Source organism: Dendrobates tinctorius, unplaced genomic scaffold (genome assembly GCF_039654945.1).
Source record: "Dendrobates tinctorius isolate UK_male_01 unplaced genomic scaffold, ASM3965494v1 ptg000073l, whole genome shotgun sequence".
In the NCBI taxonomy this organism is placed as follows: domain Eukaryota; kingdom Metazoa; phylum Chordata; class Amphibia; order Anura; family Dendrobatidae; genus Dendrobates; species Dendrobates tinctorius.
In genome coordinates, this window is record NW_027361741.1 from 34,716,291 (window position 1) to 34,860,469 (window position 144,179).

General features: G+C 44.6%; 1 protein-coding gene across 1 annotated transcript; it reads right to left on the reverse strand.

The window, feature by feature from the left end:
- Positions 1-13,179: 13,179 nt before the first annotated feature.
- Positions 13,180-78,097, reverse strand: LOC141096234 (hydroxysteroid 11-beta-dehydrogenase 1-like protein A). The gene is made up of 6 exons (XM_073582736.1): positions 77,955-78,097; positions 67,403-67,533; positions 67,003-67,114; positions 41,609-41,797; positions 25,621-25,764; positions 13,180-13,422 (listed from the first exon to the last, which is right to left on the reverse strand). The coding sequence occupies exons 1-6, from the start codon at positions 78,037-78,039 to the stop codon at positions 13,211-13,213; spliced, it is 873 nt and encodes a 290-aa protein (XP_073438837.1). The 5' UTR covers positions 78,040-78,097; the 3' UTR covers positions 13,180-13,210.
- Positions 78,098-144,179: the final 66,082 nt, after the last annotated feature.

The following is a 144,179-nucleotide window of genomic DNA, read 5'->3' on the forward strand; positions in this document are numbered from 1 at the left end:
CTTAGTCTCCCTTTCTCCTTGTCTGTGGCTTCCTTCCCTGCTGTGTCTTTCCTTGTGTCCTCCCTGTCTGTACATCTGCACCCTTGCAGCTCCGTCTGTGCATCTGCACCCTTGCAGCTCCGTCTGTGCATTTGCACCCTTGCATCTCCGTCTATGCATCTGCACCCTTGCAGCTCTGTCTGTGCATCTGCACCTTTGCAGCTCTGTCTGTGCATCTGCACCCTTGCCGCTCTGTCTGTGCATCTGCACCCTTGCCGCTCTGTCTGTGCATCTGCACCCTTGCCGCTCTGTCTGTGCATCTGCACCCTTGCGGCTCTGTCTGTGCATCTGCACCCTTGCCGCTCTGTCTGTGCATCTGCACCCTTGCCGCTCTGTCTGTGCATCTGCACACTTGCTGCTCTGTCTGTGCATCTGCACTCTTGCCGCTCTGTCTGTGCATCTGCACCCTTGCCGCTCTGCCTGCCCTACTCCCTTTCAGCCCAGCCCAGAAACAGCTGCCCGCCCTTCCTTAAGTATAATGTCTTCGTGGTATTTATTAGATGGTTCTCGCCCAGCTATACTGGATGGAGATTGGATGGTTTTTATTGCCATGGAGTAATGAATTTTACTTATTGGTTTAACCCCTTTAACCCCAAGGGTGGTTTGCATGTTAATGACCAGGCCAATTTTTACAATTCTGACCACTGTCCCTTTATGAGGTGATAACTCTGGAACGCTTCCATGAATCCAGTGATTCTGACATTGTTTTCTCGTGACATTTCTTTGATATGACTTGCATTTATTTGTGAACCAAAAAACGGAAATTTGGCGAAAATTTTGAAAATTTCGCAATTTTCCAACTTTGAATATTAATGCCCTTAAAACAGAGAAATATGTCACACAAAATAGTTAATAAATAACATTTGCCACATGCCTATGATGCGCCCCAGAGGCCGTGGGATACTCGATACCGGCCGGTCGTCTTAAAGGGATGTGTCACAGTGGCAGTGACCCGGTACGTGGCCCCAGGCAGTCATGTAAAAGGGGAGTATTGATTAGGGATAAAGTTTATGTAGTGATTCGTGACGCCAGTTGGAGTGTTCGACTGTACTATAGCCGGCACTGCAGATGATCCCTGGGGGAGTAGATGGTGATGGCAGTGAAGATGTTTAACCCTCTCCAACCAGGGCTGACCCCCAGAGATTGTGATGGAAGTAGAAGGCATAGAGTTAGGCTGTGTTCACACACAGCGTTTTTTTAGCGGTTTTCTCTATAAAACTGCTAAAAATAAGCTTCCCAGTCATTTCTATGCATTTTGCACTTTTTGTGCACATTGATGCGTTTTTTACCGTGAAAAAAATGCATCGCAGTAAAAAAGCAGCATGCTCATTAATTTTGCGGATTTTTCCGCGTTTCTGGCTAGTTCAATGCGTTTTGAAAACGCGCAGAAAAAAAACGCGCAAAAAACGCACAGCAAAAAACGCACAGCAAAAAAAAGCGCGGTTTCTGGTTTTCTAGCAGAAATTTTGTCTTGTCTAGCTCTGTCTGTGCATCTGCACCCTTGCCGCTCTGCCTGCCCGGCTCCCTTGCAGCCCAGCCTACTCCACACTCCTGCGGTTCCGCCTACTCCGCACTCCAGCGGCTCCGCCTACTCCGCACTCCTGCAGCTCAGTTCCTAACCTGTTCCAACATACTCCACTTCTTCCTGCCTAAACCTATACCTGCCCCTGCTGTGTGAGCAGGCCCCTACCTGTTCCTTGCCGTGCCCGCTTGCCCTGTGTCTCCGAGCCGTGCCTGCTTGCCCTGTGTCTCCAAGCCGTACCTGCTTGCCCTGTGTCTCCAAGCCGTGCCTGCCTGCCAGTGTACCAAGCCGTGCCTGCTTGCCCAGTGTCTCAGCCTGCCTTTTAGTCACACTTGTCCAAGTGACTTGTCCCCGAGTGGGATCAGCAGCCACAGCCAGACACCACTGTTGTGAGTTCATTTTCCCCTTCACCACTGAGGCCCGATGAACTCCCTCTTCTGGTGAAGAAAGGTAGTGAGCCTGATTATCAAGCACCTGAGCCTAATGCTGATGACTGGCTGAGTGGAGTTACTGACTGGATATAAGGCCGCCAACGCCCTTCTGCCTTGCGGGTGATTTCTCTGAGGGATTCTTGGAGACCAGTCTGAATTCCTGCTCTTCTAAAGCTAAGTTTTCTGCTCTGCTTTTTGCATTTGTGATTTGACTTTGTTTTGCTTTGTTTTTCTGGATTTCTGCCATTCCCTGCTGGGGTGAGCTGAGTTCCTTTAGCTCTGTCTTCAGAATATACCTGAGTGCTGATATAGTATTTTGAAGCCTAGCGGCTTCAGGGTCTTTTTTCCATATCAGTCTGTTGGCTTTTGTCTTTGATAGGGTTTTGGCAGATTGCAGACAGCAACCTTCCTTTCCTGTCCTGTTTAGTTAGCTTGGGCCCCATCGTTTGCTCAACCTATCTTTCTATCTGTGTGAGTGTTTTTTCATCTTGCTTCACCGTTATTATATGTTGGGGGCTGCCTTTTACTTTGGGGTCTGCTCTGGGGCAGTTTAGATTTCCTTTTCTGTCTTTAGGCTATTTAGCTCTGCAGCTGTGATCGAGGGGTCTAGGGCACCGTAGGAACCCCCCACGGCTACTGCTAGTTGTGTTGATAGGTTCAGGGGTCTGCAATCTGATAGTTGCCAACTTCTCTGGTTTTCTGGACGTAGCTTCTATTTTTGTGTCTGCCTCCTACGGTGACTCTTTCATAACAGAATCACCCGCCATACTGCAGATCCTAGGGTACTCAATAGCAGGAAAGAGTTGTAAAAAAAAAAAAAAAAAGTGTGTATATTTTTTCCTCTATATCTCTGAGGCCGTAGGGGGGATTTTTTTTCTCTCAATGGAGATAAAGCAATTGTCTGATCGTGTGGAGCAGGTCGAATTTCCGCCTACCTTGCTCATTCACATGCTGCTGAACCAAAGATTCCTACACCTGATGTATTTTTTGGGGATCGGTCTAAATATTTGAATTTCAAAAAAAATTGTAAATTATTTTTTGCCTTGAAGCCTAACTCGTCAGGGAGCTCTGCGCAGCAGGTTAAAATTGTCATCTCTTTGCTGCGTGGCGATCCCCAGGATTGGGCGTTTTCTTTGAAACCAGATGATCCTATTCTGACTAATGTGAACGCATTTTTTCAAGCCTTGGGGTTGTTGTATGACGAACCTAATGCTATTGATAAGGCTGAAAAGACCCTGCTGGCATTGAACCAGGGTCGAGATTCTGCAGAATTGTACTGTCAAAAATTCCGAAAGTGGGCGGTACTTACTACCTGGAATGATAATGCCTTGGCTGCTCTCTTTCGGAAGGGTTTGTCAGAAGCCGTAAAAGATACTATGGTGGGATTTCCTGTTCCCTCTGGTCTGGATGATTCTATGTCATTAGCCATTCAGGTTGATCGGCGTTTGCGTGAAGGCAGGATTGCATGAGAGGTGTTGCCACCAGTTGAACAGGTGTCTGAACCTATGCAATGTGATAGAGTTTTGTCCAGGGAGCAGCATCAGGAGTTCAGAAGGCGTAATAAGCTGTGTTTTTTCTGTGGAGATGCCTCGCATATTATTTCTGTCTGTCCTAAACGAGAGAAACGCTTTGCACACACGTTTTCTGTTGGTGGTGTTCAACCTAAGTTTCTTCGGGCAATTACTCTGATCTGCTCCCTGTCCACATTTTCCGCCAAGGCTTTTGTGGATTCGGGAGCAGCCCTAAACCTAATGGACTTGGATTTTGCTAAATGTTGTGGATTTCCGATGACACCTCTGCAGACGCCTATCCCTTTGAGGGGGATTGATGCTACTCCTTTGGCGAAAAATAAACCTCAGTTTTGGACCCAGGTGGTAATGCGTGTCGCCCCAGACCATCAAGAAAATTGCAGATTTTTGGTGTTGCATAATCTGCATGATACCATTGTTCTGGTGTTTCCCTGGTTACAAATTCATAATCCAGTTTTGGATTGGAAATCTGTGGTGAGTTGGGGTTGTCGGTGTGCCTTTATTGAGGCTCCGGTGTTTTCCACCTCTCCTCAGTCGCATGATGTTCCTGACTATTTGGCGGACTTTTATGATGTATTTAGTGAGAATGAGTCTGCGTCTTTGCCTCCTCATAGGAGTTATGACTGTGCAATTGAACTGAGCCCGGGGTGTAAATTTCCCAAGGGTCGGCTCTTCAATTTATCTGTACCCGAGCACGAGGCTATGCGATCCTATATTAAGGAGGCGTTGGAGAAGCGTCATAATAGACCATCCTCGTCACCCTTAGGTGCCGTTTTTTTTTGTAGCCAAAAAGGATGGATCATTAAGACCTTGTATTGATTATCGTGCCCTCAACAAAATTACTGTTAAATATCAGTATCCGTTACCCCTGATTTCGGATCTATTCTCTAGAGTTAAAGGTGCTTGCTGGTTTACCAAGCTTGACCTCAGGGGGGCGTATAATCTTATCGCATTAAGCATGGGGATGAATGGAAGACGGCGTTTAATACTCCGGAGGGACATTTTGAGTACCTGGTGATGCCTTTTGTGCTCACTAATGCCCCTTCTGTCTTCCAGTGCTTCATGAACGATATTTTCCGAGACTTTGTCGATAAATTTTTGATTATCTATCTGGATGATATTTTGATCTTCTCCAAGGATTGGGATTCTCATGTGGAACATATTCGGACTGTGTTCCGGATCTTGAGGGAGAATTCCCTGTATGTCAAAGGATCTAAATGCCTTTTTGGAGTACAGAGGATTTCTTTTTTGGGATTTATTTTGTCTCCGTCAACTATTGAAATGGACCCGGCCAAGGTACAGGCCATTTACGATTGGGTTCAGCCCACTTCTTTGAAGGCCCTCCAGAAGTTTTTGGGTTTTGCTAATTTTTATCAGAAATTTATAGCAAAATTTTCTAGTATTGCCAAGCCATTGACTGATCTGACTAAGAAGGGTGCTAATGTGTTAAATTGGTCTCAGGAGGCTGTTTCTTCCTTTCAGGAGCTGAAGCGAAGATTCACCTCCGCCCCGGTTTTGCGGCAACCTGATGTCTCACTCCCGTTCCAGGTAGAGGTGGACGCTTCTGAGATTGGTGCAGGAGCTGTTTTGTCCCAAAAGGATCCTGTAACATCTAAAATGAATCCCTGTGCTTTCTTTTCCCGAAAGTTCTCTCCATCTGATCGTAACTATGATGTGGGGAATCGGGAACTGTTGGCCATGAAATGGGCATTTGAGGAGTGGAGACATTGGTTGGAGGGAGCTAAACATCAAGTCGTGGTCCTCACTGACCACAAGAATTTGATTTACCTAGAGTCGGCTAAGCGCTTGAACCCTAGACAGGCTAGGTGGGCCTTGTTTTTTACACGTTTTGATTTTGTGGTTTCTTTTCTTCCTGGAACTAAGAATGTCAAGGCAGACGCCCTCTCTAGGAGCTTCTTTGCTGATTCTCCTGTGGTGACCAAGTCTGCTACCATCTTAGGCAAAGGGGTAGTTCTTTCTGCCATCTCGCCCGATTTGAGACGTGCTCTGGAAGAGTTCCAGGAGGACAAACCTGAGCGTTGTCCCAGTGGAAAGTTGTATGTTCCTGACCAGTGGAAGAAGAGAGTGATGTCTGAAGTTCATTGCTCTACATTGGCTGGTCATCCAGGTATTTTTGGTACTAGAGATCTGGTGAGTCGGTCTTTTTGGTGGCCCGCCTTGTCTCATGATGTCAGGAATTTTGTGCAGTCCTGTGGGACTTGCTCCCGGTCTAAATCTTGTTCTCGCTCCAGTGGGTTGTTGATGCCTTTGCCTGTCCCCAGGAGGCCATGGACCCATATTTCAATGGATTTCATCTCTGATATGCCTGTCTCTCAAAGAATGACTGTTATTTGGGTGATTTGTGATAGGTTCTCTAAGATGGTTCATCTTGTACCACTCCCTAAGTTGCCGTCTTCCTCTGAGTTGGTGCCCCTGTTTTTGCAACAGGTGGTTCGCTTGCACGGGATTCCTGAGAACATTGTATCTGACAGAGGAGTTCAGCTTGTGTCTAGATTTTGGAGGACATTCTATTCCAAGCTGGGAATTCAGTTGTCCTTCTCCTCTGCTTTTCACCCTCAGACCAATGGGCAGACAGAGAGAACAAACCAGACCTTGGAGTCGTATTTAAGATGTTTTATTTCCGCTGATCAGGATGATTGGGTTTCATTTTTGCCCTTGGCCGAATTTGCTTTAAATAATAGAGCTAGTTCTGCCACTTTGATGTCACCTTTTTTTTGTAACTTTGGGTTTCATCCTCGATTTTCTTCAGGGCAGGTGGAGCCTTCTGCCTGCCCAGGTGTTGACACTGTGGTAGAGAGAATGCACCAGATCTGGGACCAAGTGGTGGATCAGTTATCTCTCTCCCAGGAAAAGGCCCAGCGGTTTTCCAACCGACATAGGACCATTGGTCCCCAGTTTAAGGTTGGTGATATGGTGTGGTTATCATCAAAAAATATTGCTATGAAGGTGGCTTCTCCTAAGTTTAAGCCTAGATTTATTGGACCTTACAAGATTTTGGAGATTATTAATCCGGTCTCTTTTCGTTTTGCTCTTCCTGTCACATTTAAAATCCATAATGTGTTCCATAAGTCCTTGTTGAAGAGGTTTGTTGAACCAGTTGTTCCTGGGGTGGCACCTCCTGACCCTGTATTGGTTGAAGGTAACATGGAATATGAGGTAGAGAAAATACTGGATTCCCGTCTGGCTAGACGGAGACTCCAGTATTTGGTTAAGTGGAAGGGTTATGGTCAGGAGGATAATTCCTGGGTCTCTGCCTCTGATATTCATGCCAAAAGATTGGTGCGTGCCTTTCATCGGGCTCACCCTGATCGCCCTGGTGGCGTGGTTGAGGGTTCTGTGACCCCTCCTCAAGGGGGAGGTACTGTTGTGAGTTCATTTTCCCCTTTGCTACTGAGGTCTGGTGAACTCCCTCTTCTGGTAAAGGAAGGTAGTGAGCCTGATTATCAAGCACCTGAGCCTAATGAGGATGACTGGCTGAGTGGAGTTACAGGGGAAGAGTCTTGAGGAGATCATTTGCATATTCCCAGTGCCTTCTGGGATAAGTGAAGAGTCTCCGCGAGCTCAACGATCACTGGGTTTTGGCCGTTGCAGCTGAGAAGAGGAAATCGGAAAACCAAGGGGAACTGCTACCTTGGATCTAATCCTTATAAACAGGGAGGAAATGGTTGAGGAGGTAAAAGTGGCTGGGACCCTAGGAGGTAGCGACCATGCTATTTTAGAATTTTGGATAACTAGAGGCGGAAGACCTGTGAAGACTCAGACGTCAAGGTTAGATTTCAGAAAGGCAGATTTTAAGGGATTCAGAAAGAGAATTGGAGGGATCCAATGGCTGGATATCCTTAAAGACAAAAATGTCCAGGAAGGATGGGAAATCTTGAAAAATGAAATTCTCAAAGCACAGTTGTTAACAATTCCGAAAAGAGGGAAGAATAGGAGGCATTTAAGGAAACCAGGATGGATGAACACAGAACTTAAGCACATGCTAAAAAGGAAGAAAAAATGTTTATAAAATGGAAAGAGGGAGGCATATCTAAAGAAGAATATAATGCTGTCTGCAGAACCTGCAGGGCACAAATCAGATTATCTAAAGCTGAAAATGAATTGAGGCTTGCAAGAGATGTCAAAAGCAATAATAAAGGATTTTGGGGATATGTCAAAAGTAAAAGAAAAGTCAAAGATGCTATAGGATTTTTACAGGATGAAAATGATGAAATGGTAAGACAGGATGTTGAGAAGGCTGAACTTTTAAATTCCTATTTTGCATCTGTTTTCTCTCAGAAAGGAAATGTAACATCAACTGTTCTTCACTGTCCTATTAAGGGAATAGAAGAATCCAGGATATCTATAAACAGAAAGATAGTGAGGAAACACTTAGCTAACCTAAATGAATTCAAGTCTCCAGGCCCAGATGAATTACACCCCAGAGTACTGAAGGAGATAGCAGAAGAAATTTTTGAACCCCTCTCCATAATCTTTGAAAATTCTTGTAGAACAGGAGAAGTGCCAGAAGACTGTAGAAGAGAAAATGTTGTTCCTATCTTCAAAAAGGGGAAGAAGGTGGACCCAGGCAACTATAGGCCGGTGAGTCTGACTTCTATACCAGGAAAGATCTTTGAACAAATTATTAAACAACATGTATGTCAGTACCTGGATAAGAATGAAGTGATTAAACAGAGTCAGCATGGGTTTGTAACTAATAAGTCATGTCAGACTAACTTAATTTCCTTCTATGATGGAATCACTGATTGGGTGGATCAAGGAAATGCTGTAGATATACTATATCTTGACTTCAGCAAAGCATTTGACAAAGTATCTCATACAATCCTTATTGAAAAAATGACTAAGTATGGAATGGACAAGGCAACTATTAGGTGGATTCATAACTGGCTTAGTGATCGGACCCAAAGAGTGGTCGTAAATGGCTGCACATCCAGTTGGAAGAATGTCTCAAGTGGGGTACCACAGGGCTCTGTCCTGGGCCCTGTATTGTTCAATATCTTTATTAACGATTTAGATGAAGGAATTGAGGGTAAACTGATTAAATTTGCTGATGACACAAAGCTAGGAGGGATAGCTAATACTAGAGAAGAGAGAGAGAGGATTCAAAAAGATATAAATAAACTGGAGAAGTGGGCAGCAACTAACAAAATGGTTTTTAACAGGGAGAAATGCAAAGTACTACATCTGGGCAATAAAAATGAAAAAAGCATATACAGAATGGGAGGAATAGGGCTAAGTGACAGCACATGTGAAAAAGACTTGGGTATACTAATAGATCACAAACTGAATATGAGTCAACAGTGTGATGCAGCAGCAAAAAAGTCAAATGCAATTCTAGGATGTATTAACAGAAGCATACAGTCTAGATCACGTGAAGTCATTATTTCCCTCTACTCCTCTTTGGTCAGACCTCATCTGGAATATTGTGTCCAGTTTTGGGCACCGCATTTTAAAAAAGACATCAACAAACTGGAGCAAGTTCAGAAAAGAGCGACCAGAATGGTGACCGGTCTGCAAACCCTGTCTTATGAGGAAAGGTTGCAGGATTTGGGAATGTTTAGTTTGCAAAAGAGAAGACTGAGAGGAGACTTAATAGCTGTCTACAAATATCTAAAGGGCTGTCACATTGTAGAAGGATCAACTTTATTCTCATTTGCACAAGGAAAGACTAGAAGCAATGGGATGAAACTGAATGGGAGGAGACACAGATTAGATATTAGAAAAAACTTTTTGACAGTTAGAGTGATCAATGAGTGGAACAGGCTGCCACGAGAAGTGGTGAGTTCTCCTTCAATGGAAGTCTTCAAACAGAGGCTGGACAGACATCTGACTGGGATGATTTAGCGAATCCTGCTTTGAGCAGGGGGTTGGACCAGATGGCCCAGGAGGTCCCTTCCAACTCTATGATTCTATGATTCTATGATTCTATATAAGGCTGCCGACGCCCTTCTGCCCTGCGGGTGATTTCTCTGTGGGATTCTTGGAGACCAGTCTGAATTCCTGCTCCTCAAAAGCTAAGTTTTCTTCTCTGCTTTTACATTTGTGTTCTGACCTTGTTTTACTTTGTTTTTCTGGATTTCTGCCGTTCCCTGCTGGGGTGAGCTGAATTCCTTTTTGCTCTGTCTTCAGAAAATACCTGAGTGCTGATATAGTATTTTGAAGCCTAGCGTCTTCAGGGTCTTTTTTCATATCAGTCTGTTGGCCTTGTCTTTGAAAGGGTTTTGGCAGATTGCAGACAGCAACCTTCCTTTCCTGTCCTATTTAGTTAGCTTGGGCCCCATTATTTGCTCACTCTATCTTTCTATCTGTGTGAGTGTTTTTTCATCTTGCTTCACCGTCATTATATGTTGGGGGCTGCCTTTTACTTTGGGGTCTGCTCTGGGGCAGTTTAGATTTCCCTTTCTGTCTTTAGGCTATTTAGCTCTCCGGCTGTGATCGAGGGGTCTAGGGCACCGTAGGAACCCCCCACGGCTACTGCTAGTTGTGTTGATAGGTTCAGGGGTCTGCAATCTGATAGCGGCCAACTTCTCTGGTTTTCTGGACGTAGCTTCTATTTTTGTATTTGCCTCCTACGGTGACTCTTTCATAACACCTAACCCTAACTTTAGCCCCAACCCTAACCCTAACTTTATCCCTACCCCTAGCCCTAACCCTAATGGGAAAATGGAAATAAATACATTTTTTTGTTTTATTACTTTTCCCAAACTAAGGGGGTGATAAAGGGGGGTTTGATTTACTATTTATAGTGGGTTTTTATGTTTGGCAGCTGTCACACACTAAAAGACGCTTTTTATTGCAAAAAATAGATTTTGCATCACCACATTTTGAGAGCTATAATTTTCTCCATATTTTGGCCCACATAGTCATGTGAGGTCTTGTTTTTTGCGGGACAAGATGACGTTTTCAGCGGTACCACGTTTATTTATATCCGTCGTTTTGTTCGTGTGTTATTTCACTTTGTTCTGCAGTATGATGATAAAGCATTTTTATTTGCCTTGCTTTTTTTTATGGTGTTCACTAACGGGGTTATCTAGTGGGATAGTTTTATAGGGTGGGTCGCTACGGACGCGGCGATACTAAATATATGTACTTTTATTGTGTAGGTTTTTTATTTAAATATTTATTGATTGAATAAATATTGATTTTTATTATTTTTGAAAATATTTTTACAATTATTTTTTTTTTAAAATTTCTTTTTAAGGCTGTGTGCCCACGATGCGATTTTTAAGCGTTTTTGCCGCGATTTTCGGCGCGAAAATGTTTAAAAATCGTGTACAGAACGCCCCCATGCATTCCTATGGCATTCCGCACATGCTGTGCTAATGCTGCGCTTTTTTCCACGGTGGAATCGCATCGTGGAAAAAATCGCAGCATGATCATTCTTTTGTGCGGAATCACAAAGAATTGCCGCGATTCCGCACCCATAGGAATGCATGGGATCACTTACTTCCCGCATGTGGCTATGCCCACCATGCGGGAAGTTAAGCGTCTCATGTGCAGTTGGTACCCACGGTGTGGAGGAGAGGAGACTGTCCTCCAGGCCCTGGGTACCATACCCCTGTAAAAAAAAGAATAAAAAATAAAAAATCGGGGTATATTTACCTTCCGACGTCCCGCGCTGCATTCCCGGCCTAAGCGTTCCCAGTAATGCCTTGCGGCAAGGTCCTGTGATGACGTAGTCTCGCGTGACTCTAGCGGTCTCGCGAGATTGCTATAGTAACGCGAAACTACGTCATCACAGGTCTCGCAAGGCATTACTGGGAACGCTGAGGCCCGGGATGGCAGCGCGGGACGTCGGAAGGTAAATATACCCCGATTTTTTATTTTTTTATCATTTTTAACATTTTATCTTTTACTATTGATGCCGCATAGGTGGCCTCAATAGTAAAAAGCTGGTCACACTTGTCAAACACTATGTTTGACGAGTGTGCCCAAACTGTCAATCACTTTCCAAGCGATGTTTCAAATCGCTTGGAAAGTGCTTGAGAAAATCGCGGCAAAATCGCGAACAGAATCGCTGTAAAATCGCGGTGAAATCGCGCGGAAAAAACGCGCGATTTCTGGGAAGGAGTCCGGTTTTCAGTGTGCGTTTTAACACGCAACGTGGGCACATAGCCTAATTCTTACTTTTACACTGTGTCTCACTATGGGACACTCATTTTGTGCAGGCTGATTGCTTCTATAGTTGCACACTGACCTGAGAGACTTCCTGGTCATCACTGCGCATGACAGAAAGTCTCTCAGCAATGGAGACCCGGATGTCATCATGACAACATCGGGTCTCCATGGCAGCGATCGGGACCCTGCGTCATGCCCCCTGTGAGCGCGGCTGATCGCATATGACGCACTCTTCCGTCCATGGGAATTAAGTCCAAGGTCACATGGACGGAAGAGTGTGTCATGGCAGAAAGAGGTTAATATATTTAATACATTTAATATTTGAGTAACCATTAATACTGTAAATACCGCGGCCTTTTATCTGCACACCATGTGTCATATTTTCATTTTAGTTAGATAGTTGGGAAGGTGGTAAAGGGGTGGGGGAGTTTGGTGCCATCCCAGGTTTGTTACATCACATGACAAGAAGTTACAGGCCTCATCAATTTCATAGATATTGTTAAGTGGATGTTGTGGAGGAAGATCAATGACTGGAAGATAGATAGGGTAGTTATATTGTCAAGTACAATGTGATATGATTGACTTTGCTGTGGAATCATTAATTGTGAAACCTGGGACACTGTGAGGACCACACACAATACCTTGGTAATGAAAGAGGTAAATGAAAAGCCAGATAAATTAAGCCGATTTGAAGGTGACCACAACAATGGCGCAATAATAGTAGTCCACACCTAGGGAAACTGAGGCTGTATTGGTCAGAGGCTCACCAAAACTTGACAGTAGCTTCCAAAAGCATTCATCCTGTTTTTTTTCTAATAGTTCAGAATAATGACCAGGGTACTAGTGAGGGGGATGTTTTTTTTCTTAGTACTGTACTTATTAAAGGGGTTACTCCCATACTCCAAGTACATTTTAATCAATAGATCTTGGATGTGTTAAAAAGACATTGCTGTGTGAGATAATCTTATAGATGTGCCCCTGCTGTGTACTGTATAATTGCCGTGTCTGATCGTACAGGAACATGGTCTGATCATACCAAATCTCCAGGCCAGTGGGGGAAAAGTGAGCATACAGACAGGACAGCTTGGGATCACATGCTGCCCTGTCTTCATACTTTTTTGCTTCTTCCCCTGCCCAGGAGCTGTGGTACAATCAGTTCATGTCCATGTATGGTCATACACGGCTATAACACAGTACGCAGCAGGGACACATTTATAAGATTATCTCAGCACAGGAGCGTTTGTATTTAACACATCCAATTGTGGAACTTATTACTATTCCAATATATATTGATTAAAATGTACTTTGTTCGTTGGACAAACTCTTTAATGCCAATGGACCATGACTGCATATCAAAAATGACCTGAGTATTATTGCTGATCATGTGTATCACTTTTTGTTCACAGTCTACTAATGTCTATTACCAGCAGGAAAACACAACAGATCACAAAGATCATGTCACCATTCGCTGGTCTCACCAACACTACTTACTAACAAAAAAGGGCTAAACATAATGATATATAGATATTGGAGTCTTTTATTGCAGTTTATTAAATATTTTCTAGCAAATACATTTTATCTAGTAGATTATCAATGAGATTTGGAGCTAAATTATGCAACAAACAAACTAGCTTAGTGCCCCAGAAAGGATAAAAAACTTCTGACTGACGCAAGATGGCTGCTTTAACTACCTCGATGGCACATTCCTCCTTGGGTGATGGTGACAGGGTAATTTTGTCACGTACTGTCTCTACAGCAGTTTCTGTAAAATACAAAACAGATGTCACATAGTCTTCCCTTGTGATAGCAGTATACCCGAAATCATGAAATACTCACCTAGAACCTCACTATTTATTCCATTGTAGGTTTGTCCCAACAAGAAAGCTTATAAACATATGTCTTAATAAGGCATGCAGACACCATAGAGGGGATTCTTCCACTTACAAACATCAAACTTGGAACAAGCAACAGATTCTTCTCCATTTATTACATACAATATCTGATCCGTTATCATGTCAAACATCACTGATTGTCAACTTTCCCTGGCAAAACCATTTGCATGTAGGTGGATTTGGGGAATCTGCTCCAGGGTGAAGACCACTAAGTGCTTCCACGGCGTTCACGTATGCATATACTTATACTGCATATTCATCTTTTTGTAGTTAGCTGTCACTTGCTAGTGGCCATAGGTATAGCTTCTACTCCTATTTTCCTCCCAAAATGAATTCATCTGCACCATTGACCAATATTATTATTATTATTATTTACTATTATAGTGCCATTTAGTCCATGGCACTTTACATGTGAGGAGGGGTATACGTAATAAAAACAAGTACAGTAATCTTAAAAGATACAAGTCATGACAGGTACAGGAGGAGAGAGGACCCTGCCTGCGAGGGCTCACAATCTACAAGGGATGCAGAGAAAGATTTCCAGTTTGTCAAAAAGAGCTTCCGGCTGATTCATTAATTACTCCGAGTGTTTCAAGGAATATCCAGCAAAAGAAGGGGGGTTCAGATCTAAGTGCAGAGTTTTAATTATGTCAGATAATTGAGACGATTACTCCAGTACCCAAACACAGGGTTATATGCTGAGCAACAAGACACCAAAAAGGTGAGAAGAATTTTTTATTTCTATCTGACATAATTAAAACTCTGCACTTAGATCTGCACCCCCTTTCTTTTTCTGGATATTCCTTGAAATACTCGGAGTAATTAATGAATCAGCCGGAAGCGCTCCTTGACAAACTGGAAATCTTTCTCTGCATTCTCTGACGAATCTCCTACAAGGTAGTTCGTTCCACCTATTTTGAGCTGCAGGCCAGCAGATCCAGACGATTACTCCAGTACCCAAACACAGGGTTATACGCTGAGCAACAAGACACCAAAAAGGTGAGAAGAATTTTTTACTTCTATCTGACATAATTAAAACTCTGCACTTTGATCTGCACCCCCCTTCTTTTTCCCTCTCACCCTTGTCTCGTAGACTTCATTGTCTTCAAAGACGGTATTGATTTAATCTACAAGGAATGGGTGAGAATACAGTAGGCGAGGGAAGAGCTGGTCGTGCAGAGGCTTGATTGATCGGTGGTTACTGCAGGTTGTAGGCTTGTCGGAAGAGGTAGGTCTTCAGGTTCTTTTTGAAGGTTTCCATGGTAGGCGAGAGTCTGATATGTTGTGGTACAGAGGTCTAGAGTAGGGGTGATGCACGGGAGAAATCTTGTATGCGATTGTGAGAACAGGACATAAGAGGGGAGTAGAGAAGGAAATCTTGTGAGTAACGGAGGTTGCCTGCAGGTGAGTACCGGGAGACGAGGTCAAACATGCATGGAGGACATAGGTTGTGGATGGCTTTGTATGTCATGGTTAGGGTTTTGAACTGGAGTCTTTGGGTAATTGGGAGCCAATGCAGGGATTGACAGAGGGGAGAGGCTGGGGAATAGCGGGGGGACAGGTGGATTAGTTGGGCAGCAGAGTTTAGAATAGATGGTAGGGGTGCAAGAGTGTTAAAGGGTAGGAAGCCACAGATAAGGAGGTTGCAGTAGTCAAGGCGGGAGATGATGGGGGCATGGACTAGGGTTTTTGCAGATTCTTGGTTGAGGAATGTACGGATCTGTGAAATATTTTTAAGTTGAATTCGGTAAGAAGTGGAAAGGGCTTGTATATGTGGTTTGAAAGAAAGATCAGTGTCAAGGATTCCCCTGAGGCAGCGAGCTTGTGGGACTGGGGAGAGTGAGCAGCCATTTACTTTAATGGATAGATCCATGGGGGGGGTCGAGTGAGATGGGGGAGAGATGATGAATTCTGTTTTGTCCATATTAAGTTTTAGAAATCTAGCAGAGAAGAAGGATGAAATAGCAGACAGACATTGTGGGATTCTGGTTAGTAGGGAGGTGATATCTGGTCCAGAGATGTAGATCTGTGTGTCATCAGCATAGAGGTGATACTGAAAGTCGTGAGATTCTATGAGCTGTCCCAGGCCGAAGGTGTGAATGGAGAAGAGCAGGGGCCCTAGGACTGAACCTTGTGGGACGCTGACAGATAGGGGACGAGGTAAGGAGGTGTGGTGCGAGTGGGAGATGCTGAATGTCTGGTCTGTTAGGTATGGCGAGTTCCAAGATAGGTCCAAGTCTGTGATGCCAAGAGATGAGAGGGTCTGTAGTAATAGGGAATGGTCCACTGTGTCAAAGGCAGAGGACCTGTCCAGGAGGACGAGGACAGAGAAGTGTCGCTTGGCCTTGGCAGTTAATAGGCCACTGGTGACCTTAGTTAGGGCAGTTTCAGTGGAGTGGTGTGGCCGGAAGCCAGATTGTAAGCGGTTGAAGAGGGAGCAGGAAGAGAGGTTGGCGGACAGTTCAAGATGGACGTGTTGTTCTGGTAGTTTTGAGGCATAGGGGTAAAGTGATAAAGGGCAATAGCTAGATACAGAGGATGGGTCAAGAGAGGGCTTTTTGATGATAGGTGTGATTGAGGCATGTTTGAAGCTTGAGGGGAAAACACCAGTTGTTAGTGATAGATTGAAGAGATGGGTTATGTTTGAAATAAAGACTGTGGTGAGGTTTGAGATGAAGTGGGATGGGATCGGGTCAAGTACACAGGTGGTGAGATGTGATCTTGAGAGTAGAGTGGAGAGTCAATCTTCTGTAATGGTAGAGGTTGATTTTGGAGGAGGAGGGCTGTGCTGTTAGGAGGGTGTTATCAACCAAAACTGTCTCTGATGTTGTCAATCTTCTGTTTGAAGAATGAGGCAAAGTCTTCAGCTGAGATAAGTGGAGAAGGAGGAGGTTCTGGGGGACGGAGGAGAGAATTGAAGGTGTTGAATAGCTGTTTAGGGTTGTCAGACAGGGGGGATATGAGAGATGAGAAGTAGGTTTGTTTAGCTGTGGCGAGTGTGGTCTTGAAAGTAGTGAGGGACTGTAGTAATATGTGCTAAACTCAGCAGGGAGTCCCACCTGGTCCAAAAACTATAAGAAAATTTCAGAAAAGCCGAGGGACCAAAATAACAGGTTCTGGATAAAAAAAACTTCTTTTTTATTCCATGTCAATTAAAAACCATCACAGGAAGAACACATGTCGGCCATAACTGGTCTTTTTCAAGCCCATAGAAAATTTATACAGAGTTTCCAACGATGCTACAATGCTTTTTAATTGACATGGAATCAGGGCCGGTTTTAGGCAAAGAGGGGCCCTAGGCAAAGTTTAAAATGGGGCTCCAAATGCTAACATATTGCACATCACACAAAAGCATTTAGGTTGTATTTACATGCGCTGAGTTCAGGACGTTAAATGAGTGTGATCAACAATATTGAAGTCATTCAACACTTGTTTCTCTGCCTCGTTCCACCATCTGAGAAAGAATGATGGGAACAGAACAATCACTAATGGATCACTAACAGATCACCATACAGTATCATGTTATCAGCAGCACATCTACAGTTTACACCCCATAGTCCTCCATATAATATTATGTCCCCCATAGTCCTCCATATTGTATAATACACTCCCTAAAGTCCTCCATATAATATAATGTGCCCCAAAGTCCTCCATATAGTATAATACACTCCTCAGTCCTCCATATAGTATAATACACTCCTCATAGCCCTCCATATATTAAAATACACTGCTCTGTCCTCCATATAGTATAATACACTCCTCATAGTGCTCCATATAGTATAATGCACCACCATAGTCATCCATGTAGTACAATTCACTTCCCATAGAATAATGCACCCCATAGTTCTTCATATAATATATTCCCCATAGTCCTCGATACAGTATAATGCAGCCCACATATAGTATAATGTGTTAGGAATGGCAGAACGCACTAAATAAAAATAAATAAGGCTAATTTCACACTTGCTTTTTTTTGCAGCGCGTTTTTCCCGCAAAAAAACGCATTGAAAAAACGCATACAAACGCATACAAATGCTTTTTTTTTTTCAAGCATTTTTATGAGCATGCATGAAAAAAACGCAGCGTTTTTATGCGTTTGTATGCGTTTTTAGTGCGTTTTTACCGCGTTTGCGTTTTTTTCCAACATTAGGTGGCCCCTCACACTAACCTAAACCATGACTTTACTAACCCTAACCCTAACCCTAACCCTGACCCTAACCCTAACCCTAACCCTGACCCTAACCCTAACCCTGACCCTAACCCTAATCCTAACCCTGACCCTAACCCTGACCCTGACCCTAAACCCTAGCTAACCCTAACCCTTAACCCAACCATACTAACCCTAACCCTGACCCTAACCCTAACCCTTAACCAAACCATACTAACCCTAACCCTAACCCTAAACCCTAGCTAACCTAACCCTAACCCTGACCCTAACCCTAACCCTGACCCTAACCCTGACCCTAACCCTAACCCTAACCCTGACCCTAACCCTGACCCTAACCCTAACCCTAACCCTGACCCTAACCCTGACCCTAACCCTGACCCTGACCCTAAACCCTAGCTAACCCTAACCCTTAACCCAACCATACTAACCCTAACCCTAACCCTGACCCTAACCCTAACCCTTAACCAAACCATACTAACCCTAACCCTAACCCTAAACCCTAGCTAACCCTAACCCTAGCCCTAAACCCCCTTAACTAACCCAAACCCCTAAATTCCATTGTCCAACTAATGATAAAAAAAAAAAACGCATGCGCAAAAAAACACATACATAAGCATGCCAATGCGCACATATGCGCACCCATAGACTTATAATGGGTGTTTTGCTGTAAAAAAAACGCATTGCGTGCGAATGCGTTTTTTTGAGGCAAGTCGGACGCCCAAAAAATGCAACAGGATGCATTTTGTGCGCCCGAGCGCATACCGCAAAAAAACGCATGCGCGGAAAAACGCATACAAACGCATGTGTATGCGCACATAAGCGCATCCCATGCAAAGTATAGGAGAAAAAAAAGCATGCGTTTTTTAGCGCTAAAATCCCGCGAAAAAAAACGCAAGTGTGAAACCAGCCTAATAAAGTGCGTTCGCAGCTCGGGGTCCACCGTGCAGTAGGTGTAACAACCGCTGCTGAGTGATGACAGAGGAGCAATATGGCGGTATGATGCACACGGGTTCAAGTTCACCCGGAGTGTGCAGAGTGGGCTCTGTTCACACACAGAGGTGCCTCAGGAGAGATTTGCTGCAAGGCAATCTCCTCTGCAATCTCCTCTGCAGTGGAAAAATAGGAGGAGAGTGCAGAATGTGAGGATCTGGATCCCTGCTGAGTAAACGCAGAAATCTGACTCCTAACAATAATGTAGCCACCCCATAGAGCATAATGCAGCCACCCCACAGAGTATAATGCAGCCCCGCCATACAATATAATGTAACCCCCATAGAATATAATGCAGCCCCCCTCTTATAGAATAATGCAGCCACCATTTAGAGTCTAATGCAGCTATCCCACAGAGTATAATGCTGCCACTCGACAGAATATAATGTAGCCCCCCATAGAATATAATGCAGTCCCTCCATAGAATATATGGCAACCCCCTCATAGAGTATAATGCAGCCCCTTATATAGTATAATGTAGCCCATCCATAGAATACAATGTAGCCCTCCTCATATAGTATAATGCAGCCCCCATAGAATATAATAAAGCCCCCATACAATATACTCTAGCCCCCATAGAATACAATGTAGCCTCCTCATATAGTATAATGTAGCCCCCTCATAGAGTATGATGCAATCACCCCCCATAGAATATAATAAATATAATACAGCCCCCCCATAGAATATAATGTAGCCCCAAATAGAATATAATACAGCCTACCTCCCCATAGAATATAATGTAACCCCCCATATTATATAACACAGCCTCCCCCATAGAATATAATGTAAAATGTACCCCCCCTTTGTATATAACACAGCCGCATAATATATAGCATATAGCATAGCCCCACATGGTATATAGTCCAGCCCCACATGGTATATAGCCCAGCACCACATGGTATATAGCCCAGCACCACATGGTATATAGCCCAGCCCCACATGGTATATAGCCCAGCTCACCATAGTATATAGCACAGCACCACACAGTATATAGCACAACCCCACATGGTATATAGCCCAGCATGGTATATAGCCCAGCACCACATGGTATATAGCCCAGCACACCACATGGTATATAGCCCAGCACCACGTGGTATATAGTCCAGCATGGTATATAGCCCAGCACACCACATGGTATACAGCCCACCTCCCCATAGAATATAATGCAACCCCCCATATTATATAACACAGCCTCCCCCATAGAATATAATGTAAAATGTACCCCCTTTGGTATATAACACAGCCGTATATAGTATATAGCCCAGCACCACATGGTATATCACAGCCTCACATGGTATATAGCCCAGCACCACATGGTATATAGCCCAGCACCACATGGCATATAGCCCACCATGGTATATAGCACAGAACCACACAGTATATAGCACAGCCCCACATGGTATACAGCACAGCCCCACATGGTATATAGCCCAGCATGGTATATAACCCAGCACCACATGGTATATATCCCAGCATGATATATAGCCAAGCAAAACCACATGGTATATAGCCCAGCATGGTATATAGCCCAGCACCACATGGTATATAGCCCAGCATGGTATATAGCCCATATAAAACAAAACCAAAGGGAACCAAATATATATCCCAATAGAGTCGCCCACTTTGTAGTGCCGACTCAATGGGGAATGGACACTCCAGCATAACATATTACACAGAGAAGAAAATGGAGTACAAGTCCAATATCATAAAAATAGACAAAATTTATTAAACATATAGTACTGACAATTACATAAATGACCAAAAATGTATGAAGGATAAGATAATATATGCTGCTTGTTAGTCCTAAGAATTAACAAAATAAAGTGCTTAGTGCTTGTAGTAAATATGGGCCAAACTTGAGGGAACGCGAGAAAGCGTGGCAGACTGAACTTGATAAAGTTTTTAATGAAGGATCTGATATCAATACGGATTGTAAATTTGGTGACACTAGTACATTGATTATTAAATATAAGGAGCTACTCAACAAACGTACACGGTTATGGTGGAATAAGGCATTCATGGATAAGTACCTGATCTGTGGCCTCATACCAAGAGGCTTACGGATACAAGTGTTTCCATCTTTTAATATTAATGACAGTGAGTTTGTCAATCAGTGGGAGGATGCTGCCTCCACATGTTCAAGGAAATATATGGAGTTACTGTCTAAATATAATGAAAAACAACTAAATGAATTGGATGTAGAAATTGGATCTATACAGGATGAGGTGAATAAAAACCTTACTGGTGAGATGGTAGCCAAGGTGAAATTGGAGGTGGAGACATTTTTAAAAAAATGTGAAACAGAGATTGTTCAGAGAAAAACTAAAAAATATCAGCGTGATCTTACTGATCGACAACAGGATCGGGTGTATAAATGGCGTTTCCGCCAAATGAATGGTAATAATAAAAATCATATAAGAGGAAGGTCCACCTCATTTTCATCGGCATCATCACTGGAAGAACCCATGAACGTTTCAGATGGTGCACGGTCTTTGTGGGATAGGAGGGATCATGTGAGAGATAGACATTGGAAGAATGGAAAAACCAACAAGAGAAAAATGGCTAATTCGCCAAAGAGTGATAAAAAAGCTCGAACAAATACATTAGAGGTAATTAACCTCTCCTCACATGTGCTCTCTGATCTTCACAAAAGTGTATTACAACTTGGTTTATCGTTCTCTCCAGTAAATAATTTTGATTATTTTACAGCGGTAAAGGATCTCCACCTGTTTTCCCGAAAGATCATCCTTAGAAAATTACATTCACGCCCTTTGTCAGATCAAAGTTTATCGGTCTCAGAAGCTGAGGCAATACGTACTCTAGAAGAATTGGAGAGTGAGTCTCATGGAGATTCGGTAAGTGGATCTTTACCTCCTATTGCAGCCAGGTGTACCACGTTTCCCCCTTTCTCACTTTGTCCCCAGGTTGAGATATTTACAAGGTTGGTGACTGAAGATCTTAAGACCATCACCAATTATAAAAAAAGTGATAATTTGACCCCACAACAAAGAGGGGCTTTATGTAAAATTGGAAGTTGGGATGATATTGTCATTAAATCGGCTGACAAAGGGGGAAACGTGGTTCTCTGGCCTGTAGATAAATACGAAAAAGAGTCTTTTAGACAATTGAGAAACAAGGAAAATTATTCCCGGTTGCCCAGTAGTCCTCTTAAGACCTTTCAGAATGAACTACATAATATTCTTGAAATGGCATATGAAAGGGGCATTATAACTAAAAAAAGTTTTGCAGGGCCTGTTGGTTCATACTCCGGTGATTCCCACTTTTTATCTTCTCCCCAAGGTCCACAAGGATCCTGTGCTTCCTCCTGGACGTCCCATTGTGTCTGGCATGGGGGGGCTATGCGACCCAGCCTGCAAATTCATTGAATATTATCTACATCTGCAGGTTGAGACGCTGCCCTCCTATGTCAGGGACACGAATGATGTCCTTAGGAGATTGGATGGCCTGTTTGTGGAAGCGGACATGATTTTGGTGACAGCAGATGTCGAATCGCTTTACACCAGTATTCGACACGTGGATGGATTAAGGGCTTCCAGATTCTTTCTGGAAACGAGTAATTTAGATCCGGACATGCGTGAGTTGGTCTTGGAGCTGTTGGAGTTCGTTCTTACCCACAATTTCTTTACCTTTAAGGACAGATATTTTCTACAGAGACAGGGCACCGCTATGGGAGCGGCCTGTGCGCCATCCTATGCCAATCTATTTTTGGGCTACTGGGAGAGGGAGATTTTCTCGGATGGCGCGCAGGCTGCTCCCCAGATTGCGGGATGGTTCAGATATATTGATGACGTTCTATTTGTCTGGCAAGGCCCTGTCTCTGAATTACATGATTTTGTGGGGGTTCTGAACCAGAACAGCTTCAATATCCATCTCACGTATGCCTTTCACCATCATCAAATTACATTCCTTGATGTTATGTTAAAAGTACAGGATGATGGTTTTATCCATACTGATCTATATAGAAAGGAGACTTCTGTGAATGCCCTTCTGCATGCATCCTCGTCACATCCGCATTCCACGATCAGGTCCATTCCAGTTGGACAATTTTTGCGTGCCAGGAGGATTTGCTCAACTGATGCCTTATTTGAGGCTCAGGCGGTGGACCTTGGGGAAAGATTTGCCCAAAGAGGCTATAGTGGTAAATGCATTAGGAGAGGTTACTGGCGGGCCAAAAATTCTTCTAGGGTTGATCTCTTGGGAAACAGGTGGAAAAAATCCAAACCTAAAACAGATGGAGAGGTTAGATTTATTTCAACATACAATCATAAATGGGACCTGATGAGATCTATTTTGAACCGACATTGGGCGGTTCTGAGGACTGACCCAATTTTACGTGAGTGCCTTTCTGAACGCCCCTTTATGACTGCGCGGAGGTGTAATACCCTTAAGAACATGCTGGTGAGGAGTCATTATACCACTAAAAGTATAGATTTCTTTCAGGCTGGCACACCCAGGAATGGATTTTTTCCATGTGGTGGGTGCCTAGCATGTAGGAATCTTCGGAGATCATTGTCGTTCACTTCATCGGATGGCCGTCGAGAATTTAAAATCAGAGGTTATATCACGTGTAATACCACATATGTGGTTTATTATGCAGTCTGCCCTTGTGGGCTAATATATGTTGGATTAACTACACGTGAACTACGTGTCCGCATAAGAGAACATGTGAGAGATATAATGGCCGCACGTGAAGTGGAGGATATTAATGCTCTCAAACCCATTCCGAGACATTTTCGGTTGAAACACAAATGTGATCCGAGTGGACTCCAAGTGTGGGGCATTGACAGGATCCGTGCGGGAATTAGAGGGGGTGACACCAAACGTGTTTTAGCTCAAAGGGAATGCCGGTGGATCACGGTTCTTGATACCATCGCACCGGCTGGACTCAATGAGCAGTTGAGTTTTAGCTCATATCTGTAATTTTTGTGTTGTGATATTTGTTTTTTGTTTTATTTTTAGTTTTATATGTATTTATGTTTACTGTTTTGGTTTGTTTCCCTTTAGTCATCTTTAATGGAACACCGTAATTTCTAGGACGTTTAGTGGGGAAGATCTGGAGGGACCTCTGGTGTTATATCCTGGCTTAAGAACATCATATCAAGTGGGGTTCATGGGACTATTTCCAATTAAAAAGTAAAAGAAGAAAAAGATGAATAATTAAAAGAAAAGAAGATAAATATATTTTTATTCACGTTGGTGCATCATTTTATATATGTCACATTTATTATGTGTGCACTTTTCTGAAGTATTTCATATGCACCATCCCTCTCTTACATGTAAAAAGAATACATAGTTGATAGTGTAATCACATTCATTGTCTATTATAATGGATCGTATTTTTTATGTTCACTATTATTAATGATATAGCTGTTATTAGTTATTATTTTTCATACATTCCCTCTGCACAATCTGTCATATTTAGGATCCATTTCCCCTTCTTGTATGTATTACCTAGATGGTTGACTCCAGCGCGCATGTCTGCGGTGCTTGCCCGTGGAGCATTGCTGGGGCGCATCAGTGGCGTCTGCGGGTCAGTGACGTCACAGTGACGTCGTCTGAGACGCGACGCCGCGCTGTCGCCGGTGGTGATGCAGCTTCCGGGGCAGGACACCGGACACACGCTCCGCTTGATTGGAGCACCTGGTAACAGGATATATACTTGGCCCCTTACACAACACATTACGGCACCTTGAAAAAGAGGCGAAACGCGCGTCGGTGGCGGCGCTGCTTGTGGTCCTTGGTAGTGTTCAATATGGGTAAGCACTATGGCTGGGGATAGTGGATTTTTTCATGATGCGCACCTGTTAGGATTTTCCTTACCCTTATATCCCTCAAGTTTGGCCCATATTTACTACAAGCACTAAGCACTTTATTTTGTTAATTCTTAGGACTAACAAGCAGCATATATTATCTTATCCTTCATACATTTTTGGTCATTTATGTAATTGTCAGTACTATATGTTTAATAAATTTTGTCTATTTTTATGATATTGGACTTTTACTCCATTTTCTTCTCTGTGTAATATGGTATATGGTATATAGCCCAGCATAGTATATAGACCAGCATAGTATATAGCCCAGCATGGTATATAGCCCAGCACACCGCATGTTATATAGCCCAGCACCCCATGGTATATAGCCCAGCATGGTATATAGCCAAGCACCACATGGTATATAGCCCAGCATGGTATATTGCCCAGCACACCACATGGTATATAGCCCAGCATGGTATATAGCGCATCATGATATATAGCCACCCCCCCGAATGGCCCCACTGTCCAGTACTCACACTGATATATTAAAAAAACACTCCTCACCTTCTCCTCATGCCCGCGCTGCTCCCGGCTCCTGTTTCCTGCTCTGCCTGGTACACAGTGAGTGCGCGATATGACATCATCGCGCCCCCGCAGTGTCAGAGGCAGAGCGGGGAATGATGGGAGAGGGAGTGCAGCTGACGCTCTCTCCTCCATCATTGCTGTGAACTGTACCGGCGTCTATGACACCAGTATAGTTCAATGCGGCGGCGGGGGACTCGGCGCTGGGGGCAGGTGGGCCCCCCTGCCTCACGGACCCCATAGCGGCTGCGTGATGTGCCGCTAGCTGGGGGCCCCTGGGGGAGCGGGGGCCCTAGGCAGCTGCTTGGTCTGCCTGCCCCTAACGCTGGCCCTGCATGGAATAAAGAAGTAGGGTTTTTTTTTTTATCAAGAACCTGTTATTTTGTTGCCTCAGCTTTCCTGAAATTTTCCTATTTTTTTCTCTACCGGGTGCTCGGGTAAAAGAGAGTTAAACCTACTGTACGTTTCAAGGATATGTCAAAACAGACATCATACACAACTAATTTATAAAAATAATATCTTAGTGTCTATTGAAAAGATGCCTTCAACCTCACCTGTATCAATAAATCCCAGAACGGCCACAGTCACAGATACATTATTCTTGCTGAGTATAAATTCTCTGCGGAGAGAACTGAAGAAACCTTCAAGTGCAAACTTGGCAGCACAGTAATATACTGTAAATGGTGCCCCAATACGTCCTGCATGGAATGAGAAGAGCTATATGAGACATTTTTTTCATTATCAAGTAAAAAAATGCTACTTTTGAAGTAAATCAGACAGCGGAAAGGCTTAAAGTGATTGTTCACTACTGGAAAACCCCTGATTAATCAATTCATGGCTCAATAGAGAAAAAAATAAACTATACTCACCTCCTGTATTGACATCATTCCAGTGATGTTGGAACTACTGTACTGTGCTTTTCACAGTCGGTGACGTGACATTGTGTCACGTGCCTGCTCCAACCAATCCGCGGCCTCTAACTGACATCAGTTTTTACCATTGTGTTAGAGGGGATGTCCACTGTAATGGAATAATGATGAGCTGCAATATCACATAAGAAAGTAGGGGTGACATTGCTAGAATGACGGCACTGTCGGAGGTGAGTATATTATATTCTACAGGGCCAAGAACTGATTAAACAAGGGTTTTCCAGTAGCGGACAACTACTTTATAACAAACTAATGCTGACGTGGAGTTCTAAGAATGCAGTTGTGAGCTGTATTCCCAGCTGTGTAGCTTTAGCTGTTACTAACTGACCCAAAGAATAAAGTCGCCTAATCACTTATAACGCACAAGGAACGGCGTAAAAAATAAATAAAACCAATTCTTCACCTGCTGTTGATTTGTTCATTCCGCCTCCAAAAGATCGCAGTAAGGCTTGGCTCACATATATTCTGCGCTCTACACTGAGCGCTTACACAGTGTAAATATCTGAAATATGTGATTCAGACGGAACCCATGGAGGAAGATTCCCTATAATGAGGCAGATGGAGGAACTGTAGACACTGCCTGGCCTATGATCCGACGATATCTGTCTTTTAGACATGCATAAAAGTGCGCACTGCCACAGTTTTGTTCACTTCTGAAAAAATGGACAACACTGAACAGAGGCCAGACGGAGTCCAGAGTAACTCTGCTGTCTCGTTATAGTAAATGGATCCCTTGTGAATGTCATCTGAATCACATCACTCAGAGATTTAGATGGAAGCCCCAATATACTGTAAGTGCTCAGCGTAGAGTGCCGGATAAATGTGATCCCAAATGTTATGTAAAATGTTCCCAAAAAAAGCTTCAAATCAATCCACAAAAAGTCAATACTCAGGTTCATCTGTTATCAGAAATGTAGGGGGCTTCCACATTACTTGCAGTACAGAGATTCTGGAAAAGTAAAATGGCTCTATGTTCCATGAAAAGAAGGTCAGCTAATTCTGAGCTCTCAAATCCAAATGCCCACTTCCCTTCTGAGACCCAGTGTGCCTAAGCCACATATAGCGTCCACATGTTTGGTATTTCTGTAGCGATGACCGACCGCCTAATTTAGCTAGTCAATGCAACCTATGTGACGGAGTCAGCTTCTGCTGAGTCGATTTCTAGAGTGGACCCTGTGGGTCGTGGCACCCACCCACCTAGGGCGAGCTGACCTTGTGAGGAACCACCCCCTATACAGGGAGTGTCAGGGGCAAGACCAAGGGGGTGAGTCACCACGACAGCTGGAACCAGACGGCCGGCTCAAGCAAGACACAAGTGTGAGTGTCTGGCAACAGGGAACATGCAGGGTACAAGACAAGACAAAGCTTGGTCACAGGGTTTCTTCAATAAAGCGTGGTCTCAGGGTTTAATCAGGTTCAAGACATGATAACAAGGACAAAGTGATACATAGCAAGGTGCGTGCGAGGGCACGCCAAGGTCCAAGGCATGATACGTGCTAGGTGGCACGCCAGAGTTCCGGCAAGGGCTAGATGGCATCGGACTCCGGAAATCTGGCAATGATCGACAGGCTCCGGACATCAGGCTGCAGACATCAGCTCCGGACATCAGGCCACAGTCCTCAGGCTCCGGACCTCTGGCAGCGATTGGCAGGCTCCGGACATCCGGCAGGCAAGCCAGGGTTCAGGCAAGGAGGCACGCCAGAGTTCAAGACATGGTGCGTGTTAGGAGACACGCCAAGGTCCAAGGCAGGGTTCAAGGCAGGATGCGTGCTAGGAGACACATCGGGTTCCAAGGCAGGGTTCAAGGCAGGGTGCGTGCTAGGGGGCACACCAGGGTTCAGGATAGGGCAAGGGCCTGCCTGTGCTAGGAGGCACGCCAGGGTTCAGGCTAGGGCCTGTGCATGCTAGGAGGCACGCTAGGGTTCAGGCTAGGGCCTGTGCATGCTAAGAGGCATGCCAGGGTTCATGGCAGGACCTGCGCATGCTTTAGAGAAGCATGGGGAGGCATGCCAAGGAGCAGGCTTAGGGCATGCGTGTGCCAGGAGGGCATGCAATGCACAGTGCAGGGACAGCGTGAGTGCTAGGAAGCACAGAGAGCACGGCTGGGGCACTGGCTAGCTGGTCGGGCTGAGGCTCAGACAGGCGGGCAAGACTGAGGAGAGCATGGCTGAGGCACAACAGGAGGACACAGCTAAGTCTCTGGCCAACGAGCATGACTGAGGCACCAGCAGCCATGCAGCTAAGGCGGGCATGGCTGAGGCACAAACAGATGGACGAGGCAAGGCCAGGCACGTGCAAAGGGCACACGGAGAAACAAGGCACGGTAAGGTACAGAACAAGGAGCGGAACGTAGGCTGAAGCACAGAGCCGGGTAAAGAGAAAAGTAGCGGTGCGTATGCTAGAGCCCAGAGCCGAGTAAAGACAAGATACTAAATGCAAGACATAGAGCAGAGTACAGACAGGTAGAGGAACGTATGTTGAGGCACAGAGCCGGGTACAAAGAAAAATCGAAGCGTATGCCAGAGCACAGAGCCGGGTATATGGCAAAGCACAAGTACAAGACAGAGCTTGTGCTAAAGGAGCACGGTAGGTCAGAATACAAAGATAAAGCTCAAGAAAGAGTACATGGCCAAGGTGCGTGCAGACAGCACGGCGAGGCATAATACAGAAACAGGCTTGTGCAAGAGAGCACGATAGGGTAGAGCATAGGAAGGAAGCAGAGCTTGTGCTAAAGGAACACAAAAAGAGAGTACAGGGAAGGCACACAAGGCTAGATACAGGACCAGTACAGGACACCAGACGAAGACAAGACACCAGACGAAGTACAGGACAAGGACAAACACAGGACACTGTTATGAAAGAGTCACCGTAGGAGGCAGACACAAAAATAGAAGCTACGTCCAGAAAACAAGAGAAGTTGGCAACTATCAGATTGCAGACCCCTGAACCTATCAACACAACTAGCAGTAGCCGTGGGGGGGTTCCTACGGTGCCCTAGACCCCTCGATCACAGCCAGAGAGCTAAATAGCCTAAAGGCAGAAAAGGAAATCTAAACTGCCCCAGAGCAGACCCCAAAGTAAAAGGCAGCCCCCAACATATAATGACGGTGAAGCAAGATGAAAAAACACTCACACAGATAGAAAGATAGGTTGAGCAAACGATGGGACCCAAGCTAACTAAACAGGACAGGAAAGGAAGGTTGCTGTCTGCAATCTGCCAAAACCCTATCAAAGACATAAGCCAACAGACTGATATGGAAAAAGACCCTGAAGCCGCTAGGCTTCAAAATACTATATCAGCACTCAGGTATTTTCTGAAGACAGAGCTAAAGGAATTCAGCTCACCCAAGCAGGGAATGGCAGAAATCCAGAAAAACAAAGCAAAACAAAGTCAAAGCACAAATGCAAAAAGCAGAGCAGAAAACTTAGCTTTAGAAGAGCAGGAATTCAGACTGGTCTCCAAGAATCCCTCAGAGAAGTCACCTGCAAGGCAGAAGGGCGTTGGCGGCCTTATATCCAGTCAGTAACTCCACTCAGCCAGTCATCATCATTAGGCTCAGGTGCTTGATAATCAGGCTCACTACCTTTCTTTACCAGAAGAGGGAGTTCATCGGGCCTCAGTGGTGAAGGGGAAAATGAACTCACAACAGTACCTCCCCCTTGAGGAGGGGTCACCGAACCCTCAACCACGCCACCAGGGCGATCAGGGTGAGCCCGATGAAAGGCACGCACCAATCTTTTGGCATGAATATCAGAGGCAGAGACCCAGGAATTATCCTCCTGACCATAACCCTTCCACTTAACCAAATACTGGAGTCTCCGTCTAGCCAGACGGGAATCCAGTATTTTCTCTACCTCATATTCCATGTTACCTTCAACCAATACAGGGTCTGGAGGTGCCACCCCCGGAACAACTGGTTCAACAAACCTCTTCAACAAGGACTTATGGAACACATTATGGATTTTAAATGTGACAGGAAGAGCCAAACGAAAAGAGACCGGATTAATAATCTCCAAAATCTTGTAAGGTCCAATAAATCTAGGCTTAAACTTAGGAGAAGCCACCTTCATAGCAATATTTTTTGATGATAACCACACCATATCACCAACCTTAAACTGGGGACCAATGGTCCTATGTCGGTTGGAAAACCGCTGGACCTTTTCCTGGGAGAGAGATAACTTATCCACCACTTGGTCCCAGATCTGGTGCATTCTCTCCACCACAGTGTCAACACCTGGGCAGGCAGAAGGCTCCACCTGCCCTGAAGAAAATCGAGGATGAAACCCAAAGTTACAAAAAAAAGGTGACATCAAAGTGGCAGAACTAGCTCTATTATTTAAAGCAAATTCGGCCAAGGGCAAAAATGAAACCCAATCATCCTGATCAGCGGAAATAAAACATCTCAAATACAACTCCAAGGTCTGGTTTGTTCTCTCTGTCTGCCCATTGGTCTGAGGGTGAAAAGCAGAGGAGAAGGACAACTGAATTCCCAGCTTGGAACAGAAAGTTCTCCAAAATCTAGACACAAACTGAACTCCTCTGTCAGATACAATGTTCTCAGGAATCCCGTGCAAGCGAACCACCTGTTGCAAAAACAGGGGCACCAACTCAGAGGAAGATGGCAACTTAGGGAGTGGTACAAGATGAACCATCTTAGAGAACCTATCACAAATCACCCAAATAACAGTCATTCTTTGAGAGACAGGCATATCAGAGAAGAAATCCATTGAAATATGGGTCCATGGCCTCTTGGGGACAGGCAAAGGCATCAACAACCCACTAGAGCAAGAACAAGATTTAGACCGGGAGCAAGTCCCACAGGACTGCACAAAATGCCTGACATCACTAGATAAGGAGGGCCACCAAAAAGACCGACTCACCAGATCTCTAGTACCAAAAATACCTGGATGACCAGCCAAAGCAGAGTAATGAACTTCAGACATCACTCTCTTCTTCCACTGGTCAGGAACATACAACTTTCCCCGGGGCAACGCTCAGGTTTGTCCTCCTGGAACTCTTCCAGAGCACGTCTCAAATCGGGCGAGATGGCAGAGAGAACTACCCCTTCGCTTAAGATGGTAGCAGGCTTGGTCACCACAGGAGAATCAGCAAAGAAGCTCCTAGAGAGGGCGTCTGCCTTGACATTCTTAGTTCCAGGAAGAAAAGAAACCACAAAATCAAAACGTGTAAAAAACAAGGCCCACCTAGCCTGTCTAGGGTTTAAGCGCTTAGCCGACTCTAGGTAAATCAAATTTTTGTGGTCAGTGAGGACCACGACTTGATGTTTAGCTCCCTCCAACCAATGTCTCCACTCCTCAAATGCCCATTTCATGGCCAACAGTTCCCGATTCCCCACATCATAGTTACGTTCAGATGGAGAGAACTTTCGGGAAAAGAAAGCACAGGGATTCATTTTAGATGTTACAGGATCCTTTTGGGACAAAACAGCTCCTGCACCAATCTCAGAAGCATCCACCTCTACCTGGAACAGAAGTGAGACATCAGGTTGCCGCAAAACCGGGGCGGAGGTGAATCTTCGCTTCAGCTCCTGAAAGGAAGAAACAGCCTCCGGAAACCAATTTAACACATCAGCACCCTTCTTAGTCAAATCAATCAATGGCTTGGCAATACTAGAAAATTTTGCTATAAATTTCCGATAAAAATTAGCAAAACCCAAAAACTTCTGGAGGGCCTTCAAAGAAGTGGGCTGAACCCAATCGTAAATGGCCTGTACCTTGGCCGGGTCCATTTCAATAGTTGACGGAAACAAAATAAATCCCAAAAAAGAAATCCTCTGTACTCCAAAAAAGCATTTAGATCCTTTGACATACAGGGAATTCTCCCTCAAGATCCGGAACACAGTCCGAATATGTTCCACATGAGAATCCCAATCCTTGGAGAAGATCAAAATATCATCCAGATAGATAATCAAAAATTTATCGACAAAATCTCGGAAAATATCGTTCATGAAGCACTGGAAGACAGAAGGGGCATTAGTGAGCCCAAAAGGCATCACCAGGTACTCAAAATGTCCCTCCGGAGTATTAAACGCCGTCTTCCATTCTTCCCCATGTTTAATGCGAATAAGATTATACGCCCCCCTGAGGTCAAGCTTGGTAAACCAGCAAGCACCTTTAACTCTAGAGAATAGATCCGAAATCAGGGGTAACGGATACTGATATTTAACAGTAATTTTGTTGAGGGCACGATAATCAATACAAGGTCTTAATGATCCATCCTTTTTGGCTACAAAAAAAACCCGGCACCTAAGGGTGACGAGGATGGTCTAATATGACCCTTCTCCAATGCCTCCTTAATATAGGATCGCATAGCCTCGTGCTCGGGTACAGATAAATTGAAGAGCCGACCCTTGGGAAATTTACACCCCGAGCTCAGTTCAATTGCACAGTCATAACTCCTATGAGGAGGCAAAGGCGCAGACTCATTCTCACTAAATACATCATAAAAGTCCGCCAAATAGTCAGGAACATCATGCGACTGAGGAGAGGTGGAAAACACCGGAGCCTCACTAAAGGCACACCGACAACCCCAACTCACCACAGACACAGATTTCCAATCCAAAACTGGATTATGAATTTGTAACCAGGGAAACCCCAGAACAACGGTATCATGCAGATTATGCAACACCAAAAATCTGCAATTTTCTTGATGGTCTGGGGTGACCCGCATTACCACCTGGGTCCAAAACTGAGGTTTATTTTTCTCCAAAGGAGTAGCATCAATCCCCCTCAAAGGGATAGGCATCTGGAGAGGTGTCATCGGAAATCCACAACGTTTAGCAAAATCCAAGTCCATTAGGTTTAGGGCTGCTCCCGAATCCACAAAAGCCTTGGCGGAAAATGTGGACAGGCAGCAGATCAGAGTAATTGCCAGAAGAAACTTAGGTTGAACACCACCAACAGAAAACGTGTGTGCAAAGCGTCTCTCTCATTTAGGACAGACAGAAATAATATGCGAGGCATCTCCACAGAAAAAACACAGCTTATTACGCCTTCTGAACTCCTGACGCTGCTCCCTGGACAAAACTCTATCACATTGCATAGGTTCAGACACCTGTTCAACTGGTGGCAACACCTCTCGTGCAATCCTGCGTTCACGCAAACGCCGATCAACCTGAATGGCTAATGACATAGAATCGTCCAGACCAGAGGGAACAGGAAATCCCACCATAGTATCTTTTACGGCTTCTGGCAAACCCTTCCGAAAGAGAGCAGCCAAGGCATTATCATTCCAGGTAGTAAGTACCGCCCACTTTCGGAATTTTTGACAGTACAATTCTGCAGAATCTCGACCCTGGTTCAATGCCAGCAGGGTCTTTTCAGCCTGATCAATAGCATTAGGTTCGTCATACAACAACCCCAAGGCTTGAAAAAATGCGTTCACATTAGTCAGAATAGGATCATCTGGTTTCAAAAAAAACGCCCAATCCTGGGGATCGCCACGCAGCAAAGAGATGACAATTTTAACCTGCTGCGCGGAGCTCCCTGACGAGTTAGGCTTCAAGGCAAAAAATAATTTACAATTATTTTTGAAATTCAAAAATTTAGACCGATCCCCAAAAAATACATCAGGTGTAGGAATCTTTGGTTCAGCAGCATGTGAATGAGCAAGGTAGGCGGAAATTCCCCGCACTTCCACAGCGAGCTGCTCCACACGATCAGACAATTGCTTTATCTCCATTGAGAGAGAAAAAAAATTCCACCTACGGCCTCAGAGATATAGAGGAAAAAATATACACACTTTTTTTTTTTTTTTTTTACAATTCTTTCCTGCTATTGAGTACCCTAGGATCTACGGTATGGCGGGTGATTCTGTTATGAAAGAGTCACCGTAGGAGGCAGACACAAAAATAGAAGCTACGTCCAGAAAACCAGAGAAGTTGGCAACTATCAGATTGCAGACCCCTGAACCTATCAACACAACTAGCAGTAGCCGTGGGGGGTTCCTACGGTGCCCTAGACCCCTCGATCACAGCCGGAGAGCTAAATAGCCTAAAGACAGAAAGGGAAATCTGATCTGCCCCAGAGCAGACCCCAAAGCAAAAGGCAGCCCCCAACATATAATGACGGTGAAGCAAGATGAAAAAACACTCACACAGATAGAAAGATAGGTTGAGAAAACGATGGGGCCCAAGCTAACTAAACAGGACAGGAAAGGAAGGTTGCTGTCTGCAATCTGCCAAAACCCTATCAAAGACATAAGCCAACAGACTGATATGGAAAAAGACCCTGAAGCCGCTAGGCTTCAAAATACTATATCAGCACTCAGGTATTTTCTGAAGACAGAGCAAAAGGAATTCAGCTCACCCAAGCAGGGAATGGCAGAAATCCAGAAAAACAAAACAAATCAAAGTCAAAGCACAAATGCAAAAAGCAGAGCAGAAAACTTAGCTTTAGAAGAGCAGGAATTCAGACTGGTCTCCAAGAATCCCTCAGAGAAGTCACCCGCAAGGCAGAAGGGCGTTGGCGGCCTTATATCCAGTCAGTAACTCCACTCAGCCAGTCATCATCATTAGGCTCAGGTGCTTGATAATCAGGCTCACTACCTTTCTTTACCAGAAGAGGGAGTTCATCGGGCCTCAGTGGTGAAGGGGAAAATGAACTCACAACAGGACACCAGACGAAGTACAAGCACAGAGCGTGTGCGAAGAAGGACAATAGGGCAGAGTGCAGGTGCACAGAATACAGGCAGCAACCGAGCAGAAACAGCCTAGCAGGGAAGCAACACGATACTCAGGCGGCCTGATATAGGGCATTAGCACCTGGATTTACGGGTCAGGACCATGGGGAGGACTTCCGGATCAGGTCCTCCAGAACCATAGAGAGGATCACATGGTCAGGTCCTCCAAGACCATAGAGAGGATTGCTGGATCAGGTCCTCCTGGACCATAGAGAGGATCACATGGTCAGGTCCTCCAGGACCATAGAGAGGATTGCTGGATCAGGTCCTCCTGGACCATAGAGAAGATCCGTTGCAGGCAGTATGGAGATGAGCACACGCGCTCGCCGGGCACATGCGTCAGCTGAAGGATCCAGCATACTAGACGTGCGTGCGCACCAGCAACAGCGTGCAGCCACAAGGTGAGATGCGCGTGCGCACATGAGAGAGACCCCCGGAGCGCCCGCAGGGATCCGGCACTGGGGACAATGCGGCATGAAAGGCATGACAGTGGGGACCATGCAGCGCAAGCAGCATGACAGGTATGACAACCTACTGGTCACTACAATGGCTGTTTGCAATTTTCACTCAGCAACATCCGCTGCTTCTTGTTTTTGGAAAACATCCATGGAGTCAAAATTGTCATTACACCTGTAGATAAATTCCCAAAGGGGTATAATTTCCAACATGGGGTCACTTGAGGGGGGATTCTGTTCTTCTAGCACTTAGGGGCTCTGTATATGGAGTCCGCAAACTATTCTAGGAAAATCTGCACTCGAGTAGTCAAATAGCGCTACGTCCCTCCTGAGTCTTATGGCTAAGTACTGATGTACAACCACATATGGGGTATGTTAACATTCAGCAGAAATTGTGGGACAAATTTTGGTGCCATTTTTGCCCATTTTCCCTTGTGAGAATGTAAAATCTGGGGCTAAAACTAAATTTTGGTGGTAAAAATGTAATAATTTTTTCTTCACTGCTCAATGGTATAAAATTCTGTGCCACATCTGATGTTTCAATATGATCACTGCACCCCTAGATGAATTCATTGAGTGTAGTTTGCAAAATGGGTCATGTATGGGGGGTTCTGCTGTTCTGGCACCTCAGGGACTCTGCCAATGTGACATTGCACATTCAAACCAGTCCAGCAAGATCTGAACTCTAGAATGTGGCGCTCTTTCCCTTCTGATCTTTGTGCTGTACCTCAAAAGTCGTTTTCAACCTCTTAAGGAGTATTGGTGTACTCAAGAGAAATTGCACAACAAATTTTGGTGTCCATTTTGTCCTGTTACCCTCATGAAAATAAAAAAATTGGGGCTAAAATAAAAAATGGGAAAAATGTGATTTTATTTTTGTATTTTCATGGCTTTATGTTTTAAATTTCTGTGCAGCCCCAGGGGGTGTTGCGACATTCACCACACATCTAGTCACATTCCTTGAGGGGTCTAGCTTCCAAAATGGGGTCACTTGTGGGAGGTTTTCCACTTTTTAGACACAACAGGGGCTCTCCAAAAGCGACATGACACCATGACATTTCATCAAAGTCTGCGTCCCAAAACATTATTATTATTAATCATTTTTATAGCGCCATTTATTCCATGGCGCTTTACATGTGAAAAAGGGGCCTACAAAGACAAGTACAATAAACATGAGCAATACAAGGCACCCACATGTACAAAAGAGAGAGGACCCTGCCCGCGAGAGCTCACAGTCTACAGGGGAAGGGTGAGAATACACTAGGAGAGGGTAGAGCTGGTCGTTCGGTGGTTCAGTAGACTGAGGATCACTGTGGGTTGTAGGCTTTCCGGAAGGTGGTATGCAAAAGTCTGATGTGTTGGGGTAGAGAGTTCCGGAGTATGGGGAAGCACGGGAGAAGTCTTGTATGAGGTTGTGGGAAGAAGAGATAAGAGCAGAGTAGAGAAGGAGATCTTGAGAGTATCGAAGGTTGAGTATAGGTAAATACCAGGAGACCAAGTCACAGATGTATGGAGGAGACAGGTTGTGGATGGTTTTGTATGTCATAGTTAGAGTTTTGAACTGGAGCTTCTGGACAATAGGAGGCTAGTGAAGGGCTTGGCAGAGAGGAAAGGCTGGGGAATAACGGAGAGACAGGTGGATTAGTCAGGCAGCAGAGTATAGGATAGATTGGAGTGTTGCAGTCTGGTCCAGTTAGGTAGATCTGCGTGTCATTGGCGTAGAGATGATACTGCAAACCGTATGATTCTATGAGCTGTCCCAGGCCGAAGGTGTAGATGGAGAAGAGTAGGAGTCCTAGAACTGAGCCTTGGGAACACCGACAGACAGGGGGCAAGGTGCGGAGGTGGTGTGGGAGAGGGAGTCACTGAATGTCCGGTCTGTTAGATATGACAAGATGCAGGATAGGGCCAAATCTGTGATGCCAAGAGATGAGAAAATTGATTGCTCATTTGTTTACACTGGTTTAGTTCTCCCTTTGTGAGACTACTGTACTGTCACACCTTGGAGTATTATTTGAATGCACTTTGTTTACTTTCTTTTGATTTATATATATCTATTATCTATTTACTCTAGGGATCACTCTACTATTCATTATTCAACTCTTATTTATATTCTCTGTGTGTATACCTTTCCATCTTATATTTACAACCAATGTGGTGGTTTGATGCACAGATCTTCAGGTATATATGAATGGTATTTTGTTGTAAATGTAAAATGTTTTTATGTTGCGCCCTGAGTCTGTTTTTTGCATCCTACACATTCCCCTGTTTTCTCATTTTAAATGGTTTTAATATGCATGTCCACTTGAATTGATATACCAATAAAAGATTTTGACATTAATCATTGAGAAGAGACTTTCATCTTTCTGTTGGATCTACAGAGATCGATAATAAATAGACATACAGTTGTGTGAAAAAAGTGTTTGTCCCGTCCTGATTTCCTATTCTTTTGCATGTTTGTTACACTTAAATGTTTAAGATCACCAGACAAATTTAAATATTATACAAAGATAACACAAGTAAATACAAAATGCAGTTTTTAAATGAAGGTCTTTATTAAGGGAAAAATAAATCTAAACCTACAGGGCCCGGTGTGAAAAAAGTGATTGCCCCCTCCCCCCTCAAAACATAAATTAACTGTTGCTTATCACATCTTTGGGAAGCCAAGTTCAAATTCCCTATCCACACGCAGGCCTGATTACTGCCACACCTATTCTCAATCAAGAAATCACTTGAATAGAACCTGCCTGACAAAGTGAAGTAGACCAAAAGTTCCTCAAAAGCTATATATCATGCCCCGATCCAAAGAAATTCTGGAACAAATGAGAAACAAAGTGCTGAAAACGCCCCCCTTGGCTTATACACGAGTCATTGTCTAGAAAGCCAGTGGGGGAGGAGGAGTGGCAGAGCAACGGCAGGAGCTCTGCCACTGTCTTCAAGAAGACATCATACTCACCCTCCACGCGCAGTCACTGCATCTCCATCCCTGCATCTCTGTCACAGCACCGGCAGCTTTCCACTGTGCTGAGCGGTCACGTGGTACCGCTAATTAAGGTAATGAATATGCACGCATCTCCACCCCTAGGCGTGGAGAGCATATTCATTACCTTAATGAGCGGTACCACGTGACCGCTGAGCACAGGAAGAGCTGCCTGGCGCTGGGATAATGAACATGCAAGGATGGCGCTAAGTCGGTGAGTAGGACGCGGAGGGAGTGTGAGCCAAGCCATGCGGGACCGGGGGAGCCATGCGGGACTGGGGGAGCCGAGCCATGCGGGATTGGTGAGCCACGAGGGACCGGGGAGCCATGTGGGACCGGGGAGCCATGCAAACAACAGGGGAAGCCACACATAGCAGGACAGGTCGGGGGAGCCATACATATCAGGACAGGACGAGGGGAGCCACACATAGCAGGAAAGGACGGGGGAGCCACATATAGCAGCACAGGATGGAGGAGCCACACATAACAGGACGGAGGAGTAACACATAGCAGGACAGGACGAAGGAGCCACATATACCAGGACAAAATGGGGGAGCCACATACCAGGACAGGATGGGGTGAGCCATGCATAGCAGGACAGGGATAAGGGGACAATGCACACCCGGTTTATACTCGAGTCAATAAGCTTACCCAGTTTTCCGTGGCAAAATTAGATGCCTCGGCTTATACTCGGGTTGGCTTATACGTGAGTATATACGGTAATTGAGATTTTTTAATCTGGAAAAGGTTGTAAAACCATTTCGAAAGCTTTGGTACTCCAGTGAACCACAATGAGAGCCATTATCCACAAATGACAAAAACACGGAACTGTGATTAAACTTCCCAGAAGTGTCTGGCTGACCAAAATCACCCCAAGAGCGCCGTTATGACTCATCCAAGAGGTCACAAAAGACCTCAAAACAACATCCAAATATCTGCAGGCCTCACTTGCCTCAGTTGAGGTCAGTGTTCATGACTCCAACATAAGAAAGACACAAAAATAGCCTGCATGTGGCAGAGTTCCAAGACGAAAACCACTGCTGAGCAATGAGAACATAAAAGCTCGTCTTAGTTTTGCCAGGAAACATTGATGATCCTCACGACTTTTGGGAGAATGCTCTGTGGACTGACGAGACAAAAGTTGAACTATTTGGAAGGTATATGTCTCATTACACTTGGTGTAGAGGTAACACAGCATTTCAGAAAAGGAACATTATACCAACAGTAAAATATGATGCTGGTAGTGTGATGGTCTGGGGCTGTTTTGCTGCTTCAGGACCTGGAAGACTTGCTGTGATAAATAGAACCATGAATTCTGCTGTCTACCATAAAATCCTGAAGGAGATTGGCCATCTGTTTGTGACCCCAAGCTGAAGTGCACTTGGGTTATGAAGCAGGACACTGATCCGAAACTCACCTGCAAGTCCACCTCTGAATGGCTAAAGAAAAACAAATTTAAGACTTTGGAGCGGCCTAGTCAAAATCCTGACCTTAATTCGATTGAGATGCTGTGGCTTGACATAAAAAAGGTGGTTCATGCTCAGAGACACTTCAATGTGGCTCATTAACAACAATTCTGCAAAGATGAGTGGGTCAAATTCCTCTAGAGTGTTGTAAAAGACTCATTGCCAGTTATCACAAACGCTTGATTGCAGTTGTTGCTGCTAAGGGTGGCCAAACCAGTTATTAGGTGTAGAGGGCAATCAGTTTTTTACACAAGGCCTTGTAGGTTTGGATTTCTTTTTCCCTTAATAATAAAGACCTTCATTTAAAAACTACATTTTGTGTTTACTTGTGTCATCTTTGTCTAATATATTGCACAACCTCTGACATATTTTATAATTGCACCCTGTGGAGCTTATTGGACAGCTTTTTATGATTAAATGAATACATTAAAAAAACAGTCACCTCCCATTTTTGTAACCAACCAAGGTAAAGCAGACAGCTGTGAGCTGATATTATCAGGCTGGGAAAGTCCCTGGCTATTGGGCCTTTCCCAGCATAAAAATATCAGCCTGAAGCCACCCCAGAAATGGCGCATCACATAAGGGAAGTGGCATTTCACATTCGCTTTGGCTCTTCCTGATTGCCCTGGTGTGTTGGCAATCAGTGTAATGGTGCTTTGGGTTGATATCAATTGTGAATGGTCCAAAAACACAGCTGACATCAGGCTCTGGTGTTAGTAATGGAGAGGTGTCTATGAGACACCTCACCCCCCGTTACTATCATAGTAAATAAAAAGAAAAAAACACACATGAAAACTCCCCCATGCATTACCTGGTTCACCACGCAGGTCCGACGTAATCCAGGGAATCCGAGTCAGTAACGTCACTGCTCTTTAGACGTTCCTGCTCACTTTACACTCTGTACTACGTCGGATTAGGTGTATTACGTCGGTCCTGCGTGAGAACTTTTTTTGTAATAAAATGGTGAGCGAAGGACAGTGTCTTGTTTTTACTTATCTCTGTTTATGTTTTTCAGGTTTCCATTTGTTGACTACGTCGGACCTGCATGGGAACTTTTTTTTTATAAAATGGTGAACCAGGGAAAGTGATTGATTAAATGAAGATTTTTTTATGTATGTTTTTTCTTTTTTTACTGGGCCAGTAATGGGGGTGTCTGATAGACACCTCTCAATTACTAACACCAAGGCTTGATGTCAGCTGTGTTTGTGGACAGTACCCAGCTGACATCAAACCCATGCACCACTACTCCGATTTTCACCGTTCCAGGGCAATCGGGAAGAGCTAAAGTGAAGCGCAAGAATTGATGCATCTAATGTGATGTTCCACTTCTGGGACAGCTGCAGGCTGATATTTTTAGGCTGGGAAGGGCCAAATAACTACGCACCTTCCTAATCTGATAGTATCAGCTCTCAGCTGTACGCTTAAACTTTGCTGGTTACGAAAAATGGGGGATACTCCACATTGTTTTTTTTCATTTATGTAATCATAAAAAGAAGTCCAATAAACTTCAGAGGCTGCAATTTATTATATGTCGTGTGTTGTTCAATTATATCTGTCTGTCTATATTTATTATCTATCTATATAGCATTCATTGCTGTCCAAAAACATTAGAATAACGCAAGTGAGAAAGTGCACGCGAAAATGCATCTAAATTTGACTTTTTTCACTGCATTTTTGCCTGCCTATAGATGCAAAAATGGTGCAGAAATTTTTGCATCCAACTTTCCAGCTTTTACTTTCACTTGAAATCAAACAAGGCAGGGATCCTCAGGCCACTCAGGGAATCTGTATCTGTGCACATCTTTTTCGAGTGAGCTATGAGATGGAGGAAGGGTAAAAAGTTTAGAAACTGTGTAGACTTAGTATACAATCTGAATTCTGCCTCTTACTTTAGATGTGATAACATAGATTGCTACAATAATCTGCCTTTACCACCAATATAAACTGTTCTGGTAATCCAAACTAGTAAAGCATAAAAAAGTACCAAGCCAAGCCAAGCCATTATTATTACCGCTCATCGAGGATATAACAACGATGCTCCCTTGGGATTCCAGAAGTGCCTTCAGAGCTGTGGACGTCAGTTCGACATAACTGAGAAAATTTAGATTGTTGGAAATCAGCATAGGCTCCACGTCACCTTTAAAATATTCAAAACTTACAGGTCCTCCCACATGATTTAACACGAGATAATCAAGTCCACCTAAATAAAGAAATAAACTCTTGGTGAACCAATCTATAAAACATCACTATGTCTGTAACAAAGTGACTGAAGACTGTCATCATATCCTAGGTCACAATGTGCCAGGCTTTTTGGATTCAGAAATGTGAAAGCATCTCTAAAGCTGGAAAAACTGGAAGAATTTATTATCATTTATTTATTATGCTCTGCTTAATAGAGCTTTACATTATCATTGTTGTCCAATGGGGCTCACAATCTAAATTCCCTATCAGTATGTCTTTGGAATGTGGGAGGAAACCAAGTACACAGAGAAAACCCATGCAAACATGAGGAGAACATACAAACTCTTTGCAGATGTTGTCCTTGGTGGAGGAAAGCTTCCGATACACCTCTGTGTTCAGAACGCCCTGTTCTACCCATACATTTACATGCAAAAATTCCAAGGATGAACACACAAATTTAGAAGTGAACCTCATATTCATGGTGTTGGACAGATTCAGGTGCTCCACAAAATCATGGAATGCATCCTGAGATCGGTACCACACCATGAATATGTCATCCACATACCTGATGTACAATCTAATGTGCTTCAAATAATGATTTTGCAGAATGTAAATGTACCTCTCTTTAAACACAGCCAATAACAGATTAGCAAATGTGCACCCTACTGGGGTCCCCACTACGGTACCCATCCATTGGAGGTACCAGGTATCCAAGAATTTAAAGGCGTTGTGCTTCAAAATGAAATCAATGCCCTCACAAACAAAATTTGCACCCAGTACCACAGTGCTGCAAGGCTGTAGTGCTAACCACTGAGCCACCGAGAATGCAACTGGTTGGGAGTAATGGATAATCCTTGTACAAACAGTCCGTAGGTTTTTGCCTAGACTATACCTGAGTCACTTGAGTAAATGAGACACAGTAAAGAACATGTGCAATTCTAACAACATTAAACGGGTTGTCCACTACTCAGACAACCCCTTCCTACTATATTTCCCAGTTTAAAATAAAAATAACATATATACTCACCTCCCACACCGGTGTAATTCCTCTATGAATTCTTTGTTGCATTTTGATAGTGCCCACCCTCATTATACGAAGAAATCCTTACCCTACACTCAGGTTTTGAGGCTTAAAAGGAATAACAATAATCTAGGTAGATTTGCAGAACATTCTTCTTATTTATACCAAAGATTCGTAGAGAGAGGATGTCATGGTCCAGTCCGGAGTTTATCTTCTGCTGTCTTCACTCCGGACTGGTCATGCGGGGGTTAATCTCCTCAGCCTCATTCTGGAGCTAGCTGGGCTATTTCAATCCCTCACAGCCTGCTGACCAGTGTTAGTGATAGCTCAAGCTTGCAGTTTAGAGCCGCTGACCCTTGTACCCTGGTGATCCTCCTGCCTTTGACTGATATTCACGTGTATGACCCGGACTGATTTCTGACCCCGTCTCTTGGTATTCGTCTCTGCTGTTACGTTCCCTCTCTGGCATCTGACTCCCTGGCTTGTACCCCGACCACATATTTCGTCTCACGTTTTGGACCCCGTGCTCATGTTCTGGCTTTCTGACTCTCGGCTTTGGTATTTTGACTACGTGTATTGCTGCTCCTTCTGGTACGTCTGCTCCTGCTAGTTTCTGACTCGGTTCGTCTGACTATTCTCTCTCGTTACCTGTGGCACCTGTGCTGTTGCTCAGGGTTGCTGCTCTTAGTGTATAACCTCTCTTCCCTCACCAGCTCCCCCTGGTGGAGGTTTCACTACATTATCACTAACCTCACATTTAAACGGGATTTTGCATTTTTTTTTCTTTGGCCATGGATCTGCTGCATATCTTGGCAGATCAAGTGTCCAGTTTGACGCAGATGGCGCAGGACTTTTCTGTGAATCATCAGTCCCTTGTCATGTCTCAGACCCACTTACAGAGAGAACTGACTGAGACTATTAAGACCATGCAGGGAAACACCTCTCATATTGTTTGTCCGCCAGGTGACTCTGTAGATGTTATTTTGCACTCTCCTGAACCCTCAGTTAAACTTCCTGACACATTTTCTGGCGAAAAAGATAAATTTCATATATTCAAGGAGAGTTGTAAATTATGGTTTTCTCTTAGACCCCGATCGTCTGGGTATGAGACTCAGCGGGTGGGAATTGTTATCTCCTTACTTAGGGAGGGTCCCCAATCCTGGGCTTTTTCGTTGCCACCTACTGCCCCTGAACGGATGTCGGTAGATAGGTTCTTTGAGGCCCTAGGACTTATCTATGACGAACCGGACCGTGTTAGGGTGGTAGAGGACACTATTTTGGGTCTGGGGCAAGGGAAGCACTCAGCCGAATGGTACAGCTCCGAATTCCGTCGATGGTCCACTGAGGTGTCCTGGGACGACTCTGCACTGAGATGTCTGTTCAGGAAGGGACTGTCGGATTGCTTGAAGGACGCTCTGGCTCTCCATCCACCTCCCAGTTCATTGGAGGAGGCTATGAGTCAGGCTATCCGTATGGATCGGAGACTGCGGGAAAGAGGTGTTACTCAGCGAGGGTTTCCGTTTTTCCCTGCTAACCCTGATGTTTTGCTTCCATCTGAACCTATGGAGGTGGGAGCCACCAACCCCCAGGAGAAAGAGAGGAGACGGCGACGTGATGGAAAATTGTGTTTTTACTGCTGAGATCCTGGACATTGGAAAAAAAACTGCCCCTCCTGTCCTCCGACTAACAAGCGGCTGAGTCTGGGTGATAATCGTGGAGGTCACCCAGACTCTCAGGTACCTTTTTCTTCCTTTTCAAGAGTACTGCTAAAGGTGGAACTTGGTGTTGAGACCGGCTTTTTCCATACTTCGGCTCTTGTAGACTGTGGGTCATCCCTGAACCTGATTGACTCTAAGCTGGTGGCTCGCTGTAGATTAGGGACAGTTAGGTTGGGGACTCCCTTAAAAATTGTGGCTATTGATTCTACACCTCTCACTAAGGATGGTCTCCATTTCAGTTCTAAAGAATTTACCCTCAGGGTGGGGGCCCTACACCAGGAGCGCATGTCATGCTTTGTTTTGGATAACCTCCCTGCTGGCCTGGTGTTAGGGTTTCCCTGGTTGCAACGGCATAACCCAGTTATTGACTGGGGGTCCCGGGATATTGTTAATTGGGGACCTGGGTGTTCTGAAAATTGTCTTGCTACTGTGTCTATGTCATCCGTCAACCTGGAGGGTATTCCGGAGTACCTAAAGGGTTTTAAGGATGTGTTCTCCGAAAAGGAGGCTGAGGTTCTACCACCACACCGCCCATTCGATTGTGCCGTGGATCTTGTTCCCGGTGCCAAATTGCCCAAAGCCCGGCTGTACAATCTCTCCGGCCCTGAGCGGGCTGCTATGAAGGAGTATATCTCTGAGAGTCTCCATAAAGGGCATATACGGCCATCTGTCTCTCCCGTGGCAGCGGGGTTCTTTTTTGTAAAAAAGAAGGATGGTGGTTTACGCCCATGCCTCGATTTTCGAGAACTGAATAAAATAACCATAAGAAACGCTTACCCTCTCCCACTGATACCTGATTTGTACAATCAATTGTCGGGGCCAGGTGGTTCTCTAAGTTGGACCTCAGGGGAGCATACAATCTCATCCGTATGCGGGAGGGGGATGAATGGAAAACTGCGTTTCTCACCTTTGAGGGTCTGTTTGAAAATTTGGTTATGCCCTTCGGTTTGACTACTGCACCAGCGGTATTCCAGAATTTCATTAACCATGTTTTTTCTGATCTTATTGGACGTTTTGTAGTTGTTAATCTTGACGATATACTTATATATTCTTCTGATAGACAAAGTCATATGGGTCATCTTCATGTGGTTCTCCAGAGGCTCAGGGAGAACTCACTTTTTGCCAAATTAGAGAAGTGTTCATTTTTTACTCAAGAAGTGTCCTTTCTAGGGGTCATCCTGTCCACTGAGGGGTTTCGTATGGACCCTAGGAAGGTACAGGCCATTGTGGATTGGGTGCAACCCAGAGATCTCAAGGGTCTTCAGCGATTTCTGGGTTTCGCCAATTATTACAGAAAATTCATCAAGGGGTTCTCTCAAGTGGTCAAACCCCTCACTGATCTCACCCAAAAGGGAGCGGATCTTAAAAACTGGTCAGCTCCAGCTGTGGCGGCGTTTTCTTTGTTAAAAGAACGTTTCATGACTGCTCCGGTACTGGTGCAACCTGACTTGTCTAAACCATTCATCGTAGAAGTGGTTGCCTCTGAGGTGGGAGTGGGGGCTGTGTTGTCCCAGGGGCCCACCACATTAACAAACTTAAGACCCTGTGCCTTCTTTTCTAAAAAATTTTCCTCTGCTGAAAGGAATTATGATGTGGGTAACCGAGAGTTGTTGGCCATTAAATTGGCTTTTGAAGAATGGAGGCATTTTTTGGAGGGGGCTGTCCATCGTATCACTGTCATTACAGATCACAAGAATCTGTCTTACATCGAATCCGCCAAACGTCTGACTCCGAGACAGGCAAGGTGGTCACTTTTTTTTCCCGATTTCAGTTTTCCATCACTTTCAGACCAGGTTCCAAGAATCTGAAGGCGGATGCCTTGTCTCGCAGCCTAGATCCGGTATCGCCTCCGGAGCCTCCTTCCTCCATTCTTCAGCGCGGGGTGGTGGTGGCTTTGGTGTCCCAGAGATTGGAGCAGGAGATTTGTGAGGCCCAATCTCTTGCTCCCCCGTCCATACCTGAAAATAAGCTCTTTGTGCCTGTCCAGTATCGGTTAAGGGTGCTTCGGGAGTTCCACGACTCAGCTCTGAGTGGGCATCCAGGAATCTCGTCCACTCGTAAAGCCATCACTAGGCTGTTCTGGTGGCCCTCGTTGACTTCTGACGTCACTGGTTTTGTGTCCTCCTGTGAAACTTGTGCCCGCGCTAAAGCCTCCCACAACCGGCCGGCCGGGGAATTGGTGCCACTGCCAATTCCGGATAGACCGTGGACTCACCTGTCCATGGATTTTATCACCGATCTCCCATCCTCTAATGGCAAAACCGTGATCTGGGTAGTTGTGGATATGTTCAGTAAACAAGCACATTTTGTACCCTTAACGGGCCTTCCTAATGCTGAGACTCTATCTAAGCTATTCATTGAGCATGTGATTCGGTTGCATGGTGTGCCTGTCAGTGTGGTGTCTGATAGAGGGGTGCAATTCGTGTCAAAATTCTGGAGAGCTTTTTGTAAAAGGCTGGGCATCAGTCTGACCTTTTCATCGGCATACCATCCCGAGACCAATGGTCAGACTGAAAGGACCAATCAGTCTTTAGAGCAGATCCTGCGGTGTCTTGTCACATCCAGACAGGATGATTGGTGCTCTGTGATACCGATGGCGGAATTCGCCTTCAATAATCGTGTCAGTCAGTCTACTGGTACTTCTCCTTTCTTCTGCAACTATGGGTTTCACCCTCATTTTGGTGAATTCTCCAGACTAGATTCAGAGTGTCCAGGATGGCTTCTATAATTGGGTAATGTGTCACAGTTCCATTCCTCATAATGTCTAGGATGCAGTTACTGACAGCTCGGCTGTAAGGGTATGTGCACACGTTGCAGATTAGCCTGCGGAATTTTCTGCACAGAATCCGCACCTCTTGGCAGAAAACGCAGGTGAGTTTTTTATACATTTTTATGCGTTTTGATTCGTATTTGCTGCAGATTTTCATGCGTTTTTTTCATGCGGATTTGTATGCGTTTTTGTAAGCTAAATAAAGATATGTTATTTAATAAAAAAAAAAGATTTGTGATGTCATTTCTTGTCCAACCGCCTCTTTTACATTTGTCCAACCCATACTCCATTACACACACAGACAGATGATAATAGATAGATACAGTAGATAGATAGATAGATAGATAGATAGATAGATACAGTAGATAGATAGATAGATAGATAGATAGATAGATAGATAGATAGATGTGGGATAGATAGATATGGGATAGATAGATATGAGATAGATAGATGGATAGATGATAGATAGTTAGATAGATAGATACATAGATAGATAGATATGGGATAGGTAGATAGATCTTCACGTAATATCTTTAATTTAAAAAAAGGGGAAAAAATGGCGTGGGCTCCGGCGCAATTTTCTGCGCCAGAGGGGGAAAGCCGACGGTCGGGCCAATATTTCTAGCCTGGGAAGGGGTTAATATCCATGGAGCTTCCCAGGCTATGAATTTCAGCCCACAGCTAGCCTTTACTGGCTATTAAAATAGGGGGAACCCAAAAAAGTGACATGGGGTCCCCTTATAGCCAGAAAGGCTACACAGACAGCTGCGGGCTGATATTCATAGCCTAGAAAAGGACCATGGATATTGGCGCCCCCCTGGCTAAAAATACCAGCACCCAGCCACCCCAGAATTGGCGCATCTGTACGATGCGTCAATTCCGGCACTTAGCCCCTCTCTTCACACTACCATGTAGGGGTGGCATATGGGGTAATAAGGGGTTAATGTCACCTTGCTATTGTAAGGTGACATTAAGCCCGGTTAATAATGGAGAGGCGTCAATAAGACTCCTATCCATTATTAATCTTATACTATCAAAGGGTTGATAAAACACACACACATAAGAATAAACTATTTTAATGAAATAAAACACAACACGGTTTTTCATATTTTTATTGCATGTCTAATCCATGCGACGCCCTCGTCTCCTCTAATAACAAGTAAAATAATAAACCAACCGTATACTCCCTGTCCGGCCCAGTCCAATTAATAACGAGTGTCCCATGACGATCTCCCCTATAGAACAGTGACATTGGGTGATGTCACTGCTCTATAGGGCATCCCAGTCATGAACGGACAAGAGATAGTCCTCCTGCAGTGCATCAATGAAGAGGTTACCTGAGTTCAGGCTCTCACTTTACGGCAATGCTGCATGGGAATTTTCTCACACAGCATTGCCAGTGAGAGAAGGACCTTAAGTGACCCCTCTCTCCCGGCAGCGGAGAAGGGATATACATCACGGAGGATTACCTCCGCTGTCAGTACATCGTGGAGCCCCTGGAGAGCACTGACATCACCTGATGTCAATGTTCAACACGGGAGATCGTCGTGGGAGACTCATTAATAACTGGACAACGGTGGAAAGGTAAGTATAAAATGATGAGCAAAATGCTAACATATTGCAAATCACACAGAAGCATTTAGATTGTATTTACATGCGCTGAGTTCAGGCCGCTAAATGAGTGTGATCGACAATATTGAAGTCGTTCAACACTTGTTTCCCGGCCTCTTTCCACCATCTGAAAAAGAATGATGGGGACAGAACAATCACTATTGGATCACTAACAGATCACCATACAGTATCATGTTATCAGCAGCACATCTACAGTTTACACCCCATAATAATATAATAATATAATGTGCCCCATAGTCCTCCATATAGTATAATACACTTCTCAGTCCTCCATATAGTATAATACACTCCCCATAGTCCTCCATATAGTATATTACACTCCTCATAGTGCTCCATATAGTATAATACTCTCCTCATAGCCCTCCATATAGTATAACACACTCCTCATAGCCCTCCATATATTAAAATACATTCAGTCCTCCATATAATATAATACACTCCTCATAGTGCTTCATATATTAAAATACACTGCTCAGTCAATACACTCCTCATAGTGCTCCATATAATATAATACACCACCAGTCATCCATGTAGTACAATTCACTTCCCATAGTATAATGCACCCCATAGTTCTTCATATAGTATTATGTATTCCCCATAGTCCTCGATACAGTATAATGCAGCCACCCTATAGAGCATAATGCAGCCACCCCACAGAATATTATGAACCCCCCCACAGAATATAATGCAGACCCCCTCATATAAAATAACGCAGCCCCTCCATAGAATATATGGCAGCCCCCTCATAGAGTATAATGCAGTCCCCCATAGAATATAATGCAACCCCTTATATAGAATAATGTAGCCCCTCCATAGAATACAATGTAGCCCTCTTCATATAGTATAATGCAGCCCCAATAGAATATAATGTAGCCCCCTCATAAGTATAATGAAGCCCCCATACAATATAATCTAGCCCCCCATAGAATATAATGCAGCCCCCCATAGAATACAATGTAGCCTCCTCATATAGTATAATGTAGCCCCATCATAGAGTATGATGCAATCACCCCCCATAGAATATAATAAATATAATACAGCCCCTCATAGAATATAATGTAGCCCCCATATTATATAACTCAGTCTCTCCCATAGAATATAATGTATAATTTACCCCCCATGATATATAACACAGCCACATAGTATATAGCACAGCCACATAGTATATAACACAACACCACATGGTATATAGCATAGCACCACATGGTATACAGCACAGCCCCATATGGTATACAGCACAGCCCCACATGGTATACAGCACAGTCCCACATGGTATATAGCACAGCACCATGGTGTATAGCACAGCCCCACATGGTATATAGCAGAGCACCACATGGCATTCAGCACTGCCCCACATGGTATATAGCACAGGCCCACATGGTATATAGCACAGTCCTACATGGTATACAGCACATCCCCACATGGTATATAGCACAGCACCATGGTGTATAGCACAGCCCCACATGGTATATAGCAGAGCACCACATGGCATTCAGCACTGCCCCACATGGTATATAGCACAGGCCCACATGGTATATAGCACAGTCCTACATGGTATACAGCACATCCCCACATGGTATATAGCACAGCACCATGGTATATAGCACAGCAACACATAGTATACAGTACAACCCCACATGGTATATAGCACAGCCCTACATGGTATATAGCACAGCACCATGGTATATAGCACAGCCCCACATGGTATACAGCACATCCCCACATGGTATATAGCACAGAACCATGGTATATCGCACAGCACCACATGGTATATAGCACAAACCCACATGGTATATAGAACAGCACCTCATGGTATATAGCACAGTACCATGGTATATAGCACAGCACCACATGGTATACAGCACAGCACCACATGATATACAGCACAGCACCACATGGTATATAGCACAGAACCACATGGTATATAGCACAGCCCCACATGGTATATAGCACAGCACCATGGTACATAGCACAACCCCACATGGTATATAGCACAGCATTACATGGTATATAGCACATCCCCACATAGCATATAATACCCACCCCCTCCCCGTAAAAAAACACACTCATCACCTCTCCTCTTGCCCGTGCTGTTCCCGGCTCTTGTCTCAGCCTGCACTGCCTGGTACACAGTGAGTGCGCAATGACATCATTGCACACCCTCAGTGTCAGAGGCAGAGCGGGGAATGATGGGAGAGGGAGTGTCAAGTCGGTGACGCCGTTATAGTTCAATGCGGTGGCAGGGGGAGTCGGCGCTGACGGGCCCCCCTGCCTCACAGGCCCCATAGCGGCTGTGTGATGTGCAGCTAGCTGGGGGCCCCTGGGGGAGCGGGGGCCCTAGGCAGCTACCTGGTCTGCCTGCCGCCAATGCCGGCCCCACTCCTGGCTTCTGACCTTGGACTCCTTGACCATTCTGACTCACTACTTGGCTGAGAGAAGTGACTAGTGTCAAATAATGATCCTAAACACAGTCCCCTGACCTGACCATCAGTGAAAATCTGTGGCTAGATCTCAAAATAGCAGTGATTGCAAGACGACCCAGGAATCTCACAGAACTGAAAGAATTTTCCAGAGAAGAATTTATGAAAATCTCTCAAATGAGAATTGAAAGACTCTTGTCTGGCACAAAAAGAGTTTACAATCTGTGATACTTGCAAAATGGGGTGCTACTAGGTACTAACTAGAGCCCGCACCTCTGCCTGAGTCCCTCTCTCCCTGCAGAGACATCAGTGTACTCACTTCCAAGGCTCCCGTCCTGCCCCTTCCGGGTCTGCTGTTGCCCAGGGTGCACGCACTACTAGCAGGTCTCCAGGCACTCTGCTTAGAGCGAGTGCGAATCCTTCTTCTTTCTTAAAGGGGCTGCACGTGTTCCTCTAAAGTATATCCAGCCAATTTCTGGAGGTCTCTTCCTATTTAAACCACCTACTCCAACATGGAGGTGCCTGTGCAATGTTGTTAATTTGTTCCTTACACGCTTGTCAGTTCTCAGGTCCCTGTACTTGTATCCAGGGTCGGACTGGGGTGTCTGGGGCCCACCAGGGTAATTTACTCTAGGGGCCCACCCTACAGCTATATACAAATATCTGTCAGTCGTTATCCCCATTATAGAGAAGCATCAGCTGTAAAACACAGGCGGCTCCTGCACATCTACTGTGTGCCCCCATAACTGGGATGTATAATTATGGTAGTTTACATTAATGGGGTTCTTTGGTTGAAACAAGTTATCACCGGTCCATGGGCTCCACAGGATAGGTGATCGCTTAGGGCCGTCAATTAGAAACTGCACCGATTGGCAGAATGGTGAAGTTTTATCGTTGATAGGACACTTATCCCCATTTTAAAATGGAGCAGCAGGTGGGATATCTGACTGCAGCTCCATTCATTCTCTTTGGGGCTTCTAGAAAAAAACAAGTGCAGCCACGAAGGGAATGAATGGATCAGTGGTCAAGTCAGACATGCCACTCCAGTCTGAATGGGTCCCAGCAGTCAGACCCCCACCAATCAATACGTTATCACTTATCCTGTGAAGAGGTGATTACTTTTTTCCACACGAAACCCCTGTAAGTGCATCTCTGCCGCTGTGTACAAAGTATTTAATCTCTAATGGAAATAAAGAATCTTCTCCTAAATAATATCAGAGAGAACAAGGCCGCCATACACAACACAATCCCCTATACCAAGACCAATTATACCACACACAGGGGAGAAATACCACCACACCATGACCAGACCACATGGTGACCGAATAATACTATACACAAGGGACAAATACTGCCACACCATGACCAGACCACATAGTGACCAAATAATACTACTTACAAGAAAAAATACTGCCACACCGTCACCAGACCACATATTACCACCGCATAGTGACCGAATAATATGATATTACCAGCATATAGGGACCAAGTAATACCACATACAAGGAGAAATACTGCCACACCGTGACCTGACCACAAATTACCACCACATACTGACCGAATACTACAATACTGATTATGAATACAAACCACAATACTAACAACACTGTTATTACCACTAGTGACATTATACACGGGAGCTCTCTATATAGTGTAAATGCACAGGTAATACAGTGATCACCAGTGACATTATACACAGGATCTCTGTATATAGTGTCAGTGTACAGGTAATACAATGATCACAGGTGACTATACACAAGAGCTATGTATATAGTGTTAGTGTACAGATAATACAGTGATCACTAGTGACATTATACACAGGAGCTCTGTATATAGTGTCAGTTGTGGTGCAGTGACCGCTGTGTCCACTAGGGGGCGCTGTGTGGGTGTCCCAGGACAGCAGTATAAGCATTTCCATTACCCTGATAGGTGTAGGATACTGAAAGATCATAATGATCAGCAGAGGTACTGCTGAGTAGTACGTTCCGTTACAATGTGTCAGGGAAGCCTGTGTGTGGCTGTATGCAATAGGACCTTGTGTGAGGTCATAGTCATGTGATCACCTGTGGGTGTGGTTATGGACCATATAAGGTACCTGAGGTCTGGTCACAAGGGGTGAATGCTGGGACCTGATTGGTCCAGTTTGGAAGGTCCCGTGAGGAGAAGGATCTCCTCACTAACAGCACGTCTGGACGCTGTGTGTAATGGCGGTGTGTGCCTGTCAGTTCCCTGGAGGGAATGAACGTGCAGCATGGTGAAACAGCACGAGGCAACCCTGACGTGGGTGAGATAACTTGGTGGCTAGAAAGCCTGTGCATTTAACAGTGCATATCTTGTGTGATGCAAGGATAACAGAGCTGAACTCTGTAATGGACGCAATGCTGATTGTATGCTGTTTTCTGTTGCTGTGACGGTTTATGAAGCTGAAATAAACCGCACGGACTGTGATATTGCTTTATGAAAACCCGTGCCGGATGTGACTTATTCGCTGCCAAGCGAGTGTCCCCTAACCCTGAAGGGCAGTGCTACCTCACACAGTGTACAGGTAAAACAGGGATCACCAGTGATATACACAGGAGCTCTGTATATAGTTTCAGTGTACAGATAATACAGTAATCACCAGTGACATTATACACAGGAGCTCTGTATATAGCATCAGTGTACAGGTAATACAGTGATCACCAGTGACATTATACACAGGAACTCTGTACACAGTGTGTAGTGTGCGTGTACATGTAATACACTGATTCACCAGTGACATCTGTAGTCAAAGTCCTTCATCTTCACTTTTCTTCTTCAACCAGCACAGACCGCCATCACTTCTTCCAGCCAGGACTCGTCTCTGCAAAAAATAACACAGTCATCAATAGCTGATCGTTTCCAGAGCACATTCCCCACATTTTCCATGACTTCTACACTACGTCAGATGAAGAAGAAAAATGACATACAGTAGTATCGCCCTGCACAGTAACAGGACCTCCCTTTTGTTCCCTACATGGAAAACCGTTTCCTAAAAAGTAAATTATATTACAGTAGTAATAACGTCCCTAATTGGACCCTAGAGAAATTATGTTCCCCACTTGTCACCATAAACTAATATATCATGTTCCTCATTCTGGCCCTCGACAGTGATTAAGTCCCTCATCCTGGCCCTGTTTATTTAATAATCTGACCCAGCCTGGCCCCCTATATTTCATAATATGCCCCAGCCTGGCCCCCTTTATTTTATAATATGCCCTAGCCTGGCCCCCTTTATTTTATAATATGCCCCAGCCTGGCCCCCTATGTGCCTTGTTCTGCCTGGCCCCCAGATATCCATCCCACTTCCCCAGCTATACATACTGGCCCACATATGTCCCTTGTCCTGCCTCACCATATATCTCTCCTGGACCCCCATATATCATTCCCGATCCCTTGTCCTGCTCCCCCCATATATATGATTCCTGGTCTCTTGTACTGCCCCCCCATATATCCATCCTGGTCCCACATATATATCCATCCTGGCCCCTCCCCATATATCCATCAAATATATGCAACCTCCCCACCATATATATCCATCCTGCCCCCCATATATGCATCCTGATCCCTTGTCCTGCCCCCTCCCCCATAAATCCATCTTGGCCCCCCATATATATGGATCCTGGTTGTACCATATATATATGCATCCTGGCTCCCCATATATCCATCCTGGTCCCTTGTCCTGCCCCCCTCCCCCATAAATCCATATTGGCCCCCGATATATATGCATCCTAAGCCCCTTTCCCCTGTATATAGATATATCCATTCTAGGTCCCTTCCCCCTGTATATATATCCATCCTGGACACCTTCCCCCTGTATATATATCCATCCTGGCCCCATCCCCCCGTATGAGAGAGAGAGACAGAGGAAGCAAAACATTGCGCTTACCTTCTTGCGCTCCCGGCGGTGTCCTCCTCCTCCTCTGCATGTCGGCGCGCTGATACTAAAATGGCCGCCAATATAACAGAGGCCGGTGAATGTGTGCGCCCGGCGCATGACACTGACGTCATACGCTGGGCGCACACTTGCCAGTATCGATCGGGACGTGCGCCGCAGCGGTTCAGGTAATGAACGCTGCAAGCGCGCGTCCCTGCACATAGCGGCCTGCGCTTTAAAAGGGCCCGCACCCATTAAAACCGCAGACTTTTTGTTTTTTTCTCTCCTTCCTGGACCCACAGCCAAGGGCCCACCGGGGGAATCCCCGGTACCCCGCCAGGCTAGACCGACCCTGCTTGTATCCGAGTCTGCTGCACCCGCCAGTGCTCTCCTCAATGGCAGCAGAGCCAGCTGCACCCACCAGTGCTCACCTCAACGGCAGCAGAGCCAGCTGCACCTGACAGTGCTCATCTCAAGGGCAGCAGAGCCAGCTGCGCACCCCAGTGCTCACCTCAACGGCAGCCGAGCCAGCTGCACAGTCAGTGCTCATCTCTCCGTTAGACTGTCCTGTCTGCACCTGTGGTTCCTGTCATCTTCTCTGCCTGTCTGCATCTGTTGGACATTTCCCCAGGCCATTCCAGCTATCCACTCCTAGGGGTCAGCCGCCATCTATCCAAGGTCAGTCCTGGAGTACCGCCTGGATCACCTCCCTTGTCTTTCCACGGACTACGGTGTTGTTAGCTGCTGTGTGTCCGTGGTCGGATTGGGTGAGGCTCCTAGACACGCCCCTTCAGGTCTTCCTTGGGCTTTGGCACAGTGGTTCCACCACCCAGCCCGTTACTCCAACCATGCTGGGTGCCCAAACTTTTGCATCGGCCCATTTTCCTTTTGTAGTTTTTAAAAGGTAAAAGATGAAAAAATATACATACAGTATATTTATATGCTTTGCCTAAAATACTAAGGAAATGTGTCATCTTTAACTTTAGGCCTTTTAGAGATCATTTCAACTTCAACTCACAATAACAGTAATTATAACCAGGGGTGCACAAAAGTTAACATGCCACTTGTAGGGCAGCTGGGTTGGTGCAGTGCGACAGACAGGCAGGGACCATAGAAAGTTCAATGTAAACAGTGTCTTTATTTACAGACTCACATACAGGCGTGATATCCTCCAGATTTCCATATATACAATCCATGTTCAAAATCCTTTGCCGTGGACAATGACACCGCCGTATCTCTTGGTTGCATCAGCAGCCTTGATGCCCCTGGCTCTGTGTTAGCTTCACACAGACCTGGGATTGCACAGAGCCTGCTGCTGTGCAGCTTGCAAACTCCAAAAACTGACACACCCAAGGCAAAACTGACAGATTTAAATGGAATCGTGGCCATAGAGCCACTTCCAAAACCCGGAGTGGAGAGTGCAATTCGCCCCACTACCAAACCTGCAAATCCCTCAAAAAATAAAAGCCTTTAACAGGTTTTCCTAAAATTCTGACTGAGTCACTACTTGGACCCAATCCATATTTTCTTTTGTTATGCCTTATGAATCACAGGCATCCTGTGAATACAAGGTACTCCAGCGGCTTTAATAGGACTACATCCGCATCCTGGGGGACACATATCGGCCCTCGCATATGGTTCCCCTCACTGCCTCATATATCCCTCGCCTGTTCAGAATTGTGGGGCTGAACACTTGTTACCATACAGGGTGCCCGCGACAGGGCATCCGCATTCCCTTGCTCCTTCCCTGCACGATGTTCCACTGTGAAATTGAAATTTTGCAAAGACAGGAACCATGGGGTGACCTGAGCATTCCTCTCCTTGGCATTTGTCATTCAGACCAAGAGTGAATGATCCGTCACTAAGAGAAACGGTTGACCGAGCAAATAATAGCGCAGGGACTCCAAGGCCTACTTAATAGCCAGGCATTCTTTCTCCACTACGCTATAATTTTTCTCGGCCAGGGTGAGTTTTCTACTCAGCTAGGTGACCGGATATTCCCCTCCATTCACCTCCTGCGACAGGACCGCTCCTAGACTGACATTAGAGGTGTCTGTCTGTACGACGAAATCTCTCTTGAAGTTGGGGCTGATGAGGACTGGCTGTCCGCACAGCGCCACCTTCATAGACTGGTATGCTTCCTCCGCTTTACGGTTCCACCGCACCATGACCGACTTCTTTCGCTTTAGGAGATCGGTTTGGGGTGTTGTTCTCCCAGAGAAATTAGGTATAAACCTCCGGTAATACCCAACGATGCCGAGAAACGCTCTCACCTGCTTGGTGGTAATAGGTCGGGGCCAGTTCAGTATGGCCTAGAGTTTATTTATTTGGGGTTTAATAACCCCATGGCCGATCACGTATCCTAAGTACCGGGCTTCCTCGAGCCCTATCCCACATTTCTTGGGATTTGCTGTCAGGCTCACAGCTCTGAGCGAATTCACTACTGCTTCTACCCAGGACAAGTGGGTATGATGGGTATGAGAGTCAGTACTAAAGATGATGATGTCTTCCAAGTACACTGACATATACTTCTGATGGGGTTCTAGCACTATGTCCATCATCCTCTGGAACATGGCTGGTGCCCCTTGTAGTCCAAAGGGCAAGACAACATAGTGGTACAGACCCTCAAGTGTTATGAAGGCGGTCTTCTCTTTTGCTAACTCCATGAAAGGCTTGTGCCAGTAACCCTTGGTCAGATCGAGCATGGCAAAGTACTGGGCCTGCTCTAGTCACTCAATCAGCTTGTCCACCTAGGGCATTGGATCAAAGTCAAACTTTGACACCTCATTCAATTTACGAAAGTCATTACAGAACCGTCATGATCCGTCCGGCTTTGGGATTAGCACAATGGGGCTAGCCCACTCACTGCGGGACTCATCAATGTCTCCTAGCTGGAGCATTTGCCTCACCTCACTCGCGATAGCATGTCCTCAGGCCTTGGGCACACGGTATGGCTTCATACCCTTACATGACACTCGGTGACAATGACATGCTGGATGACAGAGGTGCGGTCTGGTAGTTCCGAGAATACATTCGTGTTCTCTTGTACTAATTACCAAACTTCTCGACGCTGCAGTTTCAAGAGAGTATCTCCTATCTTTACTGCTCTCTCGGCCTTTGCCTGGGATGCTATCGGAAGGTCCCCAGATGATACTTCTGGAGTCACATCCATCAGCATACACTCCTGGTCCTTCCACGCATTTACCAGATTGATGTGGTACAACTGTTTGGGTTTTCTCTTCCCGGGTTGGTATACTCGGTAGTTCACCTCCCCAACCTTTTCCCAAACTTCATTTGGCCCTTGCCACTTGGCCATAAACTTACTTTTGGCAGTGGATACCAAGTCTAAAACTCAATCTCCTGCATTAAAGGAGTGTACTGTGGCCTGTTATATGAGCGGCTCTGCACCGCCTGAGCATCCACCAAATGCTCCTTTACGATAGGCATGACTGCTGCGATCTGGTCCTGCATATTGGCCACGTGCGGCAACTCGCAAATGGCGAACATCAAGTAGGGCAACAACATGTCCCAATCCCTTCCATCCTTGGAAACTACCTTCTTTAACATGGACATGAGGGTTTTTACATGAGCGCTTGACTTATCCATTGACCTAGGGGTGGTACACCAACGTGCGCAACTGCTTTATCTTGAAGAGCTTGTACAGTTCCTTCGTCACCTTGGACATAAATGGAGTCCCCTGATCAGTAAGGATCTACTTTGGTAGTCCAAGGCGACAGAACATGGCAGACAACTCCTGGGCCATAAGTTTAGCCAGCCAAGGTGTGCTGAAGCGGAATGGCCTCCAGGTACCGCTAATATGTGTTAGTGGCCCCGGGCGGATTTTACTATCAGCCCTACCAGATTCATTGCAATCCCCTCAAAAGGTACCTCTATAATGGGTAGGTAATGGGTTTGCAATTGGTGAGGTTAGCACTCAGGACAGGTTTCACAGAACCTCTGCACCTCAGCGTAGATCCCAGGCAAAAAAAAAGCTGCAATATGCGCTCCTGTGCCTTTTTGGCCTCTAAGTCCCCTCCCAGCATGTGGGTGTGAGCCATTTCAAGCACCAACCGATGGTAGGATTGGGGCACTATAAGTTGTTCTAGCACCTCGTCCTGTAATTTATCAACCTTGGTTGATTGCCATACGTGGGAACTCCATCTCCGCACACGGTTGCTGAGCCACCCCATATACCTCGATTACTCTTTCCAATGCCCGGGTCAGTGTAGGATCCTGGAGCTGGGTAGTCCCAAAGGAAGTCCCAAAGGAAGTCCCTGGGGCAATTACAGCTCGGGGATTGTCAGGGTCTCCTCAACCTCTCCTGCCATCACCTCTAGGTTAAACCTATCAGGTTCACACTCTTTCACTAAAGGGGTGACCCCTATGTCAGGAACCCCTGTGTCAGGATCTTTGGGCTCTGCCCCAGAAAAATACTTGCCTGGGGAGGGTTAATTTTATTTTTCCACAGAGACCAGAAGAGGGAAAAATCCCTTCCCAGGACAGCCCCGTACAGAAGTGTCTTAACCACCCCCACCACATGTTTAATTTCTCTGTAGGGCATAAAAAATGAAACTTCTACTGTTGGACACTTGCGGAGTTCACCACATATACACATGACACTCACATTTTTCCCACATTAATAGGGGATGTGGTCTGGAAGATAACTCTGCCTCCAGAGGTAATTATTAATAGAAGGGGGACTTAACAGTGTGAGACAAGTAACTAACACAGAACAGGAGAAATGAACTTTGTCTTTTTGCAAACACATTTTTTGCTTTTCTCTGAACTCTGCTGTATTGCAACAATATTGTAGCCTTGTCTGCCTGCAGATGGAAGCTGAAGCTGAGAGGAACCTGCATATGTGTCAATTATAATCACACACAACACTGCAGTGAAATCAGGGGTGCAGAGAGGGGCCAGTACACATCACACTGGTAGCTCTCATTCATGTAAAATAATCTCTGGAGGAAGAGTTATCTTCTGGACAGTGTCGTCCCCAGAGCCTGGAAGAGGTCATTTATATAAAGTGACTAGCTGAAGAGCCCGGCGCTGCCCGGGCATGGTAACTAACTACGGTTAGTTATAACAAATTATAATGATTATATCTATATATATATATATATATATATATATAAAGCTGAGTGTATATTCCCACCCACTCCGCATAGCCACATTCACTATAATATCCCACATCATCCCTTCAGCCAGAGCTACCGGACTACTACCCCTAATATCCCACATCGTCCCGCCAGCCAGAGCCACTGGACTACTACCACTAATGTCGCACATCATCATCAGAGCCACCGGACTACTACCCCTAATATCTCACATTATCCCGTCAGAGCCACCAGACTACTACCCCTAATATCCCACATCATCCTGTCAGAGCCACCGGACCACTACCCCTAATATCCCACATCATCCCGTCAGCCAGAGCCACCGGACAACTACCACTAATATTCCACATCATCCCATCACAACCGCCGGACTACTACCCTTAATATCCCACATCATTCCATCAGAGCCACCGGACTACTACCCCTAATATCCCACATCATCCCGTCAGCCAGAGCCACTGGACTACCACCCCCAATATCCCACATCATCCCGTCAGCCTGGGGTTAGAACCAGAGCTCTAAGTGGAACGGTCCTAACTTCCATACCGGGGATCCCTTTAAAGGAAGCCTGGGGAGAATCAGAGTGCTGAGGGATTTACCCTAACTTCCATACCAGAGATCCCTTTAAGAGAGGCCTGGGGTCAGTACCAAAGCGCAGAGTGGATTTGCCCTCACTTCCATACCGGAGATCCCTTTAAGAGGGGCCTGGGGTCAGAATCAGAGTGCATAGTAGATTTGCTCTCACTTCCATACCAGGGATCCCTTTAAGAGGGGCCTGGGATCAGAACCAGAGCACTGAGTTGAATTGCCATAACTTCCATACCAATGATCCCTTTAAGAGAGGCCTGGGGTCAAAACCAAAGCACTGGATGGATTTGCCATGAATTCCATACCAATGATCCCTTTAATAGAGGCCTGGGGTCAGTACCAGAGCACTTGAAGGCAATTGTCCTGACTTCCATTCCGAGGATCTCTTTAAGAGAGGCCTGGGGTCAAAACCAAAGCACTGGATGGATTTGCCCTGACTTCCATATCAACGATCCCTTTAAGAGAGGCATGGGGTCAGTACCAAAGCGCAGAGTGGATTTGCCCTCACTTCCGTACCGGGAATCCCTTTAAGAGGGGCCTGGGGTCAGAACCAGAGTGCTTAGCGGAATTGCCCTAACTTCTATACCAATGATCCCTTTAAGAGACCCTGGGGTCAGAACCACATATCTGAGTGGAACGGTCCTAACTTCCATACCAGGGATCTCTTTAAGAGAGGCCTGGGGTCAGAACCAAAGCGATGGATGGATTTGCCCTGACTTCCATACCAATGATCCCTTTAAGAGGGAAGATGTGCCTATGGGATGGAGGATGTGTGATGGGGATATGGGCATAGGAGGTTGATTCATTTCTGTCATGCGGTCTCTGCTCCTTTCTGGGGGGCAGACAATGGCTGCGATCTTATGTTTCCGGGGATGCTAGATTTCTCCCACCCTGTCAGTGTCTGCTGAGGTGTTGTCGTGGAGTGAGAAAACTGTTGCTCATAGCAACCAATCACAGCTCAGGTTCTTTTAAACATCTCTGGTGAAATGAAAGATGCTCAGTGATTGGTTGCAAGGAAAACTGTTGCTCATAGCAACCAATCACAGCTGAGCTTCTTACAGCTCTGGTGAAATGAAAGATGCTTTGTGATTGGTTGGTGATACACACATACACACATACATACATTCAGTTTTATATATATAGATAAAAGATGATTTCTCAACAAGGCATCTGATATGACGCATACAAGTTGGACTGTTTTTCAACAGTCTTTAACCCCTTTCTGACATCAGACGTACTATCCCATCCATGGGACCCGGGCCCCTATGCCCATGGACAGGATAGTACGTCTAGCGCGATCAGCGGCGCCCACGTGGTGAGCGCCACTGATCGCAGCCGGGTGTCAGCTGATTATCACAGCTGACACCCGGCACTATGTGTCAGGGGCGGTCACGGACCGACCCCGACACGTTAACCACTTGCACACCGCGATCAAATACGATCGCGGTGTACCGGGGGTTAAAGGGAAGCATCGACAGGGAGGGGGCTCCCTCCGTGCTTCCCTGAGCCCCCACAGCAGCGCAATGTGCAGCGCTGCTGCGGTGGGCTTTTTCCCTGCAGGTCCCCGGATCCAAGATGGCAACGGGGACCTTCGGGGGCCTGCAGGGAGCTGGCTTCCTCAGTGCCTGCAAAGCGCAGGCAAGGAGGAAACCTGCACACTGCCTGTGACAGATTTCTGATCTGTCACAGTGATCTGTGATGTGACAGATCAGCGATCTGTCACAGGACAGTGATGTCCCCCCGGGACAACCTAATAAATTAAAAAAAAAGTGTACAAATAATTTTTTAAAAATCGCTAAATAAATTTAAAAAAAATATTCCCTAATAAATTAATTTTTTGGAAATAAAAAAACCCAAAAACAATAAAAGTACACATATTTAGTATCGCCGCGTCCGTAACGACCTGCCCTATAAAAGTGTCCCATTAGTTAACCCCTTTAGCGAACCCCTTAAAAAATAAAAATAAAAAACGAAGCAAAAAATAATGATTTATTATCATACTGCCGAACAAAAAGTGCAATAGCGCGCGATCAAAAAGACGCATATAAATATCGTTAGTACTGCTGAAAACATCATCTTGTCCCGCAAAAAATGAGCTGCCATACAGCATCATCAGAGAAAAAATAAAAAAGTTACAGCTCACGGAATAAAGCGATGCAAAAAGAATTATTTTTCATATAAAATTGTTTTTATTGCATAAAAGCGCCAAAACATAAAAAAATGACATAAATGAGGTATCGCTGTAACCGCACTGACCTGAAGAATAAAACCGCTGTATCAATTTTACCGCACGCGGAATGGTGTAAACGCACCGCCCAAAAGAAATTCATGAAACGCTGGTTTTTGTTCATTCTGCATCCCAAAAATTGGAATAAAAAGCGATCAAAAAATGTCATGTGCCCGAACATGATACCAATAAAAACGTCAACTCGTCCCGCAAAAAATACGACCTCACATAACTCAGTGGGTCGAAATACGAAAAAATTATAGCTCTCAATATGTGGTGATGCAAAAACAATTTTTACAATAAAAAGCGTCTTTTAGCGTGTGACAGCTGCCAAAAATAAAAACCGCCATAAATAGTAAATCAAACCCCCCGTTATCACCCCCCTTAGTTAGGGAAAAATAATAAAATTAAAAGAAATGTATTTATTTCCATTTTCCCATTAGGGTTAGGGCTAGGGTTAGGGCTAGGGTAGGGCTAGGGCTAGGGTTAGGGCTGAGCTATGGTTAGGGGTGTGTTGGGGTTAGGGTTGGAGTTAGAATTGGGGGTTTCCACTGTTTGGGCACATCAGGTGCTCTCCAAATGCAACATGGCGTCTGATCTCAATTCCAGCCAATTCTGCGTTGAAAAAGTCAAATGGTGCTCCTTCCCTTCCAAGCTCTGCCATGCGCCCAAACAGTGTTTTACCTCCACATATGGGGTATCAGCCTACTCAGGACAAATTGCAAAACAACTTTTGGAGTCCTATTTCTCCTGTTGCCCTTAGGAAAATAAAAAATTGGGGGCAAAAACATCATTTTTGTGGGAAAAATATGATTTCTTTATTTTCACGCCCGGGCGTTATAAACTTCTGTGAAGCCCTTGGGGGTTCAAAGTGCTCACGACACATCTAGATAAGTTCCTTAGGGGGTCTAGTTTCCAAAATGGTGTCATTTGTGGGGGGTTTCCACTGTTTAGGTACATTAGGGGCTCTTCAAAGGCAACATGACACCCGCAGACCATTCCATCAAAGTCTGCATTCCAAAGCGTCACTATTTCCCTTCCGAGCCCCGACGTGGGCCCATACAGTAGTTTTCTCCCACATATGGGGTATCAGGGTACTTAGAACAAATTGGACAACAACTTTCGAGGTACATTTTCCCCTGGTACCCTTGGGAAAATAAAAAAATTGGGGAGTAAATGATCATGTTTGTGGAAAAAATATGATTTTTTTATTTTCACGCCCGGGCATTATAAACTTCTGTGAAGCCCTTAGGGGTTCAAAGTGCTCACCACACATCTAGATAAGTTCCTTAGGGGGTCTAGTTTCCAAAATGGAGTCATTTGTGGGGTTTCCACTGTTTAGGTACATCAGGGGCTCTCCAAGGGCAACATGACACCCGAAGACCATTCCATCAAAGTCTGCATTCCAAAACGTCACTACTTCCCTTCCGAGCCCCGACGTGTGCCCATACAGTAGTTTTCTCCCACATATGGGGTATCAGTGTACTCAGGACAAATTGGACAACAACTTTTGGGGTCCACTTTCTCCTGGTACCCTTGGGAAAATAAAAAAAAATGGGGACTAAATGATCATGTTTGTGGAAAAAATACGATTTTTTTATTTTCACGCCCGGCGTTATAAACTTCTGTGAAGCACTGGGGGAGTTCAAAGTGCATCACCACACATCTAGATAAGTTACTTAGGAGGTCTAGTTTCCAAAATGGGGTCAATTGTGGGGGGATTCCACTGTTTAGATACATCAGGGTCTTTCCAAACGCGACATGGTGTCAGATCTCAATTCCAGCCAAAAAAGTCAAATGGCGCTGCTTCCCTTCCAAGATCTGCCATGCGCCCAAATAGTGGTTTACCCCCACATATGGGGTATCAGCTTACTCAGGACAAATTGCACAATAACTTTTAGGGTCCTGTTACCCTTGGGAAAGTAAGAATTGAGGGAGAAAAGATCATTTTTGTGGAAAAAATATGATTTTATAATTGTACGGCTGTACGTTATAAACTTCTGTGAAGCCCTTGGGGGTTCAAAGTTCTCACCAAACATAGAGATAAGTTCCTTGGGGGGTCTAGTTTCCAAAACGGTGTCATTTGTGGGGGGTTTCCACTGTTTTGGTACATCAGGGGCTTTCCAAACGCGACATAGTGTCTGATCTCAATTCCAGCCAAAACAGTCAAATGGCGCTGCTTCCCTTCCGAGCTCTGCCATGCGCTCAAATAGTCGTTTACACCCACATTTGGGGTATCAGCGTACTCAGGACAAATTGCACAATAACTTTTAGGGTCCTGTTACCCTTGGGAAAATAAAAATTGGGGGTGAAAAGATCATTTTTGTGGAAAAAATATGATTTTTTAATTGTACCGCTGTACGTTATAAACTTCTGTGAAGCCCTTGTGGGTTCAAAGTTCTCACCACAAATCTAGATAAGTTCCTTGGGGGGTCTAGTTTCCAAAACTTGTGGGGGGTTTCCACTGTTTAGGTACATCAGGGGCTCTCCAAACGTGACATGGCGTCCGAACAGAATTCCAGCCAATTTTGCATTGAAAAAGTCAAACGACGCTCCTTCCCTTCTGAGCTCTGCCATGCGCCGAAACAGTGGTTCCCCCCCACATATCAGGTATCAGCATACTCAGGACAAATTGCACAATAACTTTTCCAGTCCAATTTCTCCTTTTACCCTTGGTAAAATAAAAAAAATTGAACCTGAAATATTTTTTTTGAGAAAAAAGTTAATATTCAAAAAATTCCTGTGAAGCACCTGCAAGGTTAATAAACTTCTTGAATGTGGTTTTGAGCACCTTGAGGGGTGCAGTTTTTAGAATGGTGTCACTTTTGGATATTTTCTATCATATAGACCCCTCAAAGTGGCTTCAAATGTGATGTGGTCCATAAAAATAAAATGGTGTAAAAATGAGAAATCGCTGGTCAACTTTTAACCCTTATAACTTCCTAACAAAAAAGTAAAGTAAACATGTGGGAAATGTTACTTATTAAGTTTTTTGTGTGCCGTATCTCTGTGATTTAAGGGCATAAAAATTCAAAGTTGGAAAATTGCGAAATTTTCAAAATTTTCACCAAATTTCCATTTTTTTCACAAATAAACATAAGTTATATGAATGAAATTTTACCACTAACATGAAGTACAATATGTCACGAGAAAACAGTGTCAGAATCACCGGGATTCATGGAAGCATTTCAGAGTTATTACCTCATAAAGAGACAGTGGTCAGAATTGTAAAAATTGGCGAGGTCATGAACGTGCAAACCACCCTTGGGGGTAAAGGGGTTAACCTCTATGCCCATATTAATAGTTTCCAAAATCCAAAGGGAAAAAAGGTGCAGCACTCACCGGATGAGTTAAAAAACCACAGACCTTTATTGAACCATCACAAGTATGGACAAGGTTTTCACTGCATGCCTGCACGTATCTAGCCTGTGTAAACCTTGTCCATACTTCTGATGGTTCAATAAAGGACTGTGGTTTTTTAACTCATCTGGTGAGTGCTGCAACTTTTTTCCCTTTGGATTTTGGCTTCTATACATGTGGTTTCTTGCAAGCACCATGACAACCGATTCTAGACCGCCTATGTGTAGTGGACTCAGAGGGTTTTGTCTCCACATGTGAGTAGCTGTGCCTTAGTGATGTTCTTTATCTGTCTTCAGTTGTTTTTTTCCATATTAATAGTTTACATAAGACAAATGTGGTGACAGAATCATATTTTGAATTATGGGTTATCTATGATGTAATAAAAGCTAAGACTAAAGCATGGTAGATTGTCTTTACATTGTTAACCATACAAAGTAAATTCTCCTGATTGGCATTTAAATAAAAAACAATTTTACCTAATTGTTTAATTGCTTCTTGGCCCACGTTCTGAGCTAAAGTCACATTTTCCATATCGGCTACCACATAACCGGCAGATGCTGCTCCTAATTCCAAACACTTCTTTGCCACCTAAAATACCAAAAAAATTTCAAGGCTATTGACAGGGAAAAAAAGCAAAAATGTTCTGTTACGTGAATCAGCATTTTAATTTGGACAGACTATCTTAGGTGACTGCTGACCTTAACTTCAGGTTGGTTTAACTAGAAAAGCGATAATGACACCTGACGCTCAGATTCCTGCATGGATGTTCCCGGTGGGGCATGGATGTTCCCGGTGGGTCTGGTTTGCTTACGATACTCATATGATAATAGTGTTACATGTAATTATACATCAAAAGTTGAAGCTATATAAACATACCTCCTGTAGTTGCTTAGCCCTTCTGGCAGTGAGCATAACATGAGCCCCCATTTCTGAAAATCTGTATGCAATTTGCTCTCCAATTCCTGTACTTGATCCAGTCACTAGTACTCTCTTCCCTTTTACCATTTCTAGAAGAAGCAAAGTTACACAAATTACAGGTGGAACCTTGCTCACCAGTGTCCATAATTCAACATTTGATAAAAAATGATAGAATCCCAAATGAATATATCTTATTTATATGGTAAGGTGACTGTTCAGATGACAATTTTTTTCACACGAATCAAATGTCTGAATGAAACAAATTGAATATTTTTATAAGATTGTCTATTCAAGTCTATGGGTGTGCAAAAAAATATGATCCCATATGGATCAACTGTATAGCATCCATTTTTTACAGATATATTGCAATTCCTGACATAGGAAACGGTTTTAAATTACATTTATTGCTGATGTATAAAAATTGATGCCAAACGGATAAGAATACAGATGAAAAATCAGTCATTTTTTATAAATGAAAATTGGACGATTTCTGGGGGTTTTTTATACTGTCGTGTGAAATTAGCCTTACGAATATAGAAATCATAAACATGACATAAAAAGTCTGGTAATATCTGAACAATTTTGCTTTGTGTAACAAATAAAAGTACAGTAAATTAGTTTCATTATCATTATAGATTTTTCCAGATCTAGTCAGAAAAAAAACATGGAATCACTCAATCCCATGGGCAGACATATCGCTAGTTCAACCGATGCATCTGCATCGGGGCCCAGAGGCTCCAGGGGGCCCCTGCAGGGCGGCTAATGCATACCTCCCAACTGTCGCGGGCGGGAGCTTATTTTTCCCGCATTGCACGCCCCCATGCACCGACCCCATCCTCGCCCTCCCAGAGACCCACCGGCCACCGCAGCAACTCACTGATAAATCCCAGCAATGACGTCGCTGCGCTGTTCTGTGCGCACAGGACCTGTCACTGGAGGGGAGGAGTCAGGGGTCACATGATCAGGGGCCTCGGTGTGTGCAAGACTCTGCTGTGCTTGTTGTCTTCATGCTGGATGGGGAAGTTTATGTGCGGGGTCAGGAGGGGTTTACAGGGTGGATGTAGCAGAGCCGTGTGTGTACAAGGTGTACGGAGCAGAGCCGCGTGTGTATGAGGTGTACGGAACAGAGCCGCGCGTGTACGAGGTGTGCGGAGCGGAGCCGCGTGTGTATTTGGTGTACGAAGCGGAGCCGTGTGTGTACGGAGCAGAGAGGTCTACGAAGTGGAGCCAAGTGTGGACAAGGTGTACGGAGTGGAGCCATGTGTGTACTGAGTGGAGCCGTGTGTGTGCGAGGTGTGCGGAGCGGAGCCGTGTGTGTACAAGGCATACCAAGCGGAACCATGTGTGTATGAGGTGTGTGGAGCCATGCGTGTACAAGGTGTATGGTGGGGAGCATTCATACCTCCCAACCGTCCCAGATCCAGTGGGACAGTACCGAATTTGAGAGAGAGTCTGCCCCGGCCGGGAGCTTATTTTTCCCGTGGACACAGGAGTACACGGCGGAGCTCCAAGGAGCACTTTAAAATTCGCACGTGACGTTCCACCGGAAGTCACGTGCTAGAAGCTGACCGGAAATGAGGTAATTTTAGGCGGAGATTGTGACGGAGCCATGGAGGAACTTCAGGGAATGCTTCAGATCCATCACCGTGTCCTCCTCCCACAGCACGGACAGTGGGATCGCCTTGGACTCGGGAATGTCGGCCATGTGAGTGGATCATGATATGTCCTGCAACGGGAGGCTCAAGTGGGCACTACAATGGGAGCCGGGCTGCTATAGTATCTTTATGGAATCTTTCTTTCTTTCTCTCTCTAATCTTACTTTTTTTTCTTTCTCTCTCTCTGTGTTCTTTCTTTCTTTCCTCTCTTTCTTTCTCTCTCTCCTTTCTCTCTCTCTGTTCTTTCTTTCTTTCCCCTCTTCCTTTCTCTCTCTCTGTTTTTTCTTTGGCTCTGTTCTTTCTTTCTTTCTTTCCCCTCTTTCTTTCTCTCTCCCTTTCTGTTCTCTTTCCCTTCTTTCTTTTTTCTCTCTCTCTCTGTTCTTTTTTTCTGTCCCCTCTTTCTTTCTCTCTGCTCTTTCTTTCTTTCTCTCTCTGTTTCTTTCTTTCTCTCTATCTCTCTTCTTTCTTTCTTTTTTCTTTCTCTCTCTGTTTCTTTCTTTCTCTCTCTTCTTTCTGTCTTTCCCCTTTCTTGCTCTCTGTTCTTTCTTTCCCCTCTTTCTTTCTTTCTTTCTTTCTTTCTTTCTGTCTTTCTTTTGCTCTCTCTGTTCTTTCTTTCTTTCTCTCTCTGTTTCTTTCTTTCTCTCTGTTCTTTCTTTCCACTCTTTCTTTCTCTCTCCCTCTCTGTTCTTTCTTTCTTTCCCCTCTTTCATTTTTTCTCTTTTCTTTTTTTCTGTCCCCTCTTTCTTTCTCTGTTCTTTCTTTCGTTTTCTTTCTCTCTGTTTCTTTCTTTTTTTCTGACTATATCTCTGCTCTTTCTTTCCCCTATCTTTCTTTCTTTCTCAGTTCTTTCTTTCTTTTCCATTTCTTTCTCTTTCTTTCTCTCTCTGTTCTTTATTTCTTTCCCCTCTTTTTTTCTTTCTTTCTCTGTTCTTTCTTTCCTCTCTTTCTTTCTCTCTCCCTCTCTGTTCTTTCTTTCTTTCCCCTCTTTCTTTTTTTCTCTCTCTCTGTTCTTTTTTTCTGTCCTTTCTTTCTCTGCTCTTTCTTTCTCTGTTTCTTTCTTTCTCTCTGTTCTTTCTTTCTTTCCCCTCTTTCTTTCTTTCTCTCTCTCTTTCTCTCTCTCCTCTCTTTCTTTCTCTGTTTTCTTTTTTCTCACTCAGTTCTTTCTTTCTATTCCTCAGTACCAGTCAGTGTGCCCACAGTACCAGCCACTGTGCCCATAATGTTAGCCACTGTGCCCTCAGTACCAGTCAGTGTGATCAGCAGTACTAAATGGGTGTGGTTGGGGAATGGACATGGGTGTGACTAATAGTGAAATGGGCGTGGTCTGACACGGAGAGCAGTGCCGTTGGATGACGTCATCATTCAGCAGCCAGTTAGCCGCTGTGCCAGAGTGAGAAAGCGCAGGCGCCGGTGATGTTGCGGACAGGTGAGAGGTGCCGTGTGTGTATGTATGTATGTATGTGTGTGTGTGCATAGGTGGAGAAGAAGACAATGATGGGGTGATGGGGAGAAGGCCATGATGAGGTGATGGGGAGAAGGCCATGATGGGGGTGATGGGGAGAAGGCCATGATGGGGGTGATGGGGAGAAGGCCATGATGGGGGTGATGGGGAGAAGGCCATGATGGGGTGGTAGGGGAGAAGGCAATGATGGAGGTGGTGGAAAGGGCAATGATGGGGTGGTGGGGAAAAAGAAATGATGATGTGGGTGGTGGGGGAGAATGCAATGATGGTAGTGGTGGAAGGGAAATAATGGGGGTGGTGGAGGAGGAGGAAATGATGGAGGTGGTGGAATGGGCAAGGATGGGAGTGGTGGGGGAGAAAGCAAAGATAGTAGTGGGGGAGAATAAAATGATGGAGGTGGTGAAGAGGGCAATTATGGTGTGGGGAGAGGACAATAATGGGATGCGGGGGGAGGAGGACAATGAGGGGTGTGGGGGATTGGGATGGGAGGAAGGGGGACTCATAATGGCCTTAGGAACGGGGGGAGGAAGACATTATCGCTTATTATGTCTAACACAGTCCCTTAGTATATAGTGTACTCACTTATTATGTCTAACACGGTCCCTTAGTATATAGTATACTCACTTACTATGTCTAACACAGTCCCTTAGTATATAGTGTACACACTTATTTATAACACAGTCCCTTAGCATATAGTGTACGTACTTATTATGTATAACACAGTCCCTTAGCATATAGTATACATACTTATTATGTATAACGCAGTCCCTTAGCATATATTGTACTCACTTATTCTGTATAACACCATCCTTAGTTACATAGTTTCCTCTTTTATTATGTATAACACCGTCTCTTATTACGTACCATCCTTTCTAGTTATATATGGTGCCGTCCCTTATTATATAGCTTCCTCTGCTGTTATGTATAGTGCTGTCTCTTACATAGTGTATTCTTGTTAATTTTGTTATTCACAGCGCCCTCTTTTATTACATAGTCCCCTCTCTTTTTAGATATAAAATGACTGCTGATCGAGGAGCCGGTGATTAGACTACCAGTCCATCAGCTCCTCCATTAGAAAGGAAGCTTTCCCATGTTCCATCAGCCATCATTGCATTATACAGCTAACAAGACAGGACAGTATGTAATAAAAAACAGGGCTCTATATAATCCAATATGTAAGGGACGGTACTGTACATGACAAGAAAGGGCACTGTGTAAGGGACAGCAATATTCATAATAAAGGAGACTATGTAATATATATACATGTATGTGTGTGTGGCTATATATACAGTATATATGTAGCTTTGTCACCATAAAAGGAAGGGGGCCCAGACAAATTTCTTGCACAGGGGCCCCAAGCTGTCAGTGCCCGCCCCTGCTCAATCCTGAGTATGAAATTATAGACTAGCAAACAAAATGGGAAGTTTATGAAACTAAAATGAATAGGTAGTCCAAAGGGGAATTAAACAATCAGGATAGAAAACTTAAAGCAATATGCCTTGAAAATAGAATATGCATCAAAGAAATTATGAAAATGAAATGGCCGGAACAGTTTTCAACTGTAAGAAATCAGCACAATGCAATGGGATCTACACATAGAAAAGCTAAGAAAGAGCCGAAACATCTAACCAATAGGAACCATAATTACATAGGACTAATGGATAGTCATGAAGTGTGGATGATTGGATAAAAATGTCATTAAAGGGATCCTGTCATCAGGTGTTTATACCCCCAAACTAATGTTATTTACAAGTGCTTCTCACTAAATTAGAATATCATCAAAAAGTTAATTTATTTCAGTTCTTCAATACAAAAAGTGAAACTGATATATTGTATAGAGTCATTGCAAACAGAGTGATCTATTTCATGTGTTTATTTCTGCTAATGATGATTATGGCTTACAGCCAATGAAAACCCAAAAGTCATTATCTCAGTAAATTAGAATAATTAACACAAAAACCTGCAAAGGCTTCCTAAGAAATTAAAAAGGTCCCTTAATCTGTTTTCCATAGGCTCCACAATCATGGGGAAGACTGCTGACTTGAAATATGGTCAGAAGGCAGTCACTGACGACACACTTCACAAGGAGGGTAAGCCACACAAGGTCATTGCTAAAGAACGTGGCTGTTCAGAGTGCTGTATCCAAGCATTTTAATGGAGAGTTGAGTGGAAGGAAAAAGTGTGGTAGAAAAAGGTGAACAAGCAACTGGGATAACTGCAGCTTTGAAAGGATTGTTAAGAAATGGCCATTCAAAAATTTGGAGGAGATTCACAAGGAGTGGACTACTGCTGGTGTCATTGCTTCAAGAGCCACCACACACAGACGTATCCAGGATATGGGCTACAAGTGTCGCATTCATTGTGTCAAGCCACTCATGGCCAATAGACAATGCCATAAGCGTCTTACCTGAGCCAAGGAGAAAAAGAACTGGACTGTTGTTCAGTGGTCCAAGGTGTTGTTTTCAGATGAAAGTAATTTTTTTATTTCATTTGGAAATCAAGGTTCTAGAGTCTTGAGGAAGAGTGGAGAGGCACACAATCCAAGCTACTTGAGGTATAGTGTGAAGTTTCCACAATCAGTGATAGTTTGGGGAGCCATGTCATCTGCTGGTGTAGGTCCACTGTGTTTTATCAAGTCCAAAGGCAATGCAGCCGTCTACCAGGAACTTTTAGAGCACTTCATGCTTCCCTCTGCCAACAAGCTTTTTGGAGATGGATATTTCATTCTCCAGCAGAACTTGGCACCTGTCCACACTTCCAAAATTACCAATACCTAGTTTAAAAACAACAGTATCATCGTGCTTGATTGGCCAGCAAACTCACCTGACCTTAACCCCATAGAGAATCTATTGTCAAGAGGAAGATAAGAGCGACCAGACCCAACAATTCAGATGAGCTGAAGGCTGCTATCAAAGTAACCTGGGCTTCCATAACACCTCAGCAGTGCCACAGGCTGATCGCCTCCATGCCACACTGCATTGATGCAGTAATTGATGCAAAAGGAGCCCCGACCAAGTATTGAGCTACATCTCAGTAGGCCAACATTTCAGATTTTAAAATTATTTTTCAAGCTGAAGTTATAAAGTATTATAATTTACTGAGATAATGACTTTGGGGTTTTCATTGGCTGTAAGCCATAATAATCAACATTAATAGAAATAAACACTTGAAATAGATCACTCTGTTTGTAATGACTCTATACGAGTTTCACATTTTGTACTGAAGATCTGAAATAAATTACGTTTTTGATGATATTCTAATTTTGTGAGAAGAACCTGTATATGACTTTAGCTCAGGGTATTAAAACCTGATGACATGTTACCTTGAAATAAAATAATTCACTGACACCTAAACTGGGTATGCTTCAGAAAGCCAAATTGTTTATTAACCCCTTAAAGATCAGGTGCCAGCTTTTGACAGAGGGTTGTGCAAGTGTTAACAGGTACAAGGGATGTAACAGCGCAAACAATGAGGAGACAGTGGTGCTTAAACCAACAATTATTTATTTGAGCAACACAATCAAAGGGGTGCCTTCGGCACAATAACAGGGAATAGCACAAACGGTGAAAATTAAACAAGTCATGTTACAAGAAGAATACAGATGAACAGGATATTGGCACACTGCGATTTACACTCTATCTTTCTATTGTAGTGCAGTGGGGTTGGTTCAGTGCGACAGACAGGCAGGGACCACAGAAAGTTCAATATAAACAGCGTCTTTATTCTCAGACTCACATAACAGGAGGGGTATCCTCCAGATGGCAGTCGAGTTTCCACAAATACAGTCCGTGTTCAAAACCTGTTGCCGTGGACAATGGCACTGCCGTGTCTCTTGGGTGTATCAGCTGACTTGAAGTCCCTGGCTCTGTGTTAGCTTCACAGAGTCCTGGGTTGCACAAAGCCTCCTGCTCTGCAGCTTGAAAACTCCAAACTGACACACCAAAGGCCAAACTGAGAGATTTAAATGGAGTCGTGGCCATAGAACCACTACCAAAACCCAGAGTGGAGAGAGGGATTAGCCCCACTACCAAACCTGCAAATCCCTCTAAAAATAAAAGCCCTTGAGAAGTTTTCCTAAAAATCTGAACGGGTCTATTAATAGGACCCAATCCGCACTTTTATTTTGCCTTGTGATTCACATTCGTTCTGCTGTAAACACAAGGTGCTCCAGCGGATTTAATATGACTCTGTCCGCATCCTGGGGGACACATATCAACCCTCGCATATTATTACCATTAAATAACTGTTATTGTTAGTGATGTCTTAGTCCTAATATCCCAACCTAAAGGTCGTCACTGTGACTACTGGGCCCGTTACCATCATCACTCTCTAGGCAACATAAAACATCACACAGGTCCTAATGGGAGTCAAAGATACTACCCACTAGGCTGCAAGTCCCAAATGAGTGAGTTACTCATAACACTCGTCACATTAGCCACTTTCATTCCCTGAAGCAAGACCCCGGTCTCCCCTTTGTACCGTACATCTACACTGGAAGCGATGGCTCACACGAACATCCTTCTGCTGTGGCATAGTCGTCTCTCTGTCTCTGCTCTGATTCTGCCCGCTCTGGTCAGCATTCCCGGCTCTGGTCTGTCTCGAGTCTTTACTTGGATCTGGTCTGTCATCTCATTTACTAGAATCTGGTCTCTCGACTACTTTACTCGGATCTGGTCTTTTGTATTGCCAGCTACAAGCCAGCTCGCTGTACCGAACATCCATCTTGCTACAGATTCATATGTCAACTTCTAACATTCACTGCCATCCTGGGCATTTTATGTGACCTGGTGTTTCCTCCAAACTCTTCCCTGAGGGAACATACACTTCACTCTTGAGTACCTACTAATGCAATCCTTTCTGCGTTCACTTTTTCTATAGCAAATGTTGGTGTTCGCTTGCAGCCACTGTGTTAGGAATTAACTGTTTGCATCTTCTCATCCACTCAATGACGACTTTTATTCCCCATTGACTTGCATTGGGGTCGGGTTTCGGACGAAACTCCGACTTTTTTTGCCCTAGTCGGACCAGTTTCATTTGAAACAAATTTTGTTTCATGAAACCCAATCTGACCAAAGTCGCTCAACTCTAGACACCTCTATTCTTGATTACCAGCCTTGTTGAAGCTGACAGCTGAGAGTTGCAGCCCCCAGCTGTGAGTTTTAATGAATACTCAAATCAGCTACTTCTGCTATCGCTGTTATTAGTGGCAGCAGGCGTCGGATGATGGGAGTGGTAGTCCCATCAGCTGACATCAGTGACCTGAGGTAAACTTTAGGGCCCCGCCACATATAGCGATCTCGCTAGCGAGATCACTTCTGAGTCACAAGTTTTGTGACGTAACAGCAATCTCACCAGCGAGATCGCTGTGTGTGACAGCCATCAGCGACCGGCCCCCCTGCCGGTATCGCTGATCGCTGTAGGAAAGCCCTGGACATTTTTTTGGTCGCTGGCCAGCACGCATCGCTGCATGTGACAAGCGGGAGACCAGCAATCAGCTGGTAACTAAGGTAAACGCAGGGTTTCTAAGCACTGCGCTGTGCTTAGAAACCCTCTGTGTACCTTAGTTACCACCGCGCTGATGCAGGGAGCTGGTAACTAAGGTACACATCAGGTTTCTAAGTGACGCACGTCCCTTAGAAATCCGATGTGTACCTTAGTTACCAGCTCCCTGCATCAGCGCGCTGGTAACTAAAGTACACAGCGACGCCACGCGCTCGGCGTCTCTGGTCCTTATCACTGGTGAAGCTGTCTGTTTGACAGCTCACCAGCGATCATGTAGCGACTCACCAGCGATCCTGACACGTTGATATCGTTGTCGGGATCGCTGGTGAGTCGCTATGTGTGACGGGGCCCTTATACCTCCGATCACAGCAGGGTGCTCACGCTGTCTTTTGACAGCATGGGAACCATGGCTCTCTGACCAGCGGGGAAGATTTCACCGCCAATCAGAAGTGGTGTTTGTCATGCACATGACAGCACAACAAACAACCGGTGTTCGAGCAGCCAAACCCGAACAGTAACATGGACTTCCTGGCAAAGTCTGTGGAAACCGAACTTTACTGTTCGAGTTCACCCATCTCTAATCAACTGGCCTAAAAAGAAGTGGAGAAACATTTTGTGGACTGATGAAAGAAAACTTTTTCTTTTTGGGTCCAAGGACCATAGACAGTTCATATGATGACCCCCAAACTCTGCATTCAAGCCACAGTACACTCTGACAACAGTGAAGGATGGTGCAAACAGCATGATATGGGCATGTTTCTCTTACTATGGTGCCGGACCTGTTTACCGCATACCAGGAATCATGGACCAGCTTGCATTTATTAAAATACTTGAAGAGGTCATGTAACCTTACAATGAAGAGGATATGCCCTTGAAATGGGTGTTTCAACAAAACAATGACCCTAAACACACCAGTAAACAAATCTTGGTTTTAGTCCCACAAAATTGAGGTTATGGGATAATTGTGGGATATAGTCTAAACATCTGGGCTGGAATAACAGATGACAGGTGCCAGAAGTTGGTTGACTCTATGCAACATACAGTAGATGTGACGCACTTCTAAGAAAACTGTGGGTATGCAACTAAATATTAGGTTAGTGTTTTGCAGGAATGCTAAATCCACAAAAATGTACATATTGTGAGTTTGTAAAGACAAATGCTAATTATGCAAATTGTCTCTTCAGAGAGGAAGAGGACTAGAACTCTAGTGCCACCTATTGGAGGTAGCAATCCTAAAAGTCAATGTTGAGCCTAGTTACATGACTTAGGATAAAAGCCAAGCCAGAATCTCCATTTGCAGACACTGTGTTTCGGGGTACTGCCCCTCATCAGTGCAAAGTGGGAGATCTGGTTTGGGTGTTAGAGAGGCGTCTGACCGATATCCAAGAAGTATAATTTCTCCGTGCGGAGAATGACATGCTAAGCATGTCGAGGTGAGGAGACTTAAAGCCGCAATGCTCCTCTGGGAAATATGCTAATTATGCAAATTGTCTCTTCAGAGAGGAAGAGGACTAGAACTCTAGTGCCACCTATTTGAGGTAGCAATCAAATGCAGACACTGCTGTTTTTTAGAACAGTCTGATGCTCGTTTTTTGTTATTTTCTTTAAAGTAGTTAAAAATTATATACATTTCTCTTCATGTTTTGAATTAGAAAACCGTGAGCAATGTTCCCAATGCTGGAAATAAAAACTAGTATAAAGTTCTTGTGATTAACTCTTTTTTGAACATTGCTATTATTTTGAACCCTACTGCACATCCCCATTTAGCTATGTTGTACAATCCCTTACACTACACTATTTATTATATTTCTCATGTAGTAAGCTTGAATATGAATGCAGAAACTCCATCTACAACATGTTAAAACCGTAAACAGAATATTAATCTACTCACCCGGAGTTTTGGTCTCTGTGCTGTAAAAGTAATAGGCACAGAGCCCTATGAGCAGAGCGGACAGCAGCAGCTTCATCCCTGCCATGCTGCTAGAGAACTGTTCGCCTGTGTCAGGAGAATGACCTCCAGGCTCGGCAGGCAGCTTCTCTTCTAGCCCTGATAGTTTACCTTCAGGGTAAACTGCTCCTCCCAGGTAAAAGTAGAAACGCTATGTATTTCCCATTCATTTGGGTGAAACACATTGCAAACCCACTGAAAGAATTGACATTTTTGCAGATTTGAAAAAAACAATTTGAAGGTTTAAATCTGCAAGGAAAATAATAAAGAGCATGTGCCAGAGATTTCAGAAATCTCATTCTCTTTGCTGATTCAGTAAAACGCAGCATTCACATATACCCGAGAACCTTCCCTGTAAGGCCGGTTTCACATTAGCGCTTTTTAAGCGCACGCACGGCCGGGGGTAGCTCCGCCCCCGAGCCGGCTCTCTGCCCGGCGTGCCCGCCCCTTGCTTGTAGCGCCGCCTCCTAGCGGACAGCGGCGCCTGCGATCGGCGCACCCTATCTTTAGCATAGGGTGCGCAGATCGTGCGCAAGCCGTGCGCTAGTTGCGCTTTGACCTGCGCTGCGCACTCTTGACGGTGCGCCATGCGCGCCAAAATCAAACTTTTCGGATTTTGGCGCGCATGGCGCACCGTCAAAAGTGCGCAGCGCAGGTCAAAGCGCAACTAGCGCACGGCCTGCGCACGATCTGCGCACCCTATGCTAAAGATAGGGTGCGCCGATCGCAGGCGCCGCTGTGCGCTAGGAGGCGGCGCTACAAGCAAGGGGCGGGCACGCCGGGCAGAGAGCCGGCTCGGGGGCGGAGCTACCCCCGGCCGTGCGTGCGCTTAAAAAGCGCTAATGTGAAACCGGCCTAAGCATGAAGACATTTATTCACTTGTTTATCTTCACGTTTTATAATTGTTTATTACAACGAGACATGGAGACGACTCCAGATCACTGAATGTGTACTAGGGTATGTGCACATGGTGTCTTCAGGCTGCCAAAACCGTGCATTTTCCTAGCCGAATACACTTCAGGAAGCTCTCTTTTTCTGTGATGTTTTGCAAACCTAAAGCCTCTTTTTTTTACTGTTTTTCAGTTGTTTCCGAATGTTATTTTGGACGACCGCTGTCATCTTCTTTGGCGTTATTTCAATGTTTTGGAGACACCTTTAGTACTGGTGCTTTTTGGATTTTTTTTTAAACTCCATTCAGCAATTAAGGAACTTCTAACATTTCTTTTTTTAACCAATAACTCTCACGATATGCTGAAAAAGATGTGTGTTCTTTTTAGCCTTCTCATTGACTTGTGCTGTAACTATGGAGCGTCTTCATAGCAGAACCTGCCAGAAGAATGATTAAGTCACTTTGACCTCTTTGCTTATTTGGAAATCTCAAGTGGTTAAAACATCCTCGTGGACAGGAAGTCGTTTTTACATAGAAATTAATATGTTCATTCTTTAGAGCAGACCTGGGCAAATAGCGGCCCACAGGCCACATCTGGCCCTATGGCTGTTCCAGTTCTGCTTAGGGAACGGGAGCGAGGTATGTGTTTTTTCTTCTTTCATGTGTGTATGGGATGAGTGCCTGTATATAGGAGGCTATGTGGGGCTTCATATTGTACAGCTCTGGCAAAAACTAAGAGACCACTGTACAGTTTTATAAAAATTAGCTTCTCTACATGTCTGACAGCCATTCCATTCCAGTGTCAGTTGAATTCCAACCTGAATACACCTCGTTCTACTTAATGTGCTTCTGATAAGGTGATCACCTGAGCCAAATCTTATTTAACAAAGTGAAGTATAAAAAACCCTGCTGTGGTGTTCACAATCCTCTTGTAATAGGACAAGCTGGATGGCAAAACAAGTGCTAGTAATATCCTAAAAGTAATAGGAATGAAAAAATAACTTTTAACCATGCCAAAGGAGTTGAAAAGAAACGTCTTGAGTGAGGAAAAGAAGGGTTCAATTCTGGCTTTACTAGCAGAGGGATAAAGTGAGCGTCATGTTGCCTCCATCCTTAAAATTTATTTGATGGCACTCCATTACAATGAGGTCAAGCAGCATATATTGGGGACAACAAAGCTACAGACCAGCAGAGGACAAAAATGACTCCCAACTGACCGGGATGACCGTCATCTTATTTGAATGTCACTCAGCAACCGCAGGATGACATCAAGTGACCTACAAAAGGAATGGCAAATGGCAGCTGGGGTGAAGTGCACGGCAAGAACAGTTCGTAACAGACTCCTAGAGGCAGGGTTCAAGTCATGTAAAGGTAGAAAAAAGCCTCTCATCAATGAAAAGCAAAGGAGAGCCAGGCTGAAGCTTGTCAAAGACCATAAGGATTGGACTGGAGTATGGTAATCTTCTCTGATGAGTCTAATTTTCAGCTTTGCCCAACACTGGGTCATCTAATGGTTAGACGGAGACCTGGAGAGGTGTAGAAGCCACAGTGTCTTGCACCCACTGTGAAATCTGTTGGAGGATCGGTGATGATCTGGGGATGCTTCAGCAAGGCTGGAATTGGGCAGATTAATCTTTGCAAAGGATGTATGAGTCAAGCTGCATGCAAGGCTATCCTGGAAAAACTGTTGATTCCTTCTGCTCAGGCAGTGTTCCCTAACTCTGAGGACTGGTTTTTACAGCAGGACAATGCGCCATGCCACACAGCTAGGTCAATCAATGTCTGAATGAAGGACCATCACATCAAATCCCTTTCATGGCCAACCCAATCTCCAGACCTGAACCCCATTGAAAACCTCTGGAATGTAATTAAGAAGAAGATGGATCGTCACAAGCCATCAAATAAAGAAGAACTGCTTACATTTTTGTACCAGGAGTGGCATAATGTCACCCAAAAGCAGTGTGAATGACTAGTAGAAAGCATGCCAAGATGCATGAAAGCTGTAATTAAAAATCATGGTTATTCCACAAAATATTGATTTCTGAACTCTTCCTGAGTTAAAACATTAGTATTGTTGTTTCTAAATGATTATGAACTTGTTTTCTTAGCATTATCTGAGGTCTGCAAGCACTGCATTTGGAGCGCACCTAGGACCGTGGATACTCAGTACCGGGTCGGTACTTAGAGGGGAAGTATCACAGTAGTGGGGACCCAGTCCGTGGCCCTAGTGTCCAGTGAAATAGGGTTCATTGAGGAATAAAGTTTATGTGGGGATAAGTTCATGACGCCACCTGTGGTGTTCGGCAATTTAGGTGGAGGCCGATGCTGCAGTTCAGACCGCTGGGGATGATGGCAATGCAGCAGAGTTGGTTCAGCTCCCCACTGGTGGAGCTAGTCCCCAGGGCAGTGGTTAGATGAAGGATGGGGATAATGGAGGTGCAGGACTGGGTATAGGGTCAATAACTGCAGACACACGGATTGCTGTTTTCTTTTACCTCTACTGAAGGCTTGTGGTGCAGACCGGAGCACTGGTACAGATGGAATTGGAGTTCTGGCCGCCTGAAAGCAGATCAGAGTCCCCTGAGCCAAGTGGTGTTGGAGGCCTCCTTCCTGTGCTAGTTTCTGAGGTCTCTGCAGCTTGAAGCTATGCTCAGTTCTCTGCTCTCTACAGTCATTAGTACTTGCCCGTATGGCAGGCAGCTTGAGCCTTTTACAGGTGTCACTCCTCTTTGGTGGCTCGAGGCTCTCATATGCTACTGTGCCTTTGTGCCTTCGGGGTTTTAGTGGGACCAGGAGGCCTGCAGTCTCCTGCCCTCCGGATTCAGCTACTGGGACTGTCGTTCCCAGACAGCCACGGACTCAGGTGTCCAGTATCAAGCGCTCAGACCTGAGGTGAGCTTCCTTACAGCTCTACTGTCCCAGGCTTCCCTTCACTTCTTTTCCTCTCTCTTGTTCTCTGCCCTAGACTGGGGAGCAGCTACTCCTGCTTCTTGCTTCTCTCACTCCCAGACTCAGACTCTCTAACTCCTCCAGCCCAGAACTCTCAGAGAAGCTCTCCCAAACCAGGGTTTTGAGCTTCCCCTTCTGATCTGGAGTAGGGAAATTGTTGTGTGTTGTAGTTACCTGACCAGGGAACTCCTCTCTGCTTCCAGGCATGTCATCACCCCCTGGGAGAGAGGCAATGTCACTGTGACAACCGGACTCCTGGGGTGCCACACATTTTTTTATTTTGACCATTTCTCATTTTCTGAAAATAAATACAAAATTTAGTGCTTGGAAATTCAAAGGCATGTTGTTAGTAGTTTATAGAATAAAAGAGCGATTTACATTTTATTCAAAAATATACCTATAAAGAGAAAAGTCAGAACAACTGAACATTTTGCAGTGGTCTCTTAATTTTTGCCAGAGCTGTATATAGGAGGACTGTGTGGGGGCTCATACTGTATACAGTAGGGAAAAAAGTATTTAGTCAGCCACCAATTGTGCAAGTTCTCCCACTTAAAAAATGAGAGAGGCCTGTAATTGACATCATAGGTAGACCTATGAGAAAATGAGAAAACAAATCCAGAAAATCACCTTGTCTGATATGGCAAGATTTATTTTTCAAATTATGGTGGAAAATAAGTATTTGGTTATTAACAAAAGTTCATCTCAATATTTTATTATATATCCTTTGTTGGCAATGACAGAGGTCAAACATTTTCTGTAAGTCTTCACAAGGTTGGCATGCACTGTTGGTGGTATGTTGGCCCATTCTTCCATGCACATCTCTTCTAGAGCAGCGATGTTTTGAGCCTGTCGCTGGGCAACACGGACTTTCATTTCCCATTAGCCTTGCCCCTTTTTCTCCAGCAGCCATATTGACCTCATGGATGCTGACATGCTGTTCATCTCTCTCTGATTTTCAGCCCATCTGGTTGTTTATCTCCACATAGCACAGTCAGTGAGTTATTATTTTCCCCTTGTTAGAGTTCATCATATTGCATGGCCACACAAAATCCATTCATACAAGAAAAACACAACACAATCTTTTGGCAAAAATGGCCGTGATATTTATTTAGGGTTACTTAACTTAAATTAATAAATTACTTAAATAAATTATTTCAGTATTATTTACCAGAATTCTAATACCAATAACTAATCCACCCATCTCCTGAGCGATTTTTCCACAAATAAACATCACAACAAGATTAAATAAATAAGGAAGGGGAGGGTGGGATCTTCTTTTCTTCATCCAAAACCGTAATAGGGAAAACCAGGTATAACAAGGCTATTTATATCTTAAAACAGCCCGCCAATTTAATAAGTAGCCAAAAGGGAGCCATTAGAAAAGGCACCAGAAAACTGTTTAGACCAGTCTGAACTTGCTCATGGATCACCACAGCGAACATGTTGACCTTAGTTTGACAGAATTTCTTTTGGCGGAAATGGCCGTGATATTTATTTAGGGTTACTTAATTTAAATTAATAAATTACTTAAATAAATTAATTCAGTATTATTTACCAGAATTCCATGCCAATAACTAATCCACCCATCTCCTGGGAGATTTTCCAACAAGCCAAGACTCAAAGAGTCATGGCCCCCCACAACAACACAGCCATTTCTCTACCATCGACTGCAAATATAAATTAAGTAAATCAAGTCCTATATCAGGCAAATGAACTAAATCACTTCTGTACAAACCAGGCAAAAAACCTTCAAGGTTCATTCCCCTATTAACTTTCTTACGTATGTTATCTAAAAACAAAAAATTACTCCTAACCCAAATTAGTCTGGGAACGATTTTAAAAATAGCCAGTGTGTGGAAAAGATTGTTTTAAACCTGTAACATCAGACCTCAAAATAGCTAGTAAATCCAAAGTTTAATTTTTCCAATATCGTTCCCGACCAAATGAAAAATCACTAAATCTGGATAAGGGAGCCAATTACAACATTTTTTTTCAACTGTTTAACAAATTTAGACCATCTCATTCCACGAACGCAGTGCCAAAAGATTTATACACTAGCAGGATTAAAAGAAAGATTCTCTGTATACGATCGTTGACTAGCTCTCTTCTGAGCCCACTAAATAAAGGAATGCCCGATAATCCATGCTACAGTTGGACCTGTATTCAAATTAAAAATTAATAATCATATAAATCATGACGGATTTATAATTTAAATAAATCTCTCATACTCCCATCTTCCTAATTGCATAATCTCAGAATTGCAAAGACCAGACATTGATGCCTCGGTAGCTGCGCCAATTCTGAAAGAATGCAATTTTATGTTGAGGTGATACTTACCCAACAAGCATAAACATTTTTTAAGAATACAGTTACATTGAAAAATAGTAGCTGGTGAATTATCCTTATGGATAAACAAGGGGCCTGGAACATTAGGCCTCCTGAGTAGCCATTTTTTTATGTTGCCTACAGGGCAAATCACTGGATCAGATATAAATTCCACTTTTAATCTAGACCCCCTGCCCACTTGGTCTGTTTTAGATTCCCTAATGAAAATGACGAGAAAGGAATCATGTAAACTAATATCAGATATCATGAGACCAGAAGGCTCTGCTTTCTTAGCAGAAATTAGGTCACCTATACAAAGGGCCCCGAAAAAGCAGAGCAAAATAGAGAAGCTTCATCAGGGTTTAAGCACACTTTATTTAAAGATAAACAAAGGTCTTTTAACAGGGGAAGAGAAATGGGGCGTCAAGAATCGGGCCCAAATTTACAGTGCCTTGCGAAAGTATTTGGCCCCCTGGAACTTTTCAACCTTTTCCCACATATCATGCTTCAAACATAAAGATACCAAATGTAAAATTTTGGTGAAGAATCAGCAACAAGTGGGACACAATTGTGAAGTTGAATGAAATTTATTGGTTATTTTACATTTTTGCGGAAAGTCAAAAACTGAAAAGTGGGGCGTGCAATATTATTCGGCCCCTTTACTTTCAGTGCAGCAAACTCACTCCAGAAGTTCATTGTGGATCTCTGAATGATCCAGTGTTGTCTTAAATGACTAATGATGATAAATATAATCCACCTGTGTGTAATCAAGTCTTCGTATAAATGCACCTGCTCTGTGATAGTCTCAGGGTTCTGTTTGAGGCACAGAGAGCATCATGAAGACCAAGGAACACAACAGGCAGGTCCGTGATACTCTTGTGGAGAAGTTTAAAGCCAGGTTTGGATGCAAAATGATTTCCAAAACTTTAAACATCCCAAGGAGCACTGTGCAAGTGATCATATTGAAATGGAATGAGTATCATACCAATCTACCAAGACTCGGCCGTCCCTCTAAACTTTCATCTCAAACAAGGAGAAAACTGATCAGACATGTAGCCAAGAGGCCCATGATCACTCTGGATGAACTGCAGAGATCTACAGCTGAGGTGGGACAGTCTGTCCATAGGACAACAATCAGTCATACACTGCACAAGTCTTGCCTTTATGGAAGAGTGGCAAGAAGAAAGCCATTTCTCAAAGATATCCATAAAAAAGTGTTGTTTAAAGTTTGCAACAAGCCACCTGGAAGACACACCAAACAAGTGGAAGAAGGTGCTCTGGTCAGATGAAACCAAAATCGAACTTTTTGGCAACAATGCCAAACAATATGTTTGGCATAAAGGCAACACAGCTCATCACCCTGGACACACCATCCCCACTGTCAAACATGGTGGTAACAGCATCATAGTTTGGGGCTGCTTTTCTTCAGCAGGGACAGGAAAGATGGTTAAAATTGATGGGAAGATGGATGGAGCCGTATACAGGAACATTCTTGAAGAAAACCTGTTGGTGTCTGCAAAAGACCTGAGAGTGGGACGGAGATTTGTCTTCCAACAAGACAATGATCCCATACATAAAGCAAAATCTACAATGGAATGGTTCACAAATAAACGCATCCAGGTGTTAGAATGTCAAAGTCCAGACCTGAATCCAATCGAGAATTTGTGGAAAGAGCTGAAAACTGCTGTTCACAAACGATCTCCATCAAACCTCACTGGGCCCGAGCTGTTTGCCAAGGAAGAATGGGCAAGAATTTCAGTCTCTCGATGTACAAAACTGATAGAGACATATCTCAAGCGACTTGCAGCTGTAATCGCAGCAAAAGGTTGCCCAAAAAAGTATTAAGTTAAAGGGGCCAAATAATATTGCACGCCCCACTTTTCAGTTTTTGACTTTCCACAAAAATTTAAAATAACCAATAAATTTGGTTCAATTTCACAATTGTGTTCCACTTGTTGTTGATTCTTCATCACAAATTTACATTTGGCACCTTTATGTTTGAAGCATGATATGTCGGAAAAGGTTGAAAAGTTCCAATGGGCTGAATACTTTCGCAAGGCACTGTACCTCTTTTAAAGCCCTTTAAAAATTGCTTTATAGAAAAAAGACCTGTCAGTGGGGTTTTACCTAATAATTTTAAAAAGAATGATACCCCGGCAAAATAGTTTGATATAGCAGAGTAAGATAGGCCTTTATTCACTAGAAACTCGGCGAAATGCAAACCAGAAATGGGACTGGAAACTGTAAAATCAAAGTTATGCAAATTACAAAAATTAAACCAATGTTGCCATGCAGCCGAATAATCAGTTCAAGAAAAAGGAAGGTCCAGCTCGGGGAGGTCAAATCCAAAATGTTTATTTTAATTTCCATAAAACATGAAAAAGCAGAATACAAAACCCGACCGGTGAAACCGGAGGGAAGGTTGCAATGAGGAGATTGGACACGTTTCGAACAACAAGTGTTCTTAGACTCAGAATGTCTCCCAGGGGTGGGGTGTGAGAATAAAACTAGTACATAGAGGTGAAATTAATTAATTAGTGAAATCATTTGCAGCAAGGAAAGAAAAATAAAAACAAAATACTAAAACAATCAGTGTTAATAATACAACATGAATTCCTTCTTCAAATTTAATCCAGTAGGAACACGTGAATCTAAAAGGAGGATCCACCAAGCTTCTTTATCCCATAAATATTTTTCTCTGTTACCGCCTCGTGGATGTTTTTTAACCTGTTCAATGGCAAAAACAGTGAAAAATGATAAATCCCTTTTGTGGGTTGTAATAAAATGTTTGGAGGCATTAGAAATGTTACGGATAGTAGGATGTACAATATCATAAATATGTTCACGTATGCGTTCCTTTAATTTTCTAATAGTAGAACCCACATATTTCAAATTACATTATTTGCATTCAATAATGTATACTATATGATCAGTATTACAATTCAGAAAATCATTAATGGTAAAAAGTTTATTAGTAAGAGAATTAGAAAAAGTCATCGTTCTAGTTGAATATGAACAGGTTTTGCATGGAAAATGACCAGAGCTATGAAAACCCTTAGTTGATAACCAATTTCTTTTGGTACGTTTATTTGATCTAAAAAAAACTGGTGACAAAAAATTGCCGAGAGTCGGAGCTCTTCTGGGAACTATTTGGATCCCGTTCTCAATAATTTTATCCATAGTACTGTCACTTCTAAGAACGTTTAAATTACGATAGACTATACTAGAAATGGACTTAAAAAAATGATGTGAGTAAGAACTAAAGTGGGACTACTATCTAGAAATTTAGAGGGGTTTTTTACAACCTTATTAGAAGGAATAACCTCCTGTGAGGTACATTCTAAATTAATGAGAGAATTACGCGGTTTCTCTTCCACAATCTTAAGTGCTTTCTCAAGGGCCCATCTGGGATAGTTGCTTTTTTTTAATCTATTCTGTATGCGAGCACTTTCACGTTCAAATGAAAGAGAATCACCACAGTTGCGTTTTGCACAAATAAATTCACTGACGGGAATTGACTTTATAGTGTGTGCAGGATGAAAACTGTCTGCATGCAATATTGTATTGCCTGTGTTTTTTTCCGGTAAGTAGAACTGGCAATAATAGAAAAAGGCATCCCTACCAGACACAAATCTAAAAAAACACATAGATTTACTCTCAACAAATCAAGTAAATTTTAGATTAAATTGGTTTGCATTTAAATAATCCATGAAAAAAACAAATCTGATCCAAATTTCCTTTCCAAACCAGTAGTAAATCATCTATGTATCTAGAATAATACTGAATGTAAACAACAAAAGGATTAGCTGTATTGAAAATATACAACTCCTTCCACCATGCCATGACAAGGTTGGCAACTGAAGGGGAAAATTTAGCCCCCATAGAAACGCCTGAATTCTGTAAAAAAAATTTGTTATTAAAAGAAAAATAATTATGAGTAAGGCCTGTTTCACATTTCCGTTTTTTGACGTCAGTCAAAATCCACCACTTTTAGAAAAAAACGGATTCGCCCCTTTTTTGGCGGATCCGTTTTTCCCCAATAGACTTGCATTAGCGGCGGATCTTGACTTATGGTCATCCGTCGCATCCGTTTTTTGACGGATCCGTTAGAATTGTAGCATCTCCCGGGCGGAGGAGACGGACTCTGAAACTTTTTTTTTGAGCGACAGACCGCTATTTTCAATTGCGCATGCTTGGCAGATTTGCTTTGCCAAGCATTTTAACCCTGAATAGCGTTCTGGAAACGCCGTGAAAATTCATTCATTCTCTCTCTCGGTTGCTTTAAATTTCCAGCCCTTTGCAACTTCGGAGGATCCGTCCAAAAAACGATCCGCTGACATCTGTTTGTTCCAAAACGGACACGGATCCGTTTTTTTCCTTTTTGGCGGATTTCAACTGATCACAAAAAACGGAAGTGTGAAACAGGCCTAAGTAAAAAACTTAGAATCTCTATAATATAATCAGACAAATCAGCGGTAAGATGACAATACTTTTGTAAATGAAAATTGACAGCTGTTATAGCAACATGATGAGGTATACTAGAATAAAACGAAATAACATCGCAACTGAGCCAGGACCAGGAAGGGTCCCAAGTAATGTTATGAAACAACCTCAAAACATCACTAGAGTCTTTTAAATAGCCGGGTATGCTCTGGTCCGTGCTGGGAAGTCATCTTGGAATACAAAGGGTGAGCTGAACATTTTTTATTTTCCTTTTGCACATTTTGCTTCTGTCATTGCTCGTGCTCCCTTTTGCCTAAGGATCTTTTCAAGTTTCTTATGATGTGGACTGTATCACACTTTAAAAGTTATTATACACCCAATAAAGTGGATGGGAAGGTTGCTATTTTTGTTCAAGTTTTTTTCATGATTTTCTTTTTCCATTATGGATTCTGTTGTGGGAACCTCGAGAAAGGAACGTGCGGCATTGGTTTTCCAAACCATGAATTCCAACATTGACTCTTCTCCTGATTTTTTAAATCTCATGCATGAGATAGAGAAATTAACTGTGAATGAAACCTGGATTTGGTGGGACAAAACCACCTTGGAAAATTATACTTCATACAATATGGCTCCAAGAGGTTTGAGCATCAAAAAGAGTCCCACCACAGTATATAGTGATGCCTTTGTATCGGAGTGGAATGCTATTCTATCTGATTGTTCTTTGAAATTAATGGAACTAATCATTGAATAAGAAGCTCAAGAACTTTCCAAAATCCAGTCTGATCTTCATATCAAATCTACTGCTCTGAAATCTTCTATGGTGGGTGACTCCTATCAAGTTTTCCAGCAAGAGGTGAAAACAAAAGTTCAGTCTCTTGAGGAGTCAATCAATAATTTGAAGAAGAAAAAGTTCAACAGAGATGCTTTTGATTACGCAAATAATCAGATTTATGAATGGGGAAGATGGGAGAGACCTAGTTCTTTTCCCAAATCCATCTTGAAAAAACGCACCCGCACTTTTTTCCCTTAGAAAAATCAAGTTACTTTTTCCTCCTCTGACCCGGATTCGTCTGATGTGTCGACTGACAATCTACAAGACATGTCCTCTTCGTCTGACCGTGATAACAGAAATGTTACTAAACAAGTTGAACCCAGTTATTATCGCTGACCGCGAAGACATAACTCAAAAAATGGTCAAGGAGGGCAGGGAGGAAACACCGCAGAAGTGACGGTCTTTTTCAAGAACAGACTGAGGAGCTTCAACAAGAGCAAGCATTAAATGTCGTCAACCTTTCTCCATGTGTTTTTTCTGATGCCGAATTGAAACTTCTTTCCCGTGGTCTAAATTTCGTTCCTACATATTCTCAGTTGGACATTTTTTCCATCCTCAAGGACATTAACAAACCTTACGGTCCGCAAACACTTTTTTGAAAATGAAGATTCTAATTTTTCTCCTAATGTTTTTCTTGAGAATAGCCACTTTTCTAACAAAGATTTTCTTTTTTTTTATAACTGTGTATTTTATTAACATTTTTAAACAGATACAGAAAAAGTACATGAATGTATAGATATGTCTCACAAGCTTTTTTAGCAATAACTGTAAACCAGAAATCAGTATACATATCTTAATATCCACTAATACAATGAAAACAGGGAATATGACAAGACGAACAATACAATACTAGACAGGGAAATATAAGGAGGGGGGGAGGAGCGGGGAAGGTGAATATTTCAGGCTTCCATCAAGGCCAAGTTTCACTGTTATTCTTTATTGGCCCAATAAGTGTCCCAGAGTGACCAAACACTTTCAAAAAGATCTACCGTGTCATTTGACAAGGCAGATAGATACTCCATCCTTCTCACATCTTGGATCCGAGAATGGAGATCGGCAAGTGAGGGTGGGTGGGCTAACCCTAACAAAGATTTTCAAGAGCCAAGTAGTCTAGTATATCTATCGGATCTGGACACCTCCATTGATACCACTGAATGTATTAATTCCTCATTCCCCTATATGTATAAAGAACCCTTCCTTCTATCCGGTACAAATCAGGACTTAAGCCATGGACCTGTCATGTGCAGCCGGATACACCGCCTCCAGCAGGGCGAATTTACAGAATAAAGGGGAACACCGGGGGAAACAGTTACAACAGTGGGCCCTGCACTAGCGAACGGGGACGTGGAGACCTCCTCCACTCCTCTGAGCCAGTGTCCCTGCACTCCTCATGTTCCCTATACAGCCCCCTCACCTGTCGCCGAGCTGGATACCTTAGTCCCTAGCTCACCCTGCACCTATCCCTTACTAGTGAGCTGGATAGTGCAGAGACTAATCCCACCGCTGCACTAATACACACACAAGGAAAAATATACAAACAGGGAAAACACCACTTAGCTTTGCTCTGTTGTTATTGCTCCCAGCAACAGAGTCCGGCACCCGAATACCGCTTTCCTCCTGAATAGCTGCTACTTCACCAAAGCTTTTCAGAGCTGCAAGGAACTCCTCTCTGTAGCTCCTTCCACACCAAGACTCTGACTGAGCTGCAAGGGACTCTTCTCTAGCTCCTTCCTTCACTAAGGATGGTTGGAAATGACCAATATCACCAACAGTGATTGCAACCACCTGACACTCCTTTATAGTTAAGAGCCAGAGCAATCACACTTGCTAGTGATTCACGTGTAATAACGCTAGCCACCACCGGGGGCCAAACTAGAACTAAAGACACCACAGTGTAATGACCCTAACGGCCACCGGGGGCAAAACTAACTTTAAGCCAAAAGCTTAAAGGAAAAAAAAGGTTACTTGTACTAAATCTGTCACAATCCAGCATGGATCGTGACAGAACCGCTTTCAAGATAATATTGAAAGGGACATTAAAAAATTAGTGGATGATTCAATTTCTTTCAGGTCTAATTTATCTCTACCTGAGAAGGAAGCACTTAAAGCTTTAAGATCAAATTCAGATATAGTCATCAAGATGACTGATCAAGGGGGTTCAGTGGTAGTTATGAACACCATTGATTATGTGTCTGCCATTGAAAGTACAGTGGGGAAAAAAAGTATTTAGTCAGTCAGCAATAGTGCAAGTTCCACCACTTAAAAAGATGAGAGGCGTCTGTAATTTACATCATAGGTAGACCTCAACTATGGGAGACAAACTGAGAAAAAAAAATCCAGAAAATCACATTGTCTGTTTTTTTTTCATTTTATTTGCATATTATGGTGGAAAATAAGTATTTGGTCAGAAACAAGCATTCAAGATTTCCGGCTCTCACAGACCTGTAACTTCTTCTTTAAGAGTCTCCTCTTTCCTCCACTCATTACCTGTAGTAATGGCACCTGTTTAAACTTGTTATCAGTATAAAAAGACACCTGTGCACACCCTCAAACAGTCTGACTCCAAACTCCACTATGGTGAAGACCAAAGAGCTGTCAGAGGACACCAGAAACAAAATTGTAGCCCTGCACCAGGCTGGGAAGACTGAATCTGCAATAGCCAACCAGCTTGGAGTGAAGAAATCAACTGTGGGAGCAATAATTAGAAAATGGAAGACATACAAGACCACTGATAATCTCCCTCGATCTGGTGCTCCACGCAAAATCCCACCCCGTGGGGTCAGAATGATCACAAGAACGGTGAGCAAAAATCCCAGAACCACGCGGGGGGACCTAGTGAATGAACTGCAGAGAGCTGGGACCAATGTAACAAGGCCTACCATAAGTAACACACTACGCCACCATGGACTCAGATCCTGCAGTGCCAGACGTGTCCCACTGCTTAAGCCTGTACATGTCCAGGCCCGTCTGAAGTTTGCTAGAGAGCATTTGGATGATCCAGAGGAGTTTTGGGAGAATGTCCTATGGTCTGATGAAACCAAACTGGAACTGTTTTGTAGAAACACAACTTGTCGTGTTTGGAGGAAAAAGAATACTGAGTTGCATCCATCAAACACCATACCTACTGTAAAGCATGGTGGTGGAAACATCATGCTTTGGGGTTGTTTCTCTGAAAAGGGGCCAGGACGACTGATCCGGGTACATGAAAGAATGAATGGGGCCATGTATCGTGAGATTTTGAGTGCAAACCTCCTTCCATCAGCAAGGGCATTGAAGATGAAACGTGGCTGGGTCTTTCAACATGACAATGATCCAAAGCACACCGCCAGGGCAACGAAGGAGTGGCTTCGTAAGAAGCATTTCAAGGTCCTGGAGTGGCCTAGCCAGTCTCCAGATCTCAACCCTATAGAAAACCTTTGGAGGGAGTTGAAAGTCCGTGTTGCCAAGCGAAAAGCCAAAAACATCACTGCTCTAGAGGAGATCTGCATGGAGGAATGGGCCAACATACCAACAACAGTGAGTGGCAACCTTGTGAAGACTTACAGAAAACGTTTGACCTCTGTCATTGCCAACAAAGGATATATCACAAAGTATTGAGATGAAATTTTGTTTCTGACCAAATACTTATTTTCCACCATAATATGCAAATAAAATGAAAAAAAAAACAGACAATGTGATTTTCTGGATTTTTTTTTCTCAGTTTGTCTCCCATAGTTGAGGTCTACCTATGATGTAAATTACAGACGCCTCTCATCTTTTTAAGTGGTGGAACTTGCACTATTGCTGACTGACTAAATACTTTTTTTCCCCACTGTATGTTAGCCAGTGATGATATTTATTCTCAACTCAAACATGATCCCACATCTCGTTTTTCACATGATTGTAAAACTATCATTGATGCTGGTGTTTCACAAGGTTTTTCCTCTGCAAAACAAGCTGATTTTTTATATGTTACAAATCCTGTTGTTCCCATTCTACATGCTTTACCGAAGACACACAAACAAATTTCACCTCCTCCCATGTGCCCCATTGTCTTGGGAATTGGTTCACTTGGTGAACACCTGGGACAATGGTTAGATTCTATTCTTCAGCCTTTGGTCCGGCGCATCCCTGGCTATTTAAAAGACTCTAGTGATGTTTTGAGGTTGTTTCATTATGTTACTTGGGACCCTTCCTGGTCCTGGCTCAGTTGCGATGTTATTTCGCTTTATACTAGTATATCTCATCAAGTTGCTATAACAACTGTCAATTTTGATTTACAAAAGTATGGTCATTTTACCGCTGATTTGTCCGATTATATTATAGAGGTCCTAAGTTGTTTACTTACTCATAATTATTTTTCTTTCAATAACATATTTTTTTACAGAATTCAGGCATTTCTATGGGGGCTAAATTTTCCCCTTCGGTTGCCAACCTTGTCATGGCATGGTGGGAGGACTTGTATATTTTCAATACAGTTAATCCTTTTGTTGTTTACATTCAGTAATATTCTAGATACATAGATGATTTATTACTGGTTTGGAAAGGAAATTTGGATCAGATTTATTTTTTCATGGATTATTTAAATTCAAACCCATTTAATCTAAAATTTAGTTATTTTGCTCACAGTAAATCTATTTGTTTTTAGATGTGTATCTGGTAGGGACACCTTTTTCTATTATTGCCAGTTCTACTTACCGGAAAAAAAATGCAGACAATACCATATTGCATGAAGGCAGTTTTCATCCTGCACACACTATTAAGTTGAATTTATTCGTGCAAAAAGCAACTGTAGTGATTCTCTTTCATTTGAATGTGAAAGTGCTCGCATACAGAATAGATTAAAAAAACACAAATATCCCAGATGGACCCTTGAGAGAGCACTTAAGATTGTGGAAGAGAAACCGTGTAATTCTCTCATTAATTTAGAATGTACCTCACAGGAGGTTATTCCTCCTAATAAGGTTGTGAAAAAGAACTCTAAATTTCTAGATAGTAGTGCCACTTTAGTTCTTACTAATAGCGTTTTTTTAAAGTCCATTTCTAGTATACTCTATCTTAATATAAACGTTCTTAGAAGTGACAGTACTATGGATAAAATTCTTGAGAACAGGATCCAAATAGTTTCCAGAAGAGCTCCGACTCTCGGCAATTTTTTGTCACCTAGTTTTTATAGATCAAATAAACGCACCAAAAGAAATTGGTTATCAACTAAGGGTTTTCATAGCTGTGGTCATTTTCCATGCAAAACCTGTTCATATTCAACTAGAACGATTAATTTTTCTAATTCGCTTACTAATAAACTTTTTACCATTAATGATTTTCTGAATTGTAATACTGATCATGTAGTATACATTATTGAATGCAAATAATGTAATTTGAAATATGTGGGTTCTACTATTAGAAAATTAAAGGAACGCATACGTGAACATATTTATGATATTGTACATCCTACTATCCGTAACATTTCTAATGCCTCCAAACATTTTATTACAACCCACAATAGGGATTTATCATTTTTTTCTGTTTTTGCCATTGAACAGGTTAAAAAACATCCACATGGTGGTAACAGAGAAAACATTTACGGGATAAAGAAGCTTGGTGGATCCTCTTTTTGGATTCACGTGTTCCTACGGGATTAAATTTGAAGAAGGAATTCATGTTGTATTATTAACACTGATTGTTTTACTATTTTGTTGTTATTTTTCTTTCCTTGCTGCAAATGGTTTCACTGATTAATTAGTTTCACCTCTATGTACTAGTTTTATTCTCATACCCCACCCCTGGGAGACATTCTGAGTCTAAGAACACTTGTTGCTCGAAACGCATCCAGTCTCCTCATTGCAACCTTCCCTCCGGTTTCACCGGTCGGGTTTGTATTCTGCTTTTTCATGTTTTATGGAAATTAAAATAAGCGTTTTGGATTTTACCTCCCTGAGCTGGACCTTCCTTTTCCTTGAATCAATTACTTGCCATTTGACAGAAACGTGGTCCGTGCTGGGAAGTCATCTTGGAATACAAAGGGTGAGCTGAACTTTTTTTTCCTTTTGCACAGCCAAATAATCGGCCCATGTTCTTTTTGATAACGAATTCTCAATGAAATGCAGAATTATATTGAGATTATGTCCCAAATCGATGGGGGGCAGGGTGTTACTTCTGTGTCTGCGTTGGGAACCTGTTGACGTAAAATTGACCACTGACAAAGCCATATGGAATTAGCAATTAAAGCCTTGTCACTAGTTCCTAACTTTGCTTTAAGCCAAATGTTGTATTTTAAGCAAACTAACACCAGATGTCTCAGAATCCTAGCCGCCCATATATTTTTTGAAGATAGTGTGTGGAAAAAATTGCGCTCTGATTAGCTGAAAGGATAATTATTCTGGAATTGAGCATGAGGGTGCCCCATAAATAAATGCCCCAAAAAATGGAAAAATGCTCCAACACCATTGCAGTCTTGGTCACATTGCACTTAACCCAGATTTCAGGCCAACGTTGAACTGTTCATTGAGATAAAAACAAAATTCCACAACCCGAAAAACTGCTGCTTGAAAAAATGAAAGGCAAAGAGTCAGCTAACACAAAATTAGACTGCCAACAGGATCTACCATTGAATTCTGAGAGGAATGCAAGCCAAATTCTAACATCTTCTTTCATCTCTGAACAAACTCTGACATGAGTGCAAGGAGATGAAAGGCCTTTAGTCGTGTCATAAAGACGCCTGGAAAAGACTTGGCCCATGGGCATAATTCGCAGAGCAAAATTTAGCAATCCTAATAAAGATTGCAAATCCTTAAAGGTAATTTTTGGTTTGGATAGAAAGCTAGCTAGGGCTTTCTGTAGTTTTAGGATTTTTTCTACAGGGAGCCTGCATTCCATCTTCTCAGAATCCAAAGTAATACCCAAAAATTAAATTGAATTTGAAGGAAAGACTGTTTTTTTTCATGTGCAATTGGTACCCCGAAATACTGACACATTAGAATAAAATTGTTAAGAGTTTGTAAGCAAATTTGTGATGCAGGAGGGCCAACAAAAAGAAAATCGTTGAGATAGTGTAAAATACCAGCATCTCTTTGACTCTAACACTAAATATAAAAAAGTTGAAAATCTCTCAAAATAAAAACAGGATAAAGAAAAACCCACGGGTAAACATCTGTCAAAAAAATACTCATTCTCAAAATAAAACCCCAGGGAGTTGAAACCATCAGGATGTACAGGGAGAATTCTAAATGCGGATTTGATGTTCAATTTGTACATCAATGCATTTTTACCACATTTCCTAAGCAAATCTATAGCTGCATCGAATGATGAGTAGCACAAAGAGCATAAAGACTTGTTTACTTCATCATTTAATGATAAACCTTTTGGATACGACAAATGATGAATTAAGGGAAGGTAGCCAGCCTCCTTTTTAGGTATAATACATAAAGAGGAGATGCGAAAATTGTGAAATGGAGGGGATGCGAATGAGCCTGCTACCCTACTTAATAATGCTTCATTAAAGATCTTGTCTCTAGCAACTTTTGATTGGGAAGATAAAGAAAGTAGATTTTTTACTAATTTACAGCCTGAACCTCTGACAAAAGGAGAGTGAGTGGATTTTTCTGCATGGACTCTATGGCCCCAAGGGGCCTAAATGAACTTAATTCTTATGCCTGTTTTTTGTAAATATTTCAGCTGTCTTAAGGTAGGCTCTACATGTGTATAAGAGATTACTTTCCATTTCCATACATTGCCTACATGAATAGGATTCACAGATTAGTGTGAAAAATTGCTATTATATATTGTCATTACACATGGTATCTATACTTTCATTGGAACCATATCACTGAGAGCTTAATGATCTCCAGCAAAAGCTATTGTTCATCATTTGCCTCCCACCCCCTCAGAATTAGGAGAAGTAAAAGGAATATGTTTTCCAACTTTAATAGAGAGTCCTTTTACATTTATATTTATCTTGAGAACAGGGGTGCTATATAGATTTACCCCAGGGGAAAATAATAGGTAGATATGCTCCACCTGAAGGCTGTAGGCAGAAACGATGCTGTGAGTGTTACAAACACAACCAGACTCAGATGATGCAATTGTGGCTGCTATTGAGAAGTGTACATCATAGGAGGCCAAAGTTGTGAGAAGACATCACATCCGGCTGTTCACGCTCCACCGTGATGTAAGGGGTTACAAAGACAGTATTATTCCCAACACTCGTCCCGTGAAATTGTTGATTCATGTTTTACTGTGTAAATAATGTTTTATACTGAATTGCTGTCATATGTATATTACTGTGCAGTTCTTAGTTAGAGGGGGTATAGTAGAGTAGGAATAGAAATCTAGGATAACAAATAGTTAATTTAGGAGGGGTCTACTGTGGGTTAGCAAGAAGCATTTCCTGATGATAATTAGTGTTACGCTCACGCCTTGACTGGTTGGCGTGAGCATGGGTTTGTGGCCCCACTGTACCACAAACCAGACTACCCTGGAAGGGGCATTACTAAGCAGCTACCTTGGTGTTCACTGGAGCCTCTGATGGTGAGGTCAGGCTTGTGCGGCAGGTAGCTACCAGGTACCACACCAGGGTGGTGTCTGGCTGTGGCTGCTGATCCCACAGGGGGATGGAACGCTAGGACAGGAGCGGGCAATGGGCTCGACTGCTAGACAGGTGGACACGGCTGAGACGCTGACAGGTAGGCACAGCTGAGACACTGGCAGGTGGGTACTGCTGAGACACTGGCAGGACAGACAGGCATGGCTGGCACTCTGTCAGGACAGGCGGGCACGGGTGGCACTCTTGCAAGACATGTGGGCACGGCTGGCACTCTGGCAGGACAGGCGGGCACAGATGGTACTCTGGCAGGACAGGCGGGCATGGCTGGCACTCTGGCAGGACAGGCAGGCACGACTGGCACTCTGGCAGGATAAGCGGGCACGACTAGCACTCTGGCAGGACAGGTGGGACAGGTACTGACTCAGTAGGGACAGGAACACGGGTAGGTATACGGATATAGGTAGGAGTCTGTTCAGATTGAAGGGTTTATGGGAACAGGTAGGGAACTGTTCAGACTAGAGGGTATATGGGGACAGGTAGGGACCTGTTAAGACTGGAGGAGCTGGAACTGATTCGGGAAGGACAGGTACACAGACAGGTATGAATAGCATATGGGAACAGGTAGGAGCAGTTCAGACAGGAGAGGCAGGAACTGTTAGAAAACAGTTCAGACAGGAGGGACAGGAACTGTTAGGAAACAGTTCAGACAGGATTGATAAAAACCCACAGGTTGTGGAACGGAAGCAGAGCAAGATTATGGAGCAAGAGCAGAACTGCAGGATTGCAGAGCAAGAGCAGAACCGCAGGATTGCGGAGCAAGAGCAGAACTGCAAGGTGCGAAGCAAGAGAAAAGCAGAACCACGAGGTGTGGAGCGAGAGCAAAGCAGAACTGCAAGGTGCGGAGCGAGAGCAAAGCAGAACCGCAAGGTGCGGAGTGAGAGCAAACCAGAACCGCAAGGTGTTGAGCGAGAGCAAAGTAGAACCGCAAAGTGTGGAGCAAGAGCAAGGTAGACAGAGTAAACACAAGGATGCACAGCAGGGAATGGAAGCCAAAGACAAGGATACAAACAGGTACAGGTTAGGACTGATTCAGTAAAGGTAAAGTACAGGAACAGGGACAGGAACTAGGATACAAGACTGAGTATGAAGTCCTCAGGAAGGCAGAAAACAAGACACTCAAAACACAGAGACAGGTCTGGGTATGCAGCCCCCAGAGAAGGCAGAAACAGGACAGGACCTGGCAACTCAGCAGCAAGGCACTGACTGAAAGAAAATGTTGCTCAGGCATCCTCCAATGGGTGGAAATGATTAAAATTCCTGAGGTCTCTTGACAATTGGCTGGGGACACTTTAGTAAAGTGCAACCTGTCTCTATAAGACTCAGGAAGTGCCTGGGTCGCCGCACTAAGCATACAGCCGGGAAGTATGCAGCAAGCAAGGACATGATGCCCAGAGCAAAGAGCCGGCAGAGGACAGAATTCACATCATGGCCTGGAGTGGTGAGTAAGATGGGAGGTGGGATGGTATGCAGTGATGCCGGCAGGTGTGTTACAGTTAGTATCGCCAAGTGGCCCAGTCAGTCCTGTAGGGCTTTAGAGCCTGGGACAGCACAGTGACCCTGCAACATTTAAGATAGACCTCAATTGTTCAGAGCTTGGGTACTGAGAATTCAGCAACAGTGGAATGCAGGGCAGATCCAAGATGTGGCATCTTACTACGTGGGCAGATGCCCTTATATCTGGGGCGGACAGGGGAACTCTTGAAAGTAGTGAAGCTGGACACTCGAAGGAACGCTGCGGTACCGAATAAAACGGTTTGACCCGGGGGGCATTCTAGAAGAAATAGGGAAAAGCACAGGAATAGACAAGGATGTGCACTGTGATGTTCCCTGTGAAGTTGCTGTAACTGAACTGGATGTACTGCGAAAAGATTCAAGTAAATTTGTCTGTTACAAGTTGAAACTGGACTCTGTCTCCTTTAGTGTGAAACCTAAAGGGGTGTCCTCCCAACAGATCAGAGAGGACCCTGACGGCAAAGAAGGGGTTAAAGAAGGTACGCTGCAAAGGGGACATTGTATGCATGTGGCGGGGGGTCAGGGTGCACCTAAGCAGCCATAATTGCATGCCACATCTACGGCCCTAGTCCCCCTCACACTTGGCATAATCAGCAGGACCCCGCCACCTTGCAAAGTGGGAATTCCGTGGATGTGACAAAGGAAAATGAAGAAACCGCTGATATTCTGGATGTAACTGAAACCCTGGATGTGACTAATTTACTGGATGTGACTGACACTTTGATGGAAAAGATGGCGACTTTAAAGATGGAGGAAGATGGCACGCCGATGGAGGACGACAGTTTTGATCCCACCCATCATGGAAGTTCTGACTTGGAAATGGTGCGAAAAGCTGTCTGGCAGAGTCGGCGGCCTAAGCATGGTGTCCACCCCTGGTGGGTGCATCTGAGAAGTAGACCTCACCCCTAACAACAGATTGCAAAGAAATGGGTGGAGCGGCCGGAAGTGATCCCACCTTGGAAGGGTGGGGCCCAGAAGAAATTCCCGTGTGCAGCTGCACGGCACCATTACAAGCTACGGGACCGGTAGCAATGGACCACTCATGTATGCGGTGCTGCAGCAGCATAGGTCAAGTCGAGTAGATGTGGAGACTAGAAGAGGAGAAGACTCGACCCGGACGACAAAGGGGAGTCGCTGACGAGTTCCAGACTCACCATTTCCCTGTACCGTGGAGGAGCGGTGCTGGCGGCTGACGGAGCAGGAACGTCATCTGGAGCTGGAAAAGAGTGGTGAAACAGAAACCATACCTGCTCCGGAGGAGCTCACGACGGAAGTGGAGGAGCCAGAGTGCGCAGCTGCATCGGCAGAGGGATCTGATGGTCACGGGACGGTTGTGGCCAGGATATTGGAGCAAGTGATAAGTGATCCTCGGCCCCTGACCTCGGGCTGGACTGGCCCCCCCCCCACTCACAGTGACACGCAGAGAGTCACGGACATGCACACACTGGTCTCAGGACGTCATTTACGGTTTTACAGATACTATCTATGGGATAACGCATGCGCAGTCAGACAGAGGAGACAGGAGACACCACTGGGTAGCGTACAGTCTTTATGACTCACATCAATTATCTTCTCGGGAGGTGGGGAGTGGCTTTAATGAAGCGAGGGATATTTAAAATGGTTCCATGCACATGAGAGCATACCACATCAGACATCAACATTATCTGACATCCTTATCTAAGCCTCCTGATGAGCCAAAAGCCGAAACATGTAGAGGGAGTCTATTTCTTTGTTTATACTGATACCCTGTCTATTTATCTATGCCAGCAAAAGAGTGCCCTGCAAAATAAACACTGAGGACCGTGACACAAGAGACAACCTATGTAAAGAAGTGGTTCTCCAATCATAATTTGTGTGAAAAGTAAATACTTTTATTGGAACGCATGATTAAAACATTAAAAATGGAGATGTAAACACACGGAACAGGAATGGAAAACAAGCCAACACTGAGCAGGTAAGTAAGTTATGTCCAAAGTTATATATGAGATACAGCACCTTGCAAAATAGGCTCTTTAATTTAATATATTAAGACAAGTGTATTCAAGTAAAGAGGAATACAGTGCAAGGTGCAAATGGCTAAGATGTAAAAAAGGACATAAATACATGAGCTGGACACTGCTGGGCTTTGTCTCTGGTATCTCAAAGAAAGTGTTATACAAAGGGTATAATGAGCTCGATAAAAGATTAATTCACAGGAGAAAGTTTTTCTTTTGCACACCATAGCTCAAAGTAAAGGCAAGAGCATAGTATCACATGATGGCATTTATAAATCCAGGCTAGAAGGTGTGGATAGTTACACAGGGTCCAGAAAACTCCAGTGTACCTCTTGACACACGTTTCGATAATCTCTTCCTCAGAAGTGGTGCCTCCTGGAATTTGTTAAGATACCTATTTGCTAAAATACCTATTTTTGATATACCCTAACCAACCCATTAATACACCCTACCCAGGAGTGGTTAAGGGTGGGGTGACACAGATAATCTCAAGTGGCCCATTTTGACAATAGGATATACCTCTGGCATGGCCATTGATTTAAGATCTGATAGCAGTCCATGCAAGGTACTGTTGTGAGGGCTGTATATGGGCAACAAGGGACAGCTTTCTTTGAGCAGGGGAGCCACGACGCCTGCGATATAGGATGCCAACCTTTACAGCTAGGCAGGAGACAGTCATTAGGCATAACCAGGGTAAGGTAGTCCAACCAGCTAGATTTAATCTTATATGAAGATCCAGACTCTTCCCCATCTCTGTGTGCCCGGTAGGGTCACTGCGTGTGGGTATATTCCCAAAGTTTGGGAATAGTATGATATCGCATTTATATAAGTGGGTTACCCCTCATTGATCATTGGCTTTTGGTTTGGTGATTAACAGAAATACACCAATTCCATTAGGATGAGTGAGATGGTGCAGTCTAATTTGGAGTTCTAACATTTAATGCCTGTTCTTTAATTTACTGCCTTTTCATTCTAATATAGGGCGGAATAGGGATATCAGGGACAGCCGCCGAGGAGCGGAAGCGCCACTCTCGGTGTATATAGGGTCCTTCACTAGGGTGCTGTTAGCATGTCTATTTTTCTTGCTCATTAAGTATTAGTGTATATGGGTCGCCCTCACACCCAGGGCAGTAGGGTACTCGGTACCGGGCCCGATGGTCTTCAATGGGAGATGTCACGATAGCTGGGACCCGGCCCATGGCCTTGGGCGCCCATTGTAAATGTTCAGTGTCAATGTGTAAGTCGTGACGCCACCTATGGTGTTCGGCAATGAAGATGTAAGCCGACACAGCAGACAGATCCTCTGGGACAGATGGTGTGGTGCAGCAGTGATGTTATAGCCCTCCACAGGCAGGGCTGTAGTCCCAGGGCAGAGAAGGTGAAGTGACACATAGATGGTGTAGTGTCAGGCGCAAGGGATGTAGTAGTGCTGGGCAGGTTGGCGCAGGAATAAGTGGAGGACACCAGGGCATGTAGTTCCAAAGCTTTACTCACAGTCTGTTGTACAAACAGGTGCCTGCCTCTGTACTGTGTCCTCTGGGTCAGGGACTCAGTCAACCTCCAGGCTAGATGGAATACTCCTTTCCAACACTCCGCCAACATGTGCCTTTCTGAACGTCTCCTCTTATAGCGCCTTTGAGTGAAGTACTCCTAGTACTGAGTTACACTGGAGTTCCTCCTTTCCGATGTTCTTATGAACCCTACTTGTACGGCAGACAGCTGTAGCCTGCTTCGGGGACTTCTTGCTGCTAAGTCCCGGCTCACTATCCAGTTGCTGTTGTGCCCCCGTCTTGTGTGGGAATAAAGTGGTCACTACTTCTTTTCCTCCGGTGTCTGCTGAAGGACCATCAGTATCCATACAACCTCAGGGACCGGGCCCCAGCCTTGCGCTTGGAACTTCTAGGAAGGGTTCTCTAACCCACGTCCTCTGTTCCCTTTTACTCCTCACATTCCGTACTAGTCTTTCTTTCTATGGAGAATCAGGCTTTCAGTCTATGTTGCTCTCTCTCTTCCTTTCCCATGCCAGCAGACCCAGGTCACTGGGATCTGCTGCAGCACTTCCATCCATAATAATAATAATAATAATAATAATAATAAATTTTATTTTTATAGCGCCGACTTATTCCGCAGCACTTTACATTTCAGAGGGGATTTGTACAGACAATAGACATTACAGCATAACAATAATCACATACAGTAGATTATAACAAGTACCAAGCGGAAAGAGGGCCCTGCTCGCAAGCTTACAGTCTATGAGGAAAGAGGTAGACACGAAAGGTGGGTGGTAACAGTTGCCCTGATTGTATGGAGCAGCCATAATGTTAAGTGTGTGACAGTACAGACACAGAGGGCTAATGGATGCATAAAGCATGTGGGAACATGATGCGGGAAATCTGGTTATGGTAAAACTTTTGGCTGTGCCACACAGGGATAGATTAGGTTAATGTGTTGAGGCGATAGGCCAGTCGGAATAAATGTGTTTTCAGGGCACGCTTAAAATTGTGGGGATTGGGGACTAATCGTATTGACCTGGGAAGTGCATTCCAAAGAATTGGCGCGGCACGTGTAAAGTCTTGGAGACGGGAGTGGGAGGTTCTGACTATTGAGGATACTAACCTCAGGTCATCAGCAGAACGGAGAGCGCGGGTAGGGTGGTATACTGAAACAAGGGAGGAGATGTAGGGTGGTGCTGAGCCATGGAGGGCTTTGTGGGTGAGGGTAATAAGTTTATACTGAATTCTGGAGTGGATGGGTAGCCAGTGTAATGACTTGGATTGAGTAGAGAATGAAAAGTGTCAAAGAGACGTTTCGGGTTATATGACAGTGAGGTGATGAGGGTGTTGAAATAGGTTTGTTTGGAGAGGTGAAGGGCAGTGTTGTATGTTCTAAGCATAAACTTAAAATGGATGAAATCTTCGTGTAGATTGGATTTTCTCCACAGACGTTCGGCGCACCTGGAGCACCGCTGCAGGAAACGTGTTTGCACCGTGTGCCAGGGTTGTCGCCGTCTGCGTTGTGGTGTTCTATTTATAGGGGGTGCAAATTCATCCAGGGCACTTTGAAGTGTTTCATTGTAATGCTTCGATGCAGAATCAGGACATGAGAGGGAGGAGATAGGGGCCAATGAAGACTGCAAGTTCTTCATAAGTTTCTGGGTGTTAATGGCCTGTATGTTTCTATAAGTCTGGACAGTGGGGGTGACCTGAGCAGCCTGGCAGTTCTTTATAGAGAATGAAAGAAGATTGTGGTCAGAGAGCGGGAGAGGGGAGTTTGCAAAATCATCCACTGCACAAAGCCGAGAGAAGACCAAGTCGAGGGAGTTTCCGTCTTCATGCGTTGGAGAATTAGTAAGCTGCGAAAGGCCAAATGAGGAGGTTAGAGATAAAAGGTGAGTAGCAGATGGTGAGAGGGGAAGAGCAATGGGGATGTTGAAATCTCCCATGATGAGGGTAGGGATGTCACAGGACAGAAAATGTGGAAGCCAAGTGGCAAAATGATCCAGGAACTGATGGGAGGGGCCGGGAGGACGATACACCACCGCCACTCGCATGGAGAAGGGGGTGTAGAGTCTGACGGCATGGACCTCAAAAGAAGGGAAGACAAGTGAGGGTACTTGAGGGATAACCTGAAAGGTACATTTTGATGATAGGAGCAGACCAACGCCTCCACCTGCTCTATTGTCTGATCTCCAGGGATCTTCTTCTCTCCACCTCTCTAACCAACTGACTTGTCATCCTAAAGTCTTCCCGCTCTTTGTAATGTAATCTAACTCCACCCACCTACCAGCACGCCTCATGTTCCAAGCAGGGAGCAACCAATGGGTGCTCTGCTATACCCCAAGCAGGGAGCCACTGAAGGTGCTTTGCTACACTACTTTGTGGTGTGGGGTGCAGGTGTTGGAGCGTGGTCAGGAGTCTCCACCTTACCTGGATGGTGGGATACCACACCTCAGAAGGAGGTGCAGTACCTCTGTGGTGACTGAGCCTCAGGGGCGCCACATACCCCCCCGTTAAACACAGCACATCTGCGGGCTGCAAGGAAACAAAGATGGACAAATACAGGAACATACAAATTTTTATAATGCTATTTAACAGTTCTTATCTAAACTTCTCAATATGAGAGGCAATCATTCTTGAACGTTGCAAACAATTCTTAATTAACTATCTAAAGTCCTAATTCAAAAAGTGCTTTTGGCCATAACTCACTACCACTTCAAGTATTCTGCATATCTTCTACTTTCCATCATTAACCTTAAGGGATAACCGCTGATGCCTGGTTCATCACCTACATCTTTCAAATCTTTATTCTCATTTCTCATTTCTTTATTAAAACATTCCTATAAAAGTTACTGTGACTAACTACATTCTTTATAAAAGCTGTTTTCTATTTATTAATACTTTCTTAAGACACATTATCAAATACTTCACATCAAAAACTTCAATAATTCTTGTAAGTGCTGGACACCGCTCCCAGCCGGGATTTCTTGCAGTGTCCTTTGATTGGAGCTATGCTCCAGGTGAGGTAGTCTTTATCTTCAAAAGGTTTATGTAACACCAAGAAAGGGCACCTTAAGAGGTGCAAACTATTTACAAACACAGTCCGGATCACTCATTGTCCATGATCTCTGCAGTTCAGTAAAAATGCTGCCAATGCAACTAGGCAAAACTTGAATAAAAAAGAAAACATAATAAACGAGAAGGCACAACGGTGCTAATACCCTCCTGGATAACAGTTAATGATTTGGGGAATGTTCTTTATTGGGGGTCCCCTCCTGGGGTACTGGAAGCTGGTTTTCTTGACTGCTACTTCCACAGAAGAATTTCTTGATATTTTCTTCCTGCTGACGGATTGACATAGGACGAGGTGGTGGCAGCTGGGTGGATTGCTGCCTGGGGTACTTTTGCAGGTGTGAGCACCACTGCAGGGGGTGTTCCTGCTGGGGGTACAGATGCCCTCTCCTTTTTATAAGTTGCCAGCAATTCTTCAGGTATGCGGTGGATATTCTTGGCATACCATCCTCTTAACCCCTCATGCCGGGTGAAGGTCACGTACTCCCCTGGCTGCAGATCTCTAGCAGGGTGTCCCTTCCTCAGGTGTGCATCTACATCCCGCCGGTGAAAGAAAAGGTCACTTATTCTTTTGGGGTCCGCAATGAACCCGAATCCTTTTTCATGGTTCACATTTAGAACCTGCCCCCATCCAGCTGAGTCCCTGGGACCGTATTGACCAGCACAGACCTTCTCCTTCCGGTAAAGATCAGGACCTAGCACCGCTAGTCTCCGCTGCTCCCTCTCCCTCTGATCCGCTGCCAGTTGGCGGAGGGTCCGTTGATAATAAGGCTCTTCCTCCTCTTCCTCCTCCCGTGACCTGCCTCTACCCACTGTGGACAAGGGTGCCACTGTCGGGGGTTTGGGTGTTTCCCCCCAGGGTTCAGCGTCCCGATCCCAGACAAGGTCCAGCACGACCAGTCCTGACGCTGCCACGGACGTACACCCCAGGGCCTTCCCAGGTGCAGGGACAGCAAACGTACCTGGAGCCTCCTGGCGGTGTTCCGGTGCAGGCCTGAGACAGTGGGCAGCTGCAGGGGTGTCCACAGGAGTGGCTCGTCCGGGTGGCGGCAGTGGTGGAGCAGATGGTGGCTCCGGGTCCGCATGGACCTACGATGGGACCTGCGCAGCCGCATCATGTCCAGGCAGGAGCACGGCTTCAGCTCTCGGGGTCTCCGGTGACTCTTCCAGACAGGCCGCAACCAGCCGTATAGACAGCGTGGAGGTATAAACTTGCGCTGCCTGAGGATAGTCCGGTGCAGTGGTGGCGGGTACCAGTGATACGGGTACCGAGTCCGGGGCCGCCGGTGGTGTGGGCCCCTCCTGGGCGTGCTGCCCGCTCAACTTCCATAAGGCCTCCTGCCTCAGCCGCAGACGGGTTGTCAGCTGGGCTATTTCCTCCTCCAGCTGCCGGCGGTTCATTGTGGAAGCCAGATCGGAGCCTTCAGTTGCTGCGCCTGGGAGATTCAGCTCAACCTCCCTTCGCTTTTCAGGCCTCCTTTCTCCTTCCATCATGGCGTTCTGGCGTTCTTCTTCCCGCTTCGGCTCTTTTCCCGCCACTGGCTTCCACTCCTTCTTCTGGGGGCGGCATCTTCTTCCAACTCCTCCATACCAAGCCAGTATACGAACCCCTCGGGGGGTGGGCCATGTTGCTGTCGCATAGAAGTTCAGACAGGGGAGGCCCAGGACAGTTTGCTGTCTTTTCTTAGGACCACCCATATTGTCACGCCCTTCTTCACCGCACCGGCGGCCATTTTTAACATTCATTTCACAGTCTATTAAATTGGGTCTTCTGCATGTTTCCAAAAGTTTTAAGTCTTAGGCACACAGAACCCGATGGCATTGGGTCTTGTCATCCTGTTCGTGACGCCAAAAATGGGTCGCCCTCACACCCAGGGCAGTGGGGTACTCGGTACCGGGCCCGATGGTGCTCAATGGGAGATGTCACGGTAGCTGGGACCCGGCCCGTGGCCTTGGGCGCCCATTGTAAATGTTCAGTGTCAATGTGTAAGTCGTGACGCCACCTGTGGTGTTCGGCAATGAAGATGTAAGCCGACACAGCAGACAGATCCTCTGGGACAGATGGTGTGGTGCAGCAGTGATGTTATAGCCCTCCACAGGCAGGGCTGTAGTCCCAGGGCAGAGTAGGTAAAGTGACACGTAGATGGTGTAGTGTCAGGCGCAAGGGATGTAGCAGTGCTGGGCAGGTTGGCGCAGGAATAAGTGGAGGACACAAGGGCATGTAGTTCCAAAGCTTTACTCACAGTCTGTTGTACAAACAGGTGCCTGCCTCCGTACCATGTCCTCCGGGTCAGGGACTCAGTCAACCTCCAGGCCAGATGGAATACTCCTTTCCAACACTCCGCCAACATGTGCCTTTCTGAACGTCTCCTCTTATAGCGCCTTTGAGTGAAGTACTCCTAGTACTGAGTTACACTGGAGTTCCTCCTGTCCGATGTTCTTATGAACCCTACTTGTACGGCAGACAGCTGTAGCCTGCTTCGGGGACTTCTTGCTACTAAGTCCCGGCTCACTATCCAGTTGCTGTTGTGCCCCCAAGTCTTGTGTGGGAATAAAGTGGTCACTACTTCTATTCCTCCGGTGTCTGCTGCAGGACCATTAGTATCCATACAACCTCGGGGACCGGGCCCCGGCCTTGCGCTTGGAACTTCTAGGAAGGGTTCTCTTCTAACCCACGTCCTCTGTTCCCTTTTACTCCTCACGTTCCGTACTAGTCTTTCTTTCTATGGAGAATCAGGCTTTCAGTCTATGTTGCTCTCTCTCTTCCTTTCCCGTGCCAGCAGACCCAGGTCACTGGGATCTGCTGCAGCACTTCCATCCATCTATCCCTCTCTCTAGGGATCTTCTCTCCAACTCTCTAACCAACTGACTTGTCATCCTAAACTCTTCCCGCTCTTTGTAATGTAATCTAACTCCACCCACCTCCCAGCACGCCTCGTGTTCCAAGCAGGGAGCAACCAATGGGTGCTCTGCTATACTCCAAGCAGGGAGCCGCCGAAGGTGCTTTGCTACACTACTTTGTGGTGTGGGGTGCAGGTGTTGGAGCATAGTCAGGAGTCTCCACCTTACCTGGATGGTGGGATACCACACCTCAGAAGGAGGTGCAGTACCTCTGTGGCGACTGAGCTTCAGGGGTGCCACATATACATGTTGTGTCTGTTTGGGATTTAATCCCTTTCATTTTAATAAGTCATTAATAAAGATATTTTTAGAGGTTTATTTATGTTAGCTGTTTTGGGTTAGACCTCAGGTTTAAAATCCATTTTCTAAATTGATACTCCAAATGACACCAATAAAACCTTCATCTGATATCGCAAAAAAAATTCCCTACTTACATTTGCAGTCCATCAATGTTGAAACAGATTTTCCACTTTACCATTAGCTCAAAAGTGCTGGAAAAGCAACATAACTACTAAAAAACAATTCATTAAAATCCACGCTCCCGAACGGCCCACCTCCTGAGCTTTGCAGGGTGCCCAAACCACATCCAACATCCAAATGTATGGCATCGCTGCAGATGGGAGAATTCTCTTAATAAGGCTCTCCTGGTCTAAATTTGGGATAACCTATTGGATGAATAGTTCATAAACATTAGACTATTGGGGTCTGACAACTGGCACACTCACTGATTAGGTGAAAACTGCTCCTGCAGCAGTTGGAACTAAGTGATGTATGGGTGAAACACAGCAGCCCGGTATATTGCGTAGTGTATGCAGATGACTACTGCGCTTTATTTTCCATTGAAGAGAATGTACTGTAGTACTCAGCAGCCACCACAAAGCAATATTCAGGATTTCAGTATTCAGCCTGTACATCGTTTAGTTCATCAGATTAGTGGAAGTGTCAGACCAACACCTATAAGAATTGATGACTTATCTCAACATGAGTAGTCCTGGACAATAATTTAAGGAGTGCAAGTCCCCAGAAGCACAAGCTGGGCACTAGGTATTGGGCACTTTAGAGGCAAATTAAATTTGTAATTTTCACTCTACAACAGCCACTGCACACTAATTTCTGTAGACTGCCAAAGAGAGTTGCAGAAAGAGTTTTTATCACCACTGAAAGTTAGGTATCCTGGCAGTGAAAGCGTTTTTTGTCTGATATGAGAAACAACGAGCCATCATATCAAAATTCTCTGTATTTCAGTGGTCTGTCTAGGTTTTTCATAATTATATAAGGCAAATTTATATGTTGTACAAAATAATATGGCTTATTTTGAATCATAGAATCACAGAATCGTAGAGTTGGAAGGGACCTCCTGGGCCATCTGGTCCAACCCCCTGCTCAAAGCAGGATTCGCTAAATCATCCCAGTCAGATGTCTGTCAAGCCTCTGTTTGAAGACTTCCATTGAAGGAGAACTCACCACTTCTCGTGGCAGCTTGTTCCACTCATTGATCATTCCAACTGTCAAAAAGTTTTTTCTAATATCTAATCTGTGTCTCCTCCCATTCAGTTTCATCCCATTGCTTCTAGTCTTTCCTTGTGCAAATGAGAATAAAGTTGATCCTTCTACAATGTGACAGCCCTTTAAATATTTGTAGACAGCTATTAAGTCTCCTCTCAGTCTTCTCTTTTGCAAACTAAACATTCCCAAATCCTGCAACCTTTCCTCATAAGACAGGGTTTGCAGACCGGTCACCATTCTGGTCGCTCTTTTCTGAACTTGCTCCAGTTTGTTGATGTCTTTTTTAAAATGCGGTGCCCAAAACTGGACACAATATTCCAGATGAGGTCTGACCAAAGAGGAGTAGAGGGAAATAATGACTTCACGTGATCTAGACTGTATGCTTCTGTTAATACATCCTAGAATTGCATTTGACTTTTTTGCTGCTGCATCACACTGTTGACTCATATTCAGTTTGTGATCTATTAGTATACCCAAGTCTTTTTCACATGTGCTGTCACTTAGCCCTATTCCTCCCATTCTGTATATGCTTTTTTCATTTTTATTGCCCAGATGTAGTACTTTGCATTTTTCCATTTTTCCCTGTTTTGGGTTAAATTGATGTATTTTTTCAAATTGTGTATGCACTTGGCCAATTAAAAAAATGACCTTAATAATTGCATATGTATTTTGATAGTATAATATTTATAGAAAGAAAAATAATACTTATTGTCCTCATCATCTCCCGCCTCGACTACTGCAATATCCTTCTCTGTGGCCTTTCTGCTAACAATCTTGCACCTCTCCAGTCCATCCTTAACTCTGCTGCCCGACTAATCAACCTCTACCCATGTTACTCCTCTGCTTCATCCTTTATTGGCTCCCAATTCTCAAACATATCTAGTTGAAACTGCTAAACACTGACCTACAAAGCAGTCCATACATCCATAATCTGTCTCCTCTGTATATCTCTGAACTAATCTCTTGATATCTTCCAACACACAACATTTGATCCTCCCAAGACCTCATTCTCTCCTCCAGACTCATTCATTCCTCATCCAATCATCTAAAAGGTTTCACCCAAGTTTCCCCCATCCACTGGAATTCTGTGTCACAACACATCAAATTATCAGCAACACTTGGAGCCTTCAGATGCAACTTGAAAGCTCTTCAAGAAGGCAATGCCACCTCACCATCACCGAAGCTGCCGCAACCCCCCCAACCTCCTTCCCCGTTATCTTGCAGAATGTACGCAAGGGCAGGGCAATTTCCTTTCTGTACCAGTCTGTCATTGTTAGTTTATTCACCATAATTTATATTTGTATTTAACAAAGGCTACCATCAGTAATACACTACACCACGAAGGACTCAGATCCTGCAGTGCCAGACGTATCCCCTTGCTTAAGCCAGTACATGTCCGGGCCCGTCTGAAGTTTGCTAGAGAGCATTTGGATTATCAAGAAGAGTATTAGGAGAATGTCATATGGACTGATGAAACCAAAGTAGAACTGTTTGGTAGACTGCTGAGTTGCATCCAAAGAACACCATACCTACTGCCCTGGAAGGGGGTTACAAAAACGCTGAATTTCAGGAAAGCAAAGTTTGATCAGCTTAGCGAGGACCTTCGCTGAATTGATTGGGACAATGTCCTCAAAAATAGGAGCAAAGAAAATAAATGGGAAATATTTAAATCAGTTTTACACACCCACTGTGAGCTAGCCATACCGTACAGAAATAAAAGGGCTAGGAACAGGAGAACACCAATGTGGAAAATAAGGATGTAAAAAGGGCAATAAATAACAAGAACAAGGCATTGTAAAATGATTAAAATTGATGGCGTCGGCCCTTTAAAGAACAATGAGGGTGAAATCATAGAGAGCGATGTGGGAAAAGGAAATGTTTTAAATACTTTTTTCTCAACAGTGTTCACACAGGAAAAGGATTTGCCAGGGGAAATGCAGAATGATAATGTAAACTCCCCATTAAGTATTACCTGCCTAACCCAGGAAGAAGTGCAGAACCGCCTTAGTAGGATTAAAATTGACAAATCACCAGGCCATAATGGCATTCACCCTCAGGTATTAAGGGAGTTAAGTAGTGTGATAGACAGGCCTCTATTCCTTATATTTAAAGATTCTATAGAAACAGGATCTGTTCCTTTTGATTGGCGGCAAGCAAATGTGGTACCAATGTTCAAAAAGGGGTGTAAAAGGGAACCTGGAAACTATAGGCTGGTAAGCTTAACATCTGTTGTGGGTAAAATTTTTGAAGGGTTTCTAAGGGATACCATTATGGAATATCTCAATGTTAATAAATGTTTAACTCCATATCAACATGGATTTATGAAGGATCGCTCCTGTCAAACTAACCTGATCAGCTTCTATGAGGATGTAAGCTCTCAAATGGACCAAGGAGAATCATTGGATGTCATTTATCTCGACTTCTCTAAAGCATTTGACACTGTCCCACATAAAAGATTGGTAAGTAAGATGAGAAAACTTGGGCTAGGGGAAAATGTGTGTAGATTGGTAGGTAGCTGGCTTAGTGATAGAAAACAAAGAGTGGTAATTAATGGTGCATACTCAGATTGTGCCAGGGTTACTAGTGGGGTACCACAGGGTTCTGTATTGGGCCCCCTACTATTTAATATATTTATTAATGATCTAGTGGATGGCTTACACAGTAAAATATCAGTATTTACAGATGATACAAAACTATGTAAGGTAGTTAACACAAAGGAGGACAGTTTGCAACTACAGACAGATTTGAGTAAATTGGAGAATTGGGCTGAAAAATGGCAAATGAGGTTTAACACAGATAAGTGTAAGGTTATGCAAATGGGAAGGAGAAACAGATGCTACAATTACTTACTAAATGGGAAACTGCTGGGGAAATCGGACATGGAAAAAGACTTAGGTATCTTAGTCAATAAGAAGCTAAATTGGAGTGCCCAGTGTCAGGCAGATGCCACCAAAGCAAATAGGGTCATGGGATGCATTAGAAGAGGTCTGGGGACACGAGATGAAAACATAATTCTCCCTCTGTACAAATCACTCGGCAGACCACACTTGGAGTATTGTGTGCAATTTTGGACGCCGGTGCTCAAGAAAGACAATACTGAACTTGAAAGGGTTCAAAGGCGGGCTACTAAAATGATAAATGGAGTTGGTTCACTACAATACCCAGAAAGGTTATCAAAATTAGGTCTATTTACTCTAGAAAAGAGAAGACTTAGGGGAGACCTAATATATATGTACAAGTATATCAGAGGGCAATACAGAGATCTCTTCAATGAACTGTTTGTACCAAGGACTGTGACAAGAACAAGGGGGCATTCTCTTCGTTTGGAGGAAAGACAATTTCTGCACCAGCATAGAAGAGGGTTCTTCATGGTAAGAGCAGTGAGGCTCTGGAATTCTCTTCCTGAGGAAGTGGTGATGGCCAACTCACTGAATGAATTTAAGAAAGGAGTGGATGCTTTTCTTGTGAGTAACAGTATAGAAGGTTACGAATAACAGAATATTATAGGTAGATGGTTGACCCAGCTTAGGGAAAGGAATTTTTTTCCCTGTTGAGAAAATTGGCTTCTACTCTGTGGGTTTTTTGCCTTCCCCAGGATCAACAATGCAGAACAGCTGCACTAAAAATAGGCTGAACTAGATGGACATAAGGTCTTCCTTCAGCCTTCAAAACTATGTTACTATGTTATGGTGAAGCATGGGGGTGTCAACATTATGCTTTGGGGCTGTTTCGCTGCAAAGGGACCATGACGACTGATCCGTGTACATGAAAGAATGAATAGGGCCATGTATCATGAGATTTTAAGCGCAAACCTCCTTCCATCATCCAGGGCATTGAAAAGGAAACGTGGATGGGTCTTTCAGCATGATAATGATCCTTTGCACACCGCCAGGGCAACGAAGGATTGGGTTCGTAAGAAGCATGTGAAGGTCTTGGAGTGGCCTATCTAGTCTCTAGATCTCAACCCCATAGAAAACCTTTTGAGGGATTTGAAAGTCCGTGTTGCCCAGCGACAGGCCCAAAACATCACTGCTCTAGAGGAGATCTGCATGGAGGAATGGGCCAACATACCACCAACAGTGAGTGCAAACCTTGTGAAGACTCAAAGAAAACATTTGACCTCTGTCATCGCCAACAAAGGATATATAACAAAATATTGAGATGAACTTTTGTTAATGACCAAATACTTATTTTCCACCAAAATAAATCTTGCCAAATCAGACAAGATGATTTTCTGGATTTGTTTTCTCACTTTGACTCTCATAGTTGTGGTCAACCAATGATGTCAATTACAGGCCTCTCTCTTTTTTTTTTAAGTGGGAGAACTTGCACAATTGGTGGCTGACTAAATACTTTTTTCCACACTGTATATAGCTGGTCAATTTCCCGCTGTTCCACTGTTTTAGTGACAATACAGGGCATCTCATGCCAGGAGTGAGATAATTGCAAATTTTTGCCCAATGAGCAGTTGTACAAAAGTGTTGTGACTTTTGGTGCATTTACAACTCGATGAAAAGTGTGCAAGGCTTAGCTGAAGGAAGACTGGCAGAGCACAGCTTCAGTATTCAGATTCAGTATTAATCATGCCTCAGAAGTTGAGTAAACTATAGTATAAATGTACTCCTTCAAAAAAAAGAAAAATCTTAAGTACCAAGATAAAAAAAATTGCAAATCTTAATTGAATACTTTATAAAGGAAATATATCAAACAAAAATATTAATGTCAAATCAGAGGCCACAAATCCAATAACAGTCTAGGGAGACCATAGTTCATCTATAGCTCACATATATGGCCTTAATTAGCAAAAAAAATACATTAGATGCTAAAAAAAATTATTTGTTTTAAATTGCTGCTGACAAGCATGCAAAATAAATAGTGCAAACAATGTACTCTTATAAAGTGCTTCATCAAATAGTAAAGTGCTGTAGTTTACAATATATATTAAATATAGAATAAGGAATCTATTGATTACTAAAAGGTGCTTTTGAAAATATACACTGCTGCCAACAATCATGCAAGAGTTAATTATACAATCACAAAACGCACGTTGGGGCGGCAGAAGCACCAGCTTCTTACCTTGCTTACTTATATGTAAGTTCATTCTATTTGTTCCTACTTAATTTTGCATGCACATTAGTGTTACAATATTTCATTAAGTATTTCACATTATTATTTTGATTGTATAATTAAAGGGGTTGTCCGGGCTTTTCACATAATCTCAGTACATATCTGGGCTGCAGAATTATGACAATAAGTAATTTACTTTCTGTCACTAGTTTGCACGGTTTTCTAGATATTCTGAACAGAACTTCCAAGGGGGGTGTGTTATGGCATTGAAATGAGAACTAGGCGTAACCTCCTACTCTACTCCAAACATGCCCCCTATAGCAACAACCCCACTCTCCATAGCTACAGGTCCTCCCCGTCCATATGAAGAAGCCCTCATCACACAGTAACAAATCCTCCCCCTCTAGCAGCCTCACTGCAGAGAGCAGCTGCTCCTCCCCCAGACACAGGCTGAACAGTGTTCTATGGAAAGTGAAACTAGTGAGGGAAAATCGTCCTGTATTCTGGGCCACTCCATGATTACAATACATAACTCATTATCAGTAATTCCTTCCCTCACTGTCCTAGGCTGCTGGCAGCAGTGAGAACTGACTGTGTGATGGCCAGTGATGGGGGTCTGCAACTTCTAATCTGCACAGGGGATGGCAGTCACTGATATAATCTGTTGTGTGATAAAGCCTCTGCTGTGTGAATGAGACAGCTCTGTGTCACTGATGTCTTCACACAGCAGCAGATTTGGTGCAGTGTATGTGTGAGCACTGTGTCTCTAATGACACAAATACTGATGGGACCAGCCTCTCCCAGAATACAGGATGATTTTCCCTCCTCATAGTTTCACTTTCCATAGAACACTGTTCAGCGTGTGTCTGGGGGAGGAGCAGCTGGAGAAGGACCTGAGCACGTGACTCCCGATCTCCAACGGGAGATCGTCTCATGAGCATGCTCAGTGGAACAACAGAAGGACTTAGCCTCTGGAATGGTTTGCTGCAGGGCAGCCTGCGATGCTATCACTGGCCCAGAGGTGGCAGCAACAGCCAGAACCACAGAATTGGTCTGAGCAGGGTGTCTGGCATGCCAGGACTGCTGCGCAGGCTCCTGAGCGGTCGGCGGAGAATGGGAGACCGCTGAATTCAAGGCTCTGGATTCCCTTTGTGCAGTTGCAGGAACCTGATGCCTAACATTACCCCCCTCCTAGGGCCCCTCCCCTCTGAGCCTCGCTACGCTCAAATGCCGCAATCAGGAGCGGGGCGTGGATGTTCTCCACTGGCTACCAGGTCCGGGCCTCTGGACCATGACCTTTCCAGTCCACCAAATAAAAAATGTTGCCACGCACAATCCTGCGTCCCACAATGGCGTTGACCTAAAACTCGTCCGGAGACAAGTCTGATGACCCGGCAGATGACTCGGAAAACCAGGTCATGTGAACAGGCCTGAGAAGAGAGACGTGGAAGACGTCAGATATGGCCAAGTGTGGTGGAGGAGTCATACTGTAGACCACTGAGCTGATCCACTCGAGAACGTTGAAAGGACCAATGTATCGCAGAGCGAACTTGGAGGACTCAGCCCGCAGCCTGATATTTCAGGCAGAGAGCCACACCAAGTTGCCAGGGGCAAAAGTTGGAGCGGGGCGCCGATGTGTGTCGGCAGACGCTCTCATTCTCTCTTTCTGCTCGAATAGCATCCTGGGTGCGATCCCAAATGTTGTGAGCCTCCACTGCCCAGTCTGCCACCCTGGAATCAGTGGAAGACACTGTCATCGGGACAGGGACGCGCGGATGCTGGCCATAATTAAGAAGGAACGGTGTCTGACCAGTGGAATCAGACACTGCATTATTCAGGGCTAATTCAGCCCACGGTAGTAAGGATGCCCAGTCATCCTGCCTGGCAGAGACAAAATGTCGCAGGTACGTGACCAGAGTTTGATTGGCTCTCTCAACCAACCCGTTCGTCTCGGGATGATAGGCGGAGGACAAGTTTAGCTCGATACTGATAGACTGTAGAGCTCCCTCCAAAACTGAGACGCAAATTGAGGACCTCGGTCACTGACTATTTTGTCCGGCATACCGTGCAAATGAAAAAGATGCTTTATGAACAGTGCGGCGAGACCGCGAGCGGAAGGCAAATGCACGAGTGGCACCAGATGCACCATTTTAGAAAAATGATCGGTAACCACCCAGATGACCGTGCGGCCACCGGACTTGGGCAGGCCGACCACAAAGTCCATGCCGACCATCTCCCAGGGTCTGTCTGCCACCGGCAAGGGATACAGTAACCCAGCCGGCCTCTGCCTAGAGGACCTGTTCCGAGCACGAGAGACGCATGCTTGAATGTACTCTTTTGTGTCCCGGGCCATGTGCAGCCACCAATAAGACCTTGCCAGGAATTCTGTGGTCCGCTTAATGCCAAAGTGACCACCCACCCTGGACGCGTGTGCCCACGCGAGGACCTCCGGCAGCAGGCGAGGAGGGACAAAGGTCTCGCCCGGCGGTACTGCCTCAAGAGCGACTGGAGCCACGGTCCTCAGGCTCTCCGTGGGGACGATTAGCCGAGGCTCAGCCTCCTCTTCCTCTGCTGAGACCACCGAGCGAGAGAGAGCATCCGCACGGACGTTTTTCTCTCCAGACAGATTAGTGCAAGGTGAAGCGGAAGCGGGAGAAGTAGAGCGACCACCTAGCTTGACGAGAGTTCAAGCGCTGGGCCGTTTGCAAATAGACTAGGTTTTTATGGTCAGTGTACACCTGGAAGGGAAACCGGGCACCCTCCAGGAGATGTCTCCACTCGGAAAAGGCCAACTTCATTGCCAGCAACTCCCTGTCCCCAATGGAGTAATTTTTCTCCGCCGGTGAGAAGGTCTTAGAGAAGAAGAAGCAGGGATGCTTCCGACCTTGAGCATCCTTTTGGAAAAGGACTGCCCCTGCACTGACAGATGAGGCATACACCTCGAGGATAAAAGGTTTATCCACATCGGGACAGTGTAGGATGGGAGCACCGGCAAAATGGGTTTTCAAAGACGAGAAGGCCTTGGAGACCTGTTCAGACCAAACCTTGGGATTAGCTCTTTTTTTAGTGAGGGCAACCAGAGGAGCTACCAGTGTGGAGAAGTGGGGGATGAACTGACGGTAGTAATTAACGAACCCCAAAAAGCGCTGCACCGCTGTGAGAGAATGGGGCTCCTGCCAGTCCATTACCGCCTGCAGCTTGGCAGGATCCATAGCCAACCCCTGGGCCAAGATGATATAGCCAAGAAACGGCAAGGACTCCTGCTCAAACTGGCACTTCTCCAACTTGGCGAAGAGAGAATTCGCCCGCAAACGGTCAAAGACATTGCAGATGTCTCTCCGGTGAGAGGCCAAATCTGGAGAAAAGATGAGAATGTCATCCAGATAGACCACCACCGAGGTGGAGAGCATATCACGAAAGACATCATTTACGAAGTCTTCAAAGACAGCGGATGCATTACAGAGGTCAAAGGGCATGACCAGATATTCATAGTGGCCATCCCTGGTATTAAAGGCTGTCTTCCACTCGTCTCCCTCGCGTATACGGATCAGGTTGTAAGCCCTCCTTAGATCCAGTGAAGATCCGGGCCTCCCGCAACCTGTCAAACAACTCCGAGATCAAAGGGAAAGGATATTTGTTTTTTACTGTGATCGCATTGAGACCTCTGTAATCAATGCAGGGTCGCAGCTCTCCACTCTTCTTCTGCACGAAGAAGAACCCCGCCCCAGCTTGTGACACCGACTTCCTGATAAACCCTCTTGCCAGGTTTCCCGAATGTATTGTGACATGGCCTCTGTCTCCGGGAGAGATAGAGGATACACACGGCCTCTAGGAGGTTCCGCACTTGGCAAAAGGTCTATTGGACAGTCGTAAAGGCGGTGCGGCGGAAGCATCTCTGCTGATTTTTTGGAGAAGACGTCCGCATACTGGTGGTATTGTCTGGGAAGCGCGGAGAGATCCGCGGGTACCTCCGTGGAGGCCACTTGGACACTGCCCCTCATGTACCTTCCCTCACAGTCCTTGCTCCACCCCAGTATACTCCCCGAGGACCACTCTATATGAGGGGAATGGCAACGGAGCCAAGGAACTCCGAGAAGCACCTGGTCGATGCCCTCAGGCATAATGAGCAAGGACAATGTCTCGTGGTGAGATGGTGGAATTGAGAGTCCAAGGGGTGCTGTCTGGTGGGTAATCTGGGATGGTAAGGGCGAACCGTTCACCACCCTGACGGTCACGGGGTGAGGCAGTAGCACCAGCGGAATAGCATGCTTTTGTGCGAAGGCCGAGGATATAAAGTTCCCTTCTGCCCCGGAGTCCATTGTGACCTCTACCTCCCAGGTGGAAGCCCCGCTATCTAACGTCCCTCGGAATACCGGTTTGGGGGAGAAAGATTTCATATCAGATTGACTCCCACCTATGCCCACTGGACGTGATTGTCTTTTCGGTCGCTGTGGACACGTGTTAGCCGAGTGACCAAAGTGCCGGCACTGGTAACAGCGTGCGGAGCTTCGCACCGGACGCGGCTTGGGATTGGTGCAAGACACCTCCATGAGTTCAGAGGGTATAGTCTCCTGAGCGGGAAGCTCAAGCGGTTCGGAGAAAGTGGGAGCCAACTTAACCCTTTGTCTGGATTGTGCACGTTCCAGCCCGCACTCCGTAAACCGGAGATCAATGCGGGTGGAAATGGCAATCAACTCCTCCATACATACGGGGACCTCTCTGGTAGCTAGACCATCTTTGACATGCTCTGCCAACCCTCTCTAGAACACAGGGACGAGTGCCTTATCTGGCCACTCCAGCTCAGAAGCCAGTGTCCGGAAACGGACGGCATAATGGCTGACCGAGAGGGATCCCTGTGTTAGGGCTAATAGCTGGAGAGAGGTGTCGTGAGTGACCCGTGGTCCCAAAAAGACCTGCTTTAAGGACGTTAGAAACTGAGCAGTGCTCAGAACCACGGGGTCATCACGCTCCCACAATGGTGTAGCCCACTCTAACGCCCTGCCCGACAGGAGGGACACAATAAACCCCACCGTAGCCCGCTCTGTAGGGAACCGAGCGGCCAGTATCTCAAGCTGGATAGAACACTGGCTGACAAAACCCCTACAGGTGGCGCTGTCACTTGAAAACTTGTCGGGCAACGGGAGATGGGATAATGTCAGTGCAGGCGTAGACATACAGTTAGGTCCATATATATTTGGACAGAGACAACATTTTTCTAATTTTGGTTCTAGACATTACCACAATGAATTTTAAACAAAACAATTCAGATGCAGTTGAAGATCAGACTTTCAGCTTTCATTTGAGGGTATCCACATTAAAATTGGATGAAGGGTTTAGGAGTTTCAGCTCCTTAACATGTGCACCCTGTTTTTAAAGGGACCAACAGTAATTGGACAATTTACTCCAAGGCTATTTCATGGACAGGTGCGGGCAATCACGAAGAGAATGCCCCCTTGTTCTTGTCACAGTCCTTGGTACAAACAGTTCATTGAAGAGATCTCTGTATTGCCCTCTGATATACTTGTACATATATATTAGGTCTCCCCTAAGTCTTCTCTTTTCTAGAGTAAATAGACCTAATTTTGATAACCTTTCTGGGTATTGTAGTGAACCAACTCCATTTATCATTTTAGTAGCCCGCCTTTGAACCCTTTCAAGTTCAGTATTGTCTTTCTTGAGCACCGGCGTCCAAAATTGCACACAATACTCCAAGTGTGGTCTGCCGAGTGATTTGTACAGAGGGAGAATTATGTTTTCATCTCGTGTCCCCAGACCTCTTCTAATGCATCCCATGACCCTATTTGCTTTGGTGGCATCTGCCTGACACTGGGCACTCCAATTTAGCTTCTTATTGACTAAGATACCTAAGTCTTTTTCCATGTCCGATTTCCCCAGCAGTTTCCCATTTAGTAAGTAATTGTAGCATCTGTTTCTCCTTCCCATTTGCATAACCTTACACTTATCTGTGTTAAACCTCATTTGCCATTTTTCAGCCCAATTCTCCAATTTACTCAAATCTGTCTGTAGTTGCAAACTGTCCTCCTTTGTGTTAACTACCTTACATAGTTTTGTATCATCTGTAAATACTGATATTTTACTGTGTAAGCCATCCACTAGATCATTAATAAATATATTAAATAGTAGGGGGCCCAATACAGAACCCTGTGGTACCCCACTAGTAACCCTGGCACAATCTGAGTATGCACCATTAATTACCACTCTTTGTTTTCTATCACTAAGCCAGCTACCTACCAATCTACACACATTTTCCCCTAGCCCAAGTTTTCTCATCTTACTTACCAATCTTTTATGTGGGACAGTGTCAAATGCTTTAGAGAAGTCGAGATAAATGACATCCAATGATTCTCCTTGGTCCATTTGAGAGCTTACATCCTCATAGAAGCTGATCAGGTTAGTTTGACAGGAGCGATCCTTCATAAATCCATGTTGATATGGAGTTAAACATTTATTAACATTGAGATATTCCATAATGGTATCCCTTAGAAACCCTTCAAAAATTTTACCCACAACAGATGTTAAGCTTACCAGCCTATAGTTTCCAGGTTCCCTTTTACACCCCTTTTTGAACATTGGTACCACATTTGCTTGCCGCCAATCAAAAGGAACAGATCCTGTTTCTATAGAATCTTTAAATATAAGGAATAGAGGCCTGTCTATCACACTACTTAACTCCCTTAATACCTGAGGGTGAATGCCATTATGGCCTGGTGATTTGTCAATTTTAATCCTACTAAGGCGGTTCTGCACTTCTTCCTGGGTTAGGCAGGTAATACTTAATGGGGAGTTTACATTATCATTCTGCATTTCCCCTGGCAAATCCTTTTCCTGTGTGAACACTGTTGAGAAAAAAGTATTTAAAACATTTCCTTTTCCCACATCGCTCTCTATGATTTCACCCTCATTGTTCTTTAAAGGGCCGACGCCATCAATTTTAATCATTTTACAATGCCTTGTTCTTGTTATTTATTGCCCTTTTTACATCCTTATTTTCCACATTGGTGTTCTCCTGTTCCTAGCCCTTTTATTTCTGTACGGTATGGCTAGCTCACAGTGGGTGTGTAAAACTGATTTAAATATTTCCCATTTATTTTCTTTGCTCCTATTTTTGAGGACATTGTCCCAATCAATTCAGCGAAGGTCCTCGCTAAGCTGATCAAACTTTGCTTTCCTGAAATTCAGCGTTTTTGTAACCCCCTTCCAGGGCAGTAGGTATGGTGTTCTTTGGATGCAACTCAGCAGTCTACCAAACAGTTCTACTTTGGTTTCATCAGTCCATATGACATTCTCCTAATACTCTTCTTGATAATCCAAATGCTCTCTAGCAAACTTCAGACGGGCCCGGACATGTACTGGCTTAAGCAAGGGGATACGTCTGGCACTGCAGGATCTGAGTCCTTCGTGGTGTAGTGTATTACTGATGGTAGCCTTTGTTAAATACAAATATAAATTATGGTGAATAAACTAACAATGACAGACTGGTACAGAAAGGAAATTGCCCTGCCCTTGCGTACATTCTGCAAGATAACGGGGAAGGAGGTTGGGGGGGTTGCGGCAGCTTCGGTGATGGTGAGGTGGCATTGCCTTCTTGAAGAGCTTTCAAGTTGCATCTGAAGGCTCCAAGTGTTGCTGATAATTTGATGTGTTGTGACACAGAATTCCAGTGGATGGGGGAAACTTGGGTGAAACCTTTTAGATGATTGGATGAGGAATGAATGAGTCTGGAGGAGAGAATGAGGTCTTGGGAGGATCAAATGTTGTGTGTTGGAAGATATCAAGAGATTAGTTCAGAGATATACAGAGGAGACAGATTATGGATGTATGGACTGCTTTGTAGGTCAGTGTTTAGCAGTTTCAACTAGATATGTTTGAGAATTGGGAGCCAATAAAGGATGAAGCAGAGGAGTAACATGGGTAGAGGTTGATTAGTCGGGCAGCAGAGTTAAGGATGGACTGGAGAGGTGCAAGATTGTTAGCAGAAAGGCCACAGAGAAGGATATTGCAGTAGTCGAGGCGGGAGATGATGAGGACAATAAGTATTATTTTTCTTTCTATAAATATTATACTATCAAAATACATATGCAATTATTAAGGTCATTTTTTTAATTGGCCAAGTGCATACACAATTTGAAAAAATACATCAATTTAACCCAAAACAGGGAAAAATGGAAAAATGCAAAGTACTACATCTGGGCAATAAAAATGAAAAAAGCATATACAGAATGGGAGGAATAGGGCTAAGTGACAGCACATGTGAAAAAGACTTGGGTATACTAATAGATCACAAACTGAATATGAGTCAACAGTGTGATGCAGCAGCAAAAAAGTCAAATGCAATTCTAGGATGTATTAACAGAAGCATACAGTCTAGATCACGTGAAGTCATTATTTCCCTCTACTCCTCTTTGGTCAGACCTCATCTGGAATATTGTGTCCAGTTTTGGGCACCGCATTTTAAAAAAGACATCAACAAACTGGAGCAAGTTCAGAAAAGAGCGACCAGAATGGTGACCGGTCTGCAAACCCTGTCTTATGAGGAAAGGTTGCAGGATTTGGGAATGTTTAGTTTGCAAAAGAGAAGACTGAGAGGAGACTTAATAGCTGTCTACAAATATTTAAAGGGCTGTCACATTGTAGAAGGATCAACTTTATTCTCATTTGCACAAGGAAAGACTAGAAGCAATGGGATGAAACTGAATGGGAGGAGACACAGATTAGATATTAGAAAAAACTTTTTGACAGTTGGAATGATCAATGAGTGGAACAAGCTGCCACGAGAAGTGGTGAGTTCTCCTTCAATGGAAGTCTTCAAACAGAGGCTTGACAGACATCTGACTGGGATGATTTAGCGAATCCTGCTTTGAGCAGGGGGTTGGACCAGATGGCCCAGGAGGTCCCTTCCAACTCTACGATTCTGTGATTCTATGATTCAAAATAAGCCATATTATTTTGTACAACATATAAATTTGCCTTATATAATTATGAAAAACCTAGACAGACCACTGAAATACAGAGAATTTTGATATGATGGCTCGTTGTTTCTCATATCAGACAAAAAACGCTTTCACTGCCAGGATACCTAACTTTCAGTGGTGATAAAAACTCTTTCTGCAACTCTCTTTGGCAGTCTACAGAAATTAGTGTGCAGTGGCTGTTGTAGAGTGAAAATTACAAATTTAATTTGCCTCTAAAGTGCCCAATACCTAGTGCCCAGCTTGTGCTTCTGGGGACTTGCACTCCTTAAATTATTGTCCAGGACTACTCATGTTGAGATAAGTCATCAATTCTTATAGGTGTTGGTCTGACACTTCCACTAATCTGATGAACTAAACGATGTACAGGCTGAATACTGAAATCCTGAATATTGCTTTGTGGTGGCTGCTGAGTACTACAGTACATTCTCTTCAATGGAAAATAAAGCGCAGTAGTCATCTGCATACACTACGCAATATACCGGGCTGCTGTGTTTCACCCATACATCACTTAGTTCCAACTGCTGCAGGAGCAGTTTTCACCTAATCAGTGAGTGTGCCAGTTGTCAGACCCCAATAGTCTAATGTTTATGAACTATTCATCCAATAGGTTATCCCAAATTTAGACCAGGAGAGCCTTATTAAGAGAATTCTCCCATCTGCAGCGATGCCATACATTTGGATGTTGGATGTGGTTTGGGCACCCTGCAAAGCTCAGGAGGTGGGCCGTTCGGGAGCGTGGATTTTAATGAATTGTTTTTTAGTAGTTATGTTGCTTTTCCAGCACTTTTGAGCTAATGGTAAAGTGGAAAATCTGTTTCAACATTGATGGACTGCAAATGTAAGTAGGGAATTTTTTTTGCGATATCAGATGAAGGTTTTATTGGTGTCATTTGGAGTATCAATTTAGAAAATGGATTTTAAACCTGAGGTCTAACCCAAAACAGCTAACATAAATAAACCTCTAAAAATATCTTTATTAATGACTTATTAAAATGAAAGGGATTAAATCCCAAACAGACACAACATGTATATGTGGCACCCCTGAAGCTCAGTCGCCACAGAGGTACTGCACCTCCTTCTGAGGTGTGGTATCCCACCATCCAGGTAAGGTGGAGACTCCTGACTATGCTCCAACACCTGCACCCCACACCACAAAGTAGTGTAGCAAAGCACCTTCGGCGGCTCCCTGCTTGGAGTATAGCAGAGCACCCATTGGTTGCTCCCTGCTTGGAACACGAGGCGTGCTGGGAGGTGGGTGGAGTTAGATTACATTACAAAGAGCGGGAAGAGTTTAGGATGACAAGTCAGTTGGTTAGAGAGTTGGAGAGAAGATCCCTAGAGAGAGGGATAGATGGATGGAAGTGCTGCAGCAGATCCCAGTGACCTGGGTCTGCTGGCACGGGAAAGGAAGAGAGAGAGCAACATAGACTGAAAGCCTGATTCTCCATAGAAAGAAAGACTAGTACGGAACGTGAGGAGTAAAAGGGAACAGAGGACGTGGGTTAGAAGAGAACCCTTCCTAGAAGTTCCAAGCGCAAGGCCGGGGCCCGGTCCCCGAGGTTGTATGGATACTAATGGTCCTGCAGCAGACACCGGAGGAATAGAAGTAGTGACCACTTTATTCCCACACAAGACTTGGGGGCACAACAGCAACTGGATAGTGAGCCGGGACTTAGTAGCAAGAAGTCCCCGAAGCAGGCTACAGCTGTCTGCCGTACAAGTAGGGTTCATAAGAACATCGGACAGGAGGAACTCCAGTGTAACTCAGTACTAGGAGTACTTCACTCAAAGGCGCTATAAGAGGAGACGTTCAGAAAGGCACATGTTGGCGGAGTGTTGGAAAGGAGTATTCCATCTGGCCTGGAGGTTGACTGAGTCCCTGACCCGGAGGACATGGTACGGAGGCAGGCACCTGTTTGTACAACAGACTGTGAGTAAAGCTTTGGAACTACATGCCCTGGTGTCCTCCACTTATTCCTGCGCCAACCTGCCCAGCACTGCTACATCCCTTGCGCCTGACACTACACCATCTACGTGTCACTTTACCTACTCTGCCCTGGGACTACAGCCCTGCCTGTGGAGGGCTATAACATCACTGCTGCACCACACCATCTGTCCCAGAGGATCTGTCTGCTGTGTCGGCTTACATCTTCATTGCCGAACACCACAGGTGGCGTCACGACTTACACATTGACACTGAACATTTACAATGGGCGCCCAAGGCCATGGGCCGGGTCCCAGCTACCGTGACATCTCCCATTGAGCACCATCGGGCCCGGTACCGAGTACCCCACTGCCCTGGGTGTGAGGGCGACCCATTTTTGGCGTCACGAACAGGATGACAAGACCCAATGCCATCGGGTTCTGTGTGCCTAAGACTTAAAACTTTTGGAAACATGCAGAAGACCCAATTTAATAGACTGTGAAATGAATGTTAAAAATGGCCGCCGGTGCGGTGAAGAAGGGCGTGACAATATGGGTGGTCCTAAGAAAAGACAGCAAACTGTCCTGGGCCTCCCCTGTCTGAACTTCTATGCGACAGCAACATGGCCCACCCCCCGAGGGGTTCGTATACTGGCTTGGTATGGAGGAGTTGGAAGAAGATGCCGCCCCCAGAAGAAGGAGTGGAAGCCAGTGGCGGGAAAAGAGCCGAAGCGGGAAGAAGAACGCCAGAACGCCATGATGGAAGGAGAAAGGAGGCCTGAAAAGCGAAGGGAGGTTGAGCTGAATCTCCCAGGCGCAGCAACTGAAGGCTCCGATCTGGCTTCCACAATGAACCGCCGGCAGCTGGAGGAGGAAATAGCCCAGCTGACAACCCGTCTGCGGCTGAGGCAGGAGGCCTTATGGAAGTTGAGCGGGCAGCACGCCCAGGAGGGGCCCACACCACCGGCGGCCCCGGACTCGGTACCCGTATCACTGGTACCCGCCACCACTGCACCGGACTATCCTCAGGCAGCGCAAGTTTATACCTCCACGCTGTCTATACGGCTGGTTGCGGCCTGTCTGGAAGAGTCACCGGAGACCCCGAGAGCTGAAGCCGTGCTCCTGCCTGGACATGATGCGGCTGCGCAGGTCCCATCGTAGGTCCATGCGGACCCGGAGCCACCATCTGCTCCACCACTGCCGCCACCCGGACGAGCCACTCCTGTGGACACCCCTGCAGCTGCCCACTGTCTCAGGCCTGCACCGGAACACCGCCAGGAGGCTCCAGGTACGTTTGCTGTCCCTGCACCTGGGAAGGCCCTGGGGTGTACGTCCGTGGCAGCGTCAGGACTGGTCGTGCTGGACCTTGTCTGGGATCGGGACGCTGAACCCTGGGGGGAAACACCCGAACCCCCGACAGTGGCACCCTTGTCCACAGTGGGTAGAGGCAGGTCACGGGAGGAGGAAGAGGAGGAAGAGCCTTATTATCAACGGACCCTCCGCCAACTGGCAGCGGATCAGAGGGAGAGGGAGCAGCGGAGACTAGCGGTGCTAGGTCCTGATCTTTACCGGAAGGAGAAGGTCTGTGCTGGTCAATACGGTCCCAGGGACTCAGCTGGATGGGGGCAGGTTCTAAATGTGAACCATGAAAAAGGATTCGGGTTCATTGCGGACCCCAAAAGAATAAGTGACCTTTTCTTTCACCGGCGGGATGTAGATGCACACCTGAGGAAGGGACACCCTGCTAGAGATCTGCAGCCAGGGGAGTACGTGACCTTCACCCGGCATGAGGGGTTAAGAGGATGGTATGCCATGAATATCCACCGCATACCTGAAGAATTGCTGGCAACTTATAAAAAGGAGAGGGCATATGTACCCCCAGCAGGAACACCCCCTGCAGTGGTGCTCACACCTGCAAAAGTACCCCAGGCAGCAATCCACCCAGCTGCCACCACCTCGTCCTATGTCAATCCGTCAGCAGGAAGAAAATATCAAGAAATTCTTCTGTGGAAGTAGCAGTCAAGAAAACCAGCTTCCAGTACCCCAGGAGGGGACCCCCAATAAAGAACATTCCCCAAATCATTAACTGTTATCCAGGAGGGTATTAGCACCGTTGTGCCTTCTCGTTTATTATGTTTTCTTTTTTATTCAAGTTTTGCCTAGTTGCATTGGCAGCATTTTTACTGAACTGCAGAGATCATGGACAATGAGTGATCCGGACTGTGTTTGTAAATAGTTTGCACCTCTTAAGGTGCCCTTTCTTGGTGTTACATAAACCTTTTGAAGATAAAGACTACCTCACCTGGAGCATAGCTCCAATCAAAGGACACTGCAAGAAATCCCGGCTGGGAGCGGTGTCCAGCACTTACAAGAATTATTGAAGTTTTTGATGTGAAGTATTTGATAATGTGTCTTAAGAAAGTATTAATAAATAGAAAACAGCTTTTATAAAGAATGTAGTTAGTCACAGTAACTTTTATAGGAATGTTTTAATAAAGAAATGAGAAATGAGAATAAAGATTTGAAAGATGTAGGTGATGAACCAGGCATCAGCGGTTATCCCTTAAGGTTAATGATGGAAAGTAGAAGATATGCAGAATACTTGAAGTGGTAGTGAGTTATGGCCAAAAGCACTTTTTGAATTAGGACTTTAGATAGTTAATTAAGAATTGTTTGCAACGTTCAAGAATGATTGCCTCTCATATTGAGAAGTTTAGATAAGAACTGTTAAATAGCATTATAAAAATTTGTATGTTCCTGTATTTGTCCATCTTTGTTTCCTTGCAGCCCGCAGATGTGCTGTGTTTAACGGGGGGGTATGTGGCGCCCCTGAGGCTCAGTCACCACAGAGGTACTGCACCTCCTTCTGAGGTGTGGTATCCCACCATCCAGGTAAGGTGGAGACTCCTGACCACGCTCCAACACCTGCACCCCACACCACAAAGTAGTGTAGCAAAGCACCTTCAGTGGCTCCCTGCTTGGGGTATAGCAGAGCACCCATTGGTTGCTCCCTGCTTGGAACATGAGGCGTGCTGGTAGGTGGGTGGAGTTAGATTACATTACAAAGAGCGGGAAGACTTTAGGATGACAAGTCAGTTGGTTAGAGAGGTGGAGAGAAGAAGATCCCTGGAGATCAGACAATAGAGCAGGTGGAGGCGTTGGTCTGCTCCTATCATCAAAATGTACCTTTCAGGTTATCCCTCAAGTACCCTCACTTGTCTTCCCTTCTTTTGAGGTCCATGCCGTCAGACTCTACACCCCCTTCTCCATGCGAGTGGCGGTGGTGTATCGTCCTCCCGGCCCCTCCCATCAGTTCCTGGATCATTTTGCCACTTGGCTTCCACATTTTCTGTCCTGTGACATCCCTACCCTCATCATGGGAGATTTCAACATCCCCATTGCTCTTCCCCTCTCACCATCTGCTACTCACCTTTTATCTCTAACCTCCTCATTTGGCCTTTCGCAGCTTACTAATTCTCCAACGCATGAAGACGGAAACTCCCTCGACTTGGTCTTCTCTCGGCTTTGTGCAGTGGATGATTTTGCAAACTCCCCTCTCCCGCTCTCTGACCACAATCTTCTTTCATTCTCTATAAAGAACTGCCAGGCTGCTCAGGTCTCTTTGTTTTAAATTGCTGCTGACAAGCATGCAAAATAAATAGTGCAAACAATGTACTCTTATAAAGTGCTTCATCAAATAGTAAAGTGCTGTAGTTTACAATATATATTAAATATAGAATAAGGAATCTATTGATTACTAAAAGGTGCTTTTGAAAATATACACTGCTGCCAACAATCATGCAAGAGTTAATTATACAATCACAAAACGCACGTTGGGGCGGCAGAAGCACCAGCTTCTTACCTTGCTTACTTATATGTAAGTTCATTCTATTTGTTCCTACTTAATTTTGCATGCACATTAGTGTTACAATATTTCATTAAGTATTTCACATTATTATTTTGATTGTATAATTAAAGGGGTTGTCCGGGCTTTTCACATAATCTCAGTACATATCTGGGCTGCAGAATTATGACAATAAGTAATTTACTTTCTGTCACTAGTTTGCACGGTTTTCTAGATATTCTGAACAGAACTTCCAAGGGGGGTGTGTTATGGCATTGAAATGAGAACTAGGCGTAACCTCCTACTCTACTCCAAACATGCCCCCTATAGCAACAACCCCACTCTCCATAGCTACAGGTCCTCCCCGTCCATATGAAGAAGCCCTCATCACACAGTAACAAATCCTCCCCCTCTAGCAGCCTCACTGCAGAGAGCAGCTGCTCCTCCCCCAGACACAGGCTGAACAGTGTTCTATGGAAAGTGAAACTAGTGAGGGAAAATCGTCCTGTATTCTGGGCCACTCCATGATTACAATACATAACTCATTATCAGTAATTCCTTCCCTCACTGTCCTAGGCTGCTGGCAGCAGTGAGAACTGACTGTGTGATGGCCAGTGATGGGGGTCTGCAACTTCTAATCTGCACAGGGGATGGCAGTCACTGATATAATCTGTTGTGTGATAAAGCCTCTGCTGTGTGAATGAGACAGCTCTGTGTCACTGATGTCTTCACACAGCAGCAGATTTGGTGCAGTGTATGTGTGAGCACTGTGTCTCTAATGACACAAATACTGATGGGACCAGCCTCTCCCAGAATACAGGATGATTTTCCCTCCTCATAGTTTCACTTTCCATAGAACACTGTTCAGCGTGTGTCTGGGGGAGGAGCAGCTGGAGAAGGACCTGAGCACGTGACTCCCGATCTCCAACGGGAGATCGTCTCATGAGCATGCTCAGTGGAACAACAGAAGGACTTAGCCTCTGGAATGGTTTGCTGCAGGGCAGCCTGCGATGCTATCACTGGCCCAGAGGTGGCAGCAACAGCCAGAACCACAGAATTGGTCTGAGCAGGGTGTCTGGCATGCCAGGACTGCTGCGCAGGCTCCTGAGCGGTCGGCGGAGAATGGGAGACCGCTGAATTCAAGGCTCTGGATTCCCTTTGTGCAGTTGCAGGAACCTGATGCCTAACATTACCCCCCTCCTAGGGCCCCTCCCCTCTGAGCCTCGCTACGCTCAAATGCCGCAATCAGGAGCGGGGCGTGGATGTTCTCCACTGGCTACCAGGTCCGGGCCTCTGGACCATGACCTTTCCAGTCCACCAAATAAAAAATGTTGCCACGCACAATCCTGCGTCCCACAATGGCGTTGACCTAAAACTCGTCCGGAGACAAGTCTGATGACCCGGCAGATGACTCGGAAAACCAGGTCATGTGAACAGGCCTGAGAAGAGAGACGTGGAAGACGTCAGATATGGCCAAGTGTGGTGGAGGAGTCATACTGTAGACCACTGAGCTGATCCACTCGAGAACGTTGAAAGGACCAATGTATCGCAGAGCGAACTTGGAGGACTCAGCCCGCAGCCTGATATTTCAGGCAGAGAGCCACACCAAGTTGCCAGGGGCAAAAGTTGGAGCGGGGCGCCGATGTGTGTCGGCAGACGCTCTCATTCTCTCTTTCTGCTCGAATAGCATCCTGGGTGCGATCCCAAATGTTGTGAGCCTCCACTGCCCAGTCTGCCACCCTGGAATCAGTGGAAGACACTGTCATCGGGACAGGGACGCGCGGATGCTGGCCATAATTAAGAAGGAACGGTGTCTGACCAGTGGAATCAGACACTGCATTATTCAGGGCTAATTCAGCCCACGGTAGTAAGGATGCCCAGTCATCCTGCCTGGCAGAGACAAAATGTCGCAGGTACGTGACCAGAGTTTGATTGGCTCTCTCAACCAACCCGTTCGTCTCGGGATGATAGGCGGAGGACAAGTTTAGCTCGATACTGATAGACTGTAGAGCTCCCTCCAAAACTGAGACGCAAATTGAGGACCTCGGTCACTGACTATTTTGTCCGGCATACCGTGCAAATGAAAAAGATGCTTTATGAACAGTGCGGCGAGACCGCGAGCGGAAGGCAAATGCACGAGTGGCACCAGATGCACCATTTTAGAAAAATGATCGGTAACCACCCAGATGACCGTGCGGCCACCGGACTTGGGCAGGCCGACCACAAAGTCCATGCCGACCATCTCCCAGGGTCTGTCTGCCACCGGCAAGGGATACAGTAACCCAGCCGGCCTCTGCCTAGAGGACCTGTTCCGAGCACGAGAGACGCATGCTTGAATGTACTCTTTTGTGTCCCGGGCCATGTGCAGCCACCAATAAGACCTTGCCAGGAATTCTGTGGTCCGCTTAATGCCAAAGTGACCACCCACCCTGGACGCGTGTGCCCACGCGAGGACCTCCGGCAGCAGGCGAGGAGGGACAAAGGTCTCGCCCGGCGGTACTGCCTCAAGAGCGACTGGAGCCACGGTCCTCAGGCTCTCCGTGGGGACGATTAGCCGAGGCTCAGCCTCCTCTTCCTCTGCTGAGACCACCGAGCGAGAGAGAGCATCCGCACGGACGTTTTTCTCTCCAGACAGATTAGTGCAAGGTGAAGCGGAAGCGGGAGAAGTAGAGCGACCACCTAGCTTGACGAGAGTTCAAGCGCTGGGCCGTTTGCAAATAGACTAGGTTTTTATGGTCAGTGTACACCTGGAAGGGAAACCGGGCACCCTCCAGGAGATGTCTCCACTCGGAAAAGGCCAACTTCATTGCCAGCAACTCCCTGTCCCCAATGGAGTAATTTTTCTCCGCCGGTGAGAAGGTCTTAGAGAAGAAGAAGCAGGGATGCTTCCGACCTTGAGCATCCTTTTGGAAAAGGACTGCCCCTGCACTGACAGATGAGGCATACACCTCGAGGATAAAAGGTTTATCCACATCGGGACAGTGTAGGATGGGAGCACCGGCAAAATGGGTTTTCAAAGACGAGAAGGCCTTGGAGACCTGTTCAGACCAAACCTTGGGATTAGCTCTTTTTTTAGTGAGGGCAACCAGAGGAGCTACCAGTGTGGAGAAGTGGGGGATGAACTGACGGTAGTAATTAACGAACCCCAAAAAGCGCTGCACCGCTGTGAGAGAATGGGGCCCCTGCCAGTCCATTACCGCCTGCAGCTTGGCAGGATCCATAGCCAACCCCTGGGCCAAGATGATATAGCCAAGAAACGGCAAGGACTCCTGCTCAAACTGGCACTTCTCCAACTTGGCGAAGAGAGAATTCGCCCGCAAACGGTCAAAGACATTGCAGATGTCTCTCCGGTGAGAGGCCAAATCTGGAGAAAAGATGAGAATGTCATCCAGATAGACCACCACCGAGGTGGAGAGCATATCACGAAAGACATCATTTACGAAGTCTTCAAAGACAGCGGATGCATTACAGAGGTCAAAGGGCATGACCAGATATTCATAGTGGCCATCCCTGGTATTAAAGGCTGTCTTCCACTCGTCTCCCTCGCGTATACGGATCAGGTTGTAAGCCCTCCTTAGATCCAGTGAAGATCCGGGCCTCCCGCAACCTGTCAAACAACTCCGAGATCAAAGGGAAAGGATATTTGTTTTTTACTGTGATCGCATTGAGACCTCTGTAATCAATGCAGGGTCGCAGCTCTCCACTCTTCTTCTGCACGAAGAAGAACCCCGCCCCAGCTTGTGACACCGACTTCCTGATAAACCCTCTTGCCAGGTTTCCCGAATGTATTGTGACATGGCCTCTGTCTCCGGGAGAGATAGAGGATACACACGGCCTCTAGGAGGTTCCGCACTTGGCAAAAGGTCTATTGGACAGTCGTAAAGGCGGTGCGGCGGAAGCATCTCTGCTGATTTTTTGGAGAAGACGTCCGCATACTGGTGGTATTGTCTGGGAAGCGCGGAGAGATCCGCGGGTACCTCCGTGGAGGCCACTTGGACACTGCCCCTCATGTACCTTCCCTCACAGTCCTTGCTCCACCCCAGTATACTCCCCGAGGACCACTCTATATGAGGGGAATGGCAACGGAGCCAAGGAACTCCGAGAAGCACCTGGTCGATGCCCTCAGGCATAATGAGCAAGGACAATGTCTCGTGGTGAGATGGTGGAATTGAGAGTCCAAGGGGTGCTGTCTGGTGGGTAATCTGGGATGGTAAGGGCGAACCGTTCACCACCCTGACGGTCACGGGGTGAGGCAGTAGCACCAGCGGAATAGCATGCTTTTGTGCGAAGGCCGAGGATATAAAGTTCCCTTCTGCCCCGGAGTCCATTGTGACCTCTACCTCCCAGGTGGAAGCCCCGCTATCTAACGTCCCTCGGAATACCGGTTTGGGGGAGAAAGATTTCATATCAGATTGACTCCCACCTATGCCCACTGGACGTGATTGTCTTTTCGGTCGCTGTGGACACGTGTTAGCCGAGTGACCAAAGTGCCGGCACTGGTAACAGCGTGCGGAGCTTCGCACCGGACGCGGCTTGGGATTGGTGCAAGACACCTCCATGAGTTCAGAGGGTATAGTCTCCTGAGCGGGAAGCTCAAGCGGTTCGGAGAAAGTGGGAGCCAACTTAACCCTTTGTCTGGATTGTGCACGTTCCAGCCCGCACTCCGTAAACCGGAGATCAATGCGGGTGGAAATGGCAATCAACTCCTCCAGACATACGGGGACCTCTCTGGTAGCTAGACCATCTTTGACATGCTCTGCCAACCCTCTCTAGAACACAGGGACGAGTGCCTTATCTGGCCACTCCAGCTCAGAAGCCAGTGTCCGGAAACGGACGGCATAATGGCTGACCGAGAGGGATCCCTGTGTTAGGGCTAATAGCTGGAGAGAGGTGTCGTGAGTGACCCGTGGTCCCAAAAAGACCTGCTTTAAGGACGTTAGAAACTGAGCAGTGCTCAGAACCACGGGGTCATCACGCTCCCACAATGGTGTAGCCCACTCTAACGCCCTGCCCGACAGGAGGGACACAATAAACCCCACCGTAGCCCGCTCTGTAGGGAACCGAGCGGCCAGTATCTCAAGCTGGATAGAACACTGGCTGACAAAACCCCTACAGGTGGCGCTGTCACTTGAAAACTTGTCGGGCAACGGGAGATGGGATAATGTCAGTGCAGGCGTAGACATACAGTTAGGTCCATATATATTTGGACAGAGACAACATTTTTCTAATTTTGGTTCTAGACATTACCACAATGAATTTTAAACAAAACAATTCAGATGCAGTTGAAGATCAGACTTTCAGCTTTCATTTGAGGGTATCCACATTAAAATTGGATGAAGGGTTTAGGAGTTTCAGCTCCTTAACATGTGCACCCTGTTTTTAAAGGGACCAACAGTAATTGGACAATTTACTCCAAGGCTATTTCATGGACAGGTGCGGGCAATCCCTTTGTTATGTCATTCCCAATTAAGCAGATAAAAGGCCTGGAGTTGATTTTAGGTGTGGTGCTTGCATTTAGAAGGTTTTGCTGTGAAGGAAACCAGCGGTCAAAGGAGCTTTCCATGCAGGTGAAACAAGCCATCCTTAAGCTGCAAAAACAGAAAAAACCCATCCGAGAAATTGCTACAATATTAGGAGTGGCAAATCTACAGTTTGGTACATCCTGAGAAAGAAAGAAAGCACTGGTGAACTCATCAATGTAGTCAGTCAGTCTTAAATTCATTGTCTGTACTGTCACTCCCTCTTTTCCTTGTATGTTTCTCTCACATGGCTCCCACATACAGAATCATCTTATATCTGCTGTGGTCTTTTGCCTTTTAAAACATCAAGGTCTATTACAAACCCTCAGGTGAGGAATGCACATTTATGCATCACCGAGACAAAACCCAATTCATCATATATCAGCCAGCGCATACGTCACAGTATGCTCACAGGAGTATTTCTCTTCATATATCAGCCAGCGCATACTTCATAGTATGCTCACAGGAGTATTTCTCTAAGAATCTCTAGAACAAAAACAAACATCATTAGACATCAAAAATGGCAAAACTGTTCAAACAACAATTTTCAGGGATGTTCCACAATTTTTATAATTAGTCCATGAGGGAATCTTGGCAGGGGGTGTAGTATGTCATGGTTTTGGAAGAGTGCAAGGGGCGGTTACAGTGGGGGCTTTGCATGCCTCCATCAGGTGTCCCACCTCTATCTTTCCAACCCCCTATCTCATTTCTCGCCACCCTCTTGGGGCTGGCGAGTTGCAATTTACCTTTTCTCCTCAGATCTTGCCATCTTCTCAACAGGTCACTTGTAGAGATCCCATCTATCTCCTGGAATGGAACCCCACTAGCTATCAGGTCACAAAACAACTCCTTCCTGCTCTTTCTAATTTGGGTATCCTCCTCTTTTCTCCTTTCTTGATCTACTCTCTCTAATGTACTATTTTTTGATACTTTTGCTCTCTCTAGAGCAGATAGCTGGGAGATTAAATTGCATGCTGTGTAGACATTAGTGGAATTTCCCATAAGTGCACTGAACATAGTGAACAATGGGGCTTTGTATGACGCTGGGGCACCTTCTATGAACTTATTCTTCATCAATACTGTCAATATTGCAGCATCTGGTCCCTTCCAATCCTCAACAACAGCAAAGTGATCATTCAGATCTGGCAAAGGATTGTGAATTATGCCACCTATGCATGCGATTTCTCTCAATCTCTGAACTCCATCTGCAAGAGTCTCCCATTGTGTCTGTGGTATTAATTCCATGGGAGAGTCACACGCTTGTGCCACAGAATCCCTCACCAAATGCAACAAAGAGAAATTCTCTGCAGTGTCCCTTGCACGCCTCATTTTTAGACGCACTATAGGATCAATACAAATACTACAAAGTCCTACTGCCTCAAGACAGTTCAAGATTATAGTATCGGCTCCCTGATCCCATAATCTGAGAATCCATGCTAACAAAGGTTCTCCTGCATGCTGCTTGTACCTGGTAGCTAATTCTGTTAATTCTCCGGCTGTATAATTCCTAGTTTCCTCGGTCATTGAAGCTTCTGCTCCTGTAGCTGCGTTTCCTGCATCCATCGAATCTCCACTACGCTGTGTGACTGCTCTTCTAGTTTTAGTAGTCACAATTGGTCTGGCTTGCTTTTCTTCCTCTTCTTTCTCATTGTTATAACCATCACATTCTAGCAAATCTGACGTGCAATCATGGTTCTAATCTGTGCAGTATGAATATCTGACACTGGCTGCTGTCTCCTCCTGCGCCTTTTCTTATTCACATTTTTCATTACATAAGCTTCAAAATTCCTTTGCATATTGTCATGCTGTTTCATTTGGTCTCTCAAGGCTGATTGCAAGCTAATCCTTTGCTCTATAGCTGTATGCCGCTCTAAATGCAAGTTATCTATCTCCTCCTGTAATCTTTGGGACACTTGCACACAGATCCATCCAACGGCTGCTGCAGCTTTCTGCTCTTTTGCATCTTACCTTGAGAGATCAAATTTGCCAGCCACATCCTGGGGATTTGATAAGCGCTGTCCCTCCATATATTTGTTACATATCTGTACCATTGGAGTCCACTTTCCTGGTAACACCCATTCTGGCAAAGATCTGACACTACTCTCAACTGCTTTCCTACTCTTAACAAACTTATTCAATTTTGCAAACATTTTTATTCAAAACAATCCCACTTCTGACACCAATTTGTATTGTAAGGGTTTCCAATGGATTGTAATTAATAAGAAAATGTTCACACAAGAACTGAATTTACTAAATTGATTTACTTAATAAGTGATAAGATCAAATAATAAACAGTATAAAACTATAAATACATATGCATTAATCAGAAACAAGCATTATTCATACGTTACATTATTCAATCAATGAAAGAAAGCGGGCGGCACCGCTATTACCGTAATGAGATCAGTGACTGGCAGCAGGCGGAGAGTTCACATCCAGGGTTCCCGGGTGCTTGACTTCAAAGCAAAGCGGTAGTAGTATCCAGAAGAAAAAGGTCGCACTCTGCGGGATAGTGATGAATATTTATTGACACTGAATTACATGTCACGTCGGGGATGTGAAGGAGAGTGTGTCAAATGGCTGACTACGGCCGTTTCACGCTACTCGAGCGCTTCCACGGATCAAAGTGCAGGAGGAAATGACGGATACTTATACACACCAGTCACTCCTCCTGCCAGCCACTATATACCTAACAAGTGAAACAAACAAATATTAAGTGCAGACATATAAAAACACATGCAATTTACCGCCTCAGCGGAAACAATTCCTTTACATGTAAAATACGAAGATTACAAGGAAAAATAAGTCATTGCCAGCATTACTGAATAACCTCTATTATTACATTAACAGTTCTGAATAATCTATTCCGAAATAACTGCTAAATCAGTAGCGAGTATGTACCTCCATATTATAATGTTATCATAATATATTGCAATTATGCCGTAACTCAGGCCACCAGAAAGAAATCACTGACACCTATCTATTGGCCATTTATATTATAATGATGTCCTAGAACAACTATATTATCCCGATTAAATCGGATTGAAACAATTTTTATCATTTAATACAAAATTAGGCAAAATACAAAACTGCCCAAAGTTATATATATATATATGGACAAAACCGCAAGAGAAAACAAGTCTCATGGAGAACGAGACGATAAGGGACACATTGTCGCATGCAGTAATAAATTTAACCGATCATGTGTTGAATGATTCTCATCATTCATTATTAGCCAAGGGTCTTAATTTTTGCATACCAGACAATTTTGATTTGACAGAGTTTAAGATTGATTTATTTAAATCCATTAGGAAGATGCATCTGCATAAACAATTTTTATTACAAACTCCCATTAACACTCCATTATCAGGGGAGGTCCAATGTGAAGTGGGTTCTTTGTCATTTATGGCAGGAGTAGGTACTTTGGCAGAAGTGCATGAAGATGCTGCTTTTTTGTTGAGTATCACTGAATCTAGGGGTGATTGTTCACAAACGAATAATACACCATTTTTAGGGGGGGTAACATCACAATGTATGCCCCCTGTCTCCCCAGGCAATCTCATTGATTTATTTGAGACGTTAGTCATCAAAGATGTAGAAGCATTAGTATATCCTATAGCTCCTTCTAATTTAACAGCGGCAGAGAAGTCAGCATTGAGAGAAATTAGAGAATGGACAGACACTGTAGTGAAGACCATATGACAAAAAAACACAGCAGCACCTTGTGAATGCCAAGACACATGATGTCAATGGAAATAAAAATAAAAACTTCCAAACGCTCTGTCCCTCAGCAACATGTACTTACAAATGCGAAGGTTCTTAGCGCATGATTTGGCCAATTCATGTGTGCCCGTCAACCGCGGCAAGGTGACACTTCTCTGACGGGTCCTATCTGAACCCTACCATATCCTACTATATATGCCACTTTCAGGTTAAAAACCTACTATAATGGACAAACAAGTCTCTCCTGGGCTGCAAGCCTACAAATGGGCAAGTAGAACTGGTTAAAAACACCTGCTGGTTAACGGGAGGAGTGCAAGGGTCAAGCAGAGGGAGTCACACCCCCTTATATATAGCTATACAAAAAAACATGACCAGCACCTTCCAAGTGTGAACACATGCAAGCTGCAGTGACTGCAAAACACATATGACAAAAAAACACAGCAGCACCTTGTGAATGCCAAGACACATGATGTCAATGGAAATAAAAATAAAAACTTCCAAACGCTCTGTCCCTCAGCAACATGTACTTACAAATGCGAAGGTTCTTAGAGCATGATTTGGCCAATTCATGTGTGCCCGTCAACCGCGGCAAGGTGACACTTCTCTGACGGGTCCTATCTGAACCCTACCATATCCTACTATATATGCCACTTTCAGGTTAAAAACCTACTATAATGGACAAACAAGTCTCTCCTGGGCTGCAAGCCTACAAATGGGCAAGTAGAACTGGTTAAAAACACCTGCTGGTTAACGGGAGGAGTGCAAGGGTCAAGCAGAGGGAGTCACACCCCCTTATATATAGCTATACAAAAAAACATGACCAGCACCTTCCAAGTGTGAACACGTGCAAGCTGCAGTGACTGCAAAACACATATGACAAAAAAACACAGCAGCACCTTGTGAATGCCAAGACACATGATGTCAATGGAAATAAAAATAAAAACTTCCAAACGCTCTGTCCCTCAGCAACATGTACTTACAAATGCGAAGGTTCTTAGCGCATGATTTGGCCAATTCATGTGTGCCCGTCAACCGCGGCAAGGTGACACTTCTCTGACGGGTCCTATCTGAACCCTACCATATCCTACTATATATGCCACTTTCAGGTTAAAAACCTACTATAATGGACAAACAAGTCTCTCCTGGGCTGCAAGCCTACAAATGGGCAAGTAGAACTGGTTAAAAACAGTAGTGTAGTGAGACCATCAGATAAAGGAGGGAATACAGTGTTATTGCCGAGAGATATGTACCTAGCAGAAGCCCACCGACATTTATCAGATACAGTAACATACACGAAACTGATGGGGGATCCCACCCACAAATTTATAAGAGATTTGAGGTCTTAACTCAGACGATATGTCATAAAAAATATTATTTCTGAAAAAAAGGCAGAGAAATTATTGCCGGACTTTCCCACGCATCCCCATTGGTACCATGTACCTAAGGTACATAAATCCCTATCTTGTCCTCCAGGTCGCCCCATTGTTTCTGCAATAGGATCAGTGACGGAAGCACTTTCACAATATGTAGATTGGCTATTACGGCCATTGCTCATTCAGATCCCGTCGTATATAAGAGACACAAAAGCTTTTTTAGAAGTAATACATGAGTTTGGGTGGCAACCTGGTTTCTTTCTAGCATCTATAGATGTAGAAAGTCTTTACACAAGAATTCCTCAATAATTGGGAGTGGACACAATTAGGGAAATTTTAGGTACGACAGGGAAAGAACAAGGTTTCATAGATTTCGTTTGTGATGCATTGAGTTTTATTTTAACACACAATGCTTTTACTTTCGATTCAAAATGGTATTGTCAAAATGTGGGAACGGCGATGGGCACACCAGTATCTTGCACGTTTGCGAATCTGTTCTTGGGAGCTCTCGAGGAGAAATATGTTTATAACGTGCAGAGGTATTTTAGACACATCAGATTGTACCTCAGATATGTGGACGATGTCTTCATAGTGTGGGAGGGTACAAAAGAGACATTTGTGGAATTTGTTAACTATTTAAATGATATGAACCACATGAACATGGTATTCACATATAACTATGGAGGTACCAAATTGGAGTTTCTTGATGTCCTTTTGGAGATCAAGGACGATACTATATGCACATCGGTTTTCAGGAAACCTATAGCTGCCAACTCCATATTGCGGTTTGACAGTTATCATCCCACACATACTGTCAATTCACTGCCATATAGTCAATTTTTGCGAATTTTTCGTGTTAATAATACAGTCGAGGGTCGGGAACGACAATCCAGAGAATTACATGAGAGATTGAGACAACGAGGGTGCCCTGACCATTTATTAGACACTACACTTCAAAAAGAAGTGAAATCACAATGGGATGATAATAGGAGATGTATAGTTAATCAACAGAGTAAAGATACTAAGAAAGAAAAAAGATTTACTTTCTGTTTCCGTTATGGCCCGATGGATAGACAAATTAGATCCGTAATAAGGAAACATTGGCATGTTTTGGAACAAGACAGGGAGTTGATTGATATAGTGTCTAGAGGACCTTTGATTTCTAATAGACGCAGTACAAGGATCAGGGATATTTTAGTCCAGAACCGTTTAATAACTCCACGCGACACATGGTTAAATCAAGGAATACCTAAGGGTAATTACAAATGTGGACAATGTCCCTTTTGCAGGTATCATTGTACTGATCGTACTTTGCAAATGGGTGCAGTTAGACATACAGTGTCCAGTTTAATTACATGCAAGACTGATCATGTGGTTTATGTCATCTTCTGTACATGTCGGTTTTTTTATATAGGAAAGACAATACGCCCGCTTTATGTTCGATTTCGGGAGCACTTCAAGTCGATAAAATCTGGAAAAGGGGTGCCACGTCTAATTGACCATGTTAGGACTGTACATGGGATGGATCCGGGTGTCCTTACTTTTGCGGGTATTGAAAAAGTGATGTTACCCCCGCAAGGGGGGAACTTGCATAAATTATTATTGCAGCGGGAATCGAAATGGATCATGGATACACAGGCGATAGGTCCCGTAGGTTTCAATGATAAAGTAGACATGGCCATTTTCTTATGATAACTGATTCACTTAGGTGTATTGTGCGTAACGTCATGGAATCATAACATAAGAATCATGTTGAGGAGGTATATAAATTGAGGATATTAGGCATAGTAGTTTGCTATGTATCAACAAAGAACCATATCTCAACTATTAAGTGAGAATTAGGGACCAGAGGAGTTTTAGCTAAAAAAGTTAAATTTTATTACAAAATATTTAAAAACAACAACAGAGCATCAATGCTAAAGCAGGCAGTGATAGACATAAATAATAGGTGATATCTAGAGAAGAAATCCAAGTGGAAAGAATGATAATAGAGAGCGTTACTCCCTTAAGGTACTCAATAAAAAGTCGCATCCATATAATATAAATATGATCTAGAAAGCCTTATTCATTAAACTGCCATATTTATGTAGTAGAGATAATAAGGAATATTTCTTTTGCCGAAGAATTTATTATAATAAATTCACTAAAGTGTTGGATATCAGCTAAGGAAAAAATACAGAGTCAGTATTGTATAGTGTACATACCGCCGTAAGCAGTTTTCACCACACGGAGGATAGATTTCAAAAAGTTACACCAATCACGTGAACGCGCATAAAGTGGCAAGAGTTAAAAGTGGATATAAATAATTGCCACAATGAGAGCCGGCAGAAAAGATTTTTTTCCCCCCTACAATAATGTTCAAAACGAACAGCATAAGCAAACAAATAGTTGCTCGGCAGAGTAAACCACTTATTAAAGCAAATAAGACTGGGCGCAATTTGAGAGGAAAATACAAATAGTCACCTCAGCAATTACTGGCAAAAGTAAGCCCATAGAAGTAACCGACCAAGGGCAAGATAAGATATACTCTACTGTGCAGAGAAAAAGACCTAATGATGCAAATTGGACCAGATAACAAATAAGCAATAGAGTACCGTAACACTTACATTAAAGTGACTATGTGCTGCCGCTGCCTGCCGCCTCTACGCGCGTTGCGCCTTGGCCTCCTGAGGAAGCCAAGGCGCAACGCGCGTAGAGGCGGCAGGCAGCGGCAGCACATAGTCACTTTAATGTAAGTGTTACGGTACTCTATTGCTTATTTGTTATCTGGTCCAATTTGCATCATTAGGTCTTTTTCTCTGCACAGTAGAGTATATCTTATCTTGCCCTTGGTCGGTTACTTCTATGGGCTTACTTTTGCCAGTAATTGCTGAGGTGACTATTTGTATTTTCCTCTCAAATTGCGCCCAGTCATATTTGCTTTAATAAGTGGTTTACTCTGCCGAGCAACTATTTGTTTGCTTATGCTGTTCGTTTTGAACATTATTGTAGGGGGGAAAAAAATCTTTTCTGCCGGCTCTCATTGTGGCAATTCTTTATATCCACTTTTAACTCTTGCCACTTTATGCGAGTTCACGTGATTGGTGTAACTTTTTGAAATCTATCCTCCGTGCGGTGAAAACTGCTTACGGCGGTATGTACACTATACAATACTGACTCTGTATTTTTTCCTTAGCTGATATCCAACACTTTAGTGAATTTATTATAATAAATTCTTCGGCAAAAG

Bases quoted from the DNA above. Each gene is read 5' to 3' on its own strand.
- LOC141096234 (XM_073582736.1), bottom strand. From the start codon at position 78,039: ATGGCAGGGATGAAGCTGCTGCTGTCCGCTCTGCTCATAGGGCTCTGT. The intron at 67,115-67,402 runs GTATGTTTATAT...TTGGTATTTTAG, and splicing joins GGGCTAAGCAACTACAGGAG to GTGGCAAAGAAGTGTTTGGA. The intron at 13,423-25,620 runs GTGAGGTTGAAG...TGTATTTTACAG, and splicing joins TCTGGGATTTATTGATACAG to AAACTGCTGTAGAGACAGTA.